General features: G+C 44.2%; 1 protein-coding gene and 1 non-coding gene across 2 annotated transcripts; both read left to right on the top strand.

Moving 5' to 3' along the window:
- The first annotated feature begins 40198 nt into the window (after positions 1 to 40198).
- SIAH3 (siah E3 ubiquitin protein ligase family member 3) lies at positions 40199 to 127778 on the top strand. Its single transcript, XM_019500538.2, has 2 exons — positions 40199 to 40476; positions 127185 to 127778. The coding sequence occupies exons 1-2, from the start codon at positions 40342 to 40344 to the stop codon at positions 127776 to 127778; spliced, it is 729 nt and encodes a 242-aa protein (XP_019356083.1). The 5' UTR covers positions 40199 to 40341.
- On the top strand, positions 46845 to 47007 carry LOC132248033 (U1 spliceosomal RNA). Its single transcript, XR_009459388.1, has one exon. It is a non-coding gene; the product is annotated as a U1 spliceosomal RNA (small nuclear RNA).
- Positions 127779 to 144179: the final 16401 nt, after the last annotated feature.

The following is a 144179-nucleotide window of genomic DNA, read 5'->3' as shown; positions in this document are numbered from 1 at the left end:
GAAGGAGTTAATTTCTTTTAAGACATTTTTCTATTTACATGAAAAATACAAGTCCCATCTAGACTGGGAGTTAATGGTGATATCACAAGACCCAAAACAGTGCACAATGGTGGAGATAGGATTTTTAAAAAAATCTAAAATGACACACACATTTACTTTAAGGTTGTTTTTTGTTAACAGCTACTTGATTTCAGTGACTGGCTAAGGCTGTGAATTACGGGATTTTTGTGCAAAATTGTGAGACGCTTCTCATTAAGATGATAGCACTCACCATAAATATTTCTATGACTTCTCAGAGGTTCTCGCTGTGCGAGCCGGGGGCGAGCCGGGCCCGTCTTTGCGCACGCGGGCTGCAGCCAGCAGCCCGGGCACGCGGGGCCGGAGAGGACCGTGCGGCGGCAAGGCGCACACAGGCTAGAATTAGTTACAGAGGCGTAATGGTTGATTTAAAGATTATTTACTTACACCCAAGATGGTTGCGGTGTAGGCTGGACAGTTTTCCAGGTACAGCTCTGCTTAAATCCTCGTTGGAGGATTACGACAAATTCGGTTCTTTGGCCCTGGAGTTGTTAAGGCTCCGCGGGTTCGGCAATTTTTTTCCCACGGAAAAGCTCCGTGGGTTTGGTTTGGCTCTCTGGCCCCGGAGTTGTTAAAGCTCCGTGGGTTTGAATCTTGAGTACATAGGAAAGGGATACGTTTAGGATTGCGCTCGGCGACGGTGTAGTGCGCAGGTTTGTTATTACCCCGAAATAGAATAGTTTTCTGATAGCATACTGTTAGGTTAACAACAATTTGGATTATTAAGAAGTATTAGCTTTACAGCTGAATACAAAGCATGACCTGTGGCCTAGCAATGCAGCTGACCACAAGACAGAATGAGAGCTAAGCCTTTGCTTGTGTCATGTAATCATTTTAACTGTATTAAGCATTTTCTGAGTTAAAAAGTAGATCTGTGTCTGCGTGCTGAAAAATCAGCTACAGCAAGAAGTAAGACAAGACAGGGAAACCATTGTTCTGGGTGCACTGGTTGTGTCCTTGAGAAGTATCTACTACTGTGTGAGGTTTTGCTAACATATTATAATGTTACTGTTACTTAACTTTTAGCTTTTAAAAAAAGTGCTAGTTCAGCTTAATAGAAATATGCTGTTACAAAGATTTGTAAAGCACCGCCCAAGTATTGCATTTTGTTAACCATGTAGTCTTGCCTTGTTGTAATAAGTATAAAAGATTGCCTCACACTTGAGGGGGGGGCATTTTGCCTTTTGCTGGCTTTATGGTCTTTGCTCGAGCAAATAAACAGCTGTCTGTCTTTACCCGCGTTGTCTGTCAATCAAATTACAGCTAGACAACGAACCTTAGGGAGGTTTCTCCCACCACAACGGAGAGAGGCCAGAGGCTGTTTAGACCTCTGTTGCCTGCTTAAGAAATGCGTTGGGTCCGTGAGGATCCGCAGCTCTTAGAGATTGTCACGCTCTCTAAGTGATTTCTCTTCAACTTGGGCGGAAGCCACCCAAGCTCTTTATATGGCTAGCAAGCCAATCACTAGCCGCCACGTGTGCATATATTAGAATCGGCCAATAACGTGGCACGAATCTTCATACAAATGGCGGGAACTCCTTTGCACCGTGCATTTCTGAGATGCAAAAGAAATGCACCATACAAAGAAAGCTACAAATTGGCGGGAAATTCCCCGTTGCACCGGAGTTCTCTTCTGCAGCAGAAAACTCCACCGTGCAAGGAAGCTGCAATTTAGCAGGAACATAATTTAGCAGTGCCGAAGCGCACACAAACAAAAACTCACAACTTTGGGTTGTGACACTCGCATGAAATCAGAGACATCCAGACATGCCCAGTATTCTTAGGGGGAAAAAACAAGCATGTAAAAAGGATGCTAGGAAAAAAGCAAGCAAACTACAAATTCGTGGGGGTTTTTTTTAAAAAGGACTCTTACCAACTTCTCAATAACCTTTTGCAGATTACCTTTAATAGTGATGGGTTTATTTAGAGAATATCAAAGACTGTAGATGTAAAAATGTGATGCATTCCCAGCTGTTAAGTCACAGTTAAAGACCTGCTAGCTGAAGAAACCAATTGAATCCCATGCAAAGAAAGCTACAGCTTGATATTCTTTATTTTGTTTTATTGAGACACTGTTGTCAACAAGCCTCTGAACAGCGGGTGATCTTAATTACTATTGTTTCTATATTGATGCATGCATAAATTCCTATCACTGTTAATAGGAATTACAGGTATGCATCCACGAAAGAATGTTGGAGCTGAAAACCCTCATTTGAATGCAATGAACAAGGGACAACATGCCGGCCGTGTCTATGAATCTTCAGCGTTTGTGGGTCTTTGCCTGTGGTTGCAATAGCTAATTGTCCCCGGTTGACCAAATTGACTCCAGTTGTAAACCTCAGGCAGAGAAGGTTTGGGAAGAATCTAGTGTAGAGGCCACTGGCTATAGCAGCATTTAATTATTACAGCCAGCCTACAGAAACTGGCCGTTTTTAAGGGTAATGTGCCCAAAGACGAAGGGAAACAGATGCATGCATAGAAGTAAAATGACTGTATGCTTTATGTCGGCCAGCACAATAATAACAAAGCTTCCTAATACCTCTCTCTGTGAGATGAAAAGCCTGGTCAGGGGCACTTTATTTGGATTCTATACCCATCGCTCACTGAGTGACTCTTGCAGCAACCTCCATCTCTGAAAATCCACTAACTCATTGGTTTTAGTAATCTCATGAAGGGTAATGGAGCATTTTAGGTTTTCTATCAAGCTGGGTTACATAGCAGGGTAGCGTGGTTATGATGCAAAGGCTTTGGAAAGTCTGAGCCGCCAACTTCTCTGAGAGTCAAGCACTGGTGCTGTTAAACTGGTGGTGCTGGTGTTTAGAAGCAGCTGTTGTTTAAATTATGTGCTTGCTGAGAAACCTCTTTCCCTTCAAGGGCCCCGATTCTCTTTGTTTTGCTAATTGCTCAAAATCAGGAAGTGAAACTGGGTAAAGATTTTATGGAGCTATCTTCCCAAGAGACAATGGGGGAGGTCAAAGGGCACTCTGAGGCCAGCCGGCTGTGTTGAGCACATATCTCTGCTGACAGCAGTTCTTGTTTCCAGCCCTCAGGCAAGACTCAGGAGAGCAGACCACGTTTTCAATGGCAGATCCAGCTCCTTTTCAAGGACCTTTTCAACATTCTCCTTAGTCCCCAAATGACTTTCATAGGGAAATTAAGGAACTGGAATTGCGGATTTTCTAAAATATTGAATGAAGGTACCACCGAAAAGCTCAATGTGAAAAGGGGCTTCAGAGCCCCCCCAGTTTCCAACAGGCACTTCTGGATGCAAGTTTTTGCTTCCTTGACAGTCAGAATCTAAACATAATAATAGCCTCAGGGGACTTAAAATGCCTGAGGCCAAAAAGGCTGTCATTACGCATCTCTCTGCTCCTAGTCATCAGAAACTGTGATTCCCATGTATACTGTAAAATACAGATCTGTGACAGGTGCATTCAGCCTAAAGATGTTGGAAACCTTATTCAGTTTACCAAATAACAGGGAGTGACGGAAAAAATCAATATGTCATACAGATATCTACTAGTAGTCTTATGGATTTAGCAGGCTTTGTGTTGTGGGTTTTTTTGCCTTGGATTAACTTCACCTTTAATAAATGGCTCATCTTTGCAGTAATTTTCACATTAGCATCATCAAACTCCTCTCCCTCAGTTTTCCCTGAATGCTCCCCAGCTGGCCTGATTTGTTTAAGATGGATACAGTTCTACATGAGGTGGCCAACCTGGTGATAAGGATCTTTTTTACCTTTTCCCTTTTAAGCAAGTTAACCAAGATGACATAATTCACACACAGCGAACTTTGATTGCACTAAGTACTTAAGTCCATCAAGTTCCTAGTGACACTTCCTGTCTGCAAGTTTCAGATAAAGACAGGCAACTAAAGTAGCTTAATGGATTAAAGCAATTGCCTTTGCCATCGAGACACCTAGGCCAGAATCTGATTTAGGATCACAAGTGAAATTACTAAAATTCTTTGGTGGGGAATAAAGGGTGAGTTGTACAGTTTACCCCAGCTGCCTCAGCACTTTTGGGCTACATCCCTCCTGAGTGACAACAGAGGTGCACTATCCCTGGGTGAGAATATAGGTGATGCGTGTGACCTTGTATCACGACTTTTCACCTATGTGGTATGTGAGCAGCTGATGGAAGGGGTTATCACCTTTCACATTTCCAGCTATAAATCTTTCACTTGTCAGGAGCTAATGCCAGTCTTTCCCTTTAATGTGATTAAGATATTTATGGTGAAAGCAATCAAGGTTATATATATGACAAGCTTTATAGCCCATGGGCTGTATTCTGGCCTGATTTTTATACCATGTGCATTCCCTAATGAATTCTTATACTGGAACTAAATATTACACCCTCTTTATCTAGTCTACATACCTGAGGGTAACATACTCTTCTGGCAATGACATGTAAATTTGGGGTGAGGATTTCAATCCCTGCCATGCATACACAAACTGCTGTGCTCTTTACCCATCCACACTATATGGAGCATTATTAATATGAATTTCCATCTGACCCTTTTCCATGTCATCAGCTATCACATGAGGCCCAAAATGGCTCAGTCACTGTGGCCTCTCCCAGGCTGCTGTTTGTACGTCTCCTGTATTGTTGAGTCTGCAAAGGCCCTTATTATGATAGCATCTAGGAAACCAATCTGGGCCCAAGACCCCATTGTGCTAGGTAGGTTCTCCTGGAAAGAGCTTAGGGGATCCAGTGAGGGACTGAGGTACCTCAAGCAGGACTCAGGTAGAATTGAGGTCCCTAAGTCCAAACATGTGATCCTCCAGAACCCCACTCAGATTCTCCTAACTCTAGAGGCATCTGAACTCACTAGGTACCTCCCTGTTGGACTTACAAGTTTTCTAGGTGCTTTCAGACATGGCTAGAACTGTCCCAGTTTGAGCAGTTTGCCGCCTAACTCTAACTTACTCCAACCTGCACATGCCCCCAGAAGTCCTCAATCCACTGTGCACTCTCAGAGCCACCTAACACATCTCTGCAGGATGTGGTTCCACACCAAAGGCAGCAGTAGTCACTTATTTTTAAAAGGATGGCAATGGTGGCAGGTCAGTGGCCTGATGTAGGTGCACAGTTTCAGGGTGCATGTAGGGTGCAGGATCAATCTCCTTTCAAAATGCTCTTGTGGGCACCAATACTAGCCACTTTTTAAAAGAAAAGGATGAGCCCTGCTTCATGCTTGCAAGGAATGACTGGAGCTGCCTATCATTCAGGCTGTGGATCCCAAATGTGTCAACTGGAAACAGGAAGCAATGACAACTGCATCCTGTTGAACTTGCAGGGTATCAAGAAACTGAGCGGTTTAGGGTCTTGGCTATGCCTCTCAGAAACTGAGCTGAATCTAACTCAAATTCATAGTGACTGTTACTTGTCATCATCTGTTAATGATTCTGTAGCATATATGAGGTAAATTCTGCTGCTCTGAGTCAGCTGCTGAACCCTGGAGAGACTTGGGGGATTTCAGGCACACCCTTTTCTGCAGCATTTCCTGTTGGGTAGCTCTAGGTAGCTCTTTGCTCAGTGTGTGGATTGTTCTGATCCCATTTGTGTATGATACAGGGACCCCAGGGACCTCACAAAAGTTGTGGATTCTATTCAGGAGGTCAGGTGGTTCCTAACTGGCACCTAAGCTTTTTATTAGCTTTGCCTTTATAGAAGTTTACAGATTCACAGAAATTTAGGGCTGGAAGGGACCTCGTGAGAGCATCACGTCCAGCTCCCCACCTGGCTCTGGACAGGAAAGACTGCTGGGGTCAAATGACCCCAGCAAGGTGTGCATCCAGTCTCCTTTTGAAGATCTCCAGGTTAGGTGCCTGCACCACCCACGCTGGGAGTCTATTCCACAGTCTGGTCACACAAACTGTGAAGAAGTTTTTTCTTTATATCCAGTCTGAAACCTTTTCCTAGGAGTTTATGACAATTGCTCCTGTTTTTCCCCTGGGTCACTTTGCTGAATAGTTTGCCTAGCCCCTGATGCTCAGCCCTGATATATTTGTAAGCTGCCACCAAATCCCTCTAAAGTCTTCTCTTTTCTAGGCTGAACAGTCCCATATCTGTCAGCCTTTCCTTGTATGGCTTGCTCTTCAGGCCTCTAATCATATGTGTGGCTCTTCTCAGGACTCTCTCAAGCTTCTCCAAATCCTTTTTGAAGTGTGGCACCCAGAACTGGATGCAGTCCTCCAGCTGTGACCTCACCAATGCTGAGCTGAGCAGGAGAATAACTTCCTTAGTTTTGCTTGAGATGCATTGGTTGATGCATGCCGGTATATTGTAAAACAGACAAGCAGAGTAGGGTTATGATCTACCTACCCGTGCAAACATCCCATTTATGGAACTCTGTACTAAGGACAGGGAGAAGTATCAGAGGTGAGTCCTACCACTGAAATCTGAGACAATCCTGCCCTTTCTTTACTGTCTTGCTACCTTCCTGGTCAGAATCTCCCCGTCTTTCTGTCTCCTCCTCTACATCCCTGTTGTGAGAAGTTATTGAATATTTCAAACCAAGTTGACATTGCACTTATGAGAAGAGCGCTTTGGTTTCTGCATTTCCTTTTCCACTGAAATTGATGGAACAAGCTTTCTCAGAGGGTTAGGCAGTGTGTGTGAGTGCACACATGTACAATTACCTGCAGTGGGCTAATTGTACCCTACTAACTCTACACTTTCCCCAGCCCTATTTTAACAAATGGGATCCCATGAGTTGTGAAGGTCAAAGTTGGATCTACAAAGAATCCCAAAGTGCTTTCCAAATTCTGCACATACACACAAAACGTTGTGCTGCACATCCAACACCCAGAGCTATGGAGTCTGACCAGGGGCTGCTTCATTCCTTGGCTCAGTTCTAAGTTGAGTTATGTGAACCTCTGCATAGCACTACCAGTTCCAGTTGCCTCTTGTGACAACCTCTCACAGATCCCATTCCACACCAGCTTCACCCACAGATAAAAAGCAAGTACTCAGGGAATTAAATGTAGCCATTCTTTAAGGTAATGCAACCCCAGGCAACTCAACACTGGAGATATGGAGCAATAAATAAAAAAATCCTGTTGTGATTGCAGGTTACTGAGAGAGTGAGTGGATCAGTGTATTGGCTCTGGGAGATGTAGCCTCTAGCAAACTGGGCAGAATCCAACTCAGATTCACAGTGACCATTATTTTTCACCACCTAACAACAGTTTAGTAGCTTTTGGGTAATGAAAATGAGTTGGTGTCTCTCCAGGTCATGCTGAAAAATATTTAACAGGCACCCTCCTTTTTGTGGCCAGAAAAGGATGAATCACTGATAGGCAGGGAGACTGAAATATCTGTCCATCCTAGAAAATAGTTTGTCCAGGGGTCTGATCTACACTACTAAGCATTGTCAGACAAGAATAATCCCACACCCCACAGCCAATATAGCTATGTTAGAAACACACCCTACTACTACCTGGATGCACCAGTGCTGGTAGAGGAGGTCTTCCATCAGCTTAATTTCTGTCTTTCAGGGAGATGAGGTAACTATGCTGGCAGAAAACCCCTTCTGTCAGCCTGTGCCAGCATAGCTCTGCTGGTGAAGCTATTGCTATACACAAGCCCAGGGCCAGGATTCAAGCATTCTGGTGGGGAAGAGAGGAAGTTCACATTCCTACAAAATTTTCATTCACTTAACAAATGGCATATTCATATAGAAGGCAGGAAAGAGTTAACGGACCCATCATGTTACAAGAAGTCTTTGATTGTGAAAGCACCAATAATTTACTTTCCATTAAGATACTGAAGCTTTTCATCTGACAGTAACCATTTCCTAAATAATGATCCTTCTTGTGTAAAAATATTACAGATAATGGAAAGATTAAAACAAAAGTTCAGCCATCACCAATCCATATATTCAATCAATGCCACAGTCACTGTTTCCGGATACACAGTATGAGGAACGTGGCATAATGCTCAAGAGAATTTCCAGGAACCACTACTGTTTATAGACAGAGATTTGGATATAGATGCAGATATAGATATATTTCCTGATTTAATATAGAAGGGGAGAATAATTAAAAAGCAAGAAGGTGACACTGACCATAAAGCCTGAAATATTAGATGTGAGCCTTTAAAGAGGACTCCCAGCTATTCGTTTGCAGGATTAGAATTTCTTCCAATAAAAAGCCTGGAGTTTCCCAGAGCTATCATATACTTGCTTGCACCATCCCCATTGGTGCTCCATTGTACTAAAAAATGGTCTTACTAAATGCATCAGGTCAATGGTCTGTGTATGTATTTGAGAATCGTTACCTTATATTTCTTGAGAGACCTACATGGAGAAGCCAAACTGCTTGACAGTGCATCTGTGAGGTTACTTACTTCTGATACATGGTCAGCTCCGCTGCTAATTTTTCTGTGTCAACAGCAAGACACTGGGATTGTCATGGGTGGATGTGGAAGGATAACTGCTCTAATTCGGGTGAATTTTAGCTAAAACAGATGGCAATTCCCTAACCTGGGATTTGGCTGAGAGGTGACAATTAGCACCCTAGATTTGCAAACTAAGTAATTTCTAATATGGAAGTAAAAAAGCAGGGAGGAGATAGCAGGGAGGAGGTGTCCCATTTTTAACCTCTATAAACGGAGGCTGGTTCCATGCTCCCAGCTGACACTGACATGAACCTTCTCTATTTAAAGCAATGATGCATTCATTCTACAACAGCAGGAATAGGCAGAAATACTTGTGACAACCACAGTTACATACCACATTAATTCAACATGATTTAATCATAAATGCTAAAGAAGCATAGCTCTGATCACCTCTTAGCTTTCAAATGCTTTGTATTAAAATAAGCAGTCCATCATCCTAGGCAAGCTGACCATTAAAAACCTTCTGGCATGTTCTTGTTCTTGCTACTTCCTCTGATACTCCAATTTATTTGCCCTTTCACTTAGATTTTTCTTGCATAAAACCAGCTTCAAGCATGACTACAGTTAGAACGTGACTCCATAAAACCACTCTAGTGGGGAGTTCCACATTTATTCTCTCCCAAGGATTGCCACAGTGAGTCTGTCCAGGACCACAAACTGACCCTGACAGCTGAAAATCAAACTGTCATTCTTTCTGCCTCCGTTACACTGGAGGATAAGGATTCTCCCACTAGAAGGTTAATCCTTTTCCTGATAATACATTGAGTAGATTGTTCTGAGATGATACTTTGGCTTCTGCAGCACTAACCAGGAGTAAGTGCTTTTTCTGGCAGTGAAACATACAGATATGGTTTGAAAACATTTGTAAAGCCATTCTGTGGAGTAAGAAGGGTCTCTTCTAAAACAGTAATGAGAGGTGGTGGGGAAATTATTTTTCCCAGCAAACATATTGACAGATGAACATTTTTTGTTTCTCTGACATCAGAAAAGACAGAACTTTAAAACTGAGAATGGTTAGGCTGTGATGATTAAAAGAAATCATGAGTTCTGGATTTTCTGTTCAGGAAAAAAAATCTATATATAATTAATCAGAAAGCCATTTTTCATTGAAAAAAAATATTTACCATAATTGGGTGACCAGTTTGAATGTACCTTAGGTACATTCTCTTTTTAAAATTAACCGTTTTCTTTTTAATTTTTTCTGATTTCTAAAAACTGCCCTAACCCCATTACTCTCAAAGAAATCTATTTGTCCATCACAGATCAGACCCAATGCTATGACCTGAAGGTCTGTGCTTCCTTTCAGTACTCAAAATCTACAGCAGCTCATCTGAAGAAAAGCATAGCTATTGCCCGATCCTCAGTCAGCTTTTAGCCCCCTCAGGGAGAGTGCTAGTGGGGCAGAAGGATGCTACCGTGTCATCTGAAGGTCAACAAATCTAGGCTCCTTTGAGGCTGTTGACACTGGATTTTAGGAACCCAGCCCAGGCAGGCACAACTCTCAGACAGACCACAACACGGGCCTGTTGATAATAGGTGAATTTATTGATACAGAGTAACAAGAAAAAAGCAACAAATCAAGCAATTCCTATCTACCAATCCTAAGGCTGTCATCAGAGTCAAAGTACATCTGGCCAGGATGCAGGCTTCACTCTGAGGCTCTCTCTCTTAAGTGTCAGCAGTCTGGAGGTGGGATGCTGAGGCCCACAACCCCCCTCCAGTGGGGTGCATGAGACGAGCTGCTGGTATGTTCTCGGTCCATGGTGGCCTCAGGGACCCTTCCCAAGGGACGGGGAGGGGAATGGAACCCCTCTCAGGGAGGAGGAGGGACAGCAAGGAGGGACAAGGCAAAAGGAGGGATGGGAGGAACAGGGAGGAAAAGAAGGAGGGACGAGTGGGACCCTTTATTAATCTCAAGTCTCTGCTTTTGTATTCTCGTTCCCCCTTGATGACTCTCCATCCGTGGCTGTCTCTGGTTGGTTGTCTCTCTGTGGTCACATGGCCACGTTGCCTTCCAGACCTTCTCCTAAGGGAGAAGAAGAAGGGTCTGTTCTCCCAAAAACAGGACTCAGCTCCTCTGCTGCTTTGGGGCCTTGTTGCTGGTGTCACTTATCTTGTGCTATGGGACAGTATGATGCATACTTCTTTGGTTCCCAGGCTATGTGTCCTTGTTGTGTTAGACTACCTGTCTGCCTTGAAGGCTGTGATCTTGTGTTATGGGATGCCCCACTTAATTCTCAGGCTGTATCCATCCATTGGCCTTGTTGTGCTAGACAGCCTGTCTGCCTTCAGGGCTGTGAGAAGCTGTGTGCATGTCTCCCAAGCTCTTTAGAAATCCATTTAACCCCTGCTGCCCATCTTGACCCCTTATAATGCATATATCTATACCTATAAGCCAATTCCCCCAAAACAGGCCTTTAAATACCGTTTCTAAGCCAACATATTCCCCTCCTTGAAGATATATCTTCACACTATGGTGGAGCATAATCACTGGTATCGCCTGAAATGTTCATGACATTAGTGGGGAGGACTTCCACCAGTCATCCTGGGATGGGGGAAATAAACCCAGACATCTTGCAGAAATCTTTGTTTGAGTCCATTCATAACATCTGACAAGCAGGCTCTGAAAGCTCACGCCTCTCTGAACCAGTTAGTCCTAAGCTGCCAACCTGCCCTGCGTTCTGCCTAACTTCAGACTAACACAGCTAACTGCCCCCTCCTATCCTCAGCTCAGAGTCTTTACTGTAGTGCTAAAGAGAGTCTCATAAATGTGGTAAACTTCTTTAAACGGTGGGATATCTTTGGACCTGCGACTGCATGAAACCTGAACTGATGGTTTGTGAGACCCTTCCCATCCAGAAGAGTTCCTATGGTCAAAGTTCTACAAAGACTGTATGGGGAAGAAGGGTCTCTTCCTCCCTTACAGATGAGCTCTTACAGATGAGTGCTCTTCCCCCCCGAGTCTGCCCAATCACCATGTTCAGAAAGGCCTACTACAGAGAATGACTGATGGACATTAAGGGGAAGAAGCCAGTGTAGGGAAAACATGCAGGGTCAGCTAATTTTATCACTATGAACATCACATGGCACCAGTAAATGGAATGATGTGCTGTAATCTATTTAGCAAATGAAAGTACAAGCCCTAGAGGAGGGGAAGATGCATTCCCTGGGTTGAAGGTTATTGAATGTTTAGAGACAGTGAGAAGGTTAGTGTGTGAGGAGATGGGGGGAAAGGTGGAAAAAGAGGGAGAATTCCCCTGACTTCCTATTTGTCTTCCAAACACAAACAATTGCCAGAAATCAAAGGCAGCGTGGTCTAGTGAGCAGAGTTCTAGCAAGCAGAGCATGGCTCTGGCAGCTGGGGCACATGGTTTCTGTTCCTGTCTCTGCCACTAGCTTTGTAGACTTAGAGAAGTCTCTTAGCTCCTCTGGCCATCTAGCAAAGGTGCTTACATCCCCTATGGAGATGCTGGAAGACTTGGCATGCAATCTTGCTCTAGTGAAGTTAGTGGGAGTGTGGAAATGGACTTGAGTGGAGCCAGAGTTTCATCCTGAATCCTCACAAATTCTCCATAACTGCTTTTTGAGTATTTGCCAAGTCCTTTGAACTCCTTGGGTAAAAAGCTGATGCAAAGGCAGCGTTCTTAGATTGTAAATAAATGTCTTTTACTTCAGCTTTATTACTTCAGGATGCACTAGCTTAGGGAAATGTAATTTTCCAGTCTGCCACAGAAAGTATAGCTATAAATCATCTAATTATTTAGCTAACCAAATGGAAACATGTTGGCAATTAAAGGGTTAAGAGAGTAAGAAGTGACTGAGTACTTATAAATGGATATGGTGCCCTGAGGGCACCTCTGTTTGTAATAAAGTGTGTCTCATAAACAGATTTGATTCTGTGCTAGAGTCCAGCAAAGCAAGGTAGAGTGGATCTGTCCCAAATTAACTGTAAATGAGACTGGCACACTCCAACACAAACAGAGATACCCTCAGGGCTCTACTTCCATTAATTATAAAGCACTGGAAAATCATCTGGAAATGTAAAAATTGAGGCTGCTTTCCTTTCCCCAGTGTAAACTGAAGAAGGGACCTGCAGATGACAGAAAATTTCCATGTATGGGAAATGAAAAAAACATAAAATCTTTTCATTTGCTCACATTTTCCTAGAGGTATAAAAAACTGCTCAGAGCCACATTTGCGTGGAGACAAGGTTTGCTCCTTCCCAGCTCTGCACCTCCACTCAATCCTGCTTTGAAATCAAAATTCTGATTTCCTCACGATTGCCGCTTCTGGACTGACATGAAAGAGATTATTCCTGCCTCACTGCAGGAGGTGCAGAAGGTGAGCCCAGACTTGAAGAGGAAAAATGCCTCTATCAGAGTACACAAAAGGCCAGATTCACAAGGGAGACTAGAGTGCCTACAGGCCCCTATAAGTGTTGAAGTCTGATGCTTAGGGGCTGGAGTCACTAGCAAAAACCCAGCCTAACCTTAGAGAAGCATTATTCTGGACCTAAACCATCACCATGAAATGCTTATCTTGCCTCTTCTTGAAAACTTCCAGTGAAAGAAAGTCAACAGCCTTCCTAGGCAGCTTATTCCATCGTCCCATTGTTTTAACAGCAGGGAAGTTCCTCCTGAGATTTCATCTAAACCTGATATGCTACCTTTTAAACCCATTGCATTTTCTCCTGCCTTCTCCAGTGAGGGAGAACAACTATATTATTACCATGTCTCCCCTTAGTCCCCTTTTTGGGAGAGATCACCCACCTCTGGATTCTCTCCAGTTTCTTTACCTTCTTCCAAAATGCAAAGCCCAGAACAGCATACAATATTCAGCGGAGCCCTAACCAGTGCTGAGTTAGAGAGGCACCATCATCTCTTGCATCTTACCTACAATACTTTGTTACTATAGCACCAAATGCAAGGGTTTGTTTTTTGTTGTTTGTTTTTTTAGGGGGGTGGAGACGGGGGAGGTGAGGTGGGGAGGGAAGGGAAGGGATTGCAACTGCATCATACCACTGACTTATGCTGATTCTGTAATCCACCAAAGCCCACATCTCCTTCTCAGCAACACGATTGCCTGGCTAATCATTTCCCATTCTGTATTTGTGTATTGTTTCTTCCCTAGATGTAGCACCTTACATTTATCCTTGTTGGACTCCATTCTGTTGTCTAGTGCCCAGTTTCCCAGTCTGTCATGATCTTACTCCTGTGACAAAATGCCACCTCTGTCTCTCCCCAAAAATGCTGCTATGTGACAATTTGGTTAACATGGTAACTGCAAAGGGCAGCCTCCTCTGTCCCCTCTCTCAGGTGACCCTGACTTGTACCTGAGCTGGATACATTCCTGAGGGGGGGTGGGGAAACCTGCTCCCTCTGCCTGCCTGACTGGCATCACATACCTGGGTGAGGGGCTTACGCTCCCTATTGTTCTAAGCAATGCCAGTCTACCCAGCAACCAGTGATGCATTTCAAATTGGTTGGCTGGCAACCAACAGGTGCTGGCCTCCACAGGACCAGGTAAATGAGGTCATAAGGGCTATATAAGTTAAGGACTGCCCAGGAGGAGGAGCAGTAGCCATGATGAAAACTCAGGGAGAGAAGAGCTGGACCATCTGAAACTTTCTCTCTCTCTCTTGAAACTCATAATCAATGAACTGCCTGCCTCCAGAGGGAATCTCCACCTGCCTCTGGATGATAGGTGTGAGTAAGCTACCTGAGATCTAACTAGATATATAGCTTGTAGTAACTCAGATGCGCGATCAAAGGCTAGCCAGCCATGCCAGTTTGCTCTATGGGATTTCTGTGATATTGCTCTACCCTGTACCCTATTCCAACCCTACTCCTTGTAACCAATAAGGTTCTCCTTTGTACCTAGCATGGGAGACTTATTGGGAGTGGGTCTAGATTATGCCCTGGGGTCCCCTTTGTTTGGCTGACTGAGGGAGACCACTATTTGTGGTTCAGACTGAGGGAAGCATCCCGAGTTCTTGAAGTGAGTCGAGTACCTTCAAGGGCTACCAGGCCTGTGTTTCCCAGGGGGCGCAGAGCCAGAATCACTCCAGACCCTGGGTGGTGGTGGCATTACCCCTAGGCTAGCGGGTGTGCTCCAGGAAGGGGGTCAACCAGACATGAGGCACCCCCAGGGAGGCACTCAGAGCCTGGAAGGTGGTCAGGCGCAGTGAAGTAGATGGCTCAGTGCAGGAGCACCCCTTACCGGCCTGCCACATGTGGTGGGATCTGACATAATTTGGGGAAGGGAATAGAATCACTGAAAACCCTTGAGCAAACAATCTCTAATTTGTCATCGGGTCAGCTGGACAGTGTAGATAGCTAGGATGGCTGACAAGTGTGATCACATGACTGTGGCTGACTTGAAAGAGATGATAAAAGAGAGAGGCCTTCCAGTGAGGAAGGAGCAAAAAAGAGAAGACCTGATTAAGATCCTGTGTGATAATGACCAGGCTGCAAGTTCACTTTCATGCGTCCATCCATAACCCACTGGGGGCCCTGAGGGGCCTTCTTCTTAGCGGGACTTCCAGAAATACCAGCTGCAGCTAGAAGCTGAGGAGCCAGAATGCAAGTTCAAGTATGAGCTAGAGTTGAAAAGGATGGAGCTGGAGGCCCAGCGCCAGCATGAGGAGGCACAGCACGAGCATGAGGCTAGAGAGGCCCAGCGCAAGCACAATCTCACAGTACTCTGGATGCAGTCAAATGCTGGAGCCATGGGCGCTCAGCCAGCACCACCTATACCCCCCAGACTGAACACCCCATTCTCCTCTCACTACAAAGACAGAGATGATCCAGAAGTGTTCCTGAGTGACTTCTTTGACATGGTGACTCACCAGCACAGTGGGGGAGAGAGTGGATATAGAGAGGGACAGTGAATAAAGTATGACAAGGGTATTTTTCCTGTTCCTCTCTGTAAGGGGCTCCAGGGGTCTGCCACCCCAGCACCTGGTGCACCCTTGTGATCCAACCCACCTGCCAGCTCTATCCCAGCCCTACTTCATGTCCATCCTCTCATCTGCCATGACTTTGATGTTATATTTGGGTTACTGGCAGTGTTGGTCCACTATCTAAGGCTTCAGCTCCTGGGCATCAACTCTGGCTTGGCTCTGTCCTGGGGCTCCAGCTTCACTCTGCCAGCCTCAGCCCCTCTAGCTTGGGGGTAAGTTCTGTCACTGGTAGTGGGGAGAGCTACCCAGGCACCCCTACCCATGGCCTCCTCTCCCGTAGGCACAACCAGGTCATCTGGTAGAAACATTTGAACACAAAAAAGCAACCTAACTGGTTCTAACTTAAACATAAACCCCTGGCTGGCTAGCTTTTGTCCCTCCAGTCCCTAAGTACGTCTCTCAAGCTGACTTGACCTCTTGCTGCAGCTAGCTGTCTCCTGGGAACTCCTTGCCCTCCCACAGTCATAGTCAGACTGCCTCCTTACATGGTCAGGGACTGGGTTTATATGCCTAAACCCAGCATTCTTCCAGTTATGTGACCAGATCTTCTGCACCCAGGGACCAATTACTGCTAATTACATAATTAACAGCCTGACTTTTTAGTCCTTAGCTCAGTCCACCTGTGCATCTGCTACTTGTTACCATTTCCAGCTGGAGTTTCCTGTATTCCCTTACCTTCCCAGTAAGAGGGGCAGGAGTTCCCTGTTACACTCTCCAACTTGCAGCCTTCAACATTTAAGGTTCAGGAAGTTCTTATTCAGAGGCTTTATCCCTAACTCCATGTCCAATAGCTACCAATGCACCTTTCCTCCAAGAATTTGTCCAATCCCTTTTTGAATCTGCTTAAATTATCACATTCTACAACAAATTGTGTTAATGAATTCCACACTTTAAATACACACTGGGCGCACCTACACGAGACACCTAAATGCATAACAGTGTAGTTTACTGTTCAGTAAGTGCATGCATCTACACATGCCTGGAATTATGGCACAATAAAATCCCTTAATCCTGCATAAATTTGCTACCTGCTTTGCTACCTGCAAATGCAGGTAACAAATTTATGCAGGATTAGTTATTGCACAGTAATGAACATGTAGATGCAGCCCGGGAGCAAGTTTGTTCCCAAGTCTGCCCTACCACTAGGAGGCTGGCCTCAAGCTAGCCCTAAGGCTCTGGGCAAGAGCCAGGTAGATGTCTGCGGGGTGAGGCATCTGCATGCCGGTGACCTGCTGCTCCAGGTGGTGCTGGAGCTACTTTAAAAGGTCTCAGAAGGTGGCTTGGCTCAAGAAGGCTTCTAGCCACTGCTCATTATCCCAGGTGTGCTGGATAATGTGCTGCCACCAGTCCTGGCTGGCCTGGCAGGCCCGGCAGGCCCAGAGGCAGCAGGGCTAGAGCCTAGGAGGGTGATGGCAGCCCTGGCAGTGATGTCCAGGAGCCCCTTGTCAGCATCCCTGCTGGCGGAAGCTGTGTGGAAGTGGCAGTGGTGGTCCTGGGATAGTGTGCTGTGGCCAGGCAGGTGGTCATGTCCCCAGCCTGTCTCACTCGCTGACTCCTCAATTTACATCTTCACTGACTGGCTTTCTTGCATGCATACCAGCCTCTGGCTTCTTTCCTATTCATTCTATCCAGGAAGAGTATAGACCAACTGGAGATGCTTCCTCAGCCTGAAGGAGGGTGTTTATGCCCAAAAGTTTGCAATGAATATTTTTTTCCAACTATTTGAGTTGATTGAATAAAAGATATCAGATTTACCTAAAGAACCTTGTCTGCCTATGTCCTTAGACCAACCTATATCCCTTTTCCAGATCATTTATAAATATGTTAAACAACACTGTTCCCAACATAGATCCCACTGTTTACTTCTTTCCATCCTGAAAACTGACCATCTATGTGCTTTCCCAGCCCCCATCTTTAAGCCAATTTCTAATCCATGAATGGACCTTCCTTTTAATTCAGTGACTATCTAAATTCATTATGAAGTTTGATAGAAGACAAGATATACTATATCAAATGGATCACCCTGATCCACCTGTTTATTGACACCCTCAAAGAAGCCTACTAGGCTGGTGAAGCATGATTTCCTTTTGACAAAACCATCCTGATTTCTCCCCAACAAATCATGTTCATTCATGTGCTGAATAATTTTTTATTATTATTACTGTGTTTACCAGTTTTTCTGGAACTGCAATTCCAATTGATTTCCATGGAAGAAAGGGACTTCAAGTCTCTTGAGATAACTACAGTTTGTTAGAGAGAGAAGGGTGGAAGAGGAGAAAGAAGGCAAGAGAAACAGCACTGTGGGTAGAAAGAGAAAGAAAGCTAAAAGGAGACACTTATCAGAGACAGATGTCTTCATCGCCATCTGTTTCCAGGCCCCAGCTGGGAATATTCATATTCTCCAGTCCCACTTCCCATCAACAGCTACATTTATAATGGTTCCCATCTCTTCAACCTTCTGCTGCCCTATTCTCCAACCCAGAAGCTCAGCCCCACTTTCTACCAGTACCATAAAGAAAGCAACAAGAGGCTTCATCTCCCTGGGACTTGCCAGCAGCAAGCAGGCAGCATGGCTAAAATTTATGCTGTACCAGATTGTCTCTCAGAGTGATTTGAGTAACTTTTTCTAATAAAAAACATGTTCTGTGGTTACACGTACCTGCATATAAAGCTCAGAAAACAAAACAATAAGTGCTTAATTTTATGACATACAGTAAGAAAAGCCAGATGCCACTTTAATCAGATTTGACTAATGGCAGTTAATAAAGGGTCTTTAGCATATGCACTGAAATGTGGGCATTGTGTTGCTTTTCTTGCTCCTGTCTTTGGTGCCTGTAGGAGCAAAATATGGGCATAATATTGTGCTTAGTGTTGTGCACCTGTTCAGCAAGACCATTACTCTTAGCCTTAGGGATCCCAGGTAGCTGAGGCAATTGGTGATATGCAGCCTCAGCCTCCTGTGTCCTCTCCCACCTGTTCACAGATGTTCTGGAGCACAGTGCAAGCAGCCATGTACACTAAGTCTCTGTTCCACTTCAGCATTTTCCCTTCATTTCCCACAGCTCTCACTCTACCACCATTTGTGTCACATGACTGAAGAAGAGGTAATGAAGTTGCCATTTGTCAGTGTGCTGCTTATAGATTCATAGATGCTAGGGTCAGAAGGGACCTCAAAGGATCATCAAGTCCAACTCCCTGCCAGTGGCAGGGAAAAGTGCTGGGGTTATGTGACCCCAGCCAGGTACTTGTCCAGTCTCCTCTTGAAGACCCCCAGGGTAGGGGAGAGCACCACTGCCCTTGGAAGCCTGTTCCAGATTCTGGTGACCCTAACCATGAAGAAGTTCTTTCTGATGTCCAACCTAAATCTACTCTCTATCAGCTTGTGCCCATTGTTTCTGGTTATTCCAAGGGGTGCTCTGGTAAGCAGAGCATCTCCTGTTCCCTGCTGCCCCTCTCCCCCCTGCTGAATTTGTATACAACCACAAGTGCCTGCACACCTGGCCCTTAACCAGAGAATCACAGTTGGCAACACTACACTTTGTACTTCCCCACTCTATTGCAGGGCTAATGTCCCTGATTGTTTCTTCATCAGACCAAGCTCCTGGATATCTTGACTTTGTGATCCTTGCTAGGCCAGCCAGAGCATGCATCCACAAAGCACCCTCTAGACCCTCCCCAACAGAGACAACATTTTAGGTGTAGAATCCCAAAGACCTGGGAAGGGAGTTCCCTCAGTAACTCCTGCACAGTTTGGAAAACACCAGTACCATTCAGAACCCTCCATTATTTCAGAGATGTTGGTAACCTCAATCACAAGCAACAGCAGCACTAGTTTAATAGTTATGTTCACTTCCAGTACAATGTCTCTGGGTGGTACTAACATGTCTGCAGGCTTCAAAATGGAAGATGCAGCAACTCCTGGGTAAACACTGATGGGTAACTCCTGGCTTCTGTAATTTATGTAACATTTATACTGTGGTAGCGTCTGGAGGCTTAGACTGGATCAAAGGCTCATTATGGGAGACAAACCACTTCACGATTCATCTATACCAGATCAGTGGCAGGTGTTGTGGACTACCAGCCTGAGCATGGGCCTTTTCCAGATGCAGGAATTCACCAGTGAGGTTGTTCTAGGCTCATTCCCTCCACCTACTCTTGACCTCTCCCTGAAGGGTCTGAAATTAGGAGCTGGGGACCAATCAGGAGCAGCTTCACAAAGTTTGCCTATATACGTGCTCTGACTTGTTCTAATTGGAATGCTCCAGCCTTGTTGCAGCATCATGTGTATAACCCTGAGGGTTTAAAAATGGCTGCTGGGGAACTTTAACTAAAGTTCATTGAATGAGCTTTAGTTAAAGCATCCCACAGCTATTTTTAAATGTGCAAGGGCTTAATACATGTGACACTAAAGCATTTTAATTTGAGCAGCTCTCCAGGAACTGCTCTAATTAAAACGTCCCCCACCCCCAAGCACATTTATAAGTGCCCAAAGTTCTCACTCTGGAGCAGGGGCAATGCGTAGGGGGTGCACGCAGGTGCATGTAGACCCCCTACAAGAAGGTGCCACTAACACTGTCGGTGGCATCTGTGGGCGGTCACCGCTTGCCACCCACTGGTGGCATCTGGGCAGTCTGCGATCCCCGCTGGCCACCGCCACCACTGCTGGCAGCATCTGTGGGTGGTTGCCGACCCCAGCTGGCGTTTGCCAACCCCCCACCACCGACAGCATTGGTGGCGTTTGTGGGAGCTCCCCCGCTTACAGCCACTGTGCTCCCGCCACCACCGCCATGCTCCCACTGCTGCCATGCCCCCCCCCAGCCACCGGAAGCATGCGTTGTTCATGCTCTGGAGTGTGTAAAAGGACTCAGATGGGCAGGATGTGGGTAGACCATGCTCAGCCCCATTGTCTCCAGAACCAGCCCTTGGAGGCAAAAAGTAAATGTCACTTCCTGTTATTATGACTGATCAGGGCATCAGCAGTCTTCAGTAATGATTAGAGCAAGGTTATTAACAGGGTCTGGGCCAGAAGCAGTGTCTGAAAGGTGGGCCAAAAGGTCAGGAGGTAAGGATCCAGGGAGCTGGAGACAAGACTGGGACAATCCAGGTCTGAGAGAGAAGCACTTAGCTGATGCTTTCTACAAGTTGGCTCAATCCTTGTAAGGCCTCTCAGGGAGAAGTGTGGTAATGCAGAGGGCAGGAGGCTCTGGAGGTAGCTAACCCAGTTATCTCATTCTGGTCATCACACCTGGAGGCAGAAATTTATAAAATTTGCGTAAGTAATTTTTGTTGAGGCAGGGGAAGAAGGTCTTGTTGTCAGCAGTTGCAGCTGCATGGATGATCTCAAAAGACACTCTTCAAAACATGGTTAGCCAGTATGTGAGGCGTGGATTTAAAAGCACACTTCAGATAACATAACAGCTGGTGTACAGACACAAACAGAACTTTATAACGCTAAGCTGACCCTGTTCCTGACTGGCTCTTACATAGTGTGAATTACGACTAATCCACTTATTGCCACAAAAAGGCAAAAGTCCTGGACGGCTTTGCAAAGCATTGCCAAGATCTGGTCATTATGCTCTCAGTGGTTGTGCAGAGGCTATTTATAGTGTAATTTTGATTTGTGACATGTGATGATGCATTTGTTTAAGGGCAGCTCTTAACCTGCGTGCCCCGGCACTGCTGCAAAGATAAATCAGAGAAGCTTTTACAGATTATGAAGCAGGATGATGAAGCTCTGCTAATAAAATACTGCTGGTCCCATTCCTCTGTGCCTATGTATGCATGGATTTATTTCCTGCAAAACTAATGCAACTGTGCAAGACATTCAGCAAAGAAACACCAGCTCGTCATTTTAATTTATAGGCCATTCTGCTAGGTTGCCAAATTTCTCTAAGTGGCCACGACTATCATAATTGGTGCTTTACACATTCAAGGACCTGTACAAATATTAGCTAATCTTCAGAGCATCTCTACTGAGTAGTAAATAGTTTTATTAACCTTAATTTGCCAAATTGTAGTAAAGCATGGCTTGCCAAGGCTGCATAGCAAGTCAATGGCACAACTTGGATTAAAACTGAAAAATTCCTCCTGGCATATTTTTCCTTTAAAGTCTTCCATTTTAGACATACAAGCATTGTTTAAAATGTGAAACAAAAGATTCCTTTTGTTTTCATGCTTTGCTAAGTAGCCCTTTAGCAGGGTTTGATTTTTGGGTCTCATTCATAATAGTGTTTGTATATTTCTATTATGAACAGCAACACGGTAGATACTTTAACAGAAAAACTGAGTCTATTTATTGATTTGTTAGCTAAAACAAACGTGTCATATATATTCAAGGTGTACAGTGAACGTGAATTATAGTCAGACATTTATAAAAGTAATGAAAGGAATAATTAAACTGAATATATCATAGCTACCTTTTCAAGCCACTTGAACTGAGATGTTACACACATAAAATGCTGATCATCCTTCTGGCAAACTTTTAATGCAATCATTTGCTTTGCACTTTAAATGCCTGGAATATTTTAACCCTGGAGGTAAATTAATCTCAGTGGGATTGCTGAGTAATTAAGAAAAGTGTCTCTGATGGGCTTGCTTCATAGAGGGGGGCAAAATAACACCAGGTTATCCAGTTGATGATCCAACATCCCTGCATTTAAAAAAAAATGGCAAAACCCCAGGGCATGTCATTGTTATACTACACAGTATGTGCTGGATTTCAGACTACTTGGTATTTCAGGATTATCTGCATTGTGATTTTATAAACTACCATTTAAAATGCAAAATACCATAAATTTTTTAATTAACTCTCTTGAGATCCAGAGAGGATGGCCCACAGAATTCAGGACAATACTCACCTGCTTCATCTGGCTTTTGTTGAATGAGGTTAGTCGCTGAGTGCCAACAATACTAATGGCAAGGAACGCCTTGTTTATAGGCAGCTGTTGACAATAGCTATCGAAGACTTTTAAAAAAAATTTGTAAAGGGCCTGTATATTATCATGATGGGTTTGCTCTAAATTATGTCATTTTATGTGAACTATTGAAAAAATGCACGCCACTAGACACTGAGTGCTCAGATACTAGTGTAGCAGGCTTACCTTTTCGGAGCTTGGGCTGAATCCTGTGATTGAGGGTCTGTCTTTTGATTGATGGAGCCTGCCCACCAATCCAGAGGCAGCACAAGGGAAGCAATGGCCCGCCCTTTTCTGAAGGGAGGGGTCAAGGAGCAGCTGGACCTGAATTGGAACTGCGCCAGCCAGGTCTGGAGAACTTTGGGTGTGGAGCCCCTGAAGAGTATAAAAGGGGAGCATGTTCAGCAGGCTAGAGAGAGATGACGAGGGAGAGCAAGGAGAGAGGAGCTCCAGAGACAGCCATCCTCGGGACCCTGCTTGAGCTTCAATGGTGCATGAATCAGGGCATGGGGATCAGGCTCTAGGAGCTGCTTGAGGTGGCTGGAGCCTGCAAACCCAGCAAGCAGCTGGGCAGTTGGTATGCAAATCAGCACATGGAGAGCTGGCCCTGGAAGTAGCTTGCGGCTGCTCACATTAGCCCTGGCCCTTGGCCGAGTGATCGGGGCCCCACAGTGCGACTCCACTTTTAACTAAAAGAGCCCCGGTACCCAGATCAGGGCCCAGGAAAGAGGAGAACCCCTGGTGTGAGACCGAGGAGTCAGAGACTGCAAGGGCTTGGCTCCCGCGCAAGAGAGAGGGCCCTGGGTGCCCAATGCAGGGTGCCAGGCCATTGAGGAGAGCTGAAGGTGCTGCTGGGGAGAGGCTCTTGCAGGATTGGCCACCAGGGGACAAGCCTTGGCCTCTCCAGAGAGGAAACGTGAGTTGCCGGGGAAGCAGGCTCCGCAGAGGAAGCTGACATGGGTGAGGAGGGTCTGCCACCTCCACCCTGCATTGTGGGAGGGGTGTGTCCACATTCCAGGGGCCTAAAGGGGCGGGGCTTCAGGGAAACCCCTTGGGGAGGTGCTGAGTGAACTCCCTATTTTGAGGTTGTCATGTTAAGGGCTATATAGCTAGGGGTATTCTTTAAGGGTTTTATATGGTTTATGTGTTTTAATGTCTCAATGTGTATATTGGTATTGTTATTTGTGAAGGTTTAAAGAAATATTATTGTTAATTTACTTGGGTTATATAGATGATTATCCCTATGTGTTAATTGTGTTGTATAGGTTGTAAGTTATTTGCTTCATATTTGGTATTATATGTGAATTGTGGAATATTATATATAGTATTATATGTTAAGCCTTGTAAATATTCTATGTTTTATATTAAGTGTCTGAATTTATTCTTGTAATAAATTGTACTTAGTTAAGTATTTGGTTTCGGCCTACCTCTACAGAGAGAGGAGGAAACTGCTGTAGTAGCTGACCCCTTCCTCAGCACCCTGCCTGACCACCACCACTGTCATCAGAGGACAGGGCTCACCCCCCCGGTTGTACCCAGGCTACACTATGGTAGGGAATATGGCATTGAAATGTTAATCTAAAAAAAAAAAGTGCCCTGCAATTTTGGTATGACTGGAGTACTAGCCTCATGCAGTTTTAATCCTTGTGTTATTAGTTACAACAGGAATGACCAACCTGCAGCACATGTACCACAAGTAACTTGAGCAACCTCTGTGCATGGTATGGGGCAGACTGGGGAGGGAAGAGGCGGCAGATTGGCAAATAGGGCAGGGACCAGAAAGCAGACCAGCAGATCAGGCCAAGGAAGGTGATTGCAGTGGCACGTGGGGATGGTCAAGGGCTAATTTGTGGCAGTCCTGTCAAAAGGTTGGCCCCTGCTAAATTACAAGATGCAGTGTAAACTGTGGCCAAGTCATTCCCATTAAAAGAGGTTCGTTTCTATATTTAGATAGTGAACCCCAAATAGCTGCCTCAATTTAAGATCCTAATGGAACCAATAGATGGAAGGTCTGTGCCTCATTGTAGCTTGCTGAGGTAAACCCTGTGTTAGAGGTAGCTGAACTCAACTAACTGCTCTAAGCTTAGTGCTATAGCCCTATCTGGGATTTATCATGTATAGCTACAAGTACAAACTGCAGTGACTTGCCTGAAGTGAAGTTTTAAACCAAGATAGTGCCTTTCATATGAAATCATACATCTTCTGGCAACAAAGACTTACCTGAAGCAGGGCAGAGCATTAAACATAAAGGTCTGAATATTCCAGGGCCAACAACATGTCTACATGTTCATTAGTGGACTGTAGTTACTGCACATTAAGTTTAGGACTTGGATAACCAAGTAGTAAATCAATGCACAGTAACTCATGATACTGCACGGTAGCACCAGTGCATGGGTTTTTAGCGACACTTGCTGCACAGTAGCCTAATACTACTGCACAGTACCGTATTAGCACAGTTTTGGCCTGGCACGCTACTGCATAGTTAGTGTCTTGTGTAGATGGGCCATAGAGACAAAACTGATCACACATTCAGGTGCATCAGTTATAGTGTAGGATACAGACCATTGGCTAAAACATCCATAGGAAAATTAGAGCTGGCTTCCCTTTTAGACCATTATTTTAAGCTACTCTTCTCGTGCTGGTTAAGGGATGCCTACAGGAATAGTTTAACTGTGTATTAAAAAAAATAGCCTGGGCCATTGAGTTTAGGACAGATGCTCCTTTTTATTGGTTACAAAAAAATCAAGATTAATCAGCTAAATTTAAAAAGAGAGAAAGAAAAGCAATAGGGCCTATCCCAAAATAAAAGCTGTACTATACCATCCATCTTAAGCCAAAAACTCCTTTGGGAAACCCTTGACACAATATGGCTTTAAGTGATTGTTTTCATATTTCTTCCACATATTTTTAACTTATCAGGCCTAGCTTGAACAACCCTTATTACTCATAGTGGTGAGCAATTCCCTGCTCAAGTCATCCCATTGCAACGTGTGCTCATTTATGTGAGGGAACACCATACAGACAGGGCTGAGCAAGGAATGAGTGAGTAACAACGAGGCTTTCAGGTTTGCAACATCAAATACACCACTTGCTACCACACAAGGAACTGATGCTGTTTATAGAATGTCAGGAAAGAATCGTTTGAAATGTCACGTTGCTTAGAAGCTTCCATATAATCGCTGCACAAATTGCATGGGAGAACTGGCTCATCCTTGCTGAATTACTGACCAGTCAGTGGAAGAACAAATCGGAGAGGCCAACCTCTCCTGTAGCACTGAAGTTACTCAGACCTTGTTCTCAAGTGCCCCATGGAGAAACAGCATAGGGAAGAGAGGTCCATTGAACTGCCCGAGACAGACCTGCTGCTGGCAGGCAGAAATGATTGACTACGTCTTCTGTGACTGCCCATACACCAGAGAGGTGTGGAAGAAAGTCGGTGCGCTCCTCCTGGTGGTGACAGGGTATAGAAACCTGAACAGGGAAGCGGTTCACTACAGGCAACTGACCAGACAGCAAGGGACCCCGACAGCACACTTTGACAAGTTCATATCCTGCTTCAGGTATGTATGCACTGTGGAAAACCAGGAACTTGTTTATAAACAGACACTCAGACCCCACAGTCGAGGACTGTATTAAAACGTGACTAAGAAAAATGTACTGGTACTATAGGAAGACAGAAGAGGATGACGGGAAGGAAATGGCAGACCTCATCTGGTGGAGAGGGGTCTGGCATAGACTTTTTCAGGAGTAAACAGCTTGAGAAGGACAGTGGGTGGGGGTACGGGTATAGAGATGGGTGCACGGGCACGTGGTTGTGCAGTGCAAACTGTGTAATGGGTTTTTAGTGTGCTTTGAGCTGCCAAGTGAACCATAAAGGCCACTTGGCAGAGTGTTAGAGGTGGAATTATATATATATTTATTTATTGTAATATAATAAAGGGATGAATCTGTCTGTCTATCTGTCTGTAACACTTTCACCCAACTGCACATATGCAGATTGGCTGTGTGGGTCAGGCGACTGGGGATGGGGCCAGTTGAGTTAAAACAGGAGCCCCTCTGCCAGCACTGCCTCCTCCTGCAGCCTCCAGTGTGGCAGTTCCCTCCACCCCACCTCCACATGTGGCAAAAAAATAAATTGGCACAAGCACTTCACAAGCAGTGGGGCCAGCTAAGAAAAGGCGGGAGCCCCTCCATTGTACTGGGGTTGGACCCAAACAGTGGGCTCCATCCTCACCAGTCCTCCCCATTATTTTTGACAGGCAATTTGCTAGTATATATATAAAAATACATATTTTTGCAAGACAGAGGGAGGGAGGGAGGGAGGTAGTGCCAAGTGGATGGGTGCATGGGAGCACAATTCCATGAGTGCATATGTTGTAATGGGTGTGCCAGTTTTCCTTTGGTAGGTTAAGGAGGTAATGAACAGTGCTTAGAAGTTGTGTGTGTGTGTATGTGTACGTACACACAACCTTTATCCTAATACTAGCCAACTGCCCATCAGGAATGACAGGGGAGGGTGGACGGGGACAGAGCTCCATCACCTTGTGCAACTGCTGCCTCCCTGGAGCAGAGTGGGTGGGACAAGCTTGCCCCACCATCCCCCTTGGCCAGCACCCCATGCCACAGCCACATCCAGGGAGCAGGGCTGGGTGGGGGTGAGGCCAGCAGTGCTGGTTTCGCCCCCTCCCCCCACTCCATCCCTGCTGTCATGGCGGAGCTCTGCCATGCTGCTTCTGCATCCTGTCCAAAATGTTCTTGAAGCACTCTGATTGGCTGTTTCAGTCAGCATTGTGATTGGTTGTCTCAGCGGTCATTCAGAGTGCGATTAAAGTGTTATGGACAGACAGACAGACAGACAGACAGACTAAGGCTTTTATTATATTAGAATAATAAAGGGCTTAGTCTGTCTGTCTCTGCGTCTGTCCGTAATGCTTTTGGGCAACTGCTCGTGCACTGCTGAGAGGGCTGGTGACAATCGGCTGCGCGGGCTCCACCTCCTCAGGCAGGGAGAGAGCTGCCACCGCCTCAGGCAGGGAGGCTGTTAGAAGCCCTGCTGCTCTGGGGGAGGTGGTGGAGGCAGGTGGGGGAGAGGGAGTCAACGGTTTGGAGGCTGGGGAAGAAATGCCCATCAAGAATGATGGGTGGGGCGGGGCTCCAGCAGAGCAACCCAAGTGGACACGGAACAGGGGGGAGTGAGGGGGTGGTGGCCATGCGGCCAGATGCGGGGGGGCACGGGGCCGCACGCAGAGCAGTGAGGGGTGGGGAAGTGCATAAGGCTGGATGTGGAGCTGGGGGGCGGGGAGGTGTTGTGCGCAGCCAGATGCACAGCAGCAGCAGCGCAGGCCGGTGCGTGGTGGTGGCGGCCACTGTGTGCAAGCTTCCCCTCACCCCCGTTCCTGGGAGACAGTGGTAGTGCGGGGTGTTGGGTGGCAGTGCTCTGTCCCTGCCCACCTCCCATCATTCTTGATGAGCAATTGGTTAGTATATATATAAGGTATATATTTTTACGGAAAAAAAATAATCTGTGCTGGGGAGAATTAACAAATCTCTATGGATTAGTGCACCTCCTCCTTTAGAAAAACATCAAGCACAGAGCTTTGGGGAAAAGATAGACCTTTGACATACTCCTGGCTGTATTATGCATCCAAAGAGTGAGATTTGTTTGTCCTGGATTAGGCAGTGGGAATCCTGTGGGTCATTTGAACTTTCAGCAGTGACGTGTTTTGTCCAATTACTAAAGGACTGAAACATTCTCTAAAAGCTTCTTTTTGGGGGTGAGACACGTGGGCAATGCTAAAACGTGCTTCCCTATCCTAGCCACTGGGAAAAAAAAATAAAGCAAAAAAAGAAAACCGTGGCAATCTGCAAGTATTGGCAAAGACCTTACAGAGAGATGGATGTATCCATTGAGGAAATGTTTGTCTTTTGCCTCCCCCTTATCCTATGCATCTGGCCATGTCCAAATCCAAATTTCCTCTGTGCTGTTTTTGAAAGCTGATCTTTTCCTTCTGACTTCACTGATAATCAATGAGTCATGTCTTCCTTTATGGCCTCCCTGACACCTACATCAGCTTTACCCACACCTCACCTGAACCCATACAAAAACTCAGTTGCTAAGATCATTGGTTTTTCTGTCTCTCTGACCATGTCTGAGGCAGGACAGAAGCATCACTTTTCCACTTACAATGCAAAGACAAGATAGACTAGATCAGAGATGATACTATGATAACCTTCGATAGATTGCCTGACCTTGGCATTTGTGCAGTAAGTCAGTTGTGGCAAAATATCTAAAAGTACACCCTAGACCAGCAGTTCCCAAACTCTGACAGATTGCACCCCACCAATTTAAAATGATACAACCTTAAATACCACCGGCAAATTTTTGTCATATAAAGTAATTATAATAAATCTATTAATGCGTGCCACTGACAGGTTGTCTGAGTACCAGTGGTGGTACCCATACCGCAGATTGGGAACCACTGTCCTAGACATTGTGACCTATTTCCAGTTTATGAGGAACCCACTGTCACGAAGCTGGTTTTAACATGCAGTTAAGAAACCAACGGTTGCTTCAGGGCATAACCCTTAGTAAGCCAGAGAACCTTCACTAAATTGGCGGGCCTGTGACTATAGCATCGATCAGCTTCCTCACTGCTAGCATCAACATAATTGAAAGGGTCTATTAGATTAAAGCATAGCCCATGAATTCAATTCAGAATGCACTAGTTATCTCTCTCCTCCTTCCCTGACCCTGAGCAGGTGAAATAAATGTACTAGTATCAAATTCTGCCATCAGATACCTAGGTTCAGATGCCATTGACATAGAAGAAAGATGAACGTGGGTAGTTGAGAGCAGAATCTCTTTCTTTAGAGAGACGCTTCCTCTTATCTCTTTTTCTGGGTAGAAAAGTGAACTTGTGACACACACAGCTAAGGCAGATACATAGTCAACTTCATTGCAAGTGAGGAGGAACAATTGACTGAGAAATACAAAATGATAACAATAATGCTTAGTAGTTAACAAGCCTGGTTTTCAACTCCCCTTACACCAAGTTCACACCAGTGTTAATGTCATTAGTGGCATTAGTCCTGACTGACACTGGAAGTTAGATCAGAAATGGGGTCTGCATGTTTAAAATGCCATAAGCTGATTCAGGGGTTTAGGTTGTAGCCATGTTGGTCTAAGGACATAGGCAGACAAGGTTCCTTGGGTGAATTTGATATCTTTTATTAGACCAACCCAAATAGTTGGAGAATAGTTATTAAGCAAGCTTTCGGGTTCAAAAACCCTTTGTCAGGCTAAGGAAGTTTCAGCAGTTGGTGATATCAAATTCACCCAAGGAACCTTATAAGCTGATTCAGAGCAGCAATGAATTTCTGAGGGAGTAAGGGGAGTAAAGGGCTTCACCAGTAACATGCAGTATGATTACAAGTGATCTTTTCTCCTGGACAGGAATCACTTCAGTATTGTCTTTGGCATGGTTGTATCCAACCTGAACTGGCTGGAGGATTTATTATCTGGAAACTGCCACTGACAGCCAAGTTGCATTAGGTGCATGTGGATGGGAAGAAGCATAATCCAAACAAGCAGTCACTTGGGGCAGCTCAGGCTGGCAGGATGCCTCTAGTACTGCACTAGGACATGATAATTATCATCAAAACACTTGGCACTTCAGGAATGCCTCCTGCCCAAGTACTTCTGAATGCACCATAGACATCAAGTAATTAATTAATTAAGCCTCACAATATCCATGTGAAATAGGTATCATTATGCCCACTTTTTAAATAGGTAAATAGAGGCACAGGAAGATTGAGCGAACTCACTGGTGTTTCTGCCACAGGAGAACATCTCCCAAGGAATGTTGCTGATAGTAGTATGGGCACATCCAGCTAACCCACCTCTGCCTGGCCAGCAGGGGGCATGTCTACAACTTTCTTAGCTCCCTGTGGAGTCCTTGGTAAAACAGGGATTGCAGGTGTGACAGCTGATGGGCATCAGAGGTTGAACCAGGGACCACTCGAGATAAAAGCATGAACTGCTACAGCTGGAGCCTGTAATAACTAACCACCTCTATGGCAGAGCAAGACTGTATCACAGCCACCAGTAGATTACTCACAGTGCTGAAATATATTAGTTAGGAAGAATTTCTGCCTCTGGAGTGCACCTGGAGAAAGTACTGAGAGTCAGAGCTCAAGTGTTTTGACTGAGGTAAACACAGAACAAGGAGGAATGCACCTGCAGAACAGAGCAATACAATGCTCAGCAATGTCATTGCATATGCCCTCTACAGCATAACGCTCCTGTGAGACATTCATGTCTGTTAGGTATTCCTATCTTAATAGTGACTGAGGCTGTCTGTGTATCTAGTTAAATACTAACCACAAGTTACTTTAGCTTCTCCTCACAGAGGGGTAGGCCCCCTGCTTCTACAATGCCCCAGGACATGGCTTTTGTTGGGAGGAGAAGGGAGCCCCACAATGGGGAGAAGTAGATTGCTTGTACCGATGCCAGTGATACTTTGCTACCAGGGTGCCAGGCATTATCACCTCAAGACAAGTCTTTTCTGCTTCTTTAAAGCTATCCGTTGACTCTCCATACTTAGTTTGTTTAGGGGGTGGAGGGGGGTTAATTTTTCCTTTTTAATTTGTGAAGCCAGTGACAAAAAGCCTGCAGTCAAAATGGGATGGTCATGACACTTGCTCAGTGAGAAGCAGAATCTGGATTACAAATCAGCACCGGGGATAAGAGTGCAATAATAAGATTATATGGTGACACACACACTGTCTGCAGTCCTGACTGCTGGCTGCTCAGGCTGAGCATAGCACTCAGTACAAAATGCCAGCACATGAACAAAAGAGGGGCAGACTCTCAAAATGGAGAATCCTCCTTGGTTGGAAAAACTCATCCCTGGAGACCTGTTAAAATTTAGCTGATTGCAGGAGCTACCACTTGTGCAGGTTGCAGCAAAAGGAGCCTTTTTCATTCATAACTACTTGTTTCTGTGCACTTTTATCTCCAGTGGAAGGCAATACATGCCATTAAATTACATTAGCTTTCTGAAATGATATTACCTGATGCAGTATAATTCACATGTGGGCACTACATTAGGCTGACCATTTAAAGCAATACATCTTTATGTTAATGTGGGCACCAGGCCCTTACTATGAATAGGAAACCATAGAGGTTACTTTACCTAATAACAGCATGAAAATGTAATGTGTCTTTATCAAGATGTCATGTCGCTGCTGTGAGTTAAAGAAGACACTGTCTCTGGTGTAACATTCACAGAGAGAAGTGGCATGAGGTATGTGCCATAAACTGTCCTGTTCATAAACCAGCAGGGGGACATCAAGAATGTAGCAGTTTGATAGGAACAAATTAGGAAAAAGACGACAGCAGCCTCTTTCCCTAGGCACCAGATGTCCCTTAAGGAAAATGAAGAATTTCCTTCTTGACCCAGTGGCTAGAACACTCATGTACTAATAAGAATCATGTAACAGAGGTGTCTCAAAACCCCTTGCAGCCTTGGTGTCCTTCAGTGCCAGAGGGAAATGTAAGTCTCTGCTGAACAAAGGTTAACAAGAAAAGTCCTGCTCAGCAAATATGTTCGGAATGAGTGGTGCAGACAGCCACAAGTTGCAGAACTGACTTTCCTCATGTGGCGGAGAAGGGAGCTATACACTGGGTTTATGGGTACTGCTAATTTGCACAGTGGAATAAGGGCCGAATTGCTGAGTGATTTAGACAAGGCCAGTGACAGCCTGCGGTGGTGCAAGCTAATGAGGAAGGGGACTGAACATGGCCAATCCAAGAGTGTAGCTGAGAACTGTGTCCTTGTCAGCTGTGCTTCTGGGCCCACCACAGAGCCCTCCTTGGGATAGGAGACTTTCCAAATTGGTGCCAGGCCCGTGTGATTGCTTTTACATCAGTTGGCCACAAGACCTCTCATTTGCACTCTAATTTGTGAATGAGCATTTGTAGGAACCAGCTTAGGTTTAGGCAGGAAGCCAGAGGCAAGCAAGGGGGGCTGGCTGGTCTAGGGTGAGTTGGCAGATCCATGGTGGGGTTTCGTGTGTCCAAGGGGGCTGGTGGGTCTATGTGGGAGCTTCCCAGTCCAGGGGAGGTTGGTCAGAGGGGTAAAACTAGTCTGGGTAGGGGGAGGATAAAAACAGCACAGTCCCAGCACTGTGGAGAGAGACTGGACTTTCCCAGCGCTGGGGTTGTGCTGGGAACATGTACAAGCATTCATTATTTGGGTTAACCCATTTAAAACCAGGTTAACCCATGTCAATAAAGTTAGCTCTTGCCTGACAAAATCTAACTTTAAATCTGGGGCACCCTTTTTATGGTGATCTAAGCCCTGTGAACACTTGCATACCCAGCCATTTAGATAGCCTTAACTGAATTTAGAGCAATCTAAGTGTAATGCTTATAGACACCCAAAAATACCTTCAAGATAGTAGCAAGCATAGCATGGTTGGCAAAATCAATAGGCATATCAAAAAGAAGAAGGTCATTGCTTATCCCATGCTCGCTGCAGGTAAAGCTTAGTTAGAATCTTGCAACTCCCAGAAATACAGGCAGGAGACTGAGAAAATATTTGGTGAGTCTCTCTAGGACCCCAGGCTTATGCTTTCACAGGTGAAATCACCTCATGGGTGGCTAGGCAGATGTCAGAGGGCAAAGATCTGCACAAAGGAGACACAGCTAAGTGGCACCAGCAAAGCATGAATTAACAGCAGGCAGGGGCAAAGGGAAATGAAGGAAGAGTATGGGCTAGCCTACTACAGAGTAGTCTTAATTCCCACTGACATATGCACAGCTAGCTTCCAGACAGGCAGCAACATCACAGTCTGCCAAAGGCAGCCCCCAGTTTCTGCATGAAATCAGTAGTTACAGCTGCTAAAACCCAGAGGAAGAGAGTAGGAAATCAGGGACCAGGTTTCCTGAGATTAACTGCAGATAATCAGGATTTCCACTTACACAGCACTATTTCTCCAAAGCTCTTTTCTGACTACTGCAGCATTGCGGAAATACTCTTGCCTCTGAAGTTAAGACTGTCACCTGGGTGGGCATCAATCCTGTTTCCACTTAACTCAATGGCTGCCTATACATGTGCTCCGGAGTCTGGGAGGGTTAATTAGAGCAGCTCCAGGACAGTCTCTCTAATTAAAATGCTACAGTGTCATGTGTATTAAGTCCCTGCATGTTTAAAAATGGCCTTGGGACACTTGATCTAAACTTCATTCAATGAAGTTTAGATAAAACACCTCCCAGCCTTTTAAAAATATGCAGAGGCTTAATAGAAATGATGCTGCAGCATTCTAATTAAAACAGAGCAGACTAAATTAATTGAGTCTGTTCTGAAGCTTTCTAATTGGAAAACTGACAAGCACATGTATAGGTAGCCAATGGGATCAAGTCTTCCCTCTCTCACACAAAGAACATATCTAAACTTCTGTGAGGTGTTGGAGTTAGACCTGCATATGGGGGCAGATCCAGGAGGGGTGCAGTAGTGCAGCCACACCTCCCCCTCCTTCCATCCCTGCTCCACCCAAATTTTAAAACCAACTGTTTGGCAGTGGCAGCAGCATTTCTATTCAGGCAGTGCTGACAGAGACAGTTGACTTCATGGCTCATTACTAGTGCTCCAATCCCTGCTAATTTTTCTCCACACCACGGGTGTTAACAAGCCTCTATCTTTTTTAATAGACTTGATGTTCCACTATTCAAACTATCCTTTCTTCTGCAATTTTGCTGTCTATTAGCCACTCCTGGTAATGTTTCTACTCTGTTTCACAGCCCTGCAGACTGTTTCTAGTGACAGCTAAAAATCTTAACTCAGGTGTGGTTTTATTAAATCAGGGTAAAAATGACTTGCAGTGAAACATTGGAGGCACTGTCAAGATACTCAAGAAGGCTAGATTTTGTTTTATCAATCTAAATAAGAGACATACATTTAATTATAATAAATATGGGACTAACGACACAATATTTTTGACTGTTTTGACTATTTTGCCTAGTTTGTTGTGCTTTTTAAAGTAATGTATGAGGTAGAAAATTAGTGCACATTCCAATAAAGTTATAACTGTTTTTGCTTTTATCTTAAACCAAATATTATAGTGCTACCACCCTAGCAAATTAGTGACTGAAAAGAACTTAGAGCACATGGATAAATATGGTTGAAAAAAAGTATTGTGTAAGAATTGTGAAATTACTGTCATTTCATAGAAATAAAATCTTCCAGCTTTTGTAAAATTTTCCATAGCATTTTTACTTGAGAATGATTTCAGATTTGAAGATGATGCTTTGCACTGAGAGACTCAAGGAGATCAGTATGTTTAGTTTATTGAAGAGAAGGTTAAGAAATGACTATAGATACCTATATGTGGAGAAGATGTCCAATGTTAGAGGTCTCCTTAACCTCAGAGATGAAAGCACAATGAGTTTCAATGATTAGAAGTTGATGCTAGACAAACTCAAACTGCGAATAAGTTTTGCAATTATTTCCTGGTTGGATAAAACTACAACTGAAGCAACTGCCCAAGAGATGTGTGAGGGTCCTTCTTTATTTGAAATGTTTTAAGTCAAGATGTTCTGAAATGTTGAGCTCTATTTCAACTATGAGTTGGGCTTAATGCAGCAACCACTACATCATAATGAATGATTTGTGTTATAGGAGAAGTCAGACCATGATAGTCCCACTGGCTTTAAAATTCTCAGTTATTAAAGCTGCCCCTTCCCCCTGCTTGTAGCTGCCATTTCCCCACTTTCCTGCTGGCTATTAGCTGTTTCAGCACCATGTGGCTCCCGGCTGCATGGCCGGACCATGGGACTCAGCAGGAGTTGCCCAGCCTGGTCCAGCCCCAAGGACTGGGACGATCACCCGTGGCCCTCCCCCCGAAGTTCTTATCTGAATGTCCCTCTTGGGCACAGGGAGGCAGGAACAGCCCCAGGGGCCTAGCTAGAAAACTCTGCTAAGCACAGGGCTTCTGGATTGGGTTAGAGGCAGGGCTGGGCAGGCCTTGCTTCTGGGCTGCTGAGTCCTGCAGGCTCCCTCTGAGTCCTACTGCCCCTGGCTCCTGTCATCTTTGACAGGCAGCCAGGAGCAGATCAATATTAATTTTCTAATTTTTTTTAGGGGCCCCGCAGGCCTGATAGATTGGGCTGGCAGGCCGAATCTGGCCCGCAGGCCATATTTTGCCCATCCTGATCTAAAATATGCAGATCAGATCATGTGAGGCACCTCCTCTTTCTTCAGTTTGCTGCTGCTTTTTCAGTCCATAGTACTTGAACAGAGACCATAGCTGTAGTAACTGCCTTTTGAAGCACCTAGTAAATGGACACTTACAAGGTAGAAAATGGACAGGTATACTGGCTAGTAAGCAATACATAAATCAGCATAGGCAATAATGCTGCTATGGATTAAAGCTAGCATCAGTTTAAATAACGAAGTAGCAGTTATGAGAGTCAGTGATGAATATGTAGAAGGGGTTCATTTTTAAAAGCAAAAAGGTAGTATACACACATCTGGGTTATACCTCCTAGAGGCCAGCAGCTTACTTGCTTGACCCATGTGTTTCAAGGTATTATAAACCTATATAGTATCTGCACTATCTGTAATGTCCTATGTCAAGCAGCCTTGCCTGAAGTCTTAAAGGGAGTCAGTAATTGGGTCATACCAGCAGGCTAATAAGCTGTCTGACTAGATACTAATCAAGCACTACACCCTGCAGCAAGCCGTGTCTGCTTCATCCTTTCTCAGGATACAGGTTATCGAATAGGGTTGTTTGAAATAGGCTTAATTTCCTTCACACCTGCACATAAAAGGACAGATTCTAACCTGTGCTGTATAGGAGTAATACTGGAGTAAGTCTTTTAAGGTCAATGTAGATTTACACAGAGGTAACCAAGACTAGGTTTTGAACAGATACGTTGACAACCTGCCATGCCTGGCAGAAGGAACAGAGAGGGAATAAGGGAACAGAGAAAGGAGGCAGAATGTAGAAAGGTTGTTCTAAAAAGTGTCTAGTTGAAAGGAAAAAGAAATAAAACTGAAACCCAGCAATTTAATGTTGCACAACCATTTTTGTCTGAACAATGTACTTTCCAGGTCGTCGGGCCTGCAAAGTTACACTCTGTCTGGACACCTGCGGTTCCTAACTAGAGTTTCAATTTCACCTCAGCAACTCCAACTGAAAAAAAAGCAGGAAAAATAGATAGCTAGCCTCAGGCATTTCTATACATAGTGATGAACACGGTGGCTGTAGCTAGACAGACAGTCCTAGCCACCTCATAGCCTCATCTTATGGCTAGTTCAACCTTCAGGTTCTCATCCAGAGTGTTCCCTGCTCTGCTTATGCTTAATTTGCACTGACATTTTAGTGATTTATTTGCAAAAGGTGGTACCTGAAGAGGGAGAGTTTAAAAACATTATTCTAACCATTTAGGATCTTAGCTCTGTGGTGGAAAGTGCAGGAAGTTACGTGATTGAGGCTCCTGATTGCAAGGGCAAATATCTAGCACAAGGGTTGGCAACGTTTTTGGGCAGAGTGCCAAAACGCTCCAACCTCAGTTTGTAAGATGTTGGTATGCTAGGGATGGACAGTGGGGGAGCCGTGAAGGGCCTGATCCTTGTTGTGGCAGCACAGCCCCATCCCCTTCCATGCTGACTGCCCTAAGGCATACGTGCCAAGCAAAATGCCTTTATAAACCATACTCTGGCACACGTGCCAGGGGTTGCCAATCCCTGATCTAGCCTCCCCACAGCCTTCAACTTCAATCAGTTCTATACAAACCAGGAATAGTACAGAACCTCAGAAGGAATCAACCAGTGGGTCTGACTTTCCAATGCCTTAAACCTTGTCAATGAACTTACACCTGCACTGCAGTAGCATTTCACACTCACCTGCATTCACTGTTACTCAGGTGTAAAGCCAGATCCCCAAAGGTACTGAAACTTAGGTACTGAACTTAGGCACCTAAATAGGAGTTAGGTGTCTAAATACCATTGTGGATTTGGTCTAAGTTAGGACAAGAGGCAAAGCAGAGGAGAATCAGGTCCCACGGTTCCCTAGGGAGCTCAGGCTTTCTCTGCAGAGCTCTCAGTCAGCATATACTCCATACCACTCAGCATGGGAACACAAGCACTGAAACCTTACAATAGTGCTTCCATCTGTCTCTGAAAGGAGCAGAACTTTGTGACCTGAGGGACCCCTGCAGCTGCATTTGGCAGCAATGTCTGATTCAGCCCAGCCAAGGTCTACAAGGTAACCACTTTTATCTTCTTCAGGTGATGAGCAGGGATGTTGAAAAATTAACAAGTATGTGCTGCTTACATGGGAATTTTAGCAGAAGGAAATTGTGAGGGAAAACAACAAACAGTGCCAGTGAACACAACATGAAAAACTTTTAACCTTTACAATATGGATCCTGAATGCTTGTAATTTATGGTAGAAGCCTCTAATTGCATTAATCAGCAGGGATCCTGGTTTTCCCTGATAAAAAAAATCCTCAATTTTCAGATTTAAAAAAGTAACCCAAAATCCACATTTTAAATCACAGAAAAATTGGGGATTTTTTTTTTTTAAATCAGAGAAAACCAGGATCCTTGCTGGTGATAACTAATGCAATCAGAGGGTTCAAAAAACTCCACAGCAGGATAGTACATGTATTTAGCAGTACTATTCTGCTGTGGAGTTAATTAGTTTACTCCAGCCTAATAGGGGCACACATGTGGACATGCAACATTTACTGCACAGCTAATTAGTCTAGTCCACAGTAAACATCTCATGTAGATGAGCCTAGAAGGTCAGTGCTGGCTATGCCCTCTACCAGGAGCCTGGGCAGCACAGAGCCACTTAACTCAGGACTGACATTTCCATAAGGCAGTAGACAGTCTAGGGGTTCAAATCTGGTGCTTGACCCTCAATGTTTATAAAAGTTTCTTTCATCCAGTCAATGAAACAGAAATAATCCCTCGTGACTTAAATGGCCAGTCACAAATATCACAGTATTCATTAATCTAAGGCATTATTTTAAAATAGTTGCTTTGACAACTTCTAACCTGAGATGAGTTGGCAGAAAGCATTTGAAGAATTTCAAATGACAAGTTAATAAAGAGATACTGATACTGGAAAAATTTATGAACAGAGGAAAGATTAAATTTCATCAGCCAGGCTTGCTCAATTTTCTTGAAGCTCTCTTGAAAAAAATCCCAACACCTTGTTCAGAACTGCAAGAAGTATTTTCTGTTCTAATTTTAGAGCAAATTTAAGAACCTAGATGTATATATCCCTACCTTATTCTTTTTCTTCTCTGCATGGCTTGCTGTTCCAGAATTTCACAGTATCCTGCATATTTATCTATTCAAGCTTTTTACAAAGATCCTCTGCAGTCTGGCAGTGACAGTATTGCAGTATTGATTTAGGAACTAGCAGTTGTGACAATTCAGTCACAGATTGAAGCTAGCTCTGTATGTGGGCTGCTCCGTCCTGAGCAGAATTCTGATCCCAATTGCTGGTCTCGCATTTAAAAAAAAAGAAAAAAGAAAGAACTCTACTTTTATCTGTTATGCTTTGAAGGGAAAAGGATTACAAAGACTAAATAAGCCATCTGAGTACTTAGCTAACAATCCTAAATAGCACCCTGATAGGAAGTTCTGGCAGGGAGCTAATTAAATTAGCCCTCTTTGATTGATTAACAAGCAGAGCAACATATCACACAGGCTTGTCCCACAAAATGAATAAGCATTTTGATCCATGTGTTTGCTATGGAGCTTTTGCTCACTGCCAAGCCTGGTTATGGGACCCATATTTAATAAATCTTTTTGGCTTGAGCAAGGTCCCTTACCCACCAAGGTAGAGCTATATTGGTCACAATATACAAAAAACATATTATTTTACATGCACACTCCTGATTAGTTTTTTTTAATGTTTTGGACAATCTAGTGGTTAATTAGTAATTTGCTGCCCACCAACATGCAAATGAATGACAAGGAAAGGCCTTTTGCATCTGTAATTATTCTGTTGATTTACAAGCTACTTTTCCTTCAGTGTTAGTTTCTCTGTGTATGTGCATTCATGCATCATGTATTTCATTATTTTTAGAAGCAGGCTCTGTGCCTTTTTATACTCTTCTAGTTCCAAGCATCCAGTAATTACTATGTTTTGGATGCTACAGGACTGATCCTTCCACTCATGAATCAGAGGAGCAGCACTCACTTAAACAGAGGTATGCCAATGCACACCCCTCACCCTATCTTTTTAGGAAAAATGTATTAGTGTGCTTGGACTCTCTTTGCTGGGAAGTAGTTGGAAATAAGATTTAGAAAGCAGCAGGGTGACAAAAATCCTAATCGCAGTGCACACGCGCATAGATTTATTTATATAACCAAATTGACTTCTGCTTAATCCCAAAAAATAAATTGTACTTCTCTCCTAATATTTGATTTTTCTCTAAGATGCTTTTGTAAGTAAAACACAGAGTCTACTGAATCTATTTTGCTACTTTTTAACAGTTTTACTGGTGGGTTTTGTCAATGCTTTACATTTAGCGTTGGTATTAGAGAGCTCTTTTGTTAAATTAAGTCAATTAATAAATGGAGACATTAAGCAATCAATTTTGTCTGCATATCTCCACAGCATTACGTATGGCTGGCTGTAATCACAAGATAAATGCAATGTGCTGATGTATGGTAATGTTCAATAATACATTCTCCACCAGGCTCAATTCATCAGGGAGTTTCTGTAGGGGAGGCATTTGTTATTGGCTGTCTCTGGACCTCAAGGATAACATTTCTGTCCTTTTGATTGGCTGACCCACTGCTGCAAGATTCTAACCATCTTATTTTGATGATGAATATGAAGGCATGCTAAGCTGTTCAGGAGTGTAGTTCTTGCAGCCTGCACTCCTTTCCTAGTCTCAAGGACTAACAGTCTCCTTCACTGCTTTCCTTACCATCCAACAACAACAAAAGTTGTGATGCTTTTCTTCACCCAGTGTTTTGGGGCTGTATTAGATCTTATTCACCTAAGGTTTCAGCACTACAAGGCTAAGAGGGTTTTCTCAGCTGCTGGGCAACTTGTCTGTGTTGTAAACCCAACACACAGCCTAAAGGTGAGTTAAAATATTTTTTTCTGTTCCAATCTTTATCCTTTCCTAGTCGGTTGTTTTTTTTTCCACAGGGAGTGAAATGATGTTTCAGCACAATAGTAGATGCTGTTGTTAACACATTGCAATCCCGGTGAAGAGGCTGTTTGTGCTTTTTAAGTGTTTTACTTCAGAGCAAAGGGAAAGCCATCAGCTCCTAAAAGCAATCCTGCAAAGTTCTTACTTCAGCTAATATTTTTGCCTTCTTTCATTTGTGTAACAGAGATTCAAGAGACAAATGTTTGGCAAAAGAATTAGAAAAGTTCAATGAAAATATTTCCTTTTGTAAGATATTACTAATGTGATCCTAGAAATCCTTCCAAACTGTCTCATACCAGAGTACAGTGTACTGATGACTGGCAACTGAGAAGGGGTAGGGAAAGAGATACTGCTTTTTATTGCTGAAAAGTGCTTGTACATGTTTTCCAAGGGGAATTTGAACACCTTTTTCTGGCATGTCAAGTGTCCTTAGCCATTTGCAAGGTGAACATATTTTAGGCAGAGGAGAATGAATTTGCCTTATAGCAAAACCATTTATAGCAACCATTAAAATCCTCTTGCTATAATCTCATATTTATAACTTTCTAGATTTTCATTGGCAAACTGGCAACAGCGGTGTCTGTGCCAAAACCGGATGGTTAAAATCCCATGCAGAAAAGAGCCAAACTATTAACAAGAAAACAAACTACTGAAAGTTTTAAATTTAATTTATCATAGAAGTAAATTAGCAGGTTTGACAATGTACATCTTGATTTGAGGAAGGTCCTCACAGAACTAACTTCAACTCCCAAGGGTCCTGATATACTATGTGCTAGGCTTGTGCAAACTCAGGCATGAACTCTTCCAGGAGAGCCCTTTTTTTGGTTGGGTTAAGGTCTTTATCACAAATTCAGAAGGGAATCTCTTTCCAGCTCTGGGCTTTGGGGGAATAATTTGATATGAGAGAAATCTCCTTGAACCTTGGTTAATGCTACCATGATCATTTTTTGTTTTTCCAGAAAGTTGCACTCACATAATGCAGGCTTCTAGGAATGGTATTTGTAGTGTCAGACAACACTACAAACACTCACAGTGACAGGGAGAGGTCACTTTTAGAAGTACAGCCATTCCTGGAGGACATGCTTCTGAGCACACTGACAACACAGAGGGAGTCCTCTGCAGTTAAGATGAGATAGGCAGGGCTGGCATTCAAAGACTGCAAAGGGACTTTTTTACTATTACTTCACTTCACTTCTTACTTAATCATGTATGGAGCATTCCCCATACCAGTGTGAAGTTATGAAAAAATTCAGTTGTGTTGCTAAGGTTAGGGAGATAGTGCTAGAGATTTGAAGGCATCTTGCTGAAGCTCCAGGGGTATGCAGTCCAAGCCTCCCTCTAGACCAGTAACTCTCAATCAGGGTGCTGTGACACTTAGCTGTGCAAACATCATTCATAACATAAACCCAGCAATTTCAAGTAGGAATCCACAGTGTTAAAATAATTCTGCCCTGTTGTGGTCTTTGCAACAGAAGAATTGCTCCATTATTTTTTCTGTAGTCAAGAAACAAGTGAAAAAAGATCTTCACATTTTTAAGTGAATAAAGGATATTTTTGAAAAATGAAGACTGCAGACAAACCATCATGATCTGTTGGTGTCTTGCCACTTTGAAATGCAATTCTCCTTTTTCTAAAAAGAAGAAATGAGTATCCTATGCTTTTGCAGTTTTAGATACAAAAGGGGAAGAAGGGCCTTCTAGACAGACCAGTCCATCAAGGTGCAAAGGATCGAGGTTCTGAGTGCCCACTAAAGGCAAATGTAGTTGAAGCTGTTCAGTACCTCACAGAAATAGCCTCCTTTCTAATCAAAGTAATTTCTATCTGCGTGGTGGCTCTCTCTTTGTACTTTCCAATGCACTAGGATAGGTTGGAATTTCTACTCTTCATCCCTATAAATGAATGACATTTCACCATACTGGAGTTCTATTAGGACAAGGTTCTCCTTGGGTTTGATCCAATACCCACTGGAGCCAATGAGAGTCGTGTTTACTTCACTTTGGATCAAGCCCACTATGAAAAGCACTTGTTGATGTAAACAGGGGTTTTGCATGGGGTAGAAATGCTGGACTAAACCACTAATGAAAACTCACATTTACTTCTGTGAATGTTGCCTATATATCAGGCTTGTGGGATCCAGCCCAACAGGTGTATTTCATTATATACACTGCAGAGGGAAATGGGTCAAGAAATTATTTCAGGTTGAAAAAAAAATGACTGGTAAGTAAAATGGCCATCAAATGTTCTTCTTTGTAAAGGATCTAATTTTTGCTTGGTAAAATTAAAAAGAATACTGTAAAATTAACACATCAGAGGTTTCTATTTTTAATCTTCTTCCTTATTATTTTTGTATGATTACAGAGTGGCTGAGCTTCATTACATTAATACTTGGCTGAGTCTCATTACACTAGGCACTATACAAATATGTAATAAACTGAGTTATACAGTTATGAATTTTAGAAATAACGTGTCCTGATATATTAATGTACAAACTAAAAGAAACTGAATGTGTTGTCCTTAGGTGACTTACAGTATTATGGGAACTCTCATGTTTCATGGTTTGCTATCCATGCCTGGGTCAATCAACTGTAACTTGTGTTTCCTGCTAACCCTAAAACAGGGATGGCAAAGCTACAACCTGTGTGGCACAGGTGTGGCAGGTGGCAGACTGGGGATAGGGCAGGGAGCAGCAGATAGGACAGGGAGCATAAAGCAGAGCAGCAGATTGGGTGGGGAAGAGGATCAGAATGACACTCATGGAGGGTGCCATTCTGGGTCTAATCTGTGACACACCCACTGTTCTAGAAGATCTTTTAAAACTATAAAAATAGAGTGAAAACTGTATTAAGGCTGCACTCTAACAATGAATACACGCCAACATGGGCGACTGGTGCCACCTTAGTCAGGGGGAGGCATGTACCCCCCCCCCCCCCACAACAACCAGTCAGTGGCCGGGGGGGAGGAGGAGTCCCCCCACAACCAATCTCGCCAACTGGGTGAGAGAGATCCTCCCGCAGCCAATTTCACTGACCGTGGCCAATCACGCTGACCAGGAAGCGGCCGCGGTGCTTCATCTGGTGCCCCCACTCCCCGACTGGCACTTGCAGGGGGGCTTCAGCGCTCCTGCCTGCCCCCTCTGCCCGTCGCCTAAGCGGGGAACATGGCCTGTCAAGGGGTGCACATGCACCCTCTATGCATCACCACTGTATGCCAATGTGGGAACAAGGGCCATAAGAAGAATAATTTTTCCATGCCAAAATTGCAAACATTTCTTCTTATGTTAAAACTGTGAGCTCTTATATTGGGATTGTCTTATTACATACCTGTATAGCTCCTTGCATAAAGGTTCCCTGGTCTGGTGGCTACTTTAACACAAATAATAAATAACAGGGCTTTAACATATTTTTTGGTGTATGATCATGTACTTTGACACTTCCTAGTGGCCAAAACCTTCAGCCAGTGCATATCTGCATAACTCCACTGAGAACAATTTTTACATCAGGGCCTTGATTCTACATTCATTGATTTTTATGGTGATGATCAAGTCCCAGCTGAGAATCTGTAGCTGTGCAATGTGTACATGTTGCACAATTCAGTGGGTCTGTATTTACCAAGATGTTTATTGACCAGTGCAGTGCAGGGAAGTGCTGTTGTACTCATTGCTGATGTGCTGTGGTAAATTTTAGAGACTTGTCTAGTGAACTTGACTGAGTTACTTCAGATTCATTCCTGTGTATTGTAACTGAGACCAGAATGTGGGCCATTGACTGTAGTGAAAGTGCTTCCTTACTAACCCTTTCAGTGTAAGTCTATATTTGGCAGCAAAATACACATTTAGAAACACATACCTTTCCTCAGGCAGAAAAGACTGTTAACTAGGAAGGCTCAGAATCCATTTAGTGTATTTAAAAAAATGTGACAATGTCAATGCAGATAGCTGTATTGATCCACAGTCATTTTTCCTTCTTATGACAGACTAACACAGGCAACTCAGAACAAGGACAGACAAGATTACAACCATCACCCTCAATTTTCTGCATTTGGTGTGGGTATAAATAGGGTTTTTGGAACCTGTTTCTCTTTCCTATAGCTCTTTGCACTTTGTCCTTTCACAAGCTTTCCCAAGAATGCTAACAGCATCTTGAGACCAGAGGCATATGCTGGGCTGTAATCAAAATGCACTTGCTGAGCAGAGAAAATCATGTATTTACCATGCTTCTATAGGTCACCTTCATTCTCAATCATATTATATCCATTACTTTGTAACCTGGGATTCATTCAAGCAGACAGGCACTCCAAAGCTCCCCTTTGAAATAGAAGGCAAGAGCATTATTACATAGCTAGACACTCTAGCTAAACAATTGCACTCTTGAAACCCATCATAATTAAAAGGGATTGCTCAAAGTAGCCATACTCATTGCTCTGGATAAAGGACCTTAGCCTACTGTGCAAGTTTTAAGTACTCCTTTCTTTTTCTTTCTTCTCCCTGTGGAAAAAAACGGAATATGTGTTGGTTTGTGTATAAAGTAAGGTCAATGCATGTCTCCTCCTTTCTTCTCTGAACATTAACTTCACTGTGCAGATTTCCCAGCCCCTGATACCCTCTTCCCCACTGAAATACTGCCAATCAGACTAGAAAAGAGGTGGTGAAAGTATCAGACCCTTCATGTCTTCAGTTCACAAGCAGAACTTAGGAAGGAAGGACATTTTAATCATAAGCCTTTCTTAAATCGTTCAAGCTCCATCTTAAAATTAGTTAGATTTTTTTGGCCCTCACTATGCTGATTGGGAGGCTGTTACACAACTGTGCTGCTCTGATGGTTTGGAACTTCCTTCTAATTTTGAGCTTAAATTTATTCATGGCCAATTTATACCCATTTGTTTTTGTGCCAGCATTGTCCTTTAGCTTTTAAATAGCTCTTTTCCCCCTCCCTGGTGTTTGAATGTATTTATAGACAGAAATGACATCCCTTCTCAGCCTTTGTTTTCCTAGACTAAACAAGCCAAGCTCTTGTCTCCTCTCATAAGGCAGTTTCACCATTCCCCTAATCATCCTGCTGGCCCTTCTCTGTACCTGTTCCAATCTGAATTTGTTTTTCTTGAATATGAATGACCAGCGTTAAACACAATATAGCAGATGAGGTCTTACCAGGGACTTGTACAATGGCAAGGGCACTTCCCTAGCTTTACTGGCAACACTTTGCTGGGTACATCCTAGAATTGCATTTCCCCTTTTCACAAAAATATGACATCTTTCCTCTTGCTGCAGCAGTTTATCTGCATATCAGGTTATTTCCTGTTAATATTATATATATTTTTATCATGGTTCTACATGTAGGTCCCAATCAGGAATTAGGTACTCCTTTTGCTTGGCACCATATACACATGTTAAAAAAAACACTCCCTAGAGAGCTTATAGTCATGGGCTCACTCCTATTTCATCTTTATGCTTCTGAGAGGCAATTATGTAGCCTTGTGAAGGTGTTTTCTGGCACTTATGCACAGTTCAGGTTCTAGACCAACCTGTGGCGACAGATTATCCCAGTATGTGTTTACCCATCAGAAGTAGCATAGTGGCAGCAACTCAGGCTTTCCCCTTTTTTAATGCAATAATGTACTGGTTATGGCATGCATCCAGGGAGCAGGAGATGCAGGCTCTTGGTCCTTCTCGTTCACCTGATCAGGATTTGAATTTGCATTGCTCACTTTCTGGCAAAGTACTCTAATCACCAGGCCATAGGCTAGGCATTGCCAACAGTATTCTCTAGCCTGCTTCTTGAAGCTGGGCCACCAAGTAGCGAGGAGAGAAGCCATGTTGGGCTAGGAGAAAAGAAGCAAGTCCAGGTGGGAGTCTCTTCTTTCCCCTCTACACATAAGTAATGTGGCAGAGCCACACAACTGCTTTATCATTGATGCTTGCTGGTCTTCATCTTGGGTACAGAGTGGCCATATTCACTGCCATGGCAATATTAACTGTAAGGTTCAGAAAAAGTATTGGTTTCCATTACCTAAGTGCTACATAGTCAAATAAAGATAGAATAGGATTTAGCCCTATACCTTTAAACCTAATTCTTTATGAGTAAAATCATCTTCCCTAGTCTATTTCAAATGCTTTCTTGTCTGTTTAAAGATTTATTTTAAATAAAACCACCCATCCTCATTTTTGTAGGATTCACAGGCTATCATGACATTATCAAAAGAGCTGTAGCTATTGTGTGGTGTAAACAGCTTAGTCTTACAGTAAACTGGGTCATAACCTAGTTTACTCGGTCAGTTTATATTTTAACTAGATTTCTTTCTTTCTTTCTGGCAGGGGAGACACCATGATCACTCAGGTGGTTTTCCCAGGGTGAGGCTCGCCCCTTGCACTCGGGGCGTGCTGACCCCTGCGATTTCCCCACATGCGGGAAACTCGACTGCATAATTTGTGGTAGTGGGGGACGCAAATTCTTTCTTTCTTTCTTTTATACTCTGGTTTCTCTTCAGATCGCATAAATCTTTCGCCTTTTACTAAAGATTTCCTTTTTCTTTCTTTCAAAAATAAACTGGACAGTTTACAATTTGGGGGGAGAGGGGGGTGTTGGGAAGGCCTGGGGTTTGGTTTGGTTTGTGTTTTTTTTTTTTTCTTTTCTTTTCTTTTTGGGTTTTTTTTTTTCCTTCTTATTTTTGTTTGCAGCACGACAGTTCCTCCTCCAGTAACCAGACCTGCTTGTGGAAGAGACTCTCCACTACTACGTAGAAAGTTGTTAATGCAGTTGGCCCTTCATAGGATCACATCCTTGAACGAATAGTGATCTTACTGTCTGCAATTACTGGCATGCACTGTACTAGTCTTTTCCCACCCCCCTCATGGCATAGAAGGAGTGCTCCTTAAGTCCATTCCCCCCACCCCCTTGACAGTCTTTGAGTGGGGGTTCATTTCCACCAAAAGAGAGAGGAGAAAGAAAGGGTTAATCTGACCTGGGACTTTGAAACTGTGATCTCAAGCTAATGTCTTTGTTGGGTTTCCTTTTTTTTGTTTTGTTTGTTTTTGTTTTTGGTTTTGTTTCGTTTTTTCATTTTGACTTTTAATTTTGGGGGGGTTTTTTAAAGGAGAAAAAAAAAGATGTGATCTTATCAGGGTTTCACTGTATATGCTTTGGAACTGGATGGAGATACTTTTTAAGTAATTATTGTTGTTAAAATGTATACTTGCTATTCTGTAGGCTCACTCTTTCTTTCTTTCTTTCTTGTTTTGTACGTGTACTATGGGACAGGGAAGGGTGGAATTGTTCGTTTCTCGAGGGCTATATACATAAATAGCATGTTAGACACGATGTGTATTACTGCGAAGGTGTTTGTCACGGTGTGATGTTCTGAACGTCCGGGAATGGTTTCTCTTTGGTGTGGTTTGATGGTTTTTTTGCTTTCTGTACCTGATCTTTTGTGAAATAAAGTTGTTAAAAGTAAAAGCTTTCTTTCTTTCTTTCTTTCTTTCTTTCTTTCTTTCTTTCTTTCTTTCTTTCTTTCTTTCTTTCTTTCTTTCTTTCTTTCTTTCTTTCTTTCTTTCTTTCTTTCTTTCTTAATCTGCTTTAACTGGGTTAGAAAAGGGATTTTTACCCCTGTTGGAATAGTTTGTCTTCATGCCTAAAGGCCAGCCACACTATGTTGTAATCTATTTTATTGCCAACGGACTTTAATAACTTTAAATCAGGATTAAGTGTTGTGGTAAATTGTAGCCATGTGGGACTTATTCATTGCAAAGACATGAAGAGACACTGAAGCGTTCTGTTATTCATCCACTGTGACTTAATTTCCTACTCCGTTGACCCAGACACCTCGACTTCCTGTTCAGGATTCTGAGTAGTGCAGCTGAACAAGCAATTTCCTGTTGGAAATAGCAACATAATAATCATCACCACTAGAGGGCATTTAGAACACAATATATTTACTCCATTATGTTAGAACATAATATATTACTACATTACAAGCATGGTTAGTTTGATAGTGCAAATGAGTCCTTATCAGTTTTCACTTATTCCTAAATTAGCATTTGATACACTGTAATTTGAAAAAGTCTTAAAATCCTTCCTAAGAAGAGAGTGTCCCTAGAGAGGCAGCAGCCATAGCTGATTTGCTGCATCCCTTTAACTACTGCTTCAGTTAAACAGATTTCAAAAGTTAAACCTGGAAATCAATGTAATGACAAACGGTCAAGAAGCCTCAGCATTTGCCTACATCTCTGTATAAATGCAACCATAATGATTCACACACAACCCTTTTCCTGCATCAAAGGAATGTGAGAATATGCTTCAGCAACTCTCCCTGGGGGAGATGGTCTATTAATGTCTCTGCCTAATCCCTGGAGTTCTTTTCTATTGTAACCCATTAACCTTGAGTTTACAGACATAAACATATACCATGGAAATTTAGCAGAAGGTACTGGGGCAACAGGGGCTTCCTTTTACATGTATAACAGACATTATAGTTGAAAATTAGGACAGCTCAGAGTTTAAACATAATCTCTTAGAATAACAATTGTGACATTTCCTTAGAGAAAATAAGGAGAAAAATATTTTCTCATCCCTCTCTCAAAAGTTTCTGTTGTTCATATTCTTCAGGTTCTCTCTCCCTGTGGAATACTAAATTCTTCTGGTGTCGGATGCCACCTCTCCTGAGACAGCCCTGGGTGTGACGGCAGGGCATTTCAATATTTAGTTGCTTTCCCACTCGCCTATGATGTTTGATTATGAATGGGGCATTAGCATTCACCAGCAACACATGTTGGTTGCTTCATCAGAGAAGCCAAATGCTGAATACCAATCCCAGATGCTCAAAAATCATGAGTCAAGTCTCCCCAAAACAGAAGTTTTGCTAAAGAATCATAAGACCTAAAAATTATTTGTTAAACATTAAAGAATCTGTTCTAGTGTTGATGAAGTCTTTTGGTGGATTTATGTTTTTGAGCCTTTTCTTACCATGGAAACTAGGGGATTCTTCCACACCCCCCCCCCCCTCTTTAAATGAATGCTGAGTTTCTCAGGTTATATGATTGGGGACTTAAAGAACCCCCCCAAAATCATGAAACATACAATGAAATTGTGAGATTTAGCAATAACATCAATGTGCAGGGAGGGAAAACTACTTTGCCCTCAGGTCAGGGTCAAGCTACACTTCCTGTGCAAGGTGGAAAAAGATTATAGTAGAGATAAATTAAGTTATATCATTTATGAATTTTTTTCATTGGAAAATGCAGATTTTGAGACAATATACAACATTTGGAGAGGGGTTGGGGGAGGATAATGAATTTGTTACCAGGAAAAGTTTCCCAGGCCCGGGCTGGAATTTCTAGTTAAAAACAGACAGTGAGAAGCCCTTTGCAGAGAAGCACAGAATTTAGGGCACTCCAGGAGGGTGAGCATTTACTCCACACACCAACTAGAAGGGGGTGCCAGAATCCCCTGCATTGGGAGTCTTTGTAGTAATGGGGGAAGCCCTAGTCTGCCCCTGCCCTGCACAGGAGCTGCAAAGCACAGCACTACACCATGGACTGTATCTTGCGGGGCGGGGGATGTGGGGCAAGTGGAATGGTATTCCTCCCAGCCCTCGGGAGCTTCTGCGCTCCAGGCACTCAATTTGCTAGCTACACATCTGGGGCACTCATATGGAATACAGTTAGACCCAGCTTCAAAGTTCAAGTTATGGGGGAGCTTGATCACGCCTGAAGATAGGCGGCAGATTCAGGCAGACCCGGACAGGCTGGAGAATTGGGCGAATCAGAACCAGATGAAGTTCAACACTGGTGATCCAGGCTGATCTTGATAGGCTTGGAAGGTGGGTGGATGAAAACCTGATGGCATTCAATACGGAGAAATGCAAGGTGCTCCACCTCATGTGATGTGGGTTTTTATTCCTGTATAGGCTCGGCAATGTTACACTCGCTAGCACCACGGCCGAAAGACACTTGGGGTCACGATTGACCACAAGATGAACATGAGCCACCAACAGCTGGCAAAGTGAACAAAACTCTGGCTTGCATCTACTGACGTATCTCGAGCAAGACCCAGGATGTCATCTTCCCACTGTACTCGGCCTTGGTGAGGCCGCAGCTGGAGTACTGCATCCAGTTCTGGGCTCCACAATTCAGGAAGGACATGGAGAAGCTTGAGAGAGTCCAGAGGAGAGTCACACACATGATAAGAGGGCAAGAGAATAGGCCTTATGAAGAGAGGCTGAGAGCTATGGGACTCTTCAGCCTGGAGAGGCACAGGCTCGGGGGAGACCTGGTGGCAGCCTATAAGTACATCAGGGGTGCTTACCAGGATCTGGGGGAACACCTGTTCACCAGAGCGCCCCAGGAGATGACAAGGTGCAATGGTCACAAACTCCTGCAAGATCATTTCAGGCTGGACATAAGGAAAAACTTCTTTACTGTCCAAGCCCCCAAAGCCTGAAATAGGGTCCATCCACAGGTAGTGCAAGCACCTACTCTGGACACTTTCAAGAAGCATTTGGATGTTTATCTTGCTGGGATCCTTGGACTTCAGCTGACTTCCTGCCCCTTGTGCAGGGGGTTGGACCTGATGATCTTCCGAGGTCCCTTCCAGCCCGAACACCTGTGACTCCATAGATAGTGCTCCATCTGGGGGCAAACAATCCCCAACATACCTCCAGGCTAGGTGGTGCCAATTTGACTAGCGCCATGACTGAAAGGGACCTAGGGGTAATAATCAACCATTGCATGAACATGAGTCATCAGTGTGATGCTGTAGCCAGCAGGGCAAACAATAATCTGGCATGCATCAACCAATGCATCTCATATAAAACTGAAGAAGTGATTCTTCCACTGTACTCAGCACTGGTGAGACCACAGCTGGAGTGCTGTGTCCAGTTCTGGGCACCGCACTTTAACAAGGATATGGAAAAACTTGAGAGAGTCCAGAGAAGAGCCACCTGTATGATCAGAGACTTGCAAGGCAAGCCATACAAGGATAGGCTGAGGGACTTGGGGCCGCTTCAGCCTAAAAAAAGAGAAGGCTGAGAGGGGACTTGGTAGCAATTTACCACTACATCAGGGGTGTACATCAAGGGCTCGGTGAACAACTGTTCACCAGGCACCCTTGGGGAAAACCAGAAGTAATGGCCACAAACTCCTGGAAGACCACTTCAGGCCCAACTCTAGGAAACACTTCTTCACAGTCAGGGTGTCCAGACTGTGGAATAAACTCCTCCCAAAGGTGGTGCAAACACCCACCCTGGAGATCTTCAAGAGGAGACTGGATGGTCACCTCGCTGGGGTCACCTGACCCCTGTTGTCTTCCTGCCTAGAGCAGGGGGGCTGGACCCGATGATCTTGTGAGGTCCCTTCCAGCCCCTTACAATCTATGAATCTGTTCTCCCTTATATTGAAAGACTTGAACCTGGGTGTCAAATTCCAGGTGAGTGTCCTATGCACCTGGTAGGTCTGTCATGAACACCTGGCCTCATCCTGATAGAGAACGAGAACATTTCTTTATCTCTTGAAATTTTTCATGGGACAAAAGAAACTGTTACACTCCTCATTTTGTACCTGATCTGTGAATAAACAGAGCAGCTAATTAATGCCTGCAACAAAGGAGTGATGACAAGAGGCTGGTCTTTATTTTCAGGCACTGCTCATCTGACTTGCAGCAGGGTGACAGAGCTTAATATGGCTATCATAGGATAGGGGTCTATAACCATTGCAGTGGCTTGATTCACAGCTCTGAATCTGGCACCCCCTTGTGAGTACTATTTTGTATTTACTCAGAGAAAAAGAGAGAGAGAAAAAAAAAAATTAAAGGCCCTGCATTTAAGAACCACCAAGAGATTTTTGTCCTCTCAATGCCTGTGAGGTGAGTCCCATTGGAGGGGAAAGAAGGAGAATACACATGTCAAAGAAATGCAGTTTCAGTCTGATGGGGTGAGGCTTTCCTTAGGACAGGGTCAGCAACCTGTGGGCCACAGTCTGTGGAGCCATTTGATTTGGTCTGTAGATGTGGGGATTCAGCAGCTGAATTAACCCAGTTCAGGTCAAGCATGCTGTGGTCCAGCACTAGGACCTAGCTACCGCTGCTTTTTCTAGCTGCTTCACAGGGGAAGTGCCTTGGCTTAGTGTCCACAGCTGGCGCTCATCCCCATTGCTGCAGGGGAAAGTGACTGCGGCCAAAGTCCCTCTGCTGCTGCAGGGGAAAGTGCTGGCTGCATTTGCTCTCCCCATGCTTCAGGAAAAAGTAGTGGTGGTAGTGGCTGGGTTCTAGTGCCTGTTCGCTGCGTGCCAGCCTTCCTCTGACTCAAACTGGGTCAGTCCAGCCCACAGCCTGAAAACATTGCCAACCCCTGCTTTAGGAGATCAAAGGGGTCTAGGTGATGCTGTAGTTTGGGGTTTTTTTGAGGGATAGTTAGTTGTCTTAATGCTCCTCACCTGGAGAAGCGAGCTGTTAAATGGATGTGAATTTACACCCAAACTTTGCCAGGATTTGAGAGTGGTGGAATCTGAAGTTTTTTCTTTGGGCCTAGCTATAAATGTGAGTGATTTCCTAGCATATCTTCTTTTGCTGTGATAGGTGTTTGATCTGGAAACTAAGCACTTGAATCGCAAGGCATTAAACACCTTATCAGATTGTTCCATTTTTATTTCTGTTCACAGCCTGTCAGTACTTTCTTTGCTTGGTACTTCTACTTCCTTCCCATTGTTACTCATTCTACCAGTTGCCTACTATTAGAAAATTCTGAAGCAAAAGATTTTTCTTGACTGCCTTTTACTAACTTGATTTTAGTCTGTTCTTGTTCCCATTGAAATAAAATGTCATTAATGTCAATGCAGCTTTGGGATCCTTATTTGCAATTAAGATAATTCAAAAGGAATCGCAATCATTTAATCAACAGATTGTCCAGTGCAATCAAGTCAGCTATTGATAGACTGAGTCCAACAATAAAAACAATCACCAGATAAAAGACAGGAGCTTCAGAAGCAGAGAAATTTAGCTGTTGTCACCCATTGATGTGAATAGAAACCCATGGCTAAATCTAAATACACTTTATAGGAATTATTTACCAGACAGATTCAGGCCCTGTGGAAGGAATATGAACAAAAGATAAAGTTTCAGAGGTACAGGAAAGCTTCCAAATCATAACAATAGGGCATCGGCAGCTAAAAGCCTCACTCAAAATTTTGGCTTAGTGCTTGAAACATATTCTACCCAAGATTTCCATTTGAAGGGGAAAAGAATGTCCTGCTGCTTTAGATGAGCTGCCTGATACTTGCCTGGTATACAACTTGAAGCAGTTTGTTTATTTAGACACATTTCTGCATCTCACCAAATGTTAATGGATTTATCCCCACATCACCTCAGGGAAATAGGAAAGGGTAAAGAGAAAAGGGTTGCATAGAGCTGGGAGAGTTGGTTATCTGTTTCATAGAGAAGTTGGGCTAGAAGGGGGGACTACAGAGATCATCTAGTTCAGTTCTCTGCCAAAGCAGGGTCATCCCTATCCAAACCATCCTATACAAGCCATAATCTAAATTCTACACAAGACTACCATCAACCATGACACAACAAAGACCTAACACCCTAACTTGCCACAGGTGAAGCAGAACAACCATGTCAGCCAGTGTTCTGTTTCTATTTTACAAATGTCAATATACGCTCAAGAGATCTGGGTAGAGGGCCACACCCCCCACCTACAGAGGAAGGCAAAAATCCCCATAGTCTATACCAGTCTAACCATGGGGTAAAATTCCTTCCTGACTCCAAATATGCCAATCAGTATGACCCTGTATGGAGGGGCAAGACCCTTTTGCCAAGAAACCTCTGGCTTTGGTCCCCGTAGGAGCACTGGCACACTCCAGTCAAAGTTCCCAGTCCTGGCTCTAGCCAACACTGAATGTCTCTGAGGAATATTTAAAAACACCCTGACACCTATAACAGAGAAAGGAGGAGTGGGGACAACCACCAAAGACCAGGAGCATGGGCAACCTATTGTAGAGCATGGGCATAGCTGCACCTAGATTATCTCCGACCAGTGGCTGTCCAAACTCTTCTTGAACACCTCCAGTAACGAAAAGTCCACAACTTCCCGAGATAATCTATTCTACTGCCTCAGTGTTCTAACAGTGAAGAAGTTCTTCTGGATATTCAATCTAAACTTCCTTTGCTGCATCTTCCTGCCATTGTCCACATCCTCCTCTCTGTAGCAAAAGAGAACAGGTGTTTTCCCTCTTCTTTATGGTGGCCTTTCAAGTATTTGAAGATTGCTATCATGCCCCCTCTTAAACACCTTTTTCTCAAGCTGAACATGCCTAGTTCCTTTAGCCTCTCCTAATATGACTTGCTTTCCAAGCCCTTTATCATCATTGTTGCCCACCTCTGGACTCTCTCCAACTTCTCCACATCCTTCAGATGAGGCATAACCAATACCAAATAGAGAAGCACTATCGCCTCCTGTCTCTCGTATCTAACGCATCTATTGATGCATCCCAAAACTGCATCAGCATTTTCTGTGGCTTCATCACACTGCAAACTCGTACTCAGTCTGTGATCTCCCAAGACTCCCAAGTCACTTTCTATAGTGCTGCCATCCAACCAGGTGTCCCCCATTTTATATTTGTATTTTCAATTATTACTCCTGAGGTATAGCACCTTGCATTTGTCCACATTGAACTTCTTCCTCCTAACTCTAGCCTAACTTTCCAAACTGTTGAGATCCTTCTGAATTGTGCATCTGCTAATCTATTTGCAATCCTTCCCAGTTCTGTGTCATCTGCCAGCTTGCAAAAGAAGCTTTATATGCCAGCATCCAAATTCTTAATAAACACATTGAACAGCAATGTGTTTATTCTTGATGACTTGATTTTCAGGGAATCAGAGTCTTTCACAAATTCAAGTCACATTTGGTGACCAGATTCAGCTATCAATTGACATTTTTGGAGAAGTTGAAACACTCTGATTTTTTTGCTTTGAAATATTTTGGTTTCAAATTTCACTATAAAAGTATGAAAACAGTGGAGAAGGGGTTAAGTAACCCCCAAATGCACTTTTGTTTCAAGTCAAACAAAATATTTAGGATTTGCCCAGGACACAATTTTTCATTTTCATCTTGCTAGGGACCTTAACCCCAGCCCCCGGGGCGCCTGTTGTGAAAAATGCATTAATTGTACAGCCTGATTTGCTGCTATCTTGCTTGTAAATGTGGGTAAACCTACAGAGGAGCTAGGTGATTCATTCAAATTACTGGCAGACTGGAACTAGAATCCAGGTCCCCTAAGTGCCAGGCCCGGTCTGTAATGGATAAGCTCATCCTCACCCTGGCACCAGGCTGTCAATTGAAATGAAAAGCTAGTCACAGACACAGCAGAGCGCAAACAAGACCAAAAAGCATAACATCAAATGGATAACCCCTCGCTGTCTAGAGAACAAATAAACACTACAGATAAACAGTGAGGTGGCTGTACTTGAGCAGAGTGCATCACCACCTCATCAGAAAATGAAAACGTTTTTCCAGCATAGAAAACGGCCATGTGGAAAATAAGCAGAGTAATAAGTGTGAAAACCAAGTAAATAAACCCCACAATGAATATTACATATTCCTGCTAGGGCAGGAGCAAGGTTAAGGTCACCTTCAAGTTTTGTTGAAATGAGAGTTTAAAATGGAAGTAGCAGGATGATATTATATATGATACCAATACCATGGGCTTTAGCTTTGCAGACCCACAACCCACTAATGCATAGGTGCTGAACTAAGCTCACAAATTGCATCATAAACTTGCTGAGATGTCTCACGGGGTTCGGATGAAGTTAAGTTCAGAGATTTTTTGCAGGGTTGAAGCCTTTGTCCATTATCTTTATGTTAGAAACCCACAGATTTAACCCAGTTGAGGGTTGTATTAGAAACACTAGCTGAAATTCGCAAAACATTTGCGATTAAGTTTTTATTGCAAAAGTGTTTCTTTAAATACAGGATATTTAGTTATCCTTTGACTGAATACTTTAACAGAATCAAAACTTCTCAGGCTCAAAAAGGCTACATAAAGCTGTCCATGTATAAACACAGGCTTAGGAATATAAATACATGTTCCGTCTAAAGTCTGACCTTGTGACTTGTTCATAGTCATAGAATAAGAGGGCCCTTGTATACATGAGGAAATTGCCCCTTTTAGTGGTTTAATTGCCCTTTTTAACGATTTAATTGCATAACAGTGTACACATTCAGTGGCATGTTACAATCAAATTTTGTAACAGTGTACTCGTTCAGCAACATATTTCCATTTAAATGATCTTTTTACGTAGCAAAGTAAACCACATCCCATGTATTTTAGTTTGCTATGAAACAAATTACAGCAATATTCCTCACGTGTACAAGGGCCCTATCTGGAGAAGGCAGCGAGGATGGTACACGGGGAGCTGGAAGCCTGGGTGTGCTCAAGAAAGCTTGGATCTGGCAGGCTTCCAGTGCCCCGTGCACTGCGCCACCTCCTCCAGCTGCCAGCACATCCAGCTGCCCTCTTGCCACCTTCCTGGGGCAGCCAGCCTCTTCCCAGGTGGTCCCAGGTGACGGAAAGGCATGGTGCACGGGGCACTGGAAGGCCGCCAAACCAGTGCTTCCCAGTGGCTTGGATCTGGCAGGTGCTGTCTGTGAGCTGGGGCTGCATCTGTGCAGCTAGTACCCCACTTGGGCAGCCCCAGCACTATGGAGGGAAGCACTGGCCCTCCCCATAGCTCAGGGGCTGTGTGACCCGGCAGTAGCTCATGCAGGCAGGCTCTGCTGGGGGGCGGGGGCGGGGGGGGGGTGGCAAAGCGGCAGGGGGTCTGATCTTTTTTTATTTTATTTTTTCTCCTAGATTCTGTTTGCGTCTCCCACAGCCAGAAAGCAAGCTGCTGGTGGGTTGCACAGCCCCTGAGCTGCGGGAGCCCTGGTGCTTCCCTCCATGGCAGTGGCGCCCCCCCAAAGGCAGCACTCAACCCCTGGCACCCTGCTCAGGCAGTCCTGGGGGGCACTGCCACTGCAGAGGGAAGCACTGGGGCCCCCCGTAGCTCAGGGCCTGCTGGCAGCTCGATCCCTGGCCGTGGGAGAGGCAGGTAGGCTCCAGGGGGAACAAAAGGATCAGGCCTCTTGCTGTTCTCTCTCTGGGTTTGTTTTTTTTCCCCTTTGGCGGAGCCTGACCACTCCACGGCAGGGGGGCCCAGTGCTTCATTCTAGCTCTGACTAGCTAATCTTCATATCTGTTTGAAATGCCTCAGGATTTACAATAATAACATGATTATTCTATCTGTCCAGAGCACTGTCTGTCCGAAGCACTCTGGTTATTTCAGTAAGCGGTGTGACTGGCTGCCGAGACAACCAATCAGAGTGTTCTGGACAGACAGAATAAGCCTATTATTATTATTATAGATTGAGAGCCTGGAAAGTTTATATACCTAATTTGTATAAAACTAGGCAGATTACAACCATTTTCATGTTTCAGGGGGAAGTACAAGTTATAGAAATAACCATCCAACTGTTGCAACTGCTCATCTAATCAGATCATGGTGCAGGATAGCATGTTAGAACCTGTAGTCACCGCCAGTTGCAACCCCATGGCCAAGAATAAGCATATTCTCTACACTTGTGTTTGCCAAGCTTGGCTTATGGGGCTATCTTTAGATTTCACCTCCCCGGTGGTACCTGTTGAATTTGATAGAAGATGTATCAAGGTCTGCTCCTAGATAGCCATAACATAGGAAATGGTATAGTAAATCTAGCCAGGAGATGATGCTCAATTCCAGGTCTGAAATTTAACTTATATGAAGAAACCTTTTGAATTGTCCAAAAACAAATCCAACCAAGACTCCCACATCCCACCGCAGTTGGAGTACTGCGTGCAATTCTGGGCACCGCAATTCAAGAGGGATGCAGATAACCTGGAGAGGGTCCAGAGAAGGGCCACTCGTATGGTCAAGGGCCTGCAGACCAAGCCCTACGAGGAGAGACTAGAGAAACTGGACCTTTTCAGCCTCCGCAAGAGAAGGTTGAGAGGCGACCTTATGGCTGCCTATAAGTTCATCACGGGGGCACAGAAGGGAATTGGTGAGTATTTATTCACCAAGGCGCCCCCGGGGGTTACAAGAAATAATGGCCACAAGCTAGCAGACAGCAGATTTAGATTGGACATTAGGAGGAACTTCTTCACAGTTCGACTGGCCAAGGTCTGGAACAGGCTCCCAAGGGAGGTGGTGCTCTCCCCTACCCTGGGGGTCTTCAAGAGGAGGTTAGATAGGCATCTAGCTGGGGTCATCTAGACCCAGCACTCTTTCCTGCCTATACAGGGGGTCGGACTCGATGATCTATTGAGGTCCCTTCCGACCCTAACATCTATGAATCTATGAATCCCTTTGTGATATAGACAAACTACGACTACAGCTAGGGTTACCATACATCCGGGTTTTCCCAGATGAGTCCTCTGATCTCTGTACAAGTATTTTTTTGAAATCTGAATAAATGTCCAGGATTTTGCTTTGCTTCGCTGGTGGGAGCAGGGGGAGGGAGATTGGAGGCAGGGAGCATCACGTGCGTCTGTGTGCACTGCAGCAGCTGAATGCAAGTAAGTTTTTGGGGGTCAGTGGTTGGAGGGCTGGGGCTACAGCAGGGCAGGTAGGATGGGGGAAAGTGTCTGCCCCTCCAGCAGGGGAAGGGGGTGGGGGGCCCTTTGAGGGCAGCAGGGAACTCCATGGCTGGTACCAGTGCCATCACAGATGCTGGTGCCAGTATTAGCAGGGGTGGGGTGGCCAGGAGAAACTGCCTAGGGAGAGAGGGAAGAGGATGGGGGGTGGGTGCCGTAGCCAGGCCATCTGGTGTGGCATGGGAGCCCTAGCCCAGAGTAGGGGGTGCCCCAGGTCTCCCCTCCTCCCCACCTCCAGCCCACACTGGGGCTGGACTCACTCTGCTGCCACCCACATGAATCAGAATCACTGTGCTCCAGCCCAGTTGGGATAGGGGCAGCTGGGGTCCCCTATAGCAGGACTGGGGGGAGCAGGGGTCTGCAGGTCAGGAGTGAGGGGTACCAACAGGGTTGGGGGGGTTGTGGCTTGGAAGTAAAAGCATGGGACTGGTGGGGGGGGGGGTGGGATGGGACTGCAGGACACTGGCAGGGACAGGGGACTGCAGGTTGGGACTTAGGGTCACCAGCATAGCCCAGGGGAGCGAGGGACTGTGGTTCAGGAGTGAGGGGCAGCAGCAGGGATGGGGGGCTGTGGTTTGGGAATGAGGTGTCCCCCCAGTAGGTGTCCTCTTTTTTAGAACTGAAAATATGGTAGGCCTACTATAACCAAAGTCTAAATATTATTTGCAAAAATCTTTTGCAACAGTGCATCATGTGCCTTAACTTGGAGTTAAGATAACCTGTTCTCTTTCCCCTTTAAATTTCCAGTCTAATTTCAGAGAATTCAAGAGGGAGGCAAAGGAAACAATACGGGCAAAGGCAAGTGAGAAGGACATGACTGTACCATTAAGACAGTTGGTCACTTAGCCAAGACTCATGTGCAACACAGCTGAGCAGTCATTTCACTGAAAATGGGTCTGCACAAAAGTAGACTTACCATATTTCCAGTTTCAAAAAAGAGGATACCCGTGGGGGGGGGGGGGGGGGCAGCAGTTATATGATTATGGAGGTGGGCCATGATGTGCCTGTGCCCTGTCCCTCACTCCCAAGTCACATCCCTTCCAGCCCTGTTGCCGTCCCTCACTCCCAACCACAGTACCCTACCCTCGAGACCATGCTGGTGCCTGTCACTCACAACCCGTAGCCCCCTGCTCCCCCAGCCCAGGCAGCTCCCCACTGCTCCTGAAGACCTTGCCTCCAATCCCTTCCCCATTGGAAGGGTAGGCACCTACCCCACCTGTCCGCCTTGCTGCAGCCCCAGTGGCACCAGGCTCCTGCCCCCTCAAGGGCACACGTACCCCACCCCCCCATACCCTCCCGCAAGCCCTGGCCTCACCTGCCTGCAGCTGCTGGGGCTTGCGAGCAGACGCACGCGATGCCTATCCCTCTGCTCCCCCCCAGCCTCAAGCAGCTCCTTGCTGGGGCAAGCCAGAAAGTGCCAAGGAAAACTTCCATGATGAGCAAAGGCAGAGCAAAATTCTGGACATCTGTTGATGTTTAAAAAAACTGCCTGAACAGAGATGGGAGGACCCAAAAAGAGGACATGTCTAGGAACACCCAGATGTATGGTAAACCTACACAAAAATGACTTAACACATTTTGGAGCATTTCCTGAAGAGCCACTTCTAAAGAAATGGGGAATGACTTTGCAGGTTACCTAAGGGAGGGGAGCTTCAGGAGATGCACTTTGGCATTTATAAACTGTCATCACTGGCAAACAGGATGGGGAATTGGTGCAGTGAGTGATTAGGCTGTATGAACAGCAGAACAGTGCTGAGGCCTTTAGAACAAGCGAAGGGTGTTAATGCTTGCAGTGAAAAGGGGGAGTCTGAAGAAATGTGAAGAGTGTTAGGGTTAGGGATATATAGGCAAGGAAGTTGGGAAGGAGGGAAAATACAGCTGTTAAGGAAAGCCACAGTGGAAAAGAATTACTCCGAAGTATGCTTCTGGATATAGTGCTCCTTCACTGATCCAGATAAGAAGTAGTGTAATTAATGGGGGGCAGAGTGTAATTAGGGGGGACCGGGGCACCAGACCCAGGCTGTGACTTTGGGGGATGCAAAAATAGTAGTTGCCCTCATGCTGCAGCTAGTAGCACAGCAATGGCTTTTACCCCTGTGATGCCAACCTCCAGGGAGCACAACTGCACAGTTACACTTCAGCATATAGGCAGCACAAAATCAACTCCTCGCTGGATAAAGCAGAGGGTTCTCCAGGGTTCGAATTATACTCTGACTCTTGCAGGGGGTCTGCGGTGGTGGCAGCTGGAAGCCAGACAGAGCCACTGCTGCCACCACCCCCACTGCCACCACCGTTCATAAGAGCTGCTTAGTCTCTTATGAGGGGCTCTCATCTCTTATGGGGGGGCTCAGCTCCCTCCCCCTCCCCCAGAGCTCCCCCATAATTTAAACTCTGGAGTTCTCCATCCAACAGAACTAACCTTCCAGCAGGCTGCCAACCTACAGCAAAAAAGTTTTAAATAGCACTGAGTGAGTAATTGGCAGAAAGAAAAAAAAAATCATTCAAGTGAACTTATCCTCATTTCTCCCCGCTTCCAGAATGTCTGCAAGCAGGGTTCTCTTGTATTTAGTCAATTAACTTTTTGTATTCACTCTGTGCCTTGATCACAAGTTGTTCAGGGCCATTATTCAAAATGCAAGCCATATTAATTAGGTGTGATTGGCTACACAAGTTACATAGTATTATTTATGCTCTCTGGCTAAATGGAGGTCTTCTATAATGAAGAAACCCCTGGGGCTTCAAATCACCAGAGGGTAATGATTTAGACTGAGGTAGCAGATAATCAAGATAAGTAAATACCTACCTATCAGTCTTGTATTTTCTAGGCTACATCAGTTTTGTCCAAGGCTTTAGAAAAATCAGGCTGTTTTAAAGGTTGTTGCCTTGGGTGTCGAATTTAAATTTAATATTTTTTCACCGTATTCCCACAAATTAGTTGTATATACTAAGGAGGTGTGTCTCAAAGTTCTACTTGCAAATAGCAGTCAGACTTGTTTAATTTCATCCATGCACAGGTTCTAGGGAATGGCCCTGGGTATTTCTGTCCCTTTATTGTATGAAGCCATTTCCCATCCCATCTAAATATCCTTGTTCTAGGGTATACATGCATGAGTTAAAAACTCTTAAAGCATGGGTGCTTGAGAGTGAACAACTCAGATGTATTTTCCAAAGGCACTCATCAGTGTAGAAATGTGCACACGAGCAGGGCAGCCATGTGGCTGTGAGGCATGCTGAAGTATGTATACTTGCAGGCAATTTATGTTCTTCACCTAGCTTAAGATTTAAGGTGTCTCAAGAAAATAGATATAAATGCTTGTGGTAATTCTAAATCATTTCACCCAATACCCCTTTACAGCCTCACTGGAATTATTCTTCCAATTGTAATGTCAGCCTGGAAACTCAGGAGAGTGTAAATCAGCCAGGAAATAATATAGCTTTAAAATGAATGAAACTTTTACTGGATTTCTTGTGTAGCAGAAAGTATTTCAAAAGAAGACTCAAGAAAGCTAAGGTCATGCAAGGTTGTGTAAGCGTAACTACAGGCTTGTAAATAACTGATTACAAAAACAGAATTTCCTTTCAGGCTGTTGGTACAAGATGAAGGCACTATCGGAAACAGATCTGAACCAGCTTAATCTCTCCCAAAGCCTTGCAGGGCAATTGTAGACAATTTAGCATTGCAGTTAAACTGGAAACCTTAGCAAACTTAGGTTGTGAGCTCTCTCTTAATTTTTCAAACCTTTAATGTATTTTTAATAGTGAGCCAATAATTAAAACCATCTTGATTCACAGATACATCCAGCAGCAACATAGCTCTCTTTATTGCTTAAGCTGAAGTAACTCTGAGTTGCCAGAAGCCAACATCCCCTTTAGCAAGAGAAGTCAGATTGAAGATGCAGATGTTAGAGAACAGTAAACCTCTTCTTGACTCACTTGCAGGGAAAAATAATTGAACCTGAAACCAGCCTTTCAGGTCTTTTTTTTTATGTAGATATTTTGTTTCTTGACTTTTACAATTTACAGGGAAGTGACAGATTAAATGTTACAGTTACAGTCAACCTCATTCCTATCTAATATGTTTTTACTTCATGCATAACTATGATAGTTGAGCAGCTTAGAATCATAGAAAAGAAGGGTTGGAAGTGACCTCCTGGAGGTCATCTAGTCCAACCCCCTGCCTGAAACAGGATCATCCCTATCCAAGTCATCCCATACAAATCTTTCCTAACCTATTACTATTTACATTACATAATCGCACAACTACAAGGCATAGCACCCTAACTTGTCACATAGGTAAAGCAAGGGGGAAGTGGCAGTCAGTGTCCTGCTGTTGCAAGGGTTGTTGCAAGGGGTGTCCTGCTGTTGCAAGGAAAGCAAAAAATCCCCACAGTTGTACCAATTTGACCACAAGGAAAAATTCCTTCTTGACCCCAATCATGGCAATCAGTCTGACTTTGAGCAAAAGAGTAATACCCTCAAGCCAGGAATGTCTGGGTTTAATTCCCAGCAAAAGGATAGGCACACCCTGGTCAAGGTCCCCAGCATTGGCTGTAGCCAATATTTAATGCTTCCGAGGAAGATGAAATAATACCTTGACATGCAGCAACCCAGGGTAGGAGGGTGGTAAGATTCCATCCCAACCCCATGTGGTAACCAGCAAAGTCCAGAAGCATGGGAAATGTCCAAACCCATAGTATGGCAGAGATCATAATCCTAGATTACTGCTGACCAATGTTTATTCAAATTCTTCTTGAACACATCAAGTGATGGAGTTTTCTGTCGGCATGTAGCCGAGAGCAGAAGATAAGAGAAACTTGCATTGTGCTGGGAGAAAATTTTGTCACTAATTCACTGTATGGTCTGAGAGAACTCCCTTAACTTCTTTGTGCCTTGGCTTCCCTGTGTAAAATACAGCTCAATTTGCTGGAGGCACACAATAAAGACTTGATCCAATGTTTTAAAATATAGGTACCTAAAGTTAAACTTTCAAATCCATATGAAGGACCCAAACATAGGCCAGTCCAGTGCTCAAAGACAGATTCTTTGGGTGCTCTGGTCATCTGAAAATCAGGCTATGGTGCTACAATATAGATGTTTGAAAATCAGACTTTGGTGCTACAATATGGATGTCAATGCTGTAGGCACCAAAGCTTAATAATTTTTGCCGTAATCACTTAATGATGATTACTCGGTACTTTGAAGATATAAAGCATTTTATAAATGTTAAGTAATACTTGCAGGAGTTGTTAATCCACTGGTAATATGCAGCTGTCACTGAGATGGAATGATGCAGTCGTGTTGCAGTGCCATTACACTTCTTTTCTTTTTTTTAAGAGGGGAAGTGAAGAATGCCTACCTCCCTTGAAACTATAGGGGAAAATTTTAGGTAGGCAGAAAAAAATGACTTGAGGTAAAAGAGTAGGCAACCAGGGCACTGTTCCCACATGCCAGTTTTGAGAGGGTGTAAAAATGGCAACTGCCCTTGGACCAGTTACTACTGTTGCCCCAGTCACCACTGCTGCCCATAGTGCAGAAATTCTATTATTCTCTGATCAGCTGGGATATTCTGGCTGGCCAAGATATTAGCAATTCTTATAAATGACTCACGGACTACTGTAAGGGTGTATTTATGCAGAAGAGTGGTTTTCAACCAGGCCCCCATGACACCCCACAGTGCCTTGAGACACTCTCAAATATGCCACAGCACACCACTGTAGCAGCAGGTAAAAATGCCCTGTGCACCAGGAAGGACTGCAGCATATGTACACTCCTGCTCAGGGATCCTGGTTTTCTCCGATAAGAATCACAAATTCTCTGATAAAAACCTCAAAATCCACAATTAAAATGAAATGCCACTCATATAGGTATCAGTTCAACACAATGTTTTATTGATATATTTACAATTCTAAAGCAATTTGGAAGCCTACCAGTGCCTCAATCACTATAATAAAATACATTCTAACTACCTATACATTTTGGTATTTGATTTGGGGTTCTTTATCATGGAAAACCAGGGTTTCCCCTGCCCCCTTAGCTCACAGAATGCAGGTCCAGGCTGCTCACTCCCAAGCCATAGTCCCCAGCCTTGCCATTGTCCCTCACTCCCATCCCACAGCTTCCTGGCCCTTCTGGTGTCCCTTCCCCCCACCCCAGACCCCTGATTCTACTGGGGCCCATCACACACCACCCCCAGCCCCCTAAGCCCTGCTGGTGCCCCTCACCCCCCACCCAAAGCCCCCTGCCCCCCCCCCCCCCAGCCCTGCCAGAGGGGACCCCCAGCTGCCAGGGCTACAGGGGCAGGGACCTGGGTCTGCAGTCCCTGCCCCCCACAGCAGCAGCTGAGTCCTGGCTGCTGCCTGCAGGAGGTGGCAGCTGCTACAGGGGGGAGTAGCACAGAGCCTGGCTCCCTCCCCCCCCCTCCCCCCCCCCCCAGCAGCATAGCCAGAATGGAGCCCATGGTAGGGGATGTGAGCTGCCTGCTGTGGACTTGAGCGGGGGGGAGGAGGGCGCAGCTTCACACTGCTGCGCACACTCCTGGAGGGGACAGGGGAACACATGGCCCCCAGATCTGTGCATGGGGTGGGGGTATTTGCAGGCTGCCCACTGTGAGCTTGAGCTCGCACCCCCCACCCCGTAGATGAGCCACCCACAGTCCTGTCCCACTCCCCGCCAGGGGCCTGTGGCCGCAGATTCCAGCCCTAAGCACCACCCAACTGCAGCCCCAGCCCTGCCCAACCCACTCCCTCCCTAACTATGGGGGCCTCAATCCCCCCTTGCCCCCACCAGACTTACCTGCGAGAACTACTCTCCAGGATGCCCAGCACCCATGTGAATATACATGCACGTGGTGCCCCCTGCCTGACTGCCCTCCTCCCATTCCCCCTAGCCTCTTGCAGGCTGGAACTCTGCCAACCTGCAGAAAGCTCTTTGCAAAAGTGCAAAATTCATGTGTTCCTCCCTTAAAATGAAAAACCGACTTTTTTCTTTGGCAAAAGGGGAAATCCACATTTTTTTCCATTTTCCCATGGGAAACTGAAAACCTGGATCCCTGCTGATAACCCTAAGGCAGGCAGGAGAGGTTGCACCACAGCCCTTCCTGGTCCAGCCCCCTACTTCTCTCCCCTGAGATGCTCCTCCCAGAAACAGACACGCAGAGGACAGTTCCACCTTCCCCATGCACCTCTGTTTTTGGGAGATGCCATGCAGGGTCAGAGTAGGAAAGGCTGCAGCACAAGCTGGCTCTCCTTCCTTCCTTTAGAGTTATCTGAGAAAACTAATTAGGTCTGAAAAGAGCATGCATGTGCTGCAGCCCTTCCCAGACTGTATGTGCAGAAGGTGCATTTTTAAGTGGCAGTGGCAGCAGTGGTACCAGTTGACTACCACTGAGGTAAGTTAAGGCAGAACCAACAGTGCTTAAGAACTGAGGGTTCCTCCAAATTCACAAATGTTTGGGAGGAGTACCCTGTCTCCAAAAAGGTTCAGAACCACTGACCTAGGAATACATCTAAGTCAGATATCACAATATAATTCTCTCTGGTGTATACAAGAGATAAGCCAGAATGACTTATGTATGCCTTCCTGGTTAGAAGCCTGCAACCAGCTAGGGTGGACTGACTTGCTATATCAAGATGAAATCCACTAACTTGCATCTTCAGTAAGGAAAGTTGGAAGAATATCAACTTCAGTACAATATGTGTGGGCTTATTTTTGTTTTTTGGGTTTTTTTAACGAAGGCAAATCCCTTAGTTCTGTTCTATCTCTAAGACATTTCTGCATTACAGTGGTGATTTCCTATAATTGCGACAGCATGTCCTACCCACTGAGTCCCACTCATGTGCTCCAGACCCAGAAATATGAAGGTCAAAATGGTCTGAGACATCCCCTAAGGCTAGGGTGACCATAATCATTTTAGGGAAATTTAGGACAGGGTGAGGAAATCTGGGATGGGGGTTGTGCATGCAAGCACACATGCATGTGCATGCAGCACACACACATGCATGCATACATGCGCACACGCACACACACACACACACACACACACACACACACACCCCATGCCCCACACACCCCTCCCCACATGGTTGCATACATATGCACAAACACAGCCCTGACCCTGCTACTCCCAGGAGCCTTGATGGGTAAGCAGGGTCAGGTAGAATTGCATGGAGGCCTACAGACTCCACCCTCCACACACAGAGGCTGGACCTAACTGGGAGCAGTTTCTGTGTGCCCTGCCCCCCATGGGTTTTACCAGCCTACACTGTGCAGACACACAGTACATCCCCCCACCAGCAGCCGCATAGGGCCACCATATGCAGCCCAGGCCTTGCCAGTGGCAGGGCACAAAGCAGCAGGTGGCAGAGGGGAGACTCGTGGCTGCGCAGCACGGGCTGGTACAGCCAAAGTAGGGACCTCATAGGGAGTGCTCCCATCTGGGTCCAGCCCTCTGCAAGCAGGGGATGGAGCCTGGGTGCAGGCCTCTGTCATCCCAGCTCACTCCATGCAGGTGCCAGAGCCCCGGCTCAAACCACCTTTCCCAGCTGGGCCCACCCCAGCCAATCCCCACCCTAGGCAAGAGAAGCGGTGCTCACTCAGCCCAGCTTGTGCCCTGCCTCCAGCCTGCTGAGGAGGACCAGGGCTGGGCATGTGTGGGCAGGGTGGTGGAAATCTGGGACTTTTGCTTCATTCTCACCAACTGGCTGGGACGCTGGGATGGCCTACAAAATCCAGGACAGTCCTTGCCAAACTGGGATATATAGTCACCCTACCTACCTATGGCCACTCGTAACGCCTGAGTCTCTGGCAGTCTTGAGAGCAGCCAACAGGATGACCCCAGAGTGACCACATCAGTGTAGTTCCAGGTTTAGAGTATGCCAGCAGGAGTGGGTAGTTCTGCTCCAGGACTTACAGGTATATATCTATACTTCCTGCACCAGCTCACCAACGGACCTATTCCACTGCATCTGAAGGCCTCAGTGATGCTGGTCCAGCCTTTTCCCTAAACACCAAGAAAAAAGTCAAACTTTATAGGCCTGATCTCAGAAGTTGGGGTGCAGCTCCCACTGATATCAGTGCAAACTGAAATGCAAGCAGTTTCTTTTGGATTTGCAAAACTGAGATTTTTAGGCACAAACTGTATTTTATTCAATATGGATTTCCAGTGTGACCAGACCACAGTCTTTCAGGAGGGCGAGAAAGAGGAGAAATATAAAAAGTCACTTGGCTCTGGCAGAAAAAAAGAATTGTACAACACAACAGTAGATACCTTGTTTCTGCCTCCTCCTTCTCTGCTTTTATCTCTGTGTTCCCCATCCTGACAGCTAACTGCATCAGCTCAAACCAGTCCAGAAAGTAATGTCTGTGGCAGCAAAAATGCCATCATGAGTTGTGAGGCTCCTGATCTTCCAGGGTTTGAGTCTAAATACCATCAATTGTTGTTATCTAATTATCATAAACCAGCTGTCTTAGGCCATCTAAAAATGTATCTATTTCTCATTATTTTACAGTATGGTAATTAAATACCAATTGCTTATTTAAAACATATTTACAGAGGAAAAATGTCAGAGACACGTCTCTTTTTCATGCTTAATAAATATGTCGAAAATAACCAACTGGCATTTAATTAGCTTGCTGCTAAAAGAAACTGTTCAGAAGCCGCTAAGCATGACACTTAAGTAGATTCTCGAATAAAGAAAAGATACACCAGCTGTAGGTCAGCAACCATTTTCTGCCTTATTATGATTTTTTTTATTTTACTGTTCTCACAGGATTAAGATGGCCATCATATAATTTTAAAGTTAAATTGTTAACCAAACAGAAAATCAATATATAATAGAACAAGTGTACTAAATGGGCATAAATCATCCCTTCCTTAGATATAGCATGTATTAGACTTCCATAAAATTATCAGTTTATAATAGCCAAAGAGGAAAAAAGCTACAGTCATTGCTGATGCTTAAAATGCTTCAACAGATATAAATATCAAATAGACAGATATACACCCTTCATCATCTATCTTCTCCTCCAAGTTCTATTAAAAATGAAAAAAAACAGTATAGGAATGCAGGACTGGAAGGGGCCTTCTAGGCCACCAGGGCCAAACCCCTGCATTTGCAGGCTACCTCTTATCCAAAGGTTCCAAAACAAAACAAAACAAAACAAAACAAAACGCCTTGGGTAAGAAGCAGGGCAGCCAAGGACACTGCCAATGCCCTGCCAATACCTGAGAAGTTTTAGGTAAACATACATACAGAAGATACTAGGAAGAAGACCTTGCCCCATGCTAGAGTTCTTTGCTGGTTGCTCCTCATGTTTTCATTCCTATCTGTTGAAATTACACAGAAGCAGGGGCGGAACTGGGGGGGAAGCAGGAGTGCAGTTGCATCATCCCCCTGTTTGATTTCTGCTCTACACAAACTTTAAAACCAACCTGGGAGAAGCAGTGGCAATTCTACTTAGGCAGCAGTGATGGAGTCACTTGATTCCATGGCTCATAATCATCTACCTGATTCCTGCTAACTGTCTCCTCATACCATGGGTGTTAATGACCGTCTTTCCTTGTTAACAGTCTTTATGTTCTGCTGTTCGAACTATCTTTTCTTCTGCAATGTTGCCATCTCCTAGCCATTCCTGGTAATGTCTCTTTTCTACTTCACAACCCTGCAGGTTGTTTTTAGCTTCAGCTAAAAACCGTAATGCAGGTGTGGTCGTATTAACTCAGGCATAGACATGACTGACATTAAAGTACTGGAGGTACTGTCAAGATACTCAAGAAGGCTAGGTTTTGTTTTATGCAATTGAATAAGAGACCTACATTTAACTATAATAACTGCAGGGCTAATGACACAAGATCTGCTGACTATTTGGTCCATTTTTGCCTAGTTTCTTGAGTTTTTTAACATAATATATAAACTATCAAATTAGTACACATTTCAATAAAGTTACATGTGTTTTTTCTTTGATCTTCAACTGAATATTATAGTGTGGGTCCCCAAAAGCTTCTAGTTTCTTTTTAGTGGGAGACAAATGTGTGTTATGGTTATATGAGATGATGCATCATACCACCTGCACCCTGCTTTTAAAAATCCTAGATCCACCCATGCCTGGAAGTGTTTTTTTCCCTTTCTGTACCATGTTCAAGAATCAACCTGTACTTGAAACGAAGAGAAAGCTACTCCTCTACTAGGAGATGGACTGTCACTCTGTTGTAACCAGGAAATACTTGTCTGATTTGGCTGTTAATCCTCCATAAATATAATCACCATTTGAGAATGAATGACTGTGCAAGTAACTGCTTTCTTTAACATAACTCTCATGTACAGGCAAAAGTGTTTAGGGTAAGCACATTCCATTTGTTCATCATGGGTGTTGCTGAACATACATAACCCTGAAGGAAATAACAAAGCTCATGAGGAAAACTTGACAATGGATGTGGGAAAGTCCCTTGTCTTTCCCCGCCATATATGAATTAATTGATTCTTGGATTTAAATGGCTGAAGGCACCACAATGGTCATATAGCCCCCCGGTGGACATTTAATATGATTGTGCAATTGGGATCTGAGGTATTTCATGCCTGATCTGAAAAAAAATCATGGTCCTGCCATGCGGACTTGCAAGGCAGGATGCCTTGGAATCAGGACAAAATTCCTTTGATCCCAGCTGCACAACTGCCAGCATAGGGAGCCTGCCACCTGGACATGGTCCCCCAATGTGGGCTCCCTACCCCTGGAAGCTTGAAAGGTGAGCCACAGCCTGGTGTGGGAGAACTGATTCCCCCATGCTAGGATACATACCTGCTTTTTCAAGGTCTAGGGATGGTGGCATGAACAACTTTGTGATAGTTTCACAATTTATTGCATCTTAAATACCTTGTGCATGTGGCATATTGCCATTTATCATGCAATTAATGCATTCGTCATACAATAAATGTAATGTCTGCCATGGGGCCATAATCTGACCATTTGAATAACCCTGAGCAAAGACCCTCACCCCAGAGCTCCTGCACTTAGCCCAGAGCTTCTCTTCAACTATCTCATATCTCTAAGAAAGACATTGGTCTTGGCTTTAAGACTTCAAATGTCTCCTCTGGCAAGTTATATTATTTCAGTGATCTTGTCAACAGAAAACAACAGACGTGGTCGGACCCAGAGGGTGGTGGTTGACGTAAGTCAATCCTCATGGTGCCCTGTGACCAGTGGGGTCCCCCAAGGCTCTGTCCCTGGACCTATATTGTTCAACATCTTCATTAATGATGTGAACATTAGAGTCAGAAGCAGACTGGCCAAGTTCGCCGACGATACCAAACTCTGGGGTAAAGCATCCACACCTGAGGACAGGAGGGTGATCCAGGCTGACCTTGACAGTGTCAGGAAATGGGCGGATGAGAACCTGGTGGTGTTTAACGCTGAAAAATACAAGGTTCTCCACCTTGGGAGGAAAAACCTGCAGCACGCTTATAGGCTTAGCAGTGCTATGCTGGTTAGCACTACAGACAAAAGGGACTTGGGGGTCATGATTAACCACAAGATGAACATGAGCCTTCAATGTGATGCCACGGCTAGTAAAGCGAGCAAAACGCTGGTTTGCATCCATAGATGCTTCTCAAGTAAATCCCAGGACGTCATTCTCCCATTGTATTCGGCCTTGGTAAGGCCGCAGCTGGAGTACTGCATCCAGTTTTGGGCTCCACAATTCAAAAAGGATGTGGAGAAGCTTGAGAGAGTCCAGAGAAGAGCCATGCGCATGATCAGAGGTCAGGGAAGCAGACCTTACAACAACAGGCTGAGAGCTATGAGGCTCTTTAGCCTGGAAAAGCACAGGCTCAGGGGCAATCTGACGGCCACCTATAAATTTATCAGGAGTGTTCACCAGGATCTGGGGGAATGATTGTTCACTAAAGCACTCCAAGGGATTACAAGGTCAAACGGTTATAAACTACTGCAAGACCACTTCAGGCTGGACTTAAGGAAGAATTTCTTTACTGTCCGAGCCCCCAAGGTCTGGAATAGCCTGCCATTGGAGGTGGTTCAAGCTTGCACATTGAACGCCTTCAAGAGAAATTTGGATGCTTATCTTGCCGGGATCCTATGACTGCAGCTGACTTCCTGCCCCTCGGGCAGGGGGCTGGACTCGATGATCTTCTGAGGTTCCTCCCAGCCCTAATGTCTATGAAATCTATGAAAATAAAACGGTCTTGATTCAATTTTCTCTGGGTTCTCTCTGAAAGTTTAATGAATAATAACTCTTTGAGGTGCTGCTGGAATACTTGGGAACACTCAGCACCTCCCTGGGCACCTCTGATAGACAATATTGTCCCAATACAAGCACAGAGTCTATTGTACAAATAAAGAAAACTTTATACAGTGCCCCCTTTCCCTCCAGTGAACTCACGATAGCCAGGAATAATTAATTAACAATATATGTGGTTATATCTATTCAGACTCCTGCTCTTCAGGATGTGTTCATAAACTCAGTCATCTGTTTACATTTGCAAGAATTCAAAGCACCATGCTCCTACAATAGCCTTCCCTGAACCCACACTCTCCTTGCTGTTTGGGAATATGTCTACCTGCAGCCCTGAAAGGAAAGGCTGGCTAATCTGTTCTAGCCCCTCTCCCAGCAGCAATTACAGCTTTTATTGATTGAGGGGGTGGGACAAAGGGGAGTATGGAGGGACTCAGAGTTTTTTATCTGTGCTTCTGCCCTTTGTGCCTTTATTGAAAGCCACATCTTGTTTGTAAAACATGCCCCTGTAACACCTCTTTATAAAGTCTTCAGAGAGAGGTCAGTGATATGTAGGACTTTGAACAAAATCTTGGCCACCAGGGATACATTACAACCAGAAAAGCAGAGCCCCATTCTCCACCCTTCTCATTTTAGCTTTATCGACGCTCTGCTAGTCAACCTTTATCAGCCTGTTATAGTGGTGAGGCTGACCTTTCATGGCAGGCATATCTGTTGCAATTCTGTTGATAACCTGATTGTGACAACAATGTTTTATTACCCTGCAACTGCATTGTATTTTGATCCAAATGTTCTAAACAAGTTCATACCAGAAATGTAAATGCAGGCTAGCCCATTCAGTTGTTCCCCCAAGCCTACCCATGGATGGCAGCAGAAAGCTTCTTCCCCCATGTAATTCCTGTTCACCTAGAGTTCTGAAGCAACTCTGGGTTGCTCTCCTCCCAGTTCAGCAATAAATATCAATAGCAAACTTCCTACTGTATAGGTTTTCAGGCCAGTGTCCTTACAATATAATGATTTATTATCCTCACTGTTAAAGAATGGGCCGTATATCCAGTGTTAATGTAATATATAACTTCCACTGGTTGGATCTAATTATGAATTTTACTGCTAAGGAAACTTGCAATGCCAGAAACTTTCTTGCTTAGGTATTTATAAGTGGGATCAGGTCATCTTTCTGTTTGATATTCTATTTCTGATTTATAAAGGCTATGGAGAGCATAATTTCTACATTACCACAATGCCAGATGTTATAAAATGCTGCTGAAGATGAAACCCCCAGATTGCTTGCAAATATTGTGATCCCCAATGTAGGGATGGAAACTTGGGAGGTGAAAACCCAAGCTCATTCAACAAAACCTCTGGATACAACCATGAGCAAAACCCCAAATCCTGGCTCTGCATCCTCTTCCCTAGTCACGGCTCCATCTCCCTGTTATAGAGGAAGCCTAAGTAATACTGTAGACCTCGCGATTAAGTACCTTTTGTGAAGTCAGTGGAAGGCACTTAGCACCTTGTAGGATCAATCCTCAAATAAGCAAGGAAGAGCCTATTGAATGTTGCCTGAGGACTTGCTCTGCACAAGAAAAGATTAAAAACATCAAAGGGTGTTGATAGAACTATATTTAATTTTGAAGGTGGAGGGAAAACACTAATTATGTTGCCATTTTTAAATCAGCCTTTTCTGCCATTTCTAATAAAATCAAACACAATACTAGAGGAAATTACATGTAAATATGAACTGTTTTGCATGTAAGCAGTGGTTCCCAAAGGTGCATGTAAGAAAGTGTGTGGAAGAACAGTGTTTGTATAATGTGCTGTCCACTTTCCCATTCCCCTGCCCATCTTGAAATAAATTAGTAATCCCCTTTGAGAGGATGTTTCAGGTTCAGAGATGGCCTGAAATCTCAGATACTTTAATCCCAGGAATCTAGAAAATGATTAGAAATTGGTTTGAATTTTACACTGTATCAGCTCAAGGTTACATTTGACTTATTATCCAAATTAAGCAAGAGCCAAGATACTGTTGACTCTCCAGGGGTAATGTGCCATTTTTTTTTGCAATGGGATTGTTATTTGTCCCTGAGACAGGCTCCTGAGTCTTGCCTTGTGGAATGCTGCTTTTTCAGTTCTGCCTGCACTCCTGACCATCACAGAGGGGGAAAATAAAGGATAAAGACTTATTTGAGTATTTATTGTTGAATGCCCTGCCTGATTTTTGGAGTAATTTTTGTTCAGTTCTCAATTAAAGTTATTACTATTTAGCTTTATATCCTGCCCTACCCAGAAAGGCATGGAGCTGTTTACAATAGCAGAAAGCAACGCACAAGATAAGAAACAACAACAGATTCCTCAATTGACACCCAAAAACTTCAAAACTCCACCCCACCCACTCCCGCTTCACTGCTGTTATCCAGGACAGCAAGCCCTCTGGTTTATTTCGACCAAGCTTCCCAATCCCCATTCATATCTAGATATACAAAACCTCTTCCCATTATTCCTTGTGCCCACCCACATCTGTCCACCCACTGGCCCTGCCCCACACCCAGAGGAAATCCTTCACAAGCCTGTACCCTCTTCTCTTGCAGAGGGTCTTCCCAGGGAGGCCTGCTGACTTAGTAGGACCTGCAGGCTGGCTAAGTCCTTCTCCTTTAGTTCAGGTGGCCAAGAGGGTACCTGGGGCATGCTAGAATTTGGTTTGACTCCAAATCAGAGCTAAGTTTTGAGTTTGACTATGACACAGTTGTTATGTATCCTGAGCTTGTTTTCATAAGAGCTCAGGCACATCAGAAACAAGATCTGAAAATCAGGCTCTTTCTGGTATACCAAACCCTGCAACCCTAGGAACTGGCACAGGGAGCTGGTAAGGGAAGTTCCCACTTTTAAAACCCAGACCTGTCGTACTAATTTGGGAACATAAATATCTTCTCCTGCCCTGTACTTGGTTCTGCTTTCACATCCCAGCACTGTTGCTGGGGATTAGGGTCAAAAGCCTAAAGAGAGGGGGACAGACACAGGGAAATAACATTAACATTAAGATACATACACTTAGAATCTGGGTAACAGAAAGTGAACAGTGACACTGTGGTGAAATCACCCAAGAACAGGTAAGTGATAGAAAACACTGACACCATGATATATACGCTTGAGAACCTGAAACCCTCCTACAACTCTGGAGGGCTTCAAACCAGTATCTGGTCCCATAAAATGCTTCATTGCTGTCTTCCCAGGCTCCACATCTAAGCCCCGCTGCTTCAACTCACAGTCCGAGCTCCACCGTTCCTTTTGACTCTCTGGCTACACATCTCCCTCTCTGCCGCACCAACCTGCACTCCAACTCTGCTCCTTCCATTTCTTCCTTCCCCCTGCCGCCTTCTGGGAGTTGTTGTGCATGCTGCAGTTCATTCCTCCAGCCCCCCTGGAGGCTTCTGGGCATCGTAGTTCAAGTTACATTACAGTACATTACACTGGATTTCAAATCAGAAGCCAAAAGGATGGACTTGACTTCAACTGCCTCCTGCAATTCAAAGGGCTGGTTCAGAAAACTTGTTTTTAGCCCAACTGTCTTGTTATCAGGGGAACTTCTTAGCTCTCATTGAGGTAAAAGGGATGAGTTGGAACATATTTTGCCCCTCCCAAGAGTCAGAGTTGGTTTGTACATGAATTCCCTTCTCTACTAAGCACGTACAGTGTGGTGAGAGAGTGCAAGAGTCAGCTTAGTTCATAAAGGGCTACAGGGAGCTATCCAGAGGTATTGAGAATATCTACTTACTTGAATTCATACCAGTGATCTAAAATTTCAGTATTTGATAACAGTCCCCAAAGACATCCAGTTCTTCATGCAATATTTTACACTTTCTGAAATGATCTTAGTAATTCAGAATTTTACTAGTCCTTGGCTTTTCCTGTGCCCAGTAACTGAAAGGGTGAGTGCCATGGAGATAATTGTTATCTAGGAAGTTCAGATGGTAGGACCATAAAGCAAAAAGGCTTATACAATTTTGGGGCTTGCTGTAACTCCACTGAAACAAGGTTACATGAATTCAGCCTCTGTTGTCCTCCACTATGGAGCAGGAGATAACTCTGAGAGAAGACAGATCTGCTACTACTCTAGTACCAGCAGCTCCTACGATCATCAGTTTCCCTCAGTTTTGTAGTGTACTTTCTGAAGATCTATGCAATGATTCTCACACAAGGGATCAAATCTGCATTTCTTTGGCAAACAAAACTCCCACAGGAGCCTATGACAGCAGAAAGTGTGTGCTTGTCTTGTATCCATTTTCTATAAACCTCTACTTTATTTCCTATTAATTTGGCCAAAAAAAAAATTATGATCTGACAATTATGAAAACACTTCAAACTGCTTGGCACAGCACACTCACTAACGAAGACAGGGAATGATTATTTCAGGGCCTCTGCTAAGAGAACCTGTTGTTGTGTCCTGGGGCGAAGTGGGAAATTGACACTTGGGGATTAATTGTTTTGGAATTTAATGGCTGCTACAGTCCAACTTAATGAGGCCAGAAGCCACTTTGCAATTCAGCCTCTCTAGTCTGAGAGACTTCCAAGAGTCTCCATCAGACTAAAATAAAGAAGTGTATATGTGTACACACTCGCATTGTAAAATTAAGCAGTGTTTGTACCATTGTGAAACATCTTAAAGAAAGACCAGAAACAAAACCCAATACTCAAACATCTTTGGACACAGGAAACTTCTAGCTGTCTAAAATTTATTCCAGTTCAGATATACATAAAACCCAGACCTGTCGTACTAATTTGGGAACATAAACATCTTCTGCCCTGTACTTGGTTCTGCTTTCACATCCCAGCAGGTTGCCCATCGTTAGAACTTACCAAGCCTTTGTGAAGATCCTGAAATGCTCAGTTAGCTCCTCCCCTCACAGCCTCCAAATGGGTTTTTGTTCCTCCCCCCTCTCCCTACCCCAGTCCTTTTCAGATCCAGGTAAAACACCACAATACACAGTACCGTAGCAAGGAAGTTTGGTGCCTGAGGCAGCCGAGCAGTGGCAGCCTACCTTCCCCTGTGCACAGATCCAGGGGGTGCTGGTAGTGATGAATGATACAGGCCATTCTTACATTGTTTGCTGCATAGTGAGAGTAAGAACAGGTTGGTGGTTAACCTACTGCCTGGGAACTCAAGTGTGGGACCAATTCCTGGCTCTGTCCCAGATTTCCTGTGTGGTCTGGTGCAAATGTCAAAGAAAAGTGTGTGTGTGTGTGTGTGTGTGTGTGTGTGACTGAATAGTCATTATGTATTTTTTTTCAAGCAGTCCTGGGACTTTTCTCCTTGCCCCCCACTCTCCTTCCCAGGTGAACACCTTTCTTCCTTGTTCCCATTCCCCTTCCTAGGTGAGGGCCCTGTTAGGCTTGAAGTTCATCCTTCCTCTTATGCTTTCTCTGGCCCAGTCAGTCTTGCTTTCTGCACAGCAATGCAGCCCCAGCAAGAGGGCTAAAGTGTAGACTAGATTACAGTATGGTGGGTAGGGAGCTCTCCCAGCAGGTGAAATATGTTGGCCTGAGCCTGCCAGGCAGGTGAGGAAATTAAATCTGGGTCTTCCTGGGCACACTGCTCTTGTCATTGTCTATTATATAAGAAGATGGCGTCACCATAACCATCTTCTTATCTTTTGGGTGTCTCTTATAACAAAAGAGCAAGCTTGCTTAATAATTATTTTCCAACTATTTGGGTTGGTCTAATAAAAGATATCAGATTCACCCAAGGAACCTTGTCAGCCTTGCTCAGTCCATTCAAAGAAATGTGTAGTGCTTCCCCTCAGAAGAGAATTACAGGCTGAGTCCCAAGTGGACAGAGGTGCCTCCTTGCAACTGTGAAGAGGGGCACAAAAGCCACAGAGAGGTGGGATTTCAGACACACTCCTGTCCTCTGCCTTTCCTGTTGGCCAACTCTGTGTGGTGGCACCCTACATCTACTGATTATAAGTGACTGTTCTCAGCTTGCCAACTGTTTTGGATCCTATCCTGCCTGAGGCATCTGAGGATACGTCTGCTCTGCATCATTGACCGCAGTGTAGTGTAGAGCTATCAGGAGCAGCTCTAAACTAGTCAATTTAGGGCTGTTCGCATTCTAGCCATGGCAGCATGGAGCTCATTATGGCCTACTTTACCTGTCAAGAAGCAGGGTATTGTGACTGTGGGGCAAACAGGCCCTAACTTCCCCAACACGCTGTTTTATTACATGCTAACATTTCTAACCATGGAGATGAATGCTACCTCACAGTCCCCTTAGGCATCTAACACAGGATTTTAAGATTTGATTCCAGGGTCCAGGCATTTAAAAGCAAGGCATTGTGCCACCTAACTTTTGGGTCCCTAAGTCCTTAATTGGGTCTAGCCCCAAATCATTAGATGCCATAGGTAGAAATTGGGAGATCTTATTTGAGGAAATTTTTCAATATCAACCGTATCTTACAAAAAGCTTTGGCTTCTAAAGATGGCATTTTTCAGCAAAAATGTTTTGGTGGGAAATCCTGACAAGCTGTTCCATGTAGAAGCCTATTTTGCAACAGCCTGAATCCAGTCCTATGCTCCATTGACTCCATTCCAGCTTTTGTACAGTGTTCGTGCTTATCTCTCTGAGTACAGTGACCATCTCAGTTCAATTATTGCCTGTCATAGCAAAGGGATCAGAGGCATTCTCTGGCTTCTGTGTACAATATATTAGCTGCAGTTACATAAAATATTAGAATAGACTATTACAACAAATACAATGCAGAGAACTGAATTAAAAACTCTCTGGCAGGACATACATCTCATGAAATTATAGATGTATGTATCTACCTGCCTAGCTACATGCTGATATGTTACCCCGTATTTGTAGTCTATGCAAAATAATTTTCCACCAAAAAACAAATCAAAACATAGCCTTCCTGAAGCTGGGCAAATCAATTCTCCACCTCAGTGTAAGCTCCAGTGGCTATCCCTCAGCCACAAGACAGCTTTCTTTCATTTATTTGGGTATTTAAAGTTGTAATGAGATCTGGAGAAACCATTCTTTCTCCTTTGCAATCTAACTGCCCTTCTCTCAGTGCAGATGTCCATGGAGAAGAGATAATGATTTAAAAGCTCTAATTTTGTTACGTCCTGAAGCCTATCTGCCATCTAAGTTGATTGTAATGTGGTTTGGAAAAGAGTTTCTTAGACAGAGTCAATTTATCCTTGGGGAAAGGGGAATGGGAAGCAGCTCTTGCTTCCTTGGTTAGAAATGTTAGCATGTGAGGCAAAGACCTGTTAACATGGTGCCCCCTTAGTGCATTATAAATGTGGGGTACAATCACCTGTCTTACCTATTCCTGCTTTCTTTAAATTTATTGTGAAGCAGTGGGACTAACAAAGTTCCTTGCAATTTGCCTGGAACCAGGAGGTGCTCCTACGTCTGAAGCCGGAAAGCAATGTTGTACCATATTATTTCAGGTTGGGGGGGGAATATGGCCCTGATGTCATAACCTTGCTGCTGTGCAGAATGGCACCTAACCAAGAGCACTGGGAAGGTGTATGGCAAAGAGGTGGCATAGCACAGTTTTCTTTCAGGGGATGACAGATATCCAAGGCATTGTGTGCCTACGCAACCAAATGATGAGGTGATTATATATTTAAGGTCTTTTAAGGCCAGCAAGCCTTGAAGTTTACCAAGTTCTAAAAAGCCGATGTAAAACGGTGATGTTTTAAACAAAAAGAAAAAGTCCTTGAAGAAGCACCTCTGTGTTGCTTGCTTAATGGGCTATGATTTAATTACTGACACCACCAACTGAGAACTGCAACTGTGGTGAGAAGAAGGCTGAACTGATCCCAATAGGTCAGGCATGGCACTGTTGTTCTTCTAAGCTGTCCTCTACCGAAGGAGGAGGAATAACTGTAAAGGAAGGATATGAAGTCAGTGGGGAGAGAGGACAGAAACAAATTGGGTCATGTCTGAGGTAGATTTTGAGGGGACAGCTGGACTCCACACAGTATGGGGCAAGTCACAACAAATGTGAAAGATGAGGGGTAAAAGACGGAAGATGCTGAAGAGAAGAAAAAAATGCTTTAAGGGCTAGATTCTGCTATGCTATACTAAGTTAACACCATATGCACTGTGAAACCTTATTGATTTCATGGGACTACTTTCAAGGCAGCATACAAGTCAGAGCAGCAGAATCTGGACTAGGTAGTATTTAGAAAGAGTGCTCAGATCCTCAGCTGAAGTGTTTTTTAGAAACAGAAAATAAAATTGTCTCATTTATGTCTGAGGTCACAGACAGTCAGCTTAGCTTGGCGAAACCTCATTGGGCCTGACAGTTGCATGCAGTGCAGGCACAAAGTAGGTTTAAAACACCCTCATGCCAATCCTGGAGCATTTTGTGCCTGCTTTGTCCTTGTTTGGCCCAGAGGTGTGTAGCTGCCTGGAATCCATTGACTTCAATGTATTTACTGTGATTTTGCACCAGCGTGAGGCAGATCATGGAAGGGATCAGAGTTGAAGCATCTCTCATCCTTTGTGCACATACTTCAGCTCACTAATTTTATTTCCCAGAGTGCAAGCACGAGAAAAGTGCAAGCACTAAAAGAAATCCAAAATCCAATGTTTTACTCTATATTCATGTTTGGAGAGGATCACAATATTATATCTTTTATGAGTAGTGACATAACTGTGAGCTAGATTCTGCCTCTTTTTTCACTGAGTAATCCCACAGAGCTCAACTGATTTCAATGGAGAGCTGGCCATGGTGGAGGAATCAAATTCTGCATTGGCCAGATAAGAATTTCTGGCATATACTCTCAGCGCTGTGCAGCTAAAAGTGTTTCCTTGCCTATACACTATTCTCTATGCTTCAGGGACCTGAAGCATAAAGTTTGTAACAGAACAGATGACATGACCACCTGTACCAGATGACATGGTACCTGGTGCAGGTATCCTGGATATGTAAACGCAAGCCAACATGTGTCCAATGACAGACTCCTTTCCACCACAGGTGACTAAGTGGGACTAATTTTAAAGCGACAGTACCACAATATGTACAGCCCCCATTTTTCATTCTCAGTATCCCTCCCACTAAGTAATATTTCAAGGGAAAAAAACAACCCAAAAACAATGCTATCATCATCAGGCCTGAGCTAAGAGAGGATTATTGCAGTACTGCTGATAACTTGCTGGTTAATCTTCCTCCATGTAGATCAGGAGTTGGTACCATTTAACTCACTGGAATTTAATATTTACCATTGGCTTAGTCTGATTTTGCAGGCAGTATAGTACATACATGAAATTGGTATATGTGTTTCACAATTGACATAGCTTGCACACACAGACTTAAATCCGATTCTACCTTCACATCCCCAGCTGGCATTTACAAAGCTGCATACCTGCTATTTTTTACACTTAAGCACAGTTTGAGATTCAGCTAAACTGAAGCATGAAGCTTCCCATGCTTCTGCATATGCTCAGTAAGCTGTACTCTGGTTGCATAGGTTCTTGGGCAGAACAGAATGGCTGAGGCACACACACAGTCCCAAATTTTAGTCACAGAAATAATGTGACCAGAGTGTGCCAGATGCCAGAGGAGGAGAACCCTTCATCTTCCAGCCTGCAGCACTTTCCCAGGGAGCAGAAGACCAAGAGTCCAGGTGTGAAATGGGCTTAAACCTGCATCCTTTGCTTCTCAGAAAAGTGCCCTCACTCCTAGGCCACAGAGCACTCTCCAGCACGTCACCTGACACTGAGCCACTGGGCAACCAGAACAGAAAGATAAGTGCGCCCAGATCAGTGAGTGAGGATGGAAAAGATACCATCTGTAGCCAACTTCATCTGGAAAAGCGACACCTGGTGCAGGTTTTTTAAAGACCCCCTGGGAGGGGAAGTGGACAGAGAAAACGAAGAGGACAGAGATGCAGCTGGACCTGGAGACAGCAAGAAGGAGTACAACAGGATCAGCGGCAGCAGAAGTGACAGTGACATCAACAGCAACAGCGACAAGGATAGTAAATGAACTGAGAATGTAAACTCCAAATCCGGGTTTGGACTAAGGACTGTGATTTGGGTAGGTGAGGGTGGAGGGAGGGTGCACAGGGGCCAGGGGATTGGGTGCATTTATTGTAATGGGAAGCGCAGGTTTCTTAATGCAGTTTTAAGATGTCTGATGGAAAGCTTATGATAGAGGATGTATATCTATAACTGTCTCTCTCTCTCTCTCTATATATATCTATATATAAATATGTTTTAATAAAATACTAATAAAAAAAAAAGTGGGCCCAGGAAAGAAAAATTTAAGTAAGTCAAAATGTACTCACTCAGTGAGTTGGATGCTGCCCTAGAAGGAGTGGGGAGAGGGGAGTTTATTCTAGCCAAGGCCCCTGTCCCCAGTAAGGCAGAAACTATCCCAATGTTGTTCATCCATTTTATCTAATGACTATTAAATACAAAGTGCAGTAAACCAGCTTCAAAAGGAGAGCATCCTAACCTGATGTGTTCAAGCACTTTCCTGGAAAGTAGGGGATGCAGGTTCAAACCTCCTCCTGATGAGGGGAATCTAGACTATGGATCACTTTCTCCCTGGACAAATGCTCTAACTACTTGGCTGTTGGGCTAGAAAATAGGAGGGGTCTCCTCCTTCTATTCTGCCATAGGCAAAACTAGAATCCAAACTATGTATAAATGCCAGCAATAATAGAAGTGCCACCTAGGCATACGAATGTGAAATCAGAAGCATAAAAATGCAGCCATGCACCCAGGGCAGTGATGAATTCTGGCAGCTGTGATGCTACTGCCTGCTATTTTTTTCTGCCCCCTTCCTAACTTGGTGCCTTGGTGGCTACCCTAGTCACCCTGCCCTGGTTACATTACTGGATTAAATACCCTATCATCCACTTCTTGTGAGTTTATTTTCTGATGGTCCTGATACAATGTACTTCAGAAGATATTAGTGCCAATTCTGACCGATGATTTTCTTGTACCAGTACCACTTGCTAATTATCTGGTTTTTATAATATAGTTATCTGCTGTACATCTGTTATTGTCATTATATAGTCAGGTCAAAGGTGCCTTTATTTAAGTGTGTACCCTTCTCCAGTAGATGTTTAAGTACAAATGACTGTGGCTGTGGGCCAACTCCTGCTGGGTGCCAACTGTGCATTATTTCCATCTGCCAGTGATGAAAAACAAATAATGACGGTATTTCTTCTGTCTGTCTTGTAGTTACTTGAATCTAATTTGAGTACTCTGGGGTATTTTGGATCATAGAGTTTGTGAAGATGAAAGTGTCATTCTCTATATCTAGACAAGGTTTGGGGGTTAAATCTGATATCTTTTATTAGACCAATTCAAATAGCTGGGGAAAAAACTGTTTTGCAAGCATTCAGGCACAAACATCCTTTGTCAGGCTGAGGAAGCATCTGCAGTTGGTCTGTGCTCTTCCTGGATGAAATGAATAGTATTTACCAGCTACATTCATTCCCTTCTCCCCTCCTCCCCCCAACCTGTCTCTCACCCATTGACTCCTTAATTTACATTGTCACTGACTGGCTTTCTTGCATGCATACCAGCCTCTGGCTTCTTTATTATTCATTCCAGCACTCTCAGGGGGTGCATGTGTGCACCCCCATTCACCCTCTATGTGTCACCACTGGCCAAGCCAGCAGGGCTGCCTGCTGCCACCAGGAAGAAAAAACAGCGGCTGTTGTTGCTGCCCCTCGTGGCTTCCTCGTACCTGAGCCTTGGGGCGCGTTTGCAATGCAGCCCCTGCAGCGGCAGGACACCTCACTGCCTGCCCAGAATTCAGGCACCCTTAGAAGCTGGTGCTGGGGCTCCTGCCCAAGACAGCAGGCAGGTTGGCACTGTGTCTGCCTCCAGCATCTGGCACGGCTTTCCCTGCTCCAGAGGGCTCTGTCCCATGCAAGTGCCCAGCTTCCCTGTCAAACACTGCCTGTGACAGAGGTGGCAGCTCCTTAGGACTCTGCATGGCTCAGCCTGGGCAGGCTGGGCACTGAGCCCCTGCTAGCAGCAGCAACACCAGCTGCCATTTTTTCTTCCGGGAGGCAGCATGTGGCCCCACAGGCTCAGCTGCTGCTGGTGCAGCCAACAGCCTTAAGATGCCATATTGCTTCTACACATGGATTATGGCACCTTAACTAGTCAGGCCAAAATCTGATACCTGCTTTATGCTTTCTCTGTGTCTTCTCCTTCACTTTAACTGATCCATACTGAGTGTGGAGGTGAGTTCAACTCTGAACCACACCATCCACAACTCTGTCATTCTCAGTATTTCCAAACTTCTAATTTCTTGTTTTTCTTCTCAACTGTGTGACATACTTGCCCACTTGCTCTTCTCCAAGCTGTTGGTGCAACAAGACCTGATTATTTCAACCACATTTTCTTTCAGATTACAATAGTTCTTAAGCATTGTAAAGATCTCATCCAAAATGGGAGCTTTCAGGTGGCTGCTGTGATAATGTACTGTAAAAAACTAGTGCCTACTCTCCCACTGTGTGCTGTAAAGTGGCTACTTTTAAGTCTTCTCTTATTCCCCTTATTGTTTGCTTCTTAGGCTTTCTTATAAATGTAGCAGTGATGCTCCCATCTCCCAAAATCAGTAGGATTATCAAGTAAAGGTAAGCATGGAAGTGGCTTGCAACAGTTCATGGTCTGATTCTTTTTCATCAGTGCTGTTTTCTAATTTTAATTACTTTGTTTGGTTTCTTTTCATGCACTTCTTTTATGTCAGGCAACAAAGACCTTCTTCATTGCCTTCTAATATGGTATGTTCCGAGGGAATCGTCCTTGTGTGTATGCTGACTCTTCTTCCCTTCAGAATCCCAGAACAAGACTAGTGATGAAGCATTTGAAGCAGAATCATAGAATCAGGGTTGGAAGGGACCTCCAGAGATCATCTAGTCCAACCTCCTGCTCAAAGCAGCACCATCCCCAACTAGATAATCCCAGCCAAGGCTTTATCTAGCCGGGTTTTAAAAACTTCTAAGGATGGAGCTTCCACCACCTCTCTAGGTAGCCTGTTCCAGTGCTTTAAGACCCTCCTGGTGAGACAGTTTTTTTGAACATCTTCCTTTGCTGCAACTTGAGACCATTGCTCCTTGTTCTATCATCTACCACCACTGAGAACAATCTGGCTCCATCCTCTTCGGAGCCACCCTTCAGGTAGTAGAAGGCTGCTATTAAATCCCCCCTCAGGCTTCTCTTCTCAAGACTAAAAAAACCCATGAGGAGAGGCTCATGCCCCAGCCCCCTAGCCATTTTCATTGCCTTCTGCTGGACTCTCTCCAATTTGTCCACATCCTTTCTGTAGCATGGTGGTGTGTGCGCAAAACTTGACACAGCCTTCCCTGCAATAAGGGCACATTATTGGCTCATATTCAACTTATTGTCTGCTGTAACAGCCAGCTCCTTTTCTGGAGTGCTGCTGAGCCAATCAGTCCACAGCCTGTATTGATGCATAGGGTTATTCCGTTCTAAATGTAGGAGTTTACACTTGTCGTTCTTGAACTTTATGATTTTTTTTTTTGGTACAACCCTCCAATTTGTCTAGGTTCTCTGAATCCTATCCCTACCATCCAGCATATCTACTGCTCCCCACAGCTTGGTGCCATTTATGAACTTGCTGAGGGTGCACTGCATCCCATCTTCCAAATTGCTGATGAAGATATTGAACAAAACTGGCCTTAGGACCAACCCCTAGTGCATTCTACTTGATACTGGCTGCCAAGTAGACATTGAGCCCTTGATTACTACCCTTTGGGTGCATCTACACATTGCCATGGAGACATTGCTATGGTGCCATGCTTTAGTACTTCCTCTTGGAAATACTAAAGCACGGTGCAGTGACTACCTATACTGTGCCATGTGTGCAGCACACAGTTAGATGTCACTGCTACGTTGCCATAGCAGCACACTAAAACAAGGGAGTGTGCTGCTACGGTGACATAGCTGCCAATCGTGTGTAGACCCACGTGATTGCTACATCACCATAGCACACTGTACAGTGACTTTCCACTTGTTCTTATTGAAACTCATGAGATTTCTTTTGGTCCAAACCTCCAATCTCTTGACGTCTCTTTGAATCCCTGCTTTACCCTTCAGTGTATCTACTACTCCACCCAGCTCGGTGTCATCTACAAACTTGCTACAAAATCCCATCTTACAGATTGATGAAGATATTGAACAAAATTGCCCTCGGGACCAATCCCTGAGGTAATCCACTTGATGCTAACTGCCAACTAGACATCAAGCCATTGATTACTACCCTCTAAGCCTAATGATCCAGCCTGTTTTGTGTCCAACTTACAGTCCATTCATTAAACCCATACTTCCTTAGCTTGCTTGTGAGAATGTTGTGGGAGATCAAATCAAAAGCCTTGCTAAAGTCAAGGTAAATCATGTCCACTCCTCCCCCTATATCCACAGAACTCTATGAAATGGCAGATAACGGTGCTTTTTACTCTGGCTCTGTAGACTCTGAACCAGTGTATGCCTCTTTTGAGAGGTCCTACTGAACCAGAGGCCCTTTGGGGCTTGCACATAACTAATTTTAAAGAAGAAGGTCACTTAATGCCCTAAGACTTGCCCAGCAGCTCTCCCAACTATACAGTTGGTCCAATGAAATACTTCAAAAAAAATCTTGTTGCTCATACATTTCCTAGACTAGTGGTTTTCAACCTTTTATCATTTGCAGACCCCTAAAAAGTTTCAAATGGAGATGCAGACTCCTTTGGAAATTTTGAATGGAGGTGTGGACCCCTTTGAATGGTAAACATGAATATTCACATACTTTTGATTGGTCATTGTAATCTTTTGTAGAGCCCCCCCTTAAACATAGTATGCAGACCTCCTGGGGTCTGCAGACCATAGGTTGAAACCACTGTCCTAGACCATCATGGCTACAACAACACTCCAACCTAATTTTAAAGAGGCAGTACCACAATATAATGCATTTACCACTCCAGGCTGGTGTTTCTAAGCCCATATTCTCTGACTACTTCATTTGGCAGCAAACCTTCTGTGGCTTGCGTAATACAATGTAGTGGAAATACATCATCCCCTAGACATAGCCGCCGTCTTTTCCTGTGTTTAGTCTAAAGTAGTGGTTCCCAATCTTTACTGTTCACGGGCAACAATTCCAAGCAAATAACACACTTCGGACAGCAACATAGCATGAGCTCCATGTCAACTGAAAGAAGTGTGTGTCTGTGGAAAGCAAAATTTCCTGTGGTCAAAAGCAATATTGAAGGGTTGTGCCAGTAACATGCTGTCTGAAAATGATGGTTTGTGGACCAGTGATCTAAGGCCAACATGCTGTGCCTGGCTATACCTATAACTCACTTACTCCACCTCTTCTTTGCAGTAGGGAAGCCACCCGGGCCCCAGAAGTATGAAGTGTTTAAGTAGGAACTTGCAAGGAAACTCTTTGTAAGACACCAGTTAGAAGAGAAAAACTAAACACGAACTTAAAAAAAAGAATTTGCTTTCTATGGAACAAAAACATTTTTGAAATATCAGGATTTCTCATAGAACAGAAATTCCATTTTTCAACTAGCTGTGCTACAGAATCAATATATTCTTTAAAGCCAGAATAGAAGAATATGCAAGACATTCACCAGAGGTTTACTAGAAATTGGAACAGAAAGATTAGACACCAAACACTGACTATGGCCATATCTATTTAGCTCTTAAATTTTACCTATTGCCATAGCACTACTGAGGCATCAGATGACATAAAGGATGGCAGAAGCAGGCCTCTTAAAGAAGCAAAGAATCCTCAGTTGTATGACTCAAACTTGGCTTGTTTTAAACCTTGATTTGATCTGGACTGATACAATGACCACTCTCAGAGGCTAATAGATGGCATGCCTAGCAAATCATCTTATAGCAAAGGGTGTTGAGGGACCTAACACCTCTCATTTTGCTGGAACATGCACAGATACATACAGGGAGAACTTGACTGACCTTAATGACTTAGACTAATGGAAATAAGCTGAAATTAAGTATTACAAAGTGCAAGGTCACACATGTAGGAACTGATAACAAGAATTTCTGCTATGATAGTGGAGGACCATCAACTGGAAGTGGAGGAAACAGACTTATTGTATTAGTCAATCACAGGATGACTGAGTCAGCAACGTATAGCATCTGTGAATGAGGCAAATGCAGTCTCCAGGATGTATCCAGAAAAATATTTCCAATTGAAAGGGAAGTATTTACATCATGGGAGGTCATTCTCAGCAGTTGCTCAGCTCTAGAACTTCCTCCCTTGACACCTGCCAGGCTCAAGCCTGGTTTCAGAAGCCCTGTAAGACTTTCTGATTTGGGAAGACTTTTAACAAACAAAGTTAGGTTGGGATATTGTTCAAGAGGTTTTTGTTTTATGTTGATACTCTGCTTGCCTTTTAAGTTGTTTTGTTCCCCTGTTTGTTGCCCTGTTTTATAAATTATTTTGTTCCTTTATTGTAAACCACTCTGAGCCTTTACTTGGAAGGGTGGCACATAAATCAAATACATAAGTGAACAGATACATACATTGCAATTCCAACTAGCAATTGATAGATACGCTGTAGTCATACACCCCTGGGGTGGTGAACCCAAGGACTCTATGTATGTAACATCAAAAACAAGTAGTTTAGAAGTTGGTAGTGTGAGGCTAAAATTCAGCCAGGGATGTATTTAGGAATATTAGCGTGAGGTATTTATTTATTACACTTACACGATAACACTTCTTATTTTCGTATTTTTTCCCTTATTATTTTCTCTAGTATGCCTCCTTTTATTTAGTGTGTACTGATTTTGGACTTAGGGATAGGGATTCTTTGTTTGTGGCTTTTTACTGTTGGATATCTCTGAAGCAAAGAAAACGCTAACCTTAGAATAGGCTGGTTGGTAAAATCTTCAGCCTCCAGTTGAAAGAGTAACAGGGCTCCTCCCCAGGAAATGTTTTGAGTTCAGACTTTGGTCAGGATGAGGACTTTGAAAAGGCAAGTCCCATATATGGTCAACTGAAGAAAAGAGATCCCAGGCCAGATCCCACCTGGCATACCTGTATTGACTTCAGTGGAGGAGTCATATCAATTTTCCCCTGATAAGGGGGAGAGCCTATATAGGTTCATCCTTCCTGTTTCAGTCCATTACTGGAGAAGGTAAAAAAATAGCAACAATTAATTATCCTGTAGGAGATATACTATTCCAGCAAATGGTATCAGCGTTGGCCTTTTAGCTTCAGCTCATTTTTGTAGAACCAGAGTTCCTTTTCTTTCAGGGGTTTTGCCAATTAGTTGTGTGAGAAACTGGAGACCAGAGTCTAATGAAACATTATATCAAGAGAAAAGAGCTGAATATTTTCAACTGAATGTGAACCTTCACCATCCAGTATCTGTACTTGTGCTGTTTAGCTCTGAATATGTAGCAAGCAGCCAGATGTACTGGAGATGCTCCCAGTTGCTTTCAGAGAGCAAATGACAAAAGAAAAGCAATGATGTCCAATGCCAGTGCAGTACACTTAAGATTAATTCCCTTTAACTGAAACTGATTGTTCACATAAATCTCACCCTGCTTTTAAGCTAGCACATAACCTCAACTTAATTGATATTCGTGCTTGAAGTAAAGACAAAGAAATCAATTTGGCACATATAAAGACCCTCTAGGTTATTTCGCAATGAAATACTTTTTCTAGTAAACGAGCTTGTCTCTTTTAACACTCTTGACCTGCACAATCACTCCTTTCTCTGCAAGAAAAATGTTCCAGTGCCAGTTGTTCTAATGTATCAGAAGTTGTGTCTTGTAAACAGGTGCCAGGTTATGTCGAATATCAGAGCCTTCTCCCCTAAAATGCAGAAAATCACATTGTAGTATTCCAAAATATCCTGACAGGACTCCCCACAATTTTTTGTTTGTTTCTGTTTTGGGTTATTCTCCTTCCTAGCCAATTTCAGATGGTGCCATTTGTAGAAATGGGTGTGAGAGCATAAAGGAGGATCTTCTAAACAGGTACATCCATACACATAATTTTGCTTGAGGGGCTAAAAGTTTGTCTGGGGACATGGACTCCTTTCAGATATGACCTTTTTATGTCGCTCTAAGCCCTCAAATACCCTGGTGATGGGCATAGTGCAGCTGTGGGCAATTATTTTGACTGGTGGGCCACTTAATGAGTTTTGGAAAGCTGTTAAGGGTTGCAGATGTAAAATCTTTCAAAAGATATTTTAACAAATTATAGATAAAAAATCGTATACTAAAAATCAAACATCTACTATAGCATATTTTAATTTTATTTCAAAAAATATTTTTGTCCTGATTTATGGGTTTTTTTAGTAGTAAATATAGAGGCAATTGCATAATAGCTCAAAATAAAGCCTTACTCTTGTACATTGTGTTGGGGGATGGGTGTGTGCAAGGTGGGGAAAGGAGGGGAGTGGGTATATGTTGGGGAGGGTGAGATGTGTCAGGGGTAAGGGCGTGTGGAGTCCCGCACTCTGGGGCAGGAGCTGCCCAGCTTCAGCTTCCCCCCGTTTGACTGGGCATGTGGTGCCTAGCATGTGTCTTCATGACTGCTGCCACTTCCCCCTGCTGCCTGCTACCCAGAGAGATGCAGCGGAGGCAGAAGGAGAAGAAGCCACTGGAGGGAGGGGGACCCAAGTAGTACCTGGGCAGCTGCAGCAACAGCAGGAACAGCCCACCAGGAAGCTGTGTGCACTGGCCAGGGCCAGAGCTGAGGCTGGGATCAGGCCAGTGCCATCAGTGGGTATGAGGCAGATGTCATCAGGAGGGCAGTGTGGGCTGCCCCGGCTAGGAGCAGGCAGGGTTCAGCTCCATGCAGAGCACTGCAGGGGCAGCTGCAGGCCAGATACAATCAATTGGCATGCCAGATCTGGCCTGCAAGCCATATTTTGCCCACCTCTGGCATAGCATAAAAGCCTGCAGGAATAATTTTCATCTTCTTTTCCCTTCAGTGTCCCATCACCATAAAGTGATTCATTGTTTTTTTTACTGCATCAAGCTAAGATTGGTGATGGTAGTCATTAAAACTGGTGAGCTACTTTGAGTCCTGTTTTGATTCCTGCCCACATGGTGTTTTTTCTTAAGGTTAGAGTAGAGCTACTTAAGTTAGATAAGGAAACTTACACTAGCTGGGAATCTGCAATAATAGAATATCAGCATTAAACTCGCCTAATTTATTAAAAAATGAAATCCTTTCATAGGGCAACAACCTTTAAGATGTGTATCCTCACCAATACAAGTTATTCTGGGCTATGTATGGGAGAGAGGAGTCAATTTGTGTTTGATTTTTTATTCAGTATTGCAAAGCATATTGTATGGATTTGGTAATACACATTGACTCTTTATTCTATGTTGTATTTGCATAGTGTTTCTAATGTGAAAATAACATTGATTTCCAGAGTAGTTTGCATAATAATGTAACTGTGCCATTGGCAGTCAAGGTAAAGCTGTAGTACAGGACCTTTTATGGCAGCATGAGGGTTGTGATGGAATTTATGGGATGAAATGGTTCCAAAGAGCTACTAACACAATGCACAATCAGAGGAAGCATTGCTTTTAAAAAAAACACCAAATCTTTGTAAATAAAAAGAAAACTGAAATGAATTGTAACATTGTATCTTTGCACAACCTACCAAAGACAAGATTTTCCTAGGCAAGGCTTATTCTTTTGCCTCCCACATTAACTTAGCATGTAGGAAAAGTGCTGGAATGGCAGCTTTGGAGGTTGAAGTTCTTTGTTTAACCACTGAATATGTGTGACATGAATCAAGCTATACTGACTTACCTGGGAGCCTCAATCTTCGCTGGGATGGACAACCACTATGTGGGAGAAACTAAGAATATGTCTCTACTGTCTCTACAGAGATTTCAAGACCTTCATTAAGAAACAAGCCCTGCCCCATCTCTTACACTACACACATGCCACTTTTTTCAGCATGCACAGAGCCTGGGTGAGTGGGCAAGTCATTTTCTCACTGTGGTACAGTCTTGTGCACTAGCAAATGAATGGGACCATCAGATGTATAATCCATTAGCCATTAGATGGAAACTGTTTGTGACCACTGTTGGCTGAGGTTGGATTTACATTGGTAACCTAGTACTGAAAGGCTGCACATATCTCAATACCAATATTCAGAGAACTGTGTTCTCCAGCCCAGGCTTATTTGTAACTCATCCCACTGTGTTTCAGTGCTGTAATTCATGCAATATGTAAGACTGCTTGCTGTTAGGTGAACACTGCAATAATGACAGCAGGATGAGAAAGAATTGAGAAGGAAGTTGTTGTGACTTTATCTCTAGCTTGTTATTGCTTTAGCTGGTCTAAGTTGCCCTTGAATTTTTTATTTTTTTTTATTTTTTACAATAATTTTCTAAATATCCAGCCCTCCTTATCTTTGCATTCAATCTTCCTATAATTAAACTCCCCTGTTTAATTGCTGGTAGCCAGGATTTTGAGTAGAGGGATCTCTGTAAGTCAAAAACGTCTACCCTGGATATCGTGTGTACTGATGTTTATATAGCCTAATATTGAGGAGATGTAGTTCATTGTACTCATCCTGACCAATACTCTGCCCTAGATATAAAATTGTTGCTTACAAGTCTTGTTACCCTTTTTTGGCTTTGATTCCTCATGCTAGAACATGCACTCTTCTTTATTTGTCTGCTAATATCATTTCAGCATTCAGGAATTGGAAGATTCTAAAATAGCAATTTCTTTTCCCAGGTCTTTTAATGATCCTTCTGTTTTATCCTCCTAGTTATGTGCTTTTGCATGACACCCAGCTCTTATAGTGATGGGTGTTCATATTAAAAAGAGATCTGACAGACATGTATTGCTCTGCTTGGTGTTTGACATCTTTGAGAGTATAGAAGAAAGGTATTGAAATATATGCAGTATGTGAGATGACAGATCTTCAAAATATAGGGACCCCAAATTTCTAAAATGGCACAGGGCTTATTTTCTTTCAACCAGTGTAACTACATGGATATCATCAGATTTATTCCTGACTTGTACCAGTGTAACTGAGACTATTGTCAGCCTCAGAGGCATTTAATACAAACTAAGCATCCACTGTAAATTATAATTTTGAATTATCTATGGCCAGGTTAAGCCATGGCTGATTCAGATCCTACACATTTCTTCTGCTATTGGAACATATCATTTGATAAATGGCAACAGTGAAAGGAAGAAGGCCATTTAGGCCTGATTTTCCATTTACTTAATGTATCCTCGATATCAGTGCCCATGTAATATATCTGTTGCCAATCAATACTTGGAAAGTCTCAGAGAATTATGTTGGAGTAAAACCAAAAGCTGCAGCATGTCTTCCCTTTGCAGGCCTCAGTAGAAAGAGGAAGCTGAGACCAATGACAAGCAAGCTCACAAAAGCAGCAAAATGGAAGCACAAGTCCTTTGTGACCTACAGGTCCAGCGTGACAAAACTGACCTCATAGCCTTTGGTCAAGAGAGGTTAAATCCCAACAAAGAGAGAGGAAGCCTTTAAATTAACTGAAAAAGAGTATGTGTGGTGAAAGGGAGAAGATGGGGATGCAGAAAGATGACAGGGATTCTCCACCACAGCTGCATTTAATAACATCAAGAAGCCCCTAATTCTCTATTGTCCTTCCCTGAGTTAAATCAATTATATCTGGAAAAAAGAGGTCCAGGGCCAATATTACATTAGTGGGCCAGATCCTACACTGGTGTGAACTAGGGACAAAGTAGTTATGTTGATTTTAACTGGTTGATACTGTGACCTTACCATTCTGATTTGGTACTACTGTTATTTTATATCCACTTCATAATCCCTTCGCATAGGTGCGAATGGTTATGCATGAGTCAAGACACCAGAGACTTAAACCCTGCATTCAGAGATACATCTTGGCCTGGTAGAGCCAAATCCAACAGATTATGATCTCAGGCCACACTATGGCCACGCATGAATTGATGTAGTACCTTTCCCCATCCGTCCTTGTGCAACTTTGTAGGGAGAAGTCATTATCCTGGTCTTTGGACTTCCCTGACCACAAGATAAAAGAAAAAGTTAATGCTGGTAGTGGTGGAAGACCCTCCACAAGGGATTACAACCTTAGCTCTACCATCCTTCTACACAGACTGCAGATTGAAGCCAAAAGGAGAACTGTCTCTGTCATGAAAAAGGATCAAACTGCCCCTTTTTTAGAGGAAAGAGAAAGCTACATCGATATCACCTTGGGATTCCCCCCAAAAGCAGACTTATTGGACTTCCTTTTCCTGAGAGGACCCCCTGCAGCCACCTGTAGTGTGGCTTCACAAGTGGCAAGCCTCTCGCTTTGGGATCGTGGCTCTTCTCAGTCCCTGGCTTCCCCAGTGATCCCTAGCATCCACGCCTCTGGAGGCTCCTTCATTTTGGTCAGGGAGGAGCGAATGTTTTCTTCTCTGAAAGAGGAGGGGTCACTTGAACTTTACTCTGTCCTCCCTGGGACCAGTTCTTTTCTCCCTGTCCACCCTGGGACCTGCTCTCCAGCCATCTCTCTCAGATCCTCACTCAGACTCCTCAGGCTGTGTCAGCCACACTTGCAACAAAACAGTTACAAAACAATAGTCTTAACCTGGGGACAACCTCACCCAATACAGTGAAATATTATGTCATGGGGAACCAATCAAAGAGCAGTCTCTGTGACTCGCTGTGAAGCCTAAACTGCCATCTACCCCTTGGGTGAAAAGAGCATCTAGATGGCCTATTTAGGGGACTATCTGCAAGTGTTAGTTACAATAATGTCTGCTCACACTGAGCCTCCCAAAGTGCTCCCTACCAAAACAGCAGGCTAGAATTCAGATCGCCTGACCTCCTTTGTCATAGTCCCCCCTCTGTTTTCCATTGTGATCCCTAAGGTCAGTTGAGTGCAACCTTCTGCAAGGCCCACTGGTGTGCCAAGTTCATTCAGCAAAAATACATGGGAAGCTATTCTCAGCAGTCACTCCTCAACTTTGGAGCACCCTCTCTCCTGCATCCTGACAGATCCCAAATCTGGACATCTTCCAGAAATAATATGAAACTTTTTTTAATTTGAGAAGGTCTTAGCAGACCAGGTTAAGTTTTGTTTGTTTGCCATGCAATTGGCCGCTAAGCGCTCTACGGCTGTGCACTGACAGAAGTTTGTTTGTTTGGAGCACTATTACATTTATTTTATTTTAGTATGTTAGGAGTGTTGTTGTAGCTGTGAAGGTTCGGAAAGTGTACAAGAGGCATGGATTTTGTTGTTATATCTTTTATTGGACCAACTGTATAATTGGGAGAGCTCTTGGGCAAGCTTTTGGGCATCAAGTACCCTTACTCAAGTCCAACCTGAGGAGAAGCCACAACCAACCTGAAGAAAGGCACTTGATGCCTGAAATCTTGTCATGCTGGGTCCTGCTGGGTCCTGCTGGGTCCTGCTGGGTCGTGAAGTTCACCCAGGCTGAGGAAGCAACCAAGATCTGATGGGAGTGTGCAGGTTCCAAGTGTAGAGGAGCTGGGAAACCAGAAGCCAGGAGATCCTTCTGGGGAACTGAGGCAGAGATCCAGATGGTCAGACAGAGTGCAGAGTCAGGGGGCTCACCAGGTTGGGTATCCAGGAGATCGAACCATAATTGGATTAGGGAGCCAAAGGGTCATGCCAAACTCAGGGTCTGTGGGCAAGTTGGGTCAGGTAACCAGGGAATCTGTCAGAGAGCCAGTAGGGGCACAAGTCAAGGGCAAGGCAGCTTAGGTACAAGGTTGAATCCTATAGTGTTGAATCTAAGTGCTTCCTCTTCCAGGTCAGGAGTTTTTATAAGAAGGGGTAAAGGGTCAGCTGACCCTGACTGGCTCCTCCAGTTGCGAAGAGTGGGTTGGTGGCTAGGCCCAGATAGCAGATTCTGACCACCTGTGTCCACCCCATTGCTGTGCCTAGGAGGTGGCAGAGGAAAGATATATTACACCTTCCAGATTGGGGCATGGAATTATGGGTGCAGACAGAAGTGCAGCTCCCCGCTGTAACTCATGATGCTTCAGAAGAAGCGCCATGAATTACAGCTATTCCTGGACCCAACAGCCATTCACTGTTGGGTCCCAGGGATTGGGAGATGAGCTGCAGTTTAGAGCACCTCTGTCTTTGCAGCTACTCTCCCCTAGCAATGCCCCCCCTCCCCCTGCCCCCAGCTCCAGCACTGTCTTCAGAATGGGAGGGGGAGAAGGGAGCAAAGGGAGCTCATTCTGGGGGTTGCCCAGCTAATCCACTCGCCCCACTCTCCAGTGCCAGCTGGGAAACCCCCAGAATGCTCCTGTCCCCCTCTTCCCCCCACCCTCCCATTCCAAAGACAGCATGGTTCAGATTGTCATATAATTGGGCATTTTTAAAGCTCTCTGCAGCCATACACTTCTGTCAGTGCACAGCCATTGAGCGCTTAGTGGCCAATTGCATGGCGAACTGTCACATTTGTCAGCATCCTATGTACTGAGTGTGCTTGTCTTCTTGAGAATTTCCTCCTATGTATGCATTGCCCAGGAGGGCAAAAATCCTCCACAGATTTCTGGTGGTACTGTGTTGTGCTTCTGACCCCTGCTACATTACCTGAAAGAATTATCCAGTGGTCAACTTTGCAGAATATTAGGACCTGAATCTACCACCCTGATCTGTTAGGGAGTAGCCTGCCCCAGAAGTGTGGTAGTATAAGGGACTACTACTCAACCACAGTAAAGGCAGAAAAGTTTGGTCCTTAGTGATTCATGGTCCCTTGCTGGATTAGCCCTGAAGTCCTTTAATGTTTCCCTTAGAACTTTAAAAAGTATTTCTTTTTCAGCACTAAGAGTGTCTTTCAAAGAGAACAATTTCGTTACCTGGCAGCAGGGACCTGGTTTGCAATCAAAATCAGATAATGGGCATGGGAGTCCCACTAGGTTGCTGTTGTTGGAAATGAATTGGCCTATCCATTTAACTTCTTTTGATTCAAAAACTCCTTGGTGCACAATTTAGCTGCATGCAGGGATGTAGGGGAAGGACGAAGCAAGTACACAGATAAGGGCTCTTTTGTCTATATATAAAGACTAATTTAAGTGTAGAAATGCACCACTGCTATATTACACTTCCAGGTAGTAATGTAAGGGATTGAGGGCACAGGGAAAGTCCTGCCAGGCTCATGTGACTCAGGCCTAAGGTTCAAGGTCCTGTCCTTAGTTTTCTTGAGTGTCATTTGAGAATAAGGCTCTCATAAAGATGATGTTCCATCTCATTATCAATTCAGTTTCTGTGACAGCCCTGCTAGGGCCCTTTATTTCTTGTGTTAAAACAACAAATGAGATGACCCAAGTGTAATCTCTAATAGGTATCATGGGTCAGTAATCATTCATTTCTTATAGTGCCTCTCAGATGAAAGACTGAGATTAAAATTTGTCCTGATAGTGGCAAGAGCTGTAAATTGGTTTTATTTTGCTGTAAAAACTGGAGACTCAAGAATTAGGATTACCAGTCTCCAGTGCTTCAGCTGGTAAGAAAAAGTGCCAACATAAGAGATTTTGTGCCCTAGGTAAACAGGCATTGTCTCTTTCCAACCCATAATCACCAGAGATTCTGGTTTTCTCTGATAAAAAAAACAAACAACCCAATTTAAGGATTAAAAAATAACCCAAAATCCACATTTTTCCATGATTAAAATGAAACCCTACTAACATATAATCCTATATATAGTGGTGTTTCATTTTAATCACAGAAAAAAATGGATTTGGGGTTACTTTTTTAAATCTGAAAATTGGGGATTTTTTTTATCAGAGAAAACCAGGATCCCTGCTAATCACACACTAAGTAGTCACTAAGGCCCAGATTTGGCTATTCATAGGCACTGTTGACACAGTGCATTTACTATGCTTAACAGCCATTTGCTCATATATACTATGCTGCATTCATGAGCATCTTAGGCAGCTTAAGTACTGCTGAGTGACAGTACTGGCTAGCTCACTAGAGTGCCAGTTAGCTTGCTCATGACATAAAGAAGTCATAGGTTCACTGCCTCTGGTTTAGAAGCAGCTCTCACAGAGCAGGGTGGTGTGCTTGAGGGTGCCATCGCTACACAAGGGAAGTTTGCAGGGTAGACCTGAGCTAGGTTATATGCAGTGTCCATATGCAGTATACTGCACCATTAGCAACACTAGATTCAGGGGTGGGGGGCTTTATGAAGCCTACAGTTATGGGTAATGGTATTAGTAATGTTTCTGTTTAGTAATGCTGTTCCTGTCCTCATAGGACATCAGGTCTCTAGCTTCTCATGACTGGTGTATCTTGACCATGATGTGTTGAGTTTCTGCAGATTTAAAAGCCATAGGTTAAGCCACTCTAGTACAGGAGACTGGAGAGACCTTGAAGGTCAAAGCAAAGAATAGATGCTATCCTGCAGGCAACATGAAAAAGCCTCACCTTTTTCACATAGCACACTGCTGCTAACTCCACAAGATGCCATTATCTACCCATTCTACATAGATAGGGATAAGGTATTTAAAGGTCAGATTTTCAAAAATAACTTGGGGACTTAAGGACTAGATTCATAAGAAGGGCTTAGACACATTAATGCTGTTTAGGAGCCTAAGTCCAACAGGTAAGCAGTAGTGACATTCATAAACCCTCCCTCCTGCATACCATAGGTGGCCAAAGTCCCTCAGCACCTACATTTCCAATGGTGTAAGGTCCAATAGGCACAGATATTATTGCTGTTGGGCACATGCTCAACAGCCTAAATCCTAACAGTGTCAAGAAACCATTCACCTAGCTTCTGCCTGAAACCCTGGTGGGATTCACAACTTAGGTGAGAAAGACAGAGACACCTGCATGTCCCAATATAATAGATAGACTCACAGCATGCTTAATCTCACACAAAACACAAGAAACAAGAAAAAAGAAGATGCCACTCTTTCAGCCCACAGGCCAGTGATTAGAGCAGTCACCAAGAATGTGGGATGCCATCTTCTTACAAAAGGAATGTGGACCTACATCACTCATCTCCAGAGTGTCCTAGCCTTTGGACTACATGCTCATCTGGAATGGGGCTCTCTAAATCTTTCCTGCTAAAGCTGTTCCACTCCCGGTAAAATAATTAAGGAAAGGGAACCAGGCTTTCCCTTCTCTCAACAGGTCCATGCAGTTATTCTCACCCTTACTCACTTTCTCTTTGTAGCCCAATGGATATACAATGCCTCGAATGCTCTAACCCCTAGCTACTGAATAAGAAGGTACTTCTGCTCCTACCTCCTCCTTTTGCAGCCTTTTGAAAGAAGAGACAGACCCTTCCTGGGTTTGTGAAAGGCAAATGTAAGCACCTACTTCCAGGAGAGGTTTCAAGGCTGAGTATCGTGGGTAGAAACAGGCACTTCTCTGCAGCTTGGAACCTGTCTAGGTAGGGGTAGACTTAAACCACACCCCTTTCCTCAGCATTGCCTGTTGGATAGTCTAGCATGCAACCTGCTGTGAGGCCCTGTTTTAGGTGCCTAACTCTTCCAAAGCAGGCATCTAGCTTGGGACTGTAAATTGCACTAGGCCCCAAGGTACTGCAACTCTCAGCATTAGGGCTAAATCCATTGTAACCCAGGTGCACCCAAATACTGTGCTCCCGTCTCCAGATAGAAGGGATGGGTGGCAGGCAGGAGTCCTGTGACAGGGATCTGCAATATGCAGGCTAGATCCCTCTACACCCTGTAGAGTCAGGCCAGGACAAGAGATACTTAACTATATACAGATTTATTAAAATATACAAAAATTAAGAGAATTGCTATTAATAAACATATGTATGTGTGTGTATATACATATATATATATATACACACACACACACATATATGTATGTGTTGTCACTGCCGTGCACTGCAGTGAAGGGTACGAGACCTTTGAAGGCCGTCAGGTGGGTACTTATGACGCTTGGAGTGGAATTAGGCACAGACGCTTATCGGTTGCAAAGCAAGATTATTTACTCACGCCGTTAAGGTGGTGAAAGACGGAGGTTAGAGATATTTGGTTAGTTACAGCTTAAGGTTCGAAGGTTGGTCTGCATGAAAGTTTTTCGTCGGGCAGATAAACGGAAAAAAAAATCGGGCCGGCAGGTCGGTGATTTACGTTTTAAGATTGGGTTGAGACGCGAGGGAGGCACTGGCAAGTGATCAAGTTGTCAGTTACTCTGATACGTGTGATCAGAGGTCTCCAAGGTTCGTATGGAGGTCCCCCTTCTTCACGGAAGTGAAGATGGGTTTTATTTGTATATTAGCCAATTGTTTTTCGCCACGTTATAAATTTAATTAGAATCGCCAATTGTATAGTGGTTTTCGCTAGGGTGTTATCATAGGAACACTCCCGGACACTCCCCTGTTATTCCGACCACTTACAATGATTTATATAAAGCAAAGAAGGCAAAAGTTTTTATCTCTGTTAGTGGCGCAGTAATAAATTTTTTTTTAACATGCACAGAAAAAAAAACCCTGTTATTTTCATCTTGTTAGTTAACCCTTAGTTACCTTGTATAGACTAAAACTGTTTTGATTAATATATTTATTGCTTGTGGCATGGGCAGTACTTAATTTGGTTGTGACATGCCCCCTTGCCCATGGCACAGCAAGTTACATCATATTTATGAAACAGAGAGGGGGAGACGAAGACACGCGGTAAGGCTAGGGTGGTTGGTGGTGGTGCCGATGGTTTCAGCTCAAGCTGACAACATTAATAGGACGGTGTTGGTGGATGGCGGTGGACTGTTATCGTCTGGTGGTGGGTTGACACCTCGCTCCTGTAGAGGGCTTGCTCGACACAGGAGGACCAATAGACACAAAAGGAACATGTCGTCATCAGACGCAGGATGACTCAAAAGCTGGAGCTGAAAGAAAAGAAAAAGAGACAAGACAGTAACTGATTTACAACCTAAAGGGTCGTTGCGTGTAGGTTTGCGCGTCGGGACAACCAATTGTGATGGGCGAGAAGTGTAGTTGGTTGGCCCTTATGGATGAAGGTAACGGTATAGGTGTTTGGATACTGTTCTGGACGGACGACGGTTCCTTTGTGGATACGCGGATGTGGCTGACGTGGATGTGGAATGGTAATCCAGACTAACTCGTTGGGTGTAAATTTTGGGACCCATGGTTTCGGGGCCCAAGAAGTAGATTCATCCCACAATGTTTTATCTGCATTCAGTGACATGATGACTTCGTTGTTTAATTTCGTCCAGTTTTTGAAGGTTCCGCCACCTTTTAAGCGCAATCGCTCTTTATAGAGGCCAATGTGTTTTTCTACTATTCCATTGGATTGGGGATGATACGGTAAGTGCAGATGCCAGGTAATGTTATGAAGGTGAGCATATTTGTCGAGCGCTGAGGAATTAAACGGTGGACCTCCATTTGATTGAATTGTGTTGGGGGTTTTCCAACTGGCAATTGCTGTAGTAAGAGCCAATATAATAGCGACGGCGTTGCTTTTTCGCAGGGGGATGACTTTTAGTTGCCGGGTACCAAGATCTACGATAACGAGTTTCTTGTTTGGAGGCTTCGCGCCTGGTAGAGGTCCCAACAGGTTTACTTGCCAGACCTTTCCAGGTGCAAATTGCTGCGCGTCTAGCGCTCCAGCCTGATGGTTTGTCTTATGACACTTTTCTTTGGCGCATGCTTCACAGGCTTGAGATATTCGTTCCCAATCGGACCTTGTGCCATAGGGTACGGGAGTTTCTGTGGTGGATCGCCATTGTAGGTGACTAGCCCTTGGTTCTGGGTGTCCCCAGTGTTCATGCAGCCACGTAAGGAACGGATCGAACTGTGGTTTGGGGTCGTCTGCTTTAGCAACTAAGACAACATCACTCCGGAGAGGGTCTTCTAGAAGCTTGTCGATGATTTCATGTACTGGATCAGTTTCAAGTTTATGCAACTTGGTGTGTTTTATGAGCGGTAGAACAATAAATTGGGATAACAGGTCCCAGATTCTTTCCCAATCCTCTAGGTTTTTCACCGCAGTCACTGTGCCAGTAACAATTTTGTAGACATATTGGGAATCAATAGCTATGATGGGAGTTGGAAGTGTCCCGTCGTGATGTTGAAGACAGTGGCGGATGACAACTTCAAAACCTAAGAGTTCATTTCTTTGGGCTGTAGCCCCTTCCGGGGCTCTGTGTAATCCCACATCATGGCATGGTTTGCAGTAGAACCCGTAGCCCCCTCCATTTCGAGTGGTGCCATCGGAGGCCATCCAGGCTGGGGCTATGGTCCCATAGAGAGTGAGCGTTGCGTTATCTTGTGCATCGGGACCGGGTGGCAAGTTTTCGCACTTCCAACAACACCAATGATAGTGGTAATGCAATACCATTTCGTTCCAAGTAGCCGGTTCTCCTTGGAACTGTGAGTCAACCTTTGTGGCGTCCAGCAAAGGTAAGAGAGTAGCAGCTGGTGCTCGAAGGCTTCCATGTCCCCGGGATAGTAATGTGACGAGTCTTTCTGCCAACAGAATTTTTCCAAAGGCTCCGTAGCGATGTTGTGCCGCCTGGACAGCTTTGTGTGAGGCATACACCAGTTCGTTTTGGGGATTATGGGCAGTGGCCCATACATGACTGGCAGTATATCCCAAAGTAATTACTAATGCCTCGGTGAGGTTAAGTGCTTGAAGTGGCGTGTGTTTCACAGCGTGGAGAAGATTACGAAGATCCTTTCTGTTTTTGTCCGTCCAAGGTGTGGCTTTCCGCAATTTGTCGCGGGTCTGACGCTGGAGTTTCGCCAATAGCGGAAGGTAATGCGGAGTGATGTAATGTTGATACCAATTGAGATGTCCCAAGAGCTGTTGAAATTGCTTTTTGTGCATTGGTAATGGCTCTTGAAGTGTACCGAGCTCCGGGGTTTCATTATGTGTGACACTGGATCTAGTTGCACCGGTAAATCTGGTACCTAGGAATGCAATATTCATCGTGGGTTGCAAGTTTGATTTTTTCAAATTAACCGTCCAGCCCTTAGCATGGAGATGGTCGACTAGACGGCGGGTGACCTCAGCAACAACTTGCTGATCACGACCCATAATGGCAAGGTCGTCAACATAACTCCAAATTTTGAGTTGTTTTTCCACTGGCAAAGGATAGGAAGCGCGAAAGTTTTTAAGTGTGTCGTTCATTGCGCCTGTGGCCAATGCAGGAGAGTTGCGAATATCCTTGTGGGCATACCGTCCATCGGTACATCATACCTTCGACACACATGTTCAAGATTCTGCTATTGTTAATAATTGGGATGGAGAAAAACATGTTCTTGAGGTTAAGGGTCGTCCCGTACCACTTGCCCCCTTGAAACCTCGCCATTTCATATAAACACTGGGGTAGCGTAAAAGCATTGGGTTGCGTAAGTGGGAGACACCGTTTATTCGCCTCGCGGAAATCCACTACAAGTCGGACTTCGTTGGGTTTTCCGGGCTTCGCGATTCCCCACCCTGGTGATAGGTGGGTACTGGCCATTATCGGTGTTATACATCCCTGTTGTTCGAGCCTCTGTAACAGGGTGACAAGGGCTTTCCGAAGATGTTGTTTGGTTAGGATTGGTTTATAACGCCATGTAGACGTGTTACGAAGCGTAGGTTGTTGTCGGTTGGGCTCAGCAATAAAGAATGGAAGAGCTTGAAATATTAAGTTTTTTAACTGCAGTGTTTTAATGCCTGGTACGCCCAAGATGTTCATGCCCCCTAGAACTGCTTCAAGGGTTTTTTTGTGATTGTGTATCCAAAATTTGACTTTTTCAGCAGTTGATATAGCATTTAGCCCTGGTACCATGATGGTTTTCGAAGTCTTTCTATGAGGTGTCGCAGGTGCTACGACGTTAATTTGTGCTCCCGTGTCAAGGAGAAAAGAAATCTTCCGTTGCATCGAGGGATTATCGGGGTGAACGATAATAAGGCTGGTATATGGGCGAGGATCCGAAGGGTCAGGCTTTTCTGTAGGGCCGCCGGCTCGCCCGGCGGCCACTACCCGTTTTTTGGCTTCTGGGTGTAATTGAATCCCAATTTTTCTGCTAGGGCCTTTTGCCCATCGTCCCTCAGGGCGCGTAATTGTTGTTTGGTCAGGCCGGACTCTTTTATCAGGAACCAAAACATGGCCTTTTCTTTAGGGGTCCGTCCTGGGACTGGTGGTGAGCCTTTGTAGGGTGGTCTGTTCACTTCAGGTTGTTTTATGGGGTACACTGACGATGGGTCCGGTTCTGTAGCACAATTGACACCCTGAGTTATCGCTGTTGGCTTCATGAGGGTTTGGATATGGCCCAATTGACTGAGGATGTTCCCGGCCTGTCCGTCTATTTGCGGGGTAAGGAGGAGGCGAAGAGTGATGGCATGAGATCCCCCATAGATGTCTATGCAAGCTTCCAAGGCTTCAGGGGTGATTGGAACCATTCAGGGTTGCGTTAGGAATCGATGTGGCCACGGCCCAGCGGCCTGTTTCTCCGTCAAGCCGAACCTGTTGTGTTGAATACCCATTGGCTGTGGGCCCCTGTCCCATGTGCAGTACGAGGTTCCTATTATTGCTAATAAAAGTTGTTCTGCCGACGCTATTTCCGGGCGGTCGTTGTGCCACAGGTGGGACTTGTTCACGATTTGGCGGGCTAGAAGCGCAGGGAGTGGTATGGCCCAGTGTTGGTTTTCCATGATTGGGCCGCGGTCGGTGGCGTGTCCTCCACTCCATGCAGCTTGACGGATGAGGAAGCTGGCCTCTTCCATGTCCAGTAATTCTGAGCCAAATTCGACTACCAGTCGGCCAAGCCAAATCGCCAGGGTTTCTCCCGGTTTAAATTTTGATAGCTGAAAAATATCTTGCATCTCTGTTCGGTTACGGGTGCGGTAGGTGGAAGTAGCGTGAGTTACGCCTTGTGGATCCGTTGTGTATTTTGTAACAACGATAGGGAAGGCCGTTTTCATGGAAGTCGGCGAAGACTTCATCGGTGGGGGCGGATTCTCCGTTGGTAGGGAGGAATATATTAACTTGGAGGTTCTTTTTTCTTCGTTACAGGGAGGCGGTAGCTGATGTTCCGGGGTTGGAGCCGTTGGGTCCGCCCCGTTGCACTCCCGTAGAGAATGAGGTAGTTGTGGACCTCCCACAACTCTGTCCTCCGCGTCCTTTTCTGAAGCTCCGCCCTTCTTCTCCGATTCTTTGAAGAAGCTGAGTTTTTCGCCGGCGCCATATTGGGGTGATGGTGTAGGTGATTGCTGCACAGCAGCATTTTTAGCTGTGACTTTTCCCAGGGTCAGAAGTTGGCTATTCAAATTTTCAATATCGCGCGTTGCTTTAGCAAATGCGTGGAACAGAACATTAATCATTTTTCCTTTTTTCCACTTGGGGCCTGCCCATTTGGTTGCGGTGCAACCCTCTGTTTCCAAGTTTTTACAGAGCTGGGTGAAGAGTTTGTGACTGGGGGACTGGGGCACCATGGTCGGACAGTTAAACTTGTCGGGGGGTGTTCCTTCCCCGCCCTCTCGTACGTGGCAGATGCAACGGGCAATCTCTTGGGCAGGGGTTGGGTTCACCCCCGCCGGCACTTTTGCCGCTGCCACCACCTTCACCCGATGTAGGGATATGATTCCCGCTTCGTCCCTGGGTCTGTACATAACCCCTTTAGCGCTCATAACACACCCTAGGGCCCTCACATCGAGCTGAGCACTCCACTTTTTCCCTTCTCCCACTTCACCCCTTAGGGAGAAGTGTCCAGTAACCGCATTCAGTCCTATTCCTCTTGCCTGATGGTAGGCAATGTGTGCCCATAATTCATCCAAATCGGACGTCAGGCAGTCCCCACTGCGCCATGGGCAGTTCTTTACTAGTTCCAACTCCATTGCGTCTTCCCCAGTTCCTGTTCGTGACGCCATGTCACTGCCGTGCACTGCAGTGAAGGGTACGAGACCTTTGAAGACCGTCAGGTGGGTACTTATGACGCTTGGAGTGGAATTAGGCACAGATGCTTATCGGTTGCAAAGCAAGATTATTTACTCACGCCGTTAAGGTGGTGAAAGACGGAGGTCAGAGATATTTGGTTAGTTATAGCTTAAGGTTCGAAGGTCGGTCTGCATGAAAGTCTTTCGTCGGGCAGATAAACGGAAAAAAAAATCGGGCCGGCAGGTCGGTGATTTACGTCTTAAGATTGGGTCGAGACGCGAGGGGGGCGCTGGCAAGTGATCAAGTCGTCAGTTACTCTGATACGTGTGATCAGAGGTCTCCAAGGTTCGTACGGAGGTCCCCCTTCTTCACGGAAGTGAAGATGGGTTTTATTTGTATATTAGCCAATTGTTTTTCGCCACGTCATAAATTTAATTAGAATCGCCAATTGTATAGTGGTCTTCGCTAGGGTGTTATCATAGGAACACTCCCGGACACTCCCCTGTCATTCCGACCACTTACAATGATTTATATAAAGCAAAGAAGGCAAAAGTTTTTATCTCTGTTAGTGGCGCAGTAATAAATTTCTTTTTGACATGCGCAGAAAAAAAAACCCTGTTATTTTCATCTTGTTAGTTAACCCTTAGTTACCTTGTATAGACTAAAACTGTTTTGATTAATATATTTCTTGCTTGTGGCATGGGCAGTACTTAATTTGGTTGTGACGTGTATATTTATGTATATTTATACACACACACACACACACACACAAAATTATCATATAATATGTCCTACAAATAAAGGCTGAAAGATTACACCCTTCCAGGTAGCCCCAAGCAATGTGTTGATAGACAGTTGGTCTAAAATAGACAACCAACAATGAAGTACAGGTGAGAATGTATAAATACAATTAAACAACAGTCAAAACACAAATATACACAGCTATGTATAGGTACGTATATATAACCATTAGGGAAGTGGGGTACCAGTAGTGTCCCTTAAGAAGTTTATACTTAACACTCTATTAAAATACTAATATAGAAAGTTACAATGTCCACAAAATATAAGGCACAGTGTCACAAACTAGGGGGCACTGTCCCACAAAATATAAAGTGCCTCAACAACCAGTTAGCTCAAGTTTCCCTGAAGATAAACTGACCCACAGCCAGGATAGCTCCTCTCCCCTGTGGGAATCCCTTCCCCAGCAACTCACGACTCCAGGGCCTGGATGGGTGGGCCTCGTCCCCTTGGCCGAATTGCTCCTTGTGGGTGGGGCCTCCCAAGCCACTGGCTCCCCTTGGACTGACGCCCACAGGTAGACCTGCACACTGTTGCATGCCTTCTGCTGGGGGTAAGAGGCCCAGGTCACCTTGTGTGGTGCCAGGGCTCAATCCACTCCCACACCTTCTGTGCAGTGTCTCCTGCACCAAGCCGCTAGCCTCATGCCAGTGGATGCAGACCTGAGCCACCTCAAGCAGCTCCCAGGTTCAAGCTCCATGCAGTACTGCCTGCACTGAGCTCCCTGACTGCTTGCCAGTGATCACAGATGTAAGCCACCTCAAGCTGCTCCCAGGGTCTGGGCTCTGTGCACCACTGTGTGCACTGAGGTCCCAGCCGCTTGCTGGGGGTTGCAGACCTGAGTTGCCTCATGCAGCTTCCAGGGTCTGGGCTCCATGCACCAGCCTGTGCACTGGGTCCCTGGCCTCACTCCAGGGGATGCAGACCCGAGCGACCTTGAATGGCTCCCAGGGTCTGTGCTCTGTGCACCGGCACCAACACTGCGTTCCCCATGGTGGAACTGGGGACGCAGTCACTCACGCTTGCAAAGAGGTGTCTTCAGGCTCTTTAGGCTGCTGGCCAGCTCACACCAGCTCTTCTTTGCCCATCCTCTTCTCCATTCCTCGACACGCCTGCCACATGCTGGACATGCAGCTCCTTTTATTCATTCTGGAGGCCCTGCCCCAGAGTGTTGTCAGACCTGCAAAGAGCAGGCTACAACCACGTCTGGGGTTCTCCTCTCCCCACCCCGCTGGGCAGGGGCAGGGCAAGTCCCTTCCCAGCATTACCTGATTGGTGGATGGCTCCACCAATCATAATGAAAATTCTCCAAGCCCGGGCATGCCGGGCTGTATCATTAAGTCCACCACACCATGAAAGGACATAAGTGTCACAAATGCCTAATACCAGCTGAGTATGGGGAGCATGGTTTCCTTAGGCACTCTGGAAGATCTCAAACTTCCAATATGACAGAGTTTTTCTCGGGGTCTTCGGAAGTGTCTCGTGCTGTCCTTCTGTTACGCTGTAGAATTCTCTGGACAGGAGGTGTCTCTTCTTTTGACTCTTGCACACGTAGCTAGCAATTATGAAATTATATATTACAGTAGCAAGAAACTACCTTTCAAAAAGAGAGATTTAGAGATGCCATTGTTCCCGTAAGAATCAAGTGTCTTGAGCTTATTTATTGATTACTTGATCCAAGCAATGTGAATGGATCTGTGCATTGGCAATGAGACATAAAGTCTTTACATTTGAGGGTTACTAGTTGTAATCCCACCTTGGGTAGCCGTGATCAGACATTATTACCCTTTGCTGACCTATTTTTTTCCCTGCCTGTGATTGCTAGATTCAGGTTAGTCAAGGTGGGGGAGCAGTAAGTTGGACCAAGAGGATACATCCCATTTTCCAGTATGAAATAACCTGGATGCTGAATACCAGCTCCTGATGGAAAACGGTAAACATCTGGGAAAGTCTGGTGCTGGTTGGCACTAACTGGTACCTGCTGGAAATAGCCTAACTTCTTACATACAGAGGTAGTTACCTCCACTTAGGCTCGTGGCATCTTGGCAGAGAAAATCAGTATCATTGCCATCTGTGCTGCATTTATTCTGAATTTCAGTCTTCAGAGCTGTCAATCTGGGTCCTTTCATGAGCAATCACATTAACTTAAAACTTTTTTTTGGAACAAAGCCCTTTAAACTTTCATTCTATTAATAGAGGTAATTTGCTTGCTGTAGGTGGAACATTGTCTTCTTGGCTAAATTGAGCTTTTTTTTTCCTACCTGCACTCCTCTGCATGGAAAGATGATGACTTCTGGAAGATTTATATGCAGAGAATTCAAGGGGGAGACAGGATAAGGAGCATGTTATGATTTGAGCAAAACAGAAAAATGAAATATTTGTGGCATAACTCACTATAATGTTCCCATGCAAATTCTCTCTTCCCCATCACAAAGCTTTATTAATGATGCAGCAGCATAATTTACATGAACCTTTTCGTTTGCTTTTAAAACCTAAGGATTGTTGTTTGTTTGTTCTCTTACAACCCTGAATACTTAAACCGTAGTCATACTTTTTTTTGTGATAGCAAAGTAATGAAGAATTATCAGTAGTCTTATATGTAGAATTATTTAAAAGTGAATCCTTTCCTCAAATACCTGTAAATATAATTAGCATGTAAAATATACTTATTCAAATCAACAACAAGCACACACCAAAGATCTTCAGCTATTCTAAAAATTGAACTCAGATCTCCTAAAACCCAGACCTTTGCTTTAACCACCAGAAATTCCTTCTATTTACAATTATCATTATTGTTCCTTTTTATTAGTTTTACAGTCCTGAAGATCACACTTGTGTACTAGAAACTTAGGTCTTGATCTATGTTCCACTGAAATCATGGCCGTGTGACCACTGTCATGGTTAGGCAAGAAAGTAAAAGTATTATCAGTTTACATGTTCTACTTAGTTTGTACACAACGAAAGGAGTGAGGATAGCAAACAGGCGGGAAATGTGATGGAGGAGAACAAAAGTACAGCAATTAGAGCTCTCTATCTTTTTCTCTTTCAGACACACACACACACAAATTGACACATGCAGTCAATTTAGTACATGTATTTTTTTGATGGCTCAGTTAGGAATTTGAAGTAATAATAATGATGATTTACAAACATCCCACAATAAGTGAGTCTTAATAAAGGATTTGACAGAAGAGAGATGGTTAGTGCTTGCTAAACTGAGATTGCACTGTGGTAAATCACACCATACATAAGGTACCCATTTAGACCTAGGTCATGCCTTTGATATATGACCAGTTGGCCTGTGCAAAGCGGCTAGAATTTGCTTTGGATTCTGCCAATTCGGGGGACAGTGATTAGATTCAGTGATTCGAATCACTATCCTGAATTAATTCAGCTCAGCCACTGCCAAATTGGCCAAATCTCTGAATCAAACAGGCTCCATCCCCTGCCTGCTCTCCCAGCCCCATCAATGGCTGCCCCACATGGCCCCAGCATCCTGACTCTTTAAAAAAAAATAAAGTCCCACACTCACTGACTCCTGCCACACCAGGGGGAGGGGGGAATCCCTGTTGCCCCCCACTGCCCTGTGCTACGTGACATGAGCCCCCAGAAGCCCCAATGGTCTCTGCAGCAGCCAGTGAGTACAGGACTTTTTTTCTTTTAAAAGTGCTGGGATGCTGGGGCTGGGCAGGGCAGCCATTGACAGGGCTGGGAGAGCAGGCAGGGTTCAGGGGGTACTCAGGGGGCTGGGAGAGCAGGCAGGGGATGGGACCTGGTGGAGGTCCCCCTATAGTCCCCTGTCCCCTCCTCCAACCCCCACCCCGTACTTACCGGCACGGGGCCTGGGTCCAGCTCCCTGTGTCAGTAAGCGGGGACTGCCCAAGTTGCTGAATCTCCAAATCTTTTCTGAATCGATTCAGAGGCTTTGAATCGATTTGGACCTTTTTATTGGTCTCCCGATTCAATTCAGATTTGGAGATTTGGCTGCCGAATCAGGCCGAATCTCCTCCGAATCGAATCACCACCCAAAGCTTTGCACAGCCCTAATGACCAGGACATAAACTTATGCCTCCAGAGTTGTAGTGAGACACAACTGCATTGTCACTGCTCGTTAAACCTTGTCCCAAACACTAAGAATATTTGGGCCTAGATTTGACCTACATTTGGCCTCCATGGCTGGGACAGGCATTACACATAAACTGGTTTAAGTGATCAGAAACTGGTTTAAACCTGTAACAGAACAGACATTCAGTGCACATAAACCAATTTGAAAATGACTGAAATTGCTTTGAGATAAACCTGGTTGAATGTAGTATCAGACTTAACTGATTTGGGTCAAACCAGTTCATGCAATGTCTGTCCCAGAGCCCTTGCTGGTTTAAGTTAAATCAGACTCCCCCAGGGGGCTGGACTCGATGATCTTCCGAGGTCCCTTCCAGCCCTAATGTCTATGAAATCTATGAAATCCCAGCATGGTCTCTGGGCTGGGTGGGGCTCTCTGCTCCCTAGCTGCAGCTCCAGCAGAAACTTGCAGGCACAGCAGCGCCTGCTGGCTTCCCTATGCCCACCTCCCCCATAACCCCCCTCTCACCACTCGCTGCTTAAGCAGAGATCCCTTCCTCCTCTCTCCCAACCGTAGCCAGCATGTGCTTTGCTAGCTAATGCTGTGTAAGGCAAATAGGACAGTGTCCACTTAGGGCTTTTCGGAGCTAATCAACAACTGAGCTGGTAATGTCCCTGCATTCCTTCCTTCAGAAAAAGCTGTTTAAGAAGAGCTTGAACTAATGAGTGAGGTTTTGTTTTCTGATGGGGGGCTAAATGCTGACAACAGAGATGATAAATGCTCTGTTACCAAGTGGTGGGGAGGGGGGGAGCTCCCTAATCACAATGTCCTGCTGGAGCCTGGCCATGCCCTCCTCAGCTCAGTCCTGTGGAAAAGAAGGGAGGACTGCTCTAGCACCCCCCGGCTTCTAGCCTAAGCCACTGCAGTCATGTACTGGCATTTTTTCAGTCCAGAGGGGATGTCTGTACAGTTACAAAGTGATTTAGCCTAGCCAGGTTAAACTAACCTGCAAAGATTGAATCATTCAGCTCAGGCTTTCTGAATGGCTGTCCCTAGCCCATGATTGAAACTTAATTCTGCAGTGGTTTGAATTTCAACATCAAATCTAGAAGCTCCAAACTTCAAGGGATTAGTATTTGGATCCAAGCCACAAGACTAGCATTTGAGGCAGCCCATCATGTGCCGCAACCCAACCAGGGCAAACATGTTACTGTGTCTGGAAAGAGAATCCTCACACAACAGTGAGATATTCCTACAGTTCCTTTACCAATAGCTGGGCTTGGGAAACCCTGCTTTGGTTTTCTTTTCCCCTAAAAAAAAGAATGTTTTGTGTCACAGCTCAGTAATCTCAGGCTGTGTTACTGAAGGAGTAGTTAGTGAATTTAAATGTCATGTAACTGTGGAAAGGTGGAAGCTATCTGATTGTAAGGGAAGAATTTCTGTTGTCGCAGGGTGGATTTGCTCTAATTATTTCAGATGACACCAACAAATCTGCTCTTCTCTGAGACATGCTGTTACTGTAGTAACTTGTAAATGAATATTGGATGACAAGTTATTACAGACAGTCTAAACTGGTAAGTCTATAAGCACAGCAGGGAACCAGTTCTTCTGTTTCTTTTCCTTTCTATATTAATTTTTTTCCCAGTGTGACTGTAAAACATAAAGTCATCTGGTCAGCTCCTCCTCCAGCCCTTGTGAACCCGGTCCTCTCTTTTCCAACTGAGCAACCCAGGACTATTTCATCACTTTGTTTTCAATTAGTTTGTATCATTGTTTTGCATTTTGCAAGGAGGATTATATGAAATACAGACTGAGTAAACTAAATCCTCTGCTACATCCTAAATTCTGAATTAATGCACTTTACAATCCAGTCCAAATAGGAGGCAGCCTCTAGTCTATCTGCACTATTCAGAGCAGGGGACACATTATTGTGACTCTGGAGTTCCTGCTGCTGGCTAAGGGTAGTCACTAATAGCGTCCTTTATGGAATCAGAGGGATGTCAAGCAAAGAACCTGTGAATCTTTGAGCCTCACTTTCTTCTTCACGGGTCTGCTGGGGCAGTTAAGTATGCACCACCCTTTACTGGGGGCAAACACAAATCTCAGTTTAGCCTAAAAAGGACAAGATAAGTAAAGGATATTTGATACATAAAAAGCCAGCATACACAGCAATTCACAGCATACAGTCACTTAGGCTACAATTTATATTCAGGCTGTAGTTCTATGCAGGAAAAAGGTTCAAGTTAATTTTTAGAAAAAACTAAAGTAGTGGAACACTGGAACATGTTGCTTTTGGAGGCTATGGACTCTCCACTGTTTAAGAACAGGTTAGACAGGAAACTGGTCAGGGTATATTTGATTTTGAAGGGACTGAATCAGAGGACCTCTTGTGATGCTGTCCAGCACAGTTTTTCTATGATTTTTTCAGCATGAGGTGGAAAATCTGTTCCCAGAACATTTCTAACATGTGTGGTACATTGACTGCAGACCATGCAACAGATTTAGGTACAGTAACTCGTCAGATATGCATAGGTTGATGCCAGCCAGATGTCTTGGCAACTTCTCTGTTTGTTGAAATCTCAGTCTTGACTTTTATGTATTTTATGCAATCTTTAAAAGTAACAACCATCACTATCTTGCCCTCAGGTTCCTATATGCACATTTCTGTCACCATCCTGCACGTGTTAAAAATATATGCAGGCTGTGTAGCATTAGTCAAAGTTTTCATTAGGAAGGTGGGGAGGGAGTGGAAGGAATAGTGAAGATGAAACTATGATCAGTAAAGATGGAAACACAATCAGTGTCACTTCTCTTTAGTGTCCAGTTCTGAAGATTCCAAAGTGTATTAAAATTCTAGATTCATGCACCTGGCCTGCCGGTCCCCACCTCTGCATGGGTGCTCGTGAACCTTCCACCTCGACCCAATAAAGCCAACATCACTGCTTCCTGGTGTGCTTTTTTGTTACTGTGTGGTGCCTGGGCTCCATCTTTCGATTCAGGAACCACAGCTGTTTGCATCCCTAAGTGATATCTGGTGCACTTACCACCTTGATCACATGCCCCTGCAAAACATGAAAAATGTCCCCACAACAGCACCCACAATGGGCTTCCAGTTGCAAACAGACAATGCATAGCTATCCAGAGTCATTAGTTTCTGCGAGATGATGATTCTTCTTACTCATCAGTTCTTTATCCACAGTGAAAAGACCTTTTCTCTTGGTGCGGCACTGCAGTGCCAGGGTAACACACCAGAGAGGCACAGACAAGACTCTTTTTATATCCTGGTGCCACAAGAACATTGCCACATTCCTGCACCCAAATACAACTCAGTCACAGCAGCTAGCGGCTGGTGACCAGACCTAAAAGCTGTGCTTTGTCCCCCAAAAAATCATCTGCAAATCTGCCAAGGCAGTGGTGGTTCCTTCATAAACACTAAGAAGTGCCAGTCTTGGTCTCTGGCTCTCTGCTAGTGCTGACAGCACATCCTCTACTTTTTTTGCTGCAGCCTCTTCAGCTACCTCATAATTCCTTTGAAAAGCTCCAGCAGAATCTTTCATTGAAAAAGAAGCTCTAGGAGTTGAGCATTTACTTTGGTCTTTCTTTTAAGAAAAGCACTGGGAAATGATACAGGCAATAGGCGATTTATGGGATTTCCTGGAAGAATTATAGGTATCTAACATCACGTGCACACACTTTGGGTTCCCAAAGGCTTTTTAAATATCGAAGCCACTGCTTCAGCAAACTGGGCCCAGCTGTGAGGAATAAATACCTAAAAGGCAAAATACTACAAATCTAATGTGGACACAGAATAAAACTGCAGATGACCAGTGATGGAAACCACAAGGCTGGTGTGCATGGACACATTGTTTTCTTGGTACATACCCGTGTATGATCTTATTGGTGCACTCACTAATTCAAATACAATGGCCTTGTGTAGAAAGAGGGTAAAGCAGCAGTTTCTCTCTAGACAGTGACATCTCATTAGAAAGAAGAGAACCATTAACACATTCCAGCAGTGCAGTGTCACCATGTCATGCCCGATTATGTTGCAAAGTGAGATTAGCAAAATGAGCTTGAAGTTGTCCTCTCAGCACCATTTGATAGTGGGTGAAAATAACTCCTTCCCTTGCCAAACCTCTGACTAATATACAGTACTTAAGATATTCTACTGATGCATTCATAATTAATAGGATTTTGTATAATTAAAATTTTAAATACATCTGTAAAATGAACCTTGGATTTGACTTTTTAATTTCAGATATGGAAGTTTGGCTTTGGACAAAGTGGATTTTTTTTTCTATTTCTTTCATCCAAGAGATTTTATAAAATCTCATTAGCATAGTAAAAAATAGCAGAAGAGAAATTAAATGGAGACCAGAATTAAAAGGATCACAAGTGTCTTCATCTTAACTTTAAAGTTATAGCAAGCTTAAGTCTCCATGTGGTGGGTAAAAATTGTGCGTGGGTGTACAGTAGTGGGTGGCAAAGCTTTTATGAGTCAAATGGAAGCTAAAAATGAGTGAAATAATAGCACTGGAATGTTGTTGTAGCTGTGATAGTACAGGAAATATGTGAGAAGTAAGGGGGTTTTTTTGGTGATATCTTTTATTGGACCAACTGTACTGTTCAGAGAGATGTTAGACAAAACTCTCCTCGGGTCATTTTGTGACTGAAAACTTGTCTAATATCTCTCCCAACTATACAATTGGTCTGATGAAAGTTATCACCCAAAATACCCTTGCTTTTCTGAACTAATGGGGACAGTTTCCATATAATTGAAGTGATGGGTCAGTGAGAGAAAGAGAGGCTGACAAGAAGAATATAGTATACACATCATATTTCAGATATATAATAAAATCCCCTTCAAGGATTTCTTTATAATTTTTGAGAGAAAAATTGCAACTTCTCTATAGAATACCTGGAACTCCTTCCTTGTAGTAGCCAGCAACAGCATCTCCTTAGGGATACAAGTAAAGAATTAAGTAAATTGAAGCCTCCTAGCCCCACCCTGATTGAGGGTGGTGGGTACAATTATAATTCAACCTCCATGGATATTTACAGTAAGGTGCAGTCTTTAATTCCATGATCATGTGCGTGCTTTTTTTTCATAAGATCCCTGCTTCTTTCAGTTCATGCTATGGATATGCATTAGGGATGAACCAGAGTTGCATAGTGAATGAGGTTGTTGTCCAAAGGACCTTTGCTTCATTTTTTTGCAAAAGTTGGAAGGACTGCAGTGAATGAGCCAAAGACAGCAGGAAGAGAAAGATTGAATCCCATCGATAAAGCAGTTGATTTCTCGAGAACTAAACTAGCCAGGCCCCTGCCTCAGAGTTTCTATGATGCCTGCAAAGCAAGTCACTTAAGTAAGACCTTTCACAAGGGGTCATTACTTCGAAAATGAAGAATATCTAAGTGCTCAACTTTAGAGTCTATGGTCTGATCTGAAGAAGTGCTGAGCACTCACAGCTGTAGTTGAAGTCAATGGGAGCTGTGTTTCAAACATTAAAATGCTATATAATGTTAAGGACTTTGAAAAATCAGTCCTTGGTGTTTCAAATCAGGCACTCAGGATTAACATTTTAACCTTCATCTGTCTGTACCTCATTTCCAAAATTATAAAATGGGTGATAATACCGGTACCTCATCCCACAGCAGCATCATATAAATTAATTAAGTACAGTATCCGAGTACATCACAAGCTATAATGATGAGCTCCACAGAAACATCCATCAGAAAGTTAATAATTCTGTCTTCAGAGCAGGGCTTGAAGGGCTTGAATAGAATGTGGCATATGGGGCATGAGGCCAGGCACTGAACAATGAGGAGAAATCAAAATATTGAACACTTCTTCATTAAGTGAGCATCATTTATTTTGTTCTGTACACTGAAAGAGGCAGTCCAAGAAAGAAGAGTGGGGGAAGGCACAGGCAAGCTTAATTCTAGCACTTCCTGTTTTTAGAGCGCTTGTCTTTTCAGCTGTAATAATGTTCTTTTATCACAAGGGGATGGTGCTTAATTTCCAAGGGCTTTTTTTTCCATTTTACTTTTTAAAATTATATTCCTCATGGAATTCCTCATACTGACACCCACCTGAGACATCAGTAGGGTTGGAACATCTAGATTTAATGTGCCAACATCTACCATATGAGCTAACAATGCAACAGTAGTAGGTTAGCAACTTGCCTGGGGACCAGCACTAGAGGGGGGTGAACAGTTTGGCAGTGGGTCTTACAGACACCTGCTGACAGCAGAGTAATGATAAGACTCAGGACTCTGGGATTCCGTGTCAGACTGTGAGGGTGCGCACTCTAGTGGGCCCAGACCCTTTTGCTCATTCTTCTCCAACTTGGGCCCCTTTTACACTTCCCCATCTAATCTGTCCTTGTCCCAGTCCTACCTCAGCTTTTTGTTCTAGTCCCATTCTCTTTCCTGCCCCTGCCTCAATCTTCTCTCCTTAGGCTTCTCATTCCAGACCTAGCCTACCCACATCTCTACTCCCCTTTTTTTGCTCCTGGGTTACTGGCTGATCCATCATCCCCTTCACTCATACTGACCATCCCCACTTGGCTTCCAGGTCCTGTTTCACGCTCTAGGCTCTTGACCCAATGTCAGTGTCACCACCCTTACTCCTCATTCCACTCTCTTCGCCAACCCATTCCCAGTTCCCCATCTCTATCCCACTCCTCAGCAGATCTGTCCCTCTGTAGCAGGAACTGAACTGATGTAGCTGATGTTAACATAGAGTGTAACAGTAGTGAAATGTAACCATGTTAGTTTTGTCCTGAAAGTAATTGAAAACTCCATTTTGTACACTTTTGCTTGACATAAGTGAATAAACTTTGTATGCCCTTTTATGTATGAGTGTGTGTGAAAGGGTAAATGGTGAGAGAATAGCATAGAGACAGGAAAAAGAAGATTTAACTGTTTATGTAAGCAACAAGGTGCCAAATGTAAGTTACCAGTCAGTAAACTAATTAATGGATGGCTGAAGAATCCCTTTGAGGCCTAGGGCACAAAGGAGATAACAAGGAGGAGGAATGCACCCATCCTGCCAAATGGGCAGAAAGAACACTCCAAGGCTGAAATACTAACTTTAATGACCAAACTGATCTTGGGCTGAGATAAGCTGAAGACAAAGGAAGAACAACCACAAAAACAAAGGCTGGGTTTGGAAAAATCCCAAGGCACTGAAATGAAGGATGCCAATCCTTATAAAAGAGGACTTTGAAAATGCCAAGTTGGGTGAACCTCTCTCTCAACTGCTGTTTCTCCGAAGCACAGACACGTCTGTTTCACCCCGCTTCAAGCTGCTATCGCCAGGATCTCTCTCATAATAACCACCCTGCCTGTTATCTGCATCTTCTCTCTTTCAATAAGGCCTGGGCCGGCCACCCAGTGCTATTGTTGAACAACTGCTGCTGGTAACTATAATGTCTGAATGGAATGGTTGTTTTGTGTTTGTGTGCGCCTGTGTGTAATGATGTGCATGATGATTTGTGTGTGTCTATATGAGAGGTGTTTCCAAACCTCTATGTCTAATTCATGTAATCAATAAACGCGGCATTTTGCCTTATCCCCCTTTATAAGGTCTCGCTCTTAATTCAGCAATTGAAATTTAAAGTAACACCTCCTCCCCTGACTTCCTTCTCATTAGCCCAGTCTCATTGCTCAGATAGACTGTTCCCCATTCCCCAGCTCCTCGTCCCAATTACTCATGCTAGCTACTTGTCCTTTTTTACTCTCCTCACCACTTAATTATGCCTTTTGTTCCTTCTGTATGTAAGTCAAATAGCTTCCTTCTCCAGCTGCACAGACTCAGAATCAGTGAGGATGTCAAGAACAAAGGAAAGAGGGGCTGCCTATTCTTAGCTCTGGTGCCCTGCCAAAGTCCAATTGGCAGCCACCCAGAACAATTGCAGGGAAAGCCCCACTCAACCCTGGGCTGGCACATGTCCAGTAGAGAGAGAACTTTCCAGAAATTTATCTGTAACAATCTAACAAGTCTCTATTGAGCATGTACAAATTGTAATTTTTTTCCCCACTTCTTAGAACTTTAGCAATGTTTCTAGGATTTTTCTCAAGGACAGCAAAGGGCACATGCCTGATATAAAATCCCCCTGCCTATTTCTAAGTCTCCACTGTAAGCATTAGGGCTTCTGTGTTTCTTAAAGATAAGGTATCCAGCATTTATGACTTGTGGAAAGCAAAATGTGTTTCCATAGCCTCCTTCTTAGTAACAACTGAGCCATTTGGGTTGCAATTAAGAAAAAACAATCATTCTGCAAAAGACAGAGGATGCATCTACACATTCATTAATGCACTGTAATTATGGCACATTCAGTTTAGTACCTGTTATTACAGGTTCTAAACTTAATGCAACATAATTGGTGCTACTGCACATTAGCACAGATGAACACTTTTTATGTGATGTTAATCTGCATTAGACTAAATCTACTGCACCTTTGCACATTAGCATGGTTTCTGCCAGCTGGACTAATGCACAGTAGAATTAGTCTTCTGAGTACTGTCTCATGAGACGTGACCACTGAGTATGGAATTTCAGGCCAAATGGTTAAAATTTGACACAGTTATAAGGAACTGACAACAGCATGTTACACTAGGAAGAGATGGACAATCATAATAAATGGTGGTGCTACCAGTTGGCCTATAATGACAGGGTTGAAAGATATTGATGTTTTTCCCTAACCTTTGACTGCAGCTGGCTGTACCAAGTACAATCTTTCATGCAGGCTACACTGGGTTATACCAAGTACAACATGATGGATAGGATAGGATATATATAATGTTTACAAGGATAAGCAGCAAAGCATTTACATTTAATGAATTCCTTATTTGACATATTTCTTTTAAAATGTGGCCCTGGTATTATATCCACAAAAGGAAATATGTTACAGAGAGATAATTTGCACATATAGGACTCTAGGATGAGAAATCATTGCTAAAGCTAGGACATGGGCGACTGGTGCCTCCCAAGTCTGGGGGGACACCAGATCGCTGACGGAGGGGAGGCAGTCCCCAGAGACCAATCTCCGAGCCCAGAACCACCAGTGGCAGAACTGGCAGACCCGGAAGTGCACTTTCGTCAGCACTTCCGGTTTTGCGGCTGGTGTTTCCAGGGGGTGCGCAGCCAATCTCAGAGGGTGCATGTGCACCCTTGACATATCGCCAATGAGCTAAGAATTTGTGTACGAGTGGTGTGTAATTTGCAGGGATCCCGGTTTTCTCCCCCCCACATTTTCGGATTTAAAAAGTAACCCAAAATCCACATTTTTCCATGATTAAAATGAAACACTACTAATATATAATGGCATTTCATTTTAATCATGGAAAAATGTGGATTTTTGGGTTACTTTTTTTAATCTAAAAATTGGAGATTTTTTTTAATCAAAGAAAACCAGGATCCCTGGTAATTTGTGCTAAATGAAAGGGAAGTAAGAGAAAAGGACTGCTTGGGTATCTAATTTGGAGAGAAATTACATATAGAAACACTGAGTTTGCTGTTATTCAGCAAAAAACGTTCAAGGATTGAAAAAAAAAAATTATCATTTATGTCCATAAAAGGAACAGTGACTGCTTCACACCTGCATGAGGTGTAAAATTCTAGTGGTGCAAGGGTTGATTTACCCTGTTGCGCCTCTGTAAAAGTCCAGCTTTTCTAAGTGCACTCAGGCTAATATTTCACAAGAAAACCAGTACTCGGGGACTGCTGCCTACTTGTCAGGGCTAGGTTCTGCCCTAGATTTTTCATGTGATCCTTTGAAAAGGCTCCCATTGACTTTGCTAGACTTTGGACCAGGCACATAACCTGTCTGAACAAATAAACAGAGCTGTTCTGAGAATTAATTAATGTTTGCCAAGTATCATGTGAGTACTACATAAAATACAGTTATATCAGTGCAGAGTGCCTATACAGACCTGATTATTCAGAGCATTTGCCCTTCTGTCAGAAATTCTTATTGGTCAGGTAGAAAATGAGTTGTTCACGTCACTACTAGTAAAGTTTTCTTAATGCATGCTGAAGTATTCATTTTTAAATTGTTAGCTAACACAGAAAGCTGTCAGCTATAGCTCTTAGTCATCAACACAGGAGAAGGTATTTTTTTTCCCTCTCACATGCATGAAAGTAAATCCAGAGTTACTTCACTGAATTAGATTATTATGATTATAATCCAGTAGTGCTAACAGGCCTCAACCATAATCATAACCCCATGATGCTAAGTGCCAAACACAATCCAGAGAACTTAAAATCTTCATAGAAGAAAAACAAAAAGGGCAGGGGAAAGGAAGCAGTACTAGTTCTGTTTTTCAGGTAGAGAAATGAAGCACAAAAAGATTAAGAGCCAGATTTTTAAATGTATTTAGGAGTTAGGTATTTAAGAATGAGGGGCTAGAGCCAATAAAGGACTTGGGCACCCACAAGCTAGTTACTTGTCCAGAAAGTAGAATATGGACTCCTGAGTTGCCATGGCCATTTTTACAATGTCCAAGGGGGTTAGGCACCTCAGAAGAGTGATCCAAGAAACCTATGTGCTGAGCAGCAAGCAGCCTAAAACTAGCAGATAGGTAACTCTATTGAAATGGCAGCATCTCAAACATGTCTGCCTGCAATCCTGAATTATGTGACTCCCAACCACTTGGGATCCACAGCCCAGAATCCTCCTGGCTCCTCCTCATTCAAAGAACTAACCAGGGGTCATTTTTTTTCCATTGAAATATAGTGATGATGCTGCCTCTTCAAACAAACGTATTGAGGGTAGGTGCCTCCAAGGCATAAGCAGCAACTGAGCAGGTGTTTTTTGGATCACAATTTTGGACTTAGTTACCAAATCCTTCATCAGATCTAGCCTTAGGCACCTAAATGACTTTTCCACAGATCTTCTGTGTGAATTTGAGCAAGTCATTTATAACCAGAATTTTAAACATAAGCTAACACCTAGTTCCCATTGAAATCTTTAGGAGCTAAGCATCTGTTAGACATCTGGCCCTAAGTGATCTCCTCAAATTCAAATAGAAAATCTAAAGAAACCCAGGGAACCCATCCCAGTTCTCATAACTCTAAACCTTCCACTCTTATTTTGAGAAACGTAGTTAGGTGTGTTAATCTGAAGTCAGGCAGAAAGGCATAAGAAGCATAGCAGAAGGCACAACTCATTCAGAAAGGCATAAAATGTATAGCATCTAATGAAGTAGTTGTTGCCTATGAAAGCTCATGACTCTCTGAACAAGATAATCTCTAAGATGCCCCTATGCCCTGCCTTTTCTAAAAATTGGTAATTCAATCAATGTACACTATGTTCCTAAATTGCCCCTTGGCAAGGAGATCAGATAGGTATTGTTCTCAACCAGTTCCACAGAGCCTCAGAGTCTTTAAATAAATTACAACAAAAGTTTGAAAAGTTTGAAAACTTAAATTAATTTACTGGAACTGTGTTCATGCCTTTTTGTGCATGTTTTACAGGTGCAATTCATGTCTATACAGAGATCCAGTAATGGCCTATCCTCCACTGAAATCCCACTAACACCCCAAGGACATAAAGCACTAGTCAAGTAAATGAGATTTCTGATAGCAAAGTTCACTGAGACAGTGAATTTTAAACAGATTCTTCAGAATATTTGCAGAATATGAATATCAAACCCAGAAGTGTCAGCATGCGTATCCAAAATCCCATTCCAAGGATTACTTTAATTCAGTCAGAGGATAGTTTTTATACCATGTGACCTTATGCCCATTCAAAACAAGTTGAATATCATATTTTAAATGCAGATCTGAACTAAAAAAAATTCAGCCCAAGAATTCTTTGCTGAAGTGATTCAGGAAATAATAGAGAGAGAATATGCTTGAAAAAATCATGATTTGTTCACAGAAATTTCACAACTAGAAGAGGTGAAATTCACTGAATAATTATTCATTAAAATAATTTGCCCAGATCCTTAGCTATTAAAGAGTGATTGTCATAGTATGATATTTGCAGAGACATGTCTTTTTTTACCTTGACTACGATTCAGATGGATGAGCTACGATTACACTCCATGCTAGTGTAGCTTATCAAATTAGGAGAATGCATTTTTAAATTCAATTACATCCTCAATGGAAATGGTTTCTCTGACTCTGGTAATCTTTGGAGAGGAATTACATACAGTCTATAAAGCTTCACATTTCAAAACCTAATTTTAAATGTTATTCCAGAGGTTAATTTAAGATCCATCTTCCAAAAGGGAAGTTAAATAAAACTGATAGAAGGTTGGAATTTGTTGAGTGTCTGAGAGGTTTATCAGCATGTGAGTATGAGTTCATTAGTTTTAATTAGTATAATCACTAATGTTGCGTTAACAGTTTGGTGAGTGAAAGTAATTGCTCACACCCACTGTATTAGATCGGGAGATTAGAATTCATTTTATGAAGCAATTAGCATTTCAGATATTTAAAAAAAGGCATTTTATGATCAGCCATCACAGTAACCTCCTTCACCAAAAGATAGTTTAAATTAACCACAACTTTCATCTTAATAGGACGCAGGAATTAATGCAGAATTAAGTGTGAACCTGTCATCTCCAGCAATCCCTCCATGATAAGCAGTCAGTTAAAGGCACAAACCCTGATTAGTTTATAAAGACCTGTTTTATTTTCCACACAACACCAGTCATTTATCAGTCTTGGATTCAGTGTTTTGTAGCAAGGTCTATAGTCTTCAATTTCATACAACAAAATAAATAAAAATGCAAAAGGAAAAAATAGAACAGATTATAGTAGTTTGGAGAAATAATTATCTAAAGCAAGCACTAGATGTTTCAATAGCAATGTTTAAATGGTCCATTATTCTTTCCATCAAATATCAGGGACAGAATAAACAGGGTCTTGGTGAACAGCATGTATTAGAGAGTAGTGCATTTAACACTACTCCCTATCCACTACACTTCTGCTGGTTACTTATCAAAATTAGACAATTGCCTGGAAAGCCTGAACTCTACAGTCACACCTGTGGTGTTAACATGGATCATTTAAGAAGTGGAAGGATTTATCTGAGTGGAAACCCACCAACATATCTTGGGTGACAAATTTCAAACCATGTAAAATAATTTTTAAAGCCAGAATATCAAATTTTTCCTCTCATGGTTCTATATTTGCAGTGTTATCAATGGGTACCCACAGAAAAATAGTAAGGCACAAGATTTATAACTGATATAGCTAGCATGTCGTCACTAAAATAGTTTATATCAGAATAAGTTTCTATAAAATAGAAAGAGATTTCAGTCCAGGACATGTGGCAAGAAAGGAGAGTTAGGCTTCAGATTTTGATATTCTCGTGCAAGCCGCAAGGATGTATCTACAACAGTGTTTCTCAACATTTTTAGATTCAAGACACCCTTTGTTAGACTTAAAACACCCCTCAGAAAATGCTAGCTTTTACTTTTCACTTGCTTTTGACGATAGAAAAATAATAGAGACATTTTTCTGTTGCAAAGAACTCAGAAAGACCACAATGGGACAGAATGTTTTAATACTATGGATTCCTATTTGAAATCTCTAGGCTTATTTTATTAATCATATTTGCATATCTACCAGTGCTAACATTGTGTGGCACCTCACAGCACGCCTGAAAGGATCTCAAGGCACTCCAGAGGGCCATGGCTCCCTGGGTGAGAATCACTGGTCTATGTAGCCCACCCTCTAGCCTAAATCTGCTCATGACGGTCTACATTATAAACAACCCTAAAGTTACCCTGCCATGGCAGTCTAGTGGTTATCCTAACCCTGGAAGCTGTCCTGAATTCCAGGACCTGACATTAAGTCTGCTCCTCATCTGCCTCTTGTTGCCATATGTTCAGCCATCACCCAGGTGCAAGAGACTGCAAACACAGGAAAACTGCCATCATCAGTCCCACTGACCTGTGTCTATACCTGACTTCAAGCCCCTTTTTTTTCCAGCTCCTCTACTGCCTCATAATTAGAGCCAAGTTAAAAACAAGAAGCTTCCTGATCCTCAAGTGGAGGCCTTCTACAGATCAGTTTGACCATAACTTGTCTCTCCTTCTGGGTTTGGCATGCAAACTCAGCAAGCTAATATTAGGCAAGGAGGGCAGCTTACGTGGCTTAAGCTAGTTGATGGCAACCCTGAAGGTTGCTCCTAAAGAGCAATGTAGAAATACCCTCTCCTTCCTTCCAATGCTAGAAATCTATGCAAAAATGCCTAAACAATCCTGGCAGCAGAGACTAAAACTTAGGACCCTCCCCTGAGTTCCTGAAGCAACGTGCTGCAGAATCACACTACCTCTTGTTTGCTCCCTGGACTGTTTATATATTTTACATCACATAGTCATCAGATAAAATGTTTAACTAGCAACGGGGGGCAAAGACTAAAATCCGAGGCTCCCTGTCTCTAAGGCACTGCCCACCTCATTGGGCCACAGAGTCACAATTCCTATTGCTAGCTGTCCCTTTGGCTCCTTGAAACTTTCACTCTTTCCTGTCCAGGGGTCAGTCTGCTATGGGAGTGGTGGAGAGTTCCGTCAGCCTTGCATAACATATGTCTGGTGCTTCTGGTGGTGTCCTGAGAAGCAGGAGATGTAGGTTCAAACCCCATCAAAGTGCAAAGTGGCCTACAATCCAGGTCTTCTACTTTTTGGGCAAGTGACTTAGCCATTAGGCGATTGGGCAAAAGGTGGGCACCACCCTCATGTCAAACAGTCACAGTGCCTCCTTTCCTGCTCAAGCAGTTGGGGACCTGAACAGAGTTTATTCACTTTTCCAAACAAAGTGGGAGCAGAAGAAAATGTAAGCAGAGTTGTTCAACTATGTGGCCATAGTGGAATGCATCTGAGCATGTGCAGTAGGACATCTGGAGAACTGTATAAAGCTTTTGCATCTAAGGCAGAGATGCCTACAGGGCCCACAAATAATCTAGGAGTCTGACAGAATTCTGGCTGCTAAACAGAGTGAAATAAGATCACATTTGGTGATTTACACACTGAAGAACCATCTAAGTGGCATTTAGGTGCATTAGAGAAAAATAAGATGGGGGGTGGCAGGGTTGGACATAATCACAAGTCTCCAAGAGCCAGGGTTTTATGCATAGGTGTGTATTGCCTAAGCCTTAAAGCTTGCCTACCCCTGACGTCATTCTAGAATAGCCAGGAAAACTATTCCAAAAGTAACATCATGTGTTACTGTGAAATATAATAGTGCTTTTTGTTTCTCTTCAGCTTAGTCCACTGTCAAAGTAGATTAAGATAAACAGAAGCAAGACACTCTTATTCCTGAAGAAAAAAGTCCACACGTGGAATTATTCAGGAAGACTTATTGCACTTTAAATGAGCACTTTATCTTAATCTGAATTAACTTTCAAATGTAAAGGTGCTCTAAATCTGCCATCTATCCACCTTTGAAAATCTTTTGAGAATTATGGATGAGAAGGCATGATTTAAACACAAACTATTTTTATGCACAGAGAAAAATAATGAGGGCATCATACACACTAAAAATTGATTTTTGGTTCACAAATTATGGGTGTTATAAAACACGTTATTTCAGGGGGGGAAATGTGTCCAGATTTGCCAGAGTGTATTTCATTATATGATAAGAAAGCTATAAATATTTCATTTTCTTGTTCTCAGCTCTAAGAGCATAACTGCATAAAATGTCCATGCTGTTCTTGGGTTGTTTCTGATTTGGTTTTAGGAAAATGCAGATCTTTTTCTTCTTGAACTAATGAAATGACTCTTTAAACTCATCCATCACTTTCATTTAAGGTGATTTATGATGGCTAAACTAGTTATTATCTCTTCTCCTCCAGAACAAGGCAGCTGCCACCCCCTTTTGCTGAACAAATTCAGATCTTGCTCTCTGCAGATCAGTCCACAAGGGTGCTGAGTTCCTTCAGCTTCTGCTGACGTCAGTGGGATTTACAGGAGCTCAATAACTTTCAGGACCAAGTCCTATAGATCTGTCTCAGTTTACTGTCCAGAGTGTTCCCCAGAGTCCCTCATGGTTTTTCTCTTCTTCTTGCAGCATGCATCAAACAGGTGTGCAGTCGCTCAGACCTCCACGGAGCAAAGCAGTCTTCATCCCCACCATCCCCACGAGGCAGTGCATGATCCACAGCTGATTCCCTGCACCTGCCCTCTGTTTTCTTGCCAATGGGAAGGCCATTTGGAAGTAGTGGTCTCACATCTGAGACAGACTCATAGCATCAACATCCTTCATGGGGCAGAGATTGTTTTCCTGGCTACGGACATGCATCTCCCTGCACCAACAGATTGGATAATCATTCATTCTTGCCTGGGCCACCAATTTTTGCTGGTACTCAGGAAGCAGGAGAAATATGAAGGCCACCCTCAGTTCTTTGCCACCATGATGCTGATCGGCACCCCAACTCAGGCGGATAACTTTACCTACAGGCTTGAGCTCAACAGAAACCAGAGGCGTCTGAAATGGGAAGCTACCCCAAGATCAGTCCTGGAGTGCATTGACTCTGTCATATCAGACGGTGATTGCCTTGTCCTTAACACCTCACTGGCTCAGCTCTTTTCTGATAATGGAAGCCTGGCTATAGGGATTGCAATAACTTCAAGCAAAGTTCACACTGCTGAGTTGGAAATGTGAAGAAGCAGAAAAAAAAATAGCAAAAGAATAATGGTACCTTCCTGCAGATTGTGAGAGCCAGAACTCATGGACTTCTTTTGGGGGGTCTCAGGTTTTTTGTGGTATTTAGTATTGTCCACAGTGGGCATTCTGTAAACATCCTGTGATTCCAGTCTCCGTGTGATGTATTCGCTGTTTTTGTTAATACAATTTTATGAGAAATTTTAAAGATCATAATCAAGTTATTGGCTCCATCAAAATAATGCCGCAAAGTCTCTCAAGTAGAGGCTGTCTTTATGGAAAAGGCAGTCCAAGGGACCCAGTGAATCCTTGGTTTGGATAGACTAGAAAAAATCATTTATTTTATTGTTTATCTTGTTCCTGGGTACTAAGTAGGCCTCTGTGACTGATAGTAAGGTAAAATAACCTAGCTGAAGCAGAGGCCAACTGTGGTCCTTGTTCATTAGCAACTTCACAGGAATCAGCAGACTGCAATTAATTTGCCTAAAATGAAACAGATTGCAGCTGCTCTCGGCTTTTTACTACTGAGGCACAACCCAAGGAGACAGTAAGTTCCAGCATACAACTCCCCATCTGACCTAAGCAGATGGTCCCTGCAGAACGCTGTATCCTGTGACCCGTCACCTCTGGAAACCACAACCATGAGCAGAAATGAGAATCAGAGACTGAATATTAAACTGCAGATTGTGTTTATCCCACAGTTATCATTACTGCTATAATTTTAATCATACAGTCACTATTATTGTTATTTTATTATTTTATAATAGCAATAATAATAATGATAATATTTTAATAATAATGACTATCTAACATTTATGCACTGGTAGAGACTACTGGGCACCACCAAAAATAATACTTTAATAATACTAATAGCTATCTAATATTTATGCAGTGGTAGACTGCAGGTCACCACCACACTGAGCTCCACTGCATGAAGTAAAAACTTACGATAAATGACAACCCCTCTCCCAAAAACCTTACAGTGTAAAGCACATCCTGTGGCCATTCATGATTTAAAACCAACACTGATGACCCACTCATCTCTCAACAGCTCCTTCCCCTAGAGAAACACTCACTATCTCTACACGTATTACTGATTCAGGGCCTGGAAAAACTAAGGAGATATCAGCACCTGGCTGGACATTATAATGAACCAAATGCAATATCTTTCTTATCACTGTATAGAGTGACTGGCTTGCCAAATGCAAGCCAGCTTGAGGTATCCAGGATGCATCTTCATGTGCAATTAATGCACCTGAATTTTTCTGTGCAAATTCAAGTTTGTTAAAGCTCTCCCCCAGTTCCTACCCTGGTCCTGCCCTGTTCTGCCTCCCTGCAGCCACCAAGGGGAGCTCCAGGCTTCACTGGATGCCAGCCCTGGGCTGGCAGGGGGCACAGGGGCTTAGCCTGGAGCTCTGGAGGGCAGGGAGCTCTGCCCCAGCTGGGGAAGATTGAGCTGGCCCTGAGGGGCAGCGTTGGGAGGGAGCAGTCCCAGCTACCAGCAGCTGCCTACCAACCATGTAGAGATCGGGATGGGTCCCAATCTCCACATGGCTGGCAGGCAATGTCCTCCTAAACCAGGACAGCTCTCCTTGCTCCCTGTGGCCCCCTGCTGTCTAGGCAATTTGTTCCCAGTCAGCTTCTACACATGCAGTATGGTGCACTAGTTAATGCACTGTTTTTCTAGTACCTCTATCTACAAGTACTAGAAAATGGTGCATTAAACTAATACACTGTGCAGTAATTGTGCACACATAGATGCTTTACTGTGCATTAAATTAATCTAATGCACTCTAAAGGATCTCATGTAGATGTGCCCCCTTAATCTGTAATTAGGGATTTAATTTTTTTAGCATTTATTTTCTCAAAAATTCAGCTGGTAATTTTCAGAAAATAAATATAAAGTCTCAAAAAATGTCCAAGCTTTGTATTCCAGCTTGAGTTTGCTGTTGTATCATGGACTGCCCCCTTATTTCATACCTTTAAAATGGCAGCTGGAATATCTACTTGCAATAGGTAGGGACAAGCTTGAGGTGGCTGCTGGCTGATTTCATGGGCAGAAGGTGGGTCTGGCAGCCATTTCCCCTAGCAGAGTACAATGCCCTGATGCTTCTGATTGGCCGAATGGCCCCAGTGGCCTCATTTCTCACTGCTGATTGGCTGTGAAGGCTGTCTGTCATATGACCCTGCCCCTCACTGCTGATTGGCTGTGAGGGCTTTTCATCATGCAGCCCCACCCCTCATCACTGATTGGTGGCAAGGGCTGGGGCCATACAATGGACAGTCCCCATAGCTAATCATCGGTGAGGAGCAGAGGCGGCAGCCATCTTGGGCTGCCCATTGTGTGAGCAGCCCCCCTTCCCCCTGGCAGGCTGTGCAGCCAGGTAGCAGCTTGGTGAGGATGGCTGGCTGGGAGCCAGCATATTTTCACTATTTTTTTATCTTTTTTCCATGGATTTTGCAGATTTTGTGGGCAATGTCAGATTTCACAAAATCTGTGAAATCACAATTTTGCTCCCTAGCCATAGGGAATCCTAGCTTGAAATTCCTCTCCTTAAAAAAAAAAAAAAAAAAAATCAACCTTTAACATTTTTTTCTTCAATCTTGCCTTTTGGGTGTCCTCCTCCCATATATATCCCCCCTGTGTTGGTTCACAGGACATTGAGTGGAGGAGGATCGTAAAAACGTGGACCTTTTAATAAGGGCTTTTACATCTGGTCAGGCACTTCATGTTGATATTTGACCATAAACAAGTCAGGATCAGTTCTCTGAATCTAAATATTATCGAATTTAGGGTACATTAATCTCCATGTGCTTTGTCTTCACTTGGGTTTTAAATCATGTTAGTTGCCCCTTGTTAGCTAATGCAAATTAGAAACATATACCTTTTCTTCTTAGTATGAGTAGTGCCTAAAACCTCAAATCCAGATGTCCTTATAGTTTTGATGCAATCTGGATCTGAATATTGTGGCTCAGGCTTGTCGCTATTCAGTAGTTAAAAAAAATCAGTGGCAATACCCTGCCTTTCAGTTTTCCCCTTTTCTAAAATGAATTCCAGAAATACAATACAATTTTGCCTCTTTACCTGGAGATTCAGCTCAGTGGGTGGCAGTGAAAATCAAAGAGAAGTCAAGATTTCTGCAACAGGCTCAAACTTGCCATTAATAGGTAGAAAGAAATGAAGTCTGATCTCTAAAAAGGAAGTGTCAGTCTCTGTAATGGCATCACAGTCTTGTGCTGTAACCTAGCTAGCTCTCTACAATAAGTGAATTCTGGCTTGGAACGTCTGGTAATAGTGATGCACCCACATGCAAGGGCTTACAGAGCTGAATGCTCAGGAATAGAAATGGCTGCACTCTTTCCTACATAAGAAACAATAAATACATCATTGGCATTTTTGTGGACTTGAACTAGAGTCCCTAGCTTCTTGGTCAAATGTTCTACAAGTGAATTTAAAATAAACCGAGCTCAACTAGCTTACACCGCCTCAGCTTCTGTGTGATAAGGTAGAGACATCCTCAGTCTGGTGTGTCATTGCTTTTCTGTCCCAAGGATGACAGAAATGAAGAGATTAGAGAGAAAGGTGCTCCCAAAATGAGTATTTTCTATAAACAACACCTTTGAAACAGTTTGCCTTTGAAGTAACCTTCAGAAATTAAAAGTATCCTGCTGATGTTGCTGGGATGCACCAATCACTTCCACTCATATCCTACCATGGAACGCAACTTTTTAAAGATTTGCATAAAATCTCCTGACATGGACAGTATTATAATTCTATCATCATTCAAAGTGTATGTGCAGCCCTTTGCTGCCATAAAGTGAAGGTGAGGCAAGTATTGCAGGGGCAGAGTAATGCTTCATAAATCATAAAATGCTGGCAAGTAAGACCAACAGTGAAATTTGGTTTGCGTGTGCCCTTCAAGTGTCCAAAACTTCACAAGCTCTCTTGTCACAATTGAAAAGGCAACCATAGCTTTGTTTTACAAATGAGGTCCATGATTCTTCACTTCTGGACCTAGCATTACACCATGACACTGCCCTTCTTATAAAATATGCCAACCAGGGACTTCGAAGTCCTTCAGAAATATTGCTGAACTAAGTTTCCTGTATCTGTAAGGTAGAGGTAAGTATTCTTATTTTAGTGATGAGAAAACTGAGGATAAACTAAATCACCCTTGTAGAATACTATTTGCTTACTTGTTTAAGCAAAGTATATTTTTGCCATAGGAAAAAAAAACTAGTAGGGGTTTTTTTTGTTGCTATTGTTATCATTGTAATGGCAACGTGAGGTCAAAAAGGGTTTTGTGCCTGGATTGCTAAACTTCAGTAATGATTCTGAAAAGCTGAGCCAAATGCATAGTCTGCAGTCAGATTAGAAAATTTACTTCAATTCCCCTGCTCTCACTGGTGGAGCGTGCCATGCATTCTAATTCCAGGTCCGCAGTTAAAACAGGGCTGAGGAGTTTTAGCCCAATCCTGTTCAGAATTAAGCACACACCAGATATCCATGACCCTTTAAAAATCACTCTGTCTTTAGAAGCCTTTGTTTCCCCTTACATCTGTCTTTCAGGATGACAAGGAACCCTGTGGGATTGGTGAGATGATGGTAACAATATGGGTGGCAATTTTCTTCTTGTTATAATGTTCCATCATAACATGGGTTTTATTTTCTCCTTTATAAATATACACACACACAGAGAATAAAATGGAGTCATCAAAAGGAGGAGAGACTGAATACTGGAAAATGAGTTGGAATGGCTTATAATAAATTGATAGATACTACTGCACAGTGCCCTCACAGTATCAGAAAAGTGAAGCGTTATTACAGCTTTGGTGACATATCTACTCTTGCTCAAACTACTCAGAAACAGCACCTGTCTCACAAAAGGATCCCTAAGAGCACGTGCCAAACTACATTTCTGTTCCAAACACTGACTACATAAAAATGACAGGAGAGATCTGCCACTTGTGTGTATTCCACCAAATCAATTCACCTTACAGGCAAACATAAGTTTCCACCTTTTTTCATCCAGCCAGCATGGCACATCTAGTGCAGCTGGAAAAAAAGAGAGCTGAATTTTGTTCTAGCACATGCATCATCAACAAAACTGTCCACAGAAGAATCTGCTCTCAGCTATTTCTGGAACAACTTTATTTACAGAAATGGGATTTCTCTCCAGTATATCAAAAGGGAAATTTGAAAACAGCAAAGATACATACATATCACTGAGGGCAAAAGCTGATTACTTAACAGGAACATCTCTTTGAATGTATGCGCCTTCATAGCTGCACACGGGGAGTCATGTACCCTGCCAGGTAAGCCACGAAACCCTTTGAAAATAGTGAAACACTGGGGAGCAGATCTATTGTGTCAGGAGGTTTCATAGTTTCATAGGTTTCATAGGCATTAGGGCTGGAAGGGACCTCGGAAGATCATCGAGTCCAGCCCCCCGCCCAAAGGGCAGGACGTCAGCTGGGGTCATAGGATCCCAGCAAGATAAGCATCCAGTTTCATCTTGAAGGTGTTCAATGAAGGCGCTTCAACAACCTCCGGTGGCAGGCTGTTCCAGACCTTGGGGGCTCGGACAGTAAAGAAATTCTTCCTTATGTCCAGCCTGAAACGATCTTGTAGTAGTTTGTGACCATTCGTCCTCGTCATCCCTTGGGGCGCTCTGGTGAACAAACGTTCCCCTAGATACTGGTGGTCACCCCTGATAAACTTGTAGGTGGCTATCAGATCACCCCTGAGCCTGCGCTTTTCCAGGCTAAAGAGCCCCAGGGCTCTCAGCCTGTCATCGTAGGGTCTACTTCCCTGACCTCTGATCATGCGCGTGGCTCTTCTCTGGACTCTCTCAAGCTTGTCCACATCCTTTTTGAATTGTGGAGCCCAAAACTGGACGCAGTACTCCAGCTGCGGCCTCACTAAGGCCGAGTACAGGGGGAGAATGACGTCCCGGGATTTGCTTGAGAAGCATCTATGGATGCAAGCCAGCGTTTTGGTCGCTTTACTAGCCGCAGCATTGCATTGCAGGCTCATGTTCATCTTGTGGTCAATGATGACCCCCAAGTCTCTTTCTTCCATAGTGCTAACCAACATAGCACTGCCGAGCCTATAAGGATGCTGCGGGTTTTTTTTCCCAAGGTGGAGAACCTTGCATTTATCGGCGTTGAACACCATCAGATTCTCATCTGCCCACTTGCTGAGCCTGTCCAGGTCAGCCTGGATCATCCGCCTGTCTTCTGGTGTGGATGCTTTGCCCCAAAGTTTGGTGTCATCGGCGAACTTGGCCAGTCCGCTTCTGACTCCAGTGTCCACATCATTAATGAAGATGTTGAACAGTATGGGTCCAAGGACAGAGCCCTGGGGGACCCCACTGGTCACAGGACACCACGATGAGTGACTTCCATCAATTACTACCCTCTGGGTCCGACCCCGGAGCCAATTTTCCAGCCAGTGGATCGTGGGGGACCCAAGGCGACAATTGGCCAGTTTCTCCAAAAGACGATCATGAGACACCAGATCGAAGGCTTTTTTGAAGTCAAGATATATGACATCAATCTCATCTCCCTTGTCCAGGTGATAGGTCACCTGGTCGTAGAAGGAAATGAGATTGGTCAAGCAAGACCTACCCGCAACAAACCCGTGCTGGCTATCCCTTAAGATGTTGGCGTTGGCCAGTCCACTAAGGATGGCCTCCTTAATAAACTTTTCTAAGATCTTCCCCGGGATAGAAGTCAGGCTGATGGGCCTATAGTTAGCCGGATCCACTTTCCTCCCTTTCTTGAAGATAGGCACCACGTTGGCCTTCTTCCAGTCTTCGGGCACTACACCAGAGCGCCAAGAGTTTTCAAAGATCCGTGCTAGAGGCTGGGCTATGATGCTCGCCAGCTCCTTGAGTACCCTGGGGTGAAGATTGTCAGGGCCGGCTGACTTGAAGGTATCCAGCTTCTCAAGATGTTCCTTCACAAAGTCAGCATTAACGGAGGGCAGGGGATCACCCTCACCCAGACTTCCCGGCCCTGTAGCGGGCACGGGCGTCCCATGGGGCTGATGAAAGACCGACGCAAAGTACCTATTTAATAGGTTGGCTTTTTCCTGGGCATCAGTTGTCAGTTGCCCCATCTGGTTCAGCAGGGGTCCAACGTTGCCCCTGCTTTTCCTCCGGCTCCCCACATATCTGAAAAAGGACTTTTTATTGTCCTTGATGCTCAAAGCTAGCTGGAGTTCAGTTGCAGCCTTGGCTTTCCTGGTCTGCTCCCTACAGGACCGGACCAGTGCAGAATAATCCTCCTTGGAGGTGACTCCCATCCTCCATCCTTTGTAGGCCTTTCTTTTTAGCCTCAGGAGGTCTGCTAGGTCCCTGGAGAGCCAGGGGGGCTGCTGTGCCCTCTTGCTGCCTTTCCTCCGAGATGGAATAGACTTAGTTTGTGCATTGAGGATCGCTCCCTTGAGGAGCAACCACTCTTCTTGAACTCCCCTCTCCCTGTGGTCACAGTCCCTTAGGGCCTCACTGACAAGCCTCCTGAGCTTGTCAAAGTCGGCTTTCCTGAAGTCAAGGACTTGCGTGTTGCTGACCGACTTGCCAGCTTTTCGGCGGATGGTGAAGGTGATCAGCTCGTGGTCGCTGTCACCCAGCTTCCCATCGATCACTAGGTCGCCGACTAGGTCCTCCCCAGTAGCCAGCACCAGGTCGAGCAGCGCTTTGCCTCTCGTTGGCTCATAGACTTCTTGAGTCAGGTAGAGGTCATCCACGCACAAGAGGAAGCTCTGCGACCGCTCAGATCTTGCTGAGCAATCCTCCCACGAGATGTCTGGGTAATTGAAGTCACCCATGACAACCATGGTCCTGGAGCAAGCTGCCTCAGCCAGTTCCTGGGCAAACTCCTGGTCTAGCTCAGGACTTTGGGTGGGAGGTCTGTAATAGACTCCCACCATTGTGTCCCCTGTGCCGTGTTCCCCACTGATTTTAACCCAGAGGGTCTCCAGCCGTCCACCCTGGTCGCCAATATCGGCTTGCAGGGACGTGTAGCTTTCCTTAACATAGAGAGCTACACCCCCGCCCCTTTTCTCTACACGATCCCTCCTGTACAGGGTATAGCCATCTATCCCCGTGGTCCAGTCATGGGTGGAGTCCCACCAGGTCTCCGTGATCCCTATGACATCGTAATTGTTTGCACTGAGCAGGAGGATGAGCTCCTCCTGCTTATTCCCCAAGCTCCTGGCATTAGTGTAGAGGCAGGCAAGCGCCCCCTGGGGGGCTCCTTCCTTGCCCACAGATTTTACCAGGGCTGGGGCTGGGGTGGGCTCCCTTGAGTGCCGTGATCCGCTGGCTTTGCAAGGATTGTTCAGCGGGCCAGCAGTGGCGGTAGTCCCCCCGTCCCCCAGCGGGCTTAGTTTAAAGCCCGGTGGAGCAGGTCAGCCAGTCTGGCTGAGAAGAGCCTCCTCCCTAGGGGAGAGAGGTGGAGACCATCTCTTCCCAGCAGCTCGCTGCCTCTCTCGCCAAAGAGTGGGCTGTGGTCATGAAAGCCAAAGCCTTCCTGACGACACCAGCGCCGCAGTCTTTGGTTGACCACATAGATCCTCCTGTCCCTTCTCAGCCCATAGCCTGAGACTGGGAGGATCGACGAGAACACCACCTGTACCCCCAGACCCTTAAGCCCCGCTCCCAAATCCCTGTAGCGCCTCATGACCTGGCTGGGAGTGCTCAGGTGCAAGTTTTTGTTTCATTACTCTTCAGAGTGGATCTGCACTATAATAGGTGATCTTGGGATTCTGCTTATGGTTTAAGTCTTGTCTCATAAGGACTATGTGTAAGAGAGTTAGTCTGGGTACTGGAACTTCAGTTTTACAGGCATATGTCTTGGATTCAATACTGTAGTACAGAAAACATGTGAGGCTTTTCCCTAGCCAGCCTCTTGGTTCCTCTCTAAGTCCAGACATTTCCCTTAACTCAGAATAGAAGCAAATGAACAAACTATGTGAGTTTATGTGAGGCGGGGTCTTATCACATGTCATCTGTTCTGTAGACATTGCTCATTCTGTGAAAAGGAAAAGCTATCTAGGGCAGCTAAACCCTCTGGGAAAGAGGCTTAAACTACAGTGGGTTAGCTTTCACTGTGCAAAGCAGGGCTGGAAGGGAGGGACCTCCTGAGCTCATCTAGTCCACCCACTTGTTCAAGGCAGGAACATCCATGATTAAACTATCCCACCCAAGTGTCTGCCTAAGCTACCGTGGACAATTCCCAGTGATGGAGATTCTACTACTTGTCTAGGGAGGCTGTTCCAATACTTGACCACCCTCAGAGAAAGAAACATCTTCCTAATCTCCAATCTAAATGTCCTCTGCTGCAGCTTGAGGCTATTGCTTCTAGTCCTGTCCCCCAACAGCCACAGAAAAAAGCTATCTCCATCCTCTCTATAATCTCCCTTTAGGTATTTGAAGGCTGGTATTCAAATCCCTCCTCAGTCTTCTCTTCTCAAAATTGCATAACCCTGGGCCCATCTACACAAGATGCTTACTACACAAAAGCCTAATAACACTGGGCAGTAGTGTGCTGGTCAAAAAACCATTCTAATAACTTACTGTGCAATGTTATTAGGATACTGTGCAGTAAGCATCACAAAAAAATGTGTGCCAGCACTACTGTGCTGCAAACGTAGTTACTGTTCATTCAGTACTTCATTAAGGAAGTACTAAACTAAATGCGCAGAAACTATGGTGCATTAATGAACGTGTAGATGCACCCCCTAGTTCTTTCAGCATTATCTCCTAAATCATGCTTCCCAGGCCTCTAAGCATCTTTGTTGCTCTCTGCTGGACTCTTCCCAAACTGTCCACATCCTTCTTGAAGTGTGGGGCCCAAAATGGGACACACTACTCCAGTAAGACCTTACCAGTGTTGAATAGAGCAGAAGAAAGACTTCCCTTGATTTGCAAGTGTCACTCCTGTTAATACAATTCAGCATATAGTTGGCACTTTTTTGCAAGGAGCATACTATTGGCTCCTATTCAGCTTGTGGTCTACTGCAGGGGTTCCCAAAGTTTTTATGCTGCAGCCCGGCAAACCGCAGCCTGGAAGTGGCCGCAGCCTGGCAAACCATGGCCCAGCAGTCACAGCCGACCACGGCTGGACCTTCCAGCTGGAAGACAGGTAAGGATACCCCCACCCCCTGGCCCACCTTGGGGAGGTGGGCCAAACCCTGTGCTGCTGCCGGCCCTGCAGAAGGAGCTGCAGCCTCTCTGGGGGGGCCGCGGTTTGCCGATCCACAGCCACTTCCGGTCTGGCAGCCAACCATGCTGTGGACCGGCAGCCGACCCACCACAGCCCGAGGATGAGAACCCATGATCTACTGTAACCCCTCCTCTGCAGTACCTCAGCCTAGCCAGTCATTCCTTACTCTGCAATTGTACATGCAGTTACTCTGTTGAAGTGGGAGACATTGCACTTTTCACTGTTGAATTTCATCTGGTTGATTGCAGCCTGTTTTTTTTTACTGGACGATAAAATTGTACAAGCAGACAATTATTGCAAAGCACTAAGTCCATGCCTTCTTGCTGTAATTTGTTTGTTCATCTGTACCTTCAAAGGCAAAAGAAAGGTCAGTGGAATCTGCTGATGTAAGGCCTCATAAATGCCCCCATGGCCAAGATACCTGAACACTTCAAAGTCTTATATACAGATAGGGGCTCACAACACCCCCTAAGAGGTAGGGAAGCATTTGTCCACAGTCACACACTGGGTGCGTCTACATATGCAAATGTTCTGGGATAGGTTTACTCAAGACTAAATTAGTCTAGATTAAACCTACCACAGGCAGGCATCTACATGTGCAGGGAAGTGAAAGCAGATTTACTGCTCATGGCAGCAGTTTGCTCTCCCTCTCCCCACTCTGCCGCCAGCCCTTCACTCGCCACCTGCAGGAGCCAGGGGGAACTCTAGGTTCCCCCTGGGTGCTAGCCCAGCGGCTGGCAGGGAGCACGTTGTGTGAAAAGTGTTTAGGCTCCATGGGTGCCTGTAGACGTGCAGGGATTCTGCTCCAATGTGCTGTAATTACAGTGCATCACAGTGCAGTGTGGTAATTAGCACACACCAGCAGCCTCCATGTCTCATGTATTTGACATCCCCAAACTTCAAAATGGCAGCAGAGGTGCTTTAACTAAAGCTCATCAAATGAGCATTAGTTAAAGTGCCCCTACCACCATTTTGAAGCACAGGACACTGAATACATGAGATGCTATGAGCGCTTTAATTACAGCAGCTCTTGAAGCTGCTCTAATTAAAACGTCCCTCCCTCCCTGCCCCCTGAGCACATATAAAGACACCCCAAGACAGTAACTTTACTAATCTTAGCAATAGACACATGGAAATACAAGGTGCAGAGTCTGTTTTTCTTCTATTATATTGGAGAAATCCCTCCTAAAACACAGAATATCTGAAGATATAGTTTAATTAATTTACATAGTCTAGATTTTTTGTCAGATAATCTTATGGACATCATACATGGCTTTGTTCTCTCAAGGCAGTAGTGAACAAATTCTTCACCCTCCAAGCCATGCAGCCTGGTAAATCACAAGGCTTTAGGGGGGGAAATGATGGATTAAAATGAGAAAGTTAGATGAACTTACTCAAAAATGTTGCATGTAGCTTTGAAAGCGCTATCTTTAATGCAACATTCCCACAGATTGGACTGTTGCTTGGCACAACAGGGGAGCCTGATTTCAGATAATATGTTTCCACTGCAATGGCTGACTTACGCTTTATTGCTTTCAATTCTGAAGGCTTAAATAAAGCCTAAGTATTCTTGGCATTTCACGAATTCTCAGATGACCTAAGTGAAACACATCAGAAATGCAAAACAACTGCTTCTACCACTATTCATGGAAGGGATATTTCCTTTGGTATGTGGTACCCAGAACTGCTGACCAGTGAAGATAATTCCTTATCTTTGGAGTAGAGATTCACATTTCCACAGTGCCCAAGTGCACCCAACCTTGCAGAGGATGAATCTTCAGCCTCAAAGTTTGTCACAAAGGCTGTTTGTAGACATGCTCACTGTTTTCTAAACCGTGTTAACTGATTCACATCACACAGTTCAAATCAAATTTCAATTCAAATTAAGGGTTAATAGATGATCATTGACTATCAGGGAGGTTTTCATGCATTCCTGCAGTAGAGATGGTGGTGGGGCTGGACACTGTCCCTCCACTCAGAATCAGGGCCACAAAACTACATTCGCTTTCTACACCTGATGGCGGGCACAAACAACAGCAAGCGCTAGATACCTGCTGTACATGCAAGTTAATTAATACAGTTTAAATTGCCTAGTTTGGATTGCCCTAGTCTGCATTAATTTTAATCCTCATTCAGTGAGGATTAGTTAAATTAGACTGGAGCCAGTTTCAATTTGGACTACAGATGTCCACATGTATATAGTGATGGCTGTAGTCCAGCGTAAACCTAGAAAAACATAACATCTATAAACAGCCAGAGATGTTAACGTTATCCACCTACCTACCTACCTAATAGCTCTTCCCCTTATGATCTGAGTATCTCATTTCCAGCGTCCACAGATAAAATGTGACTGGACTGTGGACCTGAAAACTTGGTTGACCTTGAGACTATATTGCCTGCAGGAATCAGTCTAGTCTTTTCCTTTGAATCTAAAGACACCACTGTGATTATTGGCAGATGAATGGCCTGCAAAACTAACTTCCCAATGATTACATTCAGTCCTGGCTCTGAGAAGTTACTTTCAATCCAGCTCCTTTTGAAATCAATGTGAGTCCATTCATTGACTTCAGCACGAGTTATAATAGGACCATAAGCACAGAATGCTTGACCAGTAGCCCATGGAACTGGGTTCTAATGAACCATTTATCGAGATACAGAGGTGTGTGGATTCTGACGATGAAGGTGAGCGCCTGCTACTACCAGATTTTTATACAGCATTGAGCAAAATGAGGAACATAAATTAATTTTAAAAATAATGCAACTTTTAATTGCAGCAGCCATCCTTAAAAATAGCATCTTGTATTGTAAGTGATCAGTTTGAACCCAATTGCCCATACCTTTGCACTGAGATATGGAAAAGGACATCCTGAACACTGGAGATATCAAGTTTCTTGAATACTTAGGACACCACTGAATTTAAAAAAAAATCAGCCTTAGTAGAGGTCTAGAATTAGTTGTGCAGCTCATGATTTCTATCAAGGGCATCCTTTGTAACCAGTATTGTTAGCCTGGTTTCCTGAATCACCAGACAATACTTTGTTCAGGGCCAAGTGCAACCATAAAAGACCAATCACAACATGTTCACTCAGTACTGGGAGACTTCTATTGATACACAGTAGTAGCATATGATGATGAGCAAGCAAACAAAGCTCTCACCACACACTGGGCTTCTAAGGATACTCACAGGAAGGCAGACATCTGGCCAGTATGCTGATCTCCAATCTGAAGGGCTGCTGCTTTAGTGACCTCAACTGCAGGCCGATGCTGGAAGAGAGAGCACACCCCTTTTGTTGACCACTCCAGATCTATACCTTCAGCTGATGCCATCTGTCCTGCACTGGTATTCAGTCATTGGTGGGTTAAATCTATTACACCTTGCCCACCCAATAAGGACACTGTTCACATGTGCTTCATCTGCCGGACTTGTAATTCAGATGCAGTCCCAATAACACAATAATAAAACCTGTTTCTGTGCTTCCAGATGCACCTTTATCTGCACAAGAAGAGAAGTCTAGGGTCTATTCCAGCTTGGGAAAAATATTCCTTCCATATGCACCCCTCCTTATCTTTGGAATATGTATATGAACCACTCCTGTCAGGTTTCCATGGGAAACCTTTCCACTGCCAGCGATCTCATCTTTCTGGGCCTTGCTATAACAAGCAAAAGTTAGTTATACTTATGTCAAGCTGTCATAGTACATGTTAACTATATATGTATATATTCTAATAACTAACTAAAATATAATATGTTAACTGCATATATGTGTACTAAAGAATGAATAACAGATCTAAACCCAAAATTTAGCCAACAAATATGTGCACCTGAACTAGTTCCATGCACATTAACTTTGAGATCAGAAGCAGCCAGCCATGTTGGCACGGTGTTCTTCTAAGGCTATAACCCCTGCTTCTCAGCAGAATGAATTAACCTGAGTATGGTGCCACACTAATTATACCATGGCTATAGAGTTTCCACTTCTGGATGAGGGCACATAGAGCTGGCTAAAGTATCTCTCCACAGAACTGCCTTGTGTCAAGAAGATTCTGATACATAAGCTAGTATGTTCATACAGTACCCAGCATTGCACTGGCTAGTAGGACTGTGCAAAGCTTTGATTTGATTCAGCGGAGATTTAGCCTGATTCGGTGGCCAAATCTCTGAATCCGGATCAAATCAGAGGACCCTTGAATTACTCCGAATCGAGTCGGAGAGATTCAGAAAGATTCAGTGATTTGGACATAGACGCAGCTTTAAATGTTTTTTCTACATACCTCTAGATAACAGGCAGCTCATGAATGCTGCCCCCAAGCCAATTTGCCACCCACCAGACTGTGTAATCATCTAAGTCACAGCATCTTAATTTATTTATGAGAATGGGATGAAATACCATATTGAAAGCCTTCCTAAAATCCAAATAAACGACATCCACCTCTATTCCTGCATCAAAGCATTTTGTGACCTGGTCATAATAAGAAACAACATTAGTCAGACATGATCTCTACCTGCTACAAATCCATGCCGGTTGCCCTGCTGCATTATTTTTCCCACTGGACTTCCACAGATATGATCCTTAATAATTTTTTCAAAGACTTGTCCAAGAATAGAGGTGAGACTAACCGGCCTATAATTACTCAGATCCCCCTTCCTCCCCTTCTTGAAAATAGGGAACACACTGGCCCTTTTCCAGTCCTCCGGGACCTGACCCGAGTGCCACGAGTGCTCACACAGCTGTGCCAGTGATTCTGCTATGACGCCAGCCAATTCCTTCAGTACCCTCGGATGTAGCTCATCCGGGCTTGCTGACTTAAACACATCCAGTCCATCCAAGTGACTCTGCACCAAGTCAGCATCAACAGTTTCATAGATTTCATAGACATTAGGACTGGAAGGGACCTTGGGAGATCATTAAGTCCAGCCCCCCTGCCCCAAGGGCAGGAAGTCAGCTAGGGTCAAAGGATCCCAGCAAGATAAGCATCTAAATGCTTTTTTAAGGAGTCCAGAGTAGGGCTGTGTGAAATTTTGCTGGCTGTTCCATTTCGACACTGTTTCAATTCATTTTAAGGTTGAAACAGCAAAATCGAAATGAAACAAAGGGCATCAAAATAGCCTCAAAACAAAACGAGGCTAGTCAAGTGGGGTCCCGCAGGGTTTGGTCCTTGGACCGATACTCTTTAATGTCTTCATCAGCGACTTGGACATGGGAGTGAAATGTACTCTGTCCAAGTTTGCAGATGACACAAAGCTATGGGGAGAAGTGGACACGCCGGAGGGCAGGGAACAGCTGCAGGCAGACCTGGATAGGCTGGACAAGTGGGCAGAAAACAACAGGATGCAGTTCAACAAGGAGAAATGCAAAGTGCTGCACCTAGGGAGGAAAAATGTCCAGCACACCTACAGCCTAGGGAATGACCTGCTGGGTGGCACGGAGGTGGAAAGGGATCTTGGAGTCCTAGTGGACTCCAAGTTGAACATGAGCCGGCAGTGTGACGAAGCCATCAGAAAAGCCAATGGCACTTTATCGTGCATCAGCAGATGCATGACGAATAGGTCCAGGGAGGTGATACTTCCCCTCTATAGGGCGCTGGTCAGACCGCAGTTGGAGTACTGCGTGCAATTCTGGGCGCCACACTTCAGGAAGGATGCGGATAACCTGGAGAGGGTACAGCGAAGGGCAACTCGTATGGTCAAGGGCCTGCAGACCAAGCCCTACGAGGAGAGACTAGAGAAACTGGACCTTTTCAGCCTCCGCAAGAGAAGGTTGAGAGGCGACCTTGTGGCTGCCTATAAGTTCATCACGGGGGCACAGAAGGGAATTGGTGAGGATTTATTCACCAAGGCGCCCCCAGGGGTTACAAGAAACAATGGCCACAAGCTAGCAGAGAGCAGATTTAGACTGGACATTAGGAAGAACTTCTTCACAGTTCGAGTGGCCAAGGTCTGGAACGGGCTCCCAAGGGAGGTGGTGCTCTCCCCTACCCTGGGGGTCTTCAAGAGGAGGTTAGACGAGTATCTAGCTGGGGTCATTTAGACCCAGCACTCTTTCCTGCTTATGCAGGGGGTCGGACTTGATGATCTATTGAGGTCCCTTCTGACCCTAACATCTATGAATCTATGAAAACGTTTCAAAAGTCTAAATGTTTTGACCATAGCACTGGGAATGGGAAGTC

The sequence above is a fragment of the Alligator mississippiensis genome, chromosome 1, assembly GCF_030867095.1.
Source record: "Alligator mississippiensis isolate rAllMis1 chromosome 1, rAllMis1, whole genome shotgun sequence".
NCBI classification, from domain to species: Eukaryota; Metazoa; Chordata; order Crocodylia; family Alligatoridae; genus Alligator; species Alligator mississippiensis.
Note: the sequence above shows the minus strand (reverse complement) of the source record. Positions and strands in the feature narration are given on the sequence as shown.

Bases quoted from the DNA above. Each gene is read 5' to 3' on its own strand.
- SIAH3 (XM_019500538.2), top strand. From the start codon at position 40,342: ATGCTTTTCTTCACCCAGTGTTTTGGGGCTGTATTAGATCTTATTCAC. The intron at 40,477-127,184 runs GTGAGTTAAAAT...TTCTTCTTGCAG, and splicing joins ACCCAACACACAGCCTAAAG to CATGCATCAAACAGGTGTGC.